The following is a 144,179-nucleotide window of genomic DNA, read 5'->3' as shown; positions in this document are numbered from 1 at the left end:
GTGAAAGTGAACAATCTGAAGAATTTTCTACAGATTGAACTATTTTAGTACTATGGCAAGGCATACTAAAGATGAGAGTGCTTTTCATTATGCCCAACAGTGTGTAGTTGGTTAGACAAAAATCTGGTAATATGAATGAAGTGTGTGCAATTTGGTGCAAAAGTTTGATTATGATAATGCTATATGTAGTTTTGGTTGCAGTGCCTCATTTTGCAGGATATATGAGGTATTTTGCAGTTTGGGTGTGTGGTTTTGTGAATTGTATTAAGTATTTTAATAAAACCAGCCTAGTTTGCAAACTAGGCTGGTTTTATGAATTGGAAAAAACTGTAAGATGCTTTTCACTTAGTTTTGCCACTCTTAAGCCCCATTTCCATTACAATATCTAGTAATTTTTTGCAACATTCTTGCCTCTCTTTTAAACTCTTTTTGCCAACTTTTGGCCCCTCCAACCCATTTTCACCACTCTTTACGTTTTGCCATTCTTTACCTCTTTCACTCTCTTTCTTGCCATTTCCACCTGTATTTGCCATCTGCTGGTAAAAACTCCTGCAAGTCATCCGAGGTCGTTTTTGAGTTTCATACACATTATGAAATTGTAGATTCCAAGCATTCAAACGGTCTATCATATACCTTAATCTGAGCATATTTTACAAAGATATGCTCATTTGAATGTTAACTTCTAGTTTCTGTTTGTTCTGAGAAAACCAGGCTCAGAGTTTCAGGACTTTTCATACCTTCAGGCAGGCCAGGTAATGGACGTGAACAATAGGGCCACATTTACATAAAGTCCACCCAAACCAAGCTTCTGAATCGAACTGGTGACGCTCATCAAAATATTCCCATAGGAAATCCGCCTTCATCAAACTTTCACTGTCAAGTGATCCTGAAGTTGTCCCAAGTCTCTTGATAGTTCTTGACACTTCTTCATCGTCTCTTCTACTTTTCTTCACTGTGGGGTGCATCTTGAGGCTTGTTGATAAAGGTGATTACTAGAAACAGCGTTTGAGCCATGTGGTGTTTGTATTGTTCATCTCAATGGGCGAAACTGGGAACAATGGCAAGCTGAGTGGCCAATTATCGCCCAGCAGTTTTGCTTTCCCCTCAGTCTCCCTGCAGCAACTCAGAAAACAGGGCATTTTAAAACACAAAATTAATGCTTTTAAATATCACATTTGTGTTACTTTTTTCATCAGTGAGTAGTTTAAATGTTGGGCTTACATGAAATGAGATAAAAAGAAAAAATGATAATTTTGAAGAAAACGATTTTGTATCCATTTTTCTCAACCACCGGAATGCTGACTTGCAGGAACTTTATCTGGCTTCAGTCACATATGGCTTTTAGTACAACCTAACCCAACTCTGTGTGGTATGATTCTGAAAGTAACATCACTCACTCAGTCAGTCAGTCAGGCACGGACAGAGCCATGTGTTGGGCTGAACTCAGTTGTCAGGCAAAAATACGTATGGTGATTTTTATTTTAATGTCTTATTTTGTGTGTTTGTATCTTTGAAGCTTTAGTTTCTTCAGCAAAAGTTGATCCTGTTTACTCCTTACTTCTAAAATGTTAATCCTATAGTATCTGATCTTAAATAAAGCTGAAAAACACCACTGTTAATTGTGTTTCCCTTCATAAGAAAGGATAAAAACCTATTCAAGATTTTTGAATCCAGGTTATTAGATGTTTAAAAGCAGTATTTGAAATTCTGCTGAGTGTCTGTGTTTTTGCTGTAGGTGTAGGATAGAGAAAGCCTTGTAGTATCTTCAGTATGCACTCTCATCTCCTCAGGATGGCCCTCAGGGGACGATCATTTCAAAAGGGCAGTGACCAAACAAGATACTATATGTATCTCTGCTGACGTTACCATAGCAACACAGGATGTAGGGTGTGTGCTGTGGCATCTCTGAGCGTCTTTAGTATTAAAAAAAAGTGAACAGACCCAGATATGTGTCTTTTCATCTTGAAGGAAGATGAGTTTCTATTTATAACATTTAATGTATGTATGTGAATGTGAATACAACTGAGGGAGAAGTCTGTTGGTGACAATAATGAAGGTTCTGTTACTCCCACAGTGACCTCAAAGGCCATTGTTGTGTCATTCAAAGGCACCCATTGTGCTCCCCATGTTGGTGCTTTGTTGTGGAACTCACTGCATGTGAAACAATGTGCAGGGAGAAAAGTGCTGAGGTGTAGCCCCAGTGGCCTAATGGATAAGGCACTGGCCTCCTAAGCCAGGGATTGTGGGTTCGAGTCCCACCTGGGGTGATTTGCAGCAGAGTGGCGCAGCGGAAGCGTGCTGGGCCCATAACCCAGAGGTCGATGGATCGAAACCATCCTCTGCTAGCACACTGGTTTTCTCCACACTGGGAAACTTCCAACTATTTGAGAAGGGCATGATATTCCAAATGATTCTCAGAGGTTGGTGGAATGAACATTCTATACATCACAGCTTAGCTTTAGCTACCTAGCTACGTTATCTGTAGCAACATCAGTTTTGGCAGACATAGCTACAGCTACTGTAGCTCTGTAATTAACATACCGTCCTAGTTTACATATCTGCTATGTGAGCTTAGCTTTAGCTAAGTTTGCTACACTTCTCCATTATCTACAGCCAAGTTAGTGTAGCAACATGAGCTTAAGCAAACATCGCTAACGCTAACTTAGCTACACAGTTACAGAGATAAGAAGCTCAAGGATCTTATTTGTGTGTTTGGACATTCCTGCTTTGTGTGCATAGCCTTTAGCTGTGTTAGCTACATAGCTCATTAAGTATCCAAGCTCTTTTCTGTGTGTCTTTTGGAGTAATGTAAGCTGAGCTTTGTTGTGGAACTCACTGTATGTGAACACATGCACAAAAGTGCTGAGGTGTAGCCCCAGTGGCCTAATGGATAAGGCACTGGCCTCCTAAGCCAGGGATTGTGGGCTCGAGTTCCACTTGGGGTGGTTTGTAGCAGAGTGGCGCAGCGGAAGCGTGCTGGGCCCATAACCCAGAGGTCGATGGATCGAAACCATCCTCTGCTAGCACACTAGTTTTCTCAACACAGCTGTGCACTGCTTTGTCTCAGCAGGATTCATTTCATATCCTGGGAAACCTCCGACCATTTCAGAAGATCAGGATATTCCAAATAATACTCAGAGGTTGGTGGAATGAACATTCTATACATCACAGCTTAGCTTTAGCTATGTAAGCTTTGTAGCAAAGTTAGCTTTAGCAACATCAGTTTTAGCAGACATAGCTACAACTACTGTAGCGCTGTTGTTAATGTACCTTCCTTGTTTACATAGCTGCTGTGTGAGCTTAGGGTTAGTCACGTTTGCTACACTGCTCCATTATCTCTAGCCAAGTTAGCTGTAGCAACACAAGCTTAGACAGACATAGCTAAAGCTTACATAGCTACACAGTTACAGAGATAAGAAGCTCACGGATCTGCTTTGTGTGTTTGGACATTCCTGCTTTGTGTGCATAGCCTTTAGCTATGTTAGCTACATAGCTCAGTAAGCATCCAAGCCCTTTTCTGTGTATCTCTTGGAGTAATATAAGCTGAGCTTTGTTGTGGAACTCACTGCATGTGGACACGTGCACAGAACAGGTAGCTCCAGTGGCCTAATGGATAAGGCACTGGCCTCCTAAGCCAGGGATTGTGGGTTTGAGTCCCATCTAGGGTGATCTGCAGCAGAAGCATGCTGGGCCCATAACCCAGAGGTCAATGGATTGAAACCATCCCCTGCTGGCACACTTGTTTTCTCCACACTGCTTTGTCTCAACAGGATTGATTTCATATCCTGGGAAACCTCCAACCATTTCAGAAGGTCAGGATATTCCAAATAATTCTCAGAGGTTGGTGGGATGAATGTTTTGTACATCACAGCTTCGCTTTAGCTTCGTTAGCAATGTAGCTACGTTATCTATAGCTAAGATAGCTGTAGCAACATCAGCTTTAGCAGCAGATGCTGCTCTGCTAGCCTTGGATTGCACTCCTTTGTCTCTGCTTTCTCAATGACCTGTCATTCTTAATGCAGCAGTGGTGTATTCTGGCGCTTTCTTGATGCCCTTTAATTTAAATACATTTTGTATGAGAATGCAAATCCTTTCATAGTTTTTCTCTTTATATGACAACCTGTTCAGGATTTCTGGTGAAATATAAAGCCTCGTGTTTATAAAACCAGTGATTATCATCCAACCACAGCTATCATTAGTGGTTAAAATACTGAACATTACATTGGCTTACAATAATTGCCTTATAAGTCAGTGTCTGAATGTACTTGTCATAAAAAGATGTATCCAATTTCAAGCCTGCTGACTGATCCTGTTGGATACAGACACACCTTGCAGCTCCAGTGGCTCTCAGATTTGAAAAAGCGACAGGTAGATGGAAACAGAATCAGACAGAGGATGTTGGATGAAGACGATACAGAGCGGAGAGGTGACATTTGTGTATATGTGTGAATTATCTCTGCTGTAATTGCTTTCTCACTTGTGCATGTAGAACATGTTTCTTCATGCTGCACTTGGTTTATAAAGTCATCCATCATTGTCATGCGTGTCATCACACACTTTGCAGCACATATTAAATTTCTAAATGAGACTGTGGGGAAGATAGATGCACATTATATTCTGATGTCTCCAGTTTCCTACTTCATGCATCAGGTTGGTCGCTCCATTCTGAGTGCATGTTCATGTCTATATATTTTAAGCTGTTGTGGTTTTGCTGTGTTCTGGTTTTGTGCAGTGAAAAGTAACTGCAAAGTTAACATCCTAATCATGTTTCTGTGCTGCTTTGATTTTGCCTTTCATCTCATTGCATCAGTCCTTAGGAAGTAAAGTAAGCAAGAAAGTACTGAGATGTAGAATTAATTATAAAGAAGAATCAAATATCAACACATTTAGTTTTAATGAAGTTTTATCGAAACCAAATCTAAATTTATCCAGCAGCAATGGAATTAATTTAGAGCCTTAATATTTATTTCACTCGTCTTACAGAGGCCCTGGAAGCTTGGCATGCTGCATGAAAATGCATGAACAGAGAGAAATAAAAGCAAATAATCACCATCAGTTGATTATTTGCTCAGTCAAACTAATGAACCACAACCAAACAAAGATGTACAAAAGAAATACAGACAGTACAAAGGGTCACATACAGTGCCTGTAAAAAGTATTCACCCCCGGCTACCATTACACTATGAAGACAAAAGAACACTCCAAGCAACTCAGAGCAAAGATTATTGAAAAGTATAAATCATGGGATGGAGACAGAAAAACAAATCCAAGACACTGAACATCCCCTAGAATTCAGTTAATCATGAAATGTACATGTGTTAATCTGCCTAGATCAGGCCATCCTCACAAACTGAGTGAGCATGCAATGACCATGACTACTATGAAGGAGTTACAGGCATCAGCAGCTGAGATGGGAGAGACTCTGAATATAACAAGTGTTGTCCAGGTTCTTCACCAGTCAAAAATTTATGGGAGAGTGGAAGAAAATTCTTTGAGACCAAAATGTAGCTTTTGGCCATCAGACAAGACACCAAACACTGCACATCACCACAAACACACTATCCCCACTGTGAAGCAGGGTGGCAGCAGCATCATGCTGTGGGGATGCTTCTTAGCAGTCGGCCCTGGAGGGCTTGTAATGGTAGAGGGTAAAATGAATGCAGCAAAATAAAGGAAAATCTTATTTAGACTGCAACGTAACTAAGGCTTGAGAGATTTATTTTCCAGCAAGATGATGACCTGAAGCATACAGTGAAAGCTCCACAGAAATGGATTAAAGACAATGAGGGGAATGTTTTGGAGTGGCCACGTCAAAGCCCAGACCTCAGTCTAATAGAGAATTTGCGGCTGGACTTGAAGAGGGCTGTTCACTCTTGATGCCTGTGCAGCCTGACAGAGCTCGAGTAGTTTTGCAAAAAAGAATGGAGTGAAATTGCAGTGTTCGAATGTGAAAGTCCATTTTGAATTACAACCATCCCATTGTCCTAATAACACATTCTACTTAGCCTGTTCCACATGTGTGTTTAACAGTTGCCAGGCCAGACTCTTGACTCGCCTTTGTAGGATCAGACTCAGTGGCTGTGTTCAAAATCACTCCCTAATCACTACATAGTGCCCTGTATAGTATAGTGGTTAACGGTCATTAACATAGCAATATTTCTCATCATGCATCGCGGTTGCTGCTCTCAAACATGACTGACAAACAAGAGGAGCACAGGAACACATATTTAAAAATTTTCTAGGTTTTTGTTTGTTTGTTTGTTTGGTTTTAACCAAAGTAAATATAATCTGTAAGAAAGTGTTAAGGATTCAAAACAAATTAACTTTTTTCCCCTATGGCAGGGGTGTCCAAACTTTTTCCATTGGGGGCCACATACAGAAATATATAAGGATGGTGGGGCCACTGTCGTATACCTCACCTTGATATTAAAGAATGTAAAACCAATCTAATGTATGTTTAAACATGTTCAGTGATTGGGTATGCTTAAATGGCTATGTGATGGCTGACAAGGCAAATAACCAATCATTTTTAAGGAGTCTGGGGAGGCCAATCAGATTTCAGAGGGCCCTGGTGGGCTCTGGCTACCACGGTCTCAGCCCTGGAACATCATTGTTGCTGCTATTTGCTGCTGTAAATCATTAGGGCATTAAAAATCATGGCATCTTTATTATTTTGGTTGCCAGTGTTTACTATTCATAGTGTTGTCTCAGTTTAATCCATAAAAACAGTATAAAACCAGTCAAAATGTTTGTTTACAGTGTTTGTATGGTAGCACTGCCTCATGCTGAACCTAAGAATAACATTACAGTTTAGCACAAGTTTCATGACTGTTGAGAGCCATATTTCATTAAATTTGAAGAATTTTTGGTAGCCAAATTTGGCCCCCGTGCCATAGTTTGGACACTCCTGCCCTATGGTGATTACAAGATATGAGACCATCATCATGCAACAAAAAGGGATAATATACACAAACGTTCCACTATTTTGCCACTAAACTCAAAAACTTTTTTTATCTATAAATATTTTTATTTCTTGTGTAAATATGTTACGTTCAGTGTCAGTCTTCAGTGAAACTCTACCGTTAAGTTTGATCCTCAGCCATTGTCATGGAAATCTACAAGCGTTGTTGCTAAAGGTTTTAATTGTGAGACAGTGATAACGTCCATGGCTGGAGTAGTGTCCACTATCTAGTCCACTATGCTGCTCACTATAGTGGATAGGGAGTAGGGAATGAGTGAGTGGTTTAGGACACAGCCAGTGACTTTGAGAAACAGCCTGAGTGTGGAAGGGACTCATCTCAGTGCAGTGTCAGGTGCATGCGACTGATTGGCCCTGATTGGACTCAGGTGTGTGAGACACTCATATGCACTCTTGCTTTGAGCACTGTCTGCTAACTCATTATCTCATCATCAGAGACAGTGAGAGCTTCTTTCATCTGTTTGTCCTCATGTTTGTGAGTCTAAGTTTGCTTAAGCACTTCTGAAACTTTCTGAGTGATCTCCGATTGTTGCCAGTTGCTCTGAGATTTTAGTTTGTTGGGGCTGGATGTCCTCACCCAGCCTAAGTTCTTCTTTTTTGGGTCAGTCTGGTGGCCTTTGTGTCTGAATAAGGGAATGTTTCTTAGTCTTAGTTTCTGTCAAAATGATAAATTCATTTCAATAAATTAATCATGGGGGAAATTACAATCAAAAGCTGGAGGCAGATTCACACAAACATGGTTTAAACCCCCTGTGCTCTTAATTCTGCTCATTTTTAATTTAAAATCCTTATTTCAAAGACCATTACCATCGAAGATGGATTCGAAGTTAACCCCTCCTTTTCACTTCTTTTGATACTATATCATGTAATCTTCCTGTAATGCGTCCTTTCTAATATCATCAATTTATGTGCTTAATCACGATTAATTGATTGCAACTCTTTAATTAATCACCACACTGCACAGCAGCAGTGGTTTAGTGTCTCAGTGCTTTTAGACACAGGAGCTTATGGGGTTTTCCTTGTTACCATTTCATTTGGGTTTGTTCCCTATTAAATTGTTTAGGATCTTAGTGGTTATCCATTCTGGATAACTTTAGGACACCCAGGTCCAGAGTTTCATCCCTCTTCCTGATAACCTGACATGCTAGATAGACTGTTCCACATATTACAATACAATAACTTTATTTATCCCGCAGGGAAATTCAATATTCAAGGGATATGTAGTCATGTGCATTAGTTTTAAGCATGTGAGGCTCTAAGGATTCATCATGGGTTCCAGGGTGTCACAACCTGGGGTTGAAGGGGGGGCAGCAAGAGTCAAGCGCGACATATGTCGAGTCCCCCATGTTGAGGGGCTTATGGCAACCCTACTACCCTCTACCCCCCACAACCCGACCCCATTCTTCACCCTAAAGGTGTAGACTTTATTTTTTTCAACTGATCATTTTCTTCGGCCTTTGATAATTTGCAAGGACATCTGGAGCACCACCAGGGTTGTGTCAGTCCTTCCTCTCACCTCATGGTGCTCTCAGGCAGCTTACTCAACAAATGTATGCCTTCAGCCTTCATTTGGGGACAAACATGCCCAAAAGTTCTGCACAGAACTCTGCATCACATCCACCTTGGTAATACCCCATATACAGTGTTTGGGAATGGCAGCACCTTAAAAACAACTTGGAGGGTGTTGTTGAGAATAATGAAGGCTCTGTTACTGCCACAGTGACCTTAACGGCCATTGTTGTGTCATTCATAGGCATTCAATGTGCTTCCCATGTTGGTGCTTTGTTGTGGGACTCACTGCATGTGAACACGTGTGCACAAAAGTGCTGAGGAGTAGCCCCAGTGGCCTAATGGATAAGGCACTGGCCTCCTAAGCCAGGGATTGTGGGTTCGAGTCCCATCTGGGGTGATTTGCAGCAGAGTGGCGCAGCGGAAGCGTGCTGGGCCCATAACCCAGAGGTCGATGGATCGAAACCATCCTCTGCTAGCATTCTTGTTTTCTCAACACGACTGTGCACTGCTTTGTCTGAACAGGTTTCATTTCATATCCTGGGAAACCTCCAACCATTTCAGAATGGCAGGATATTCCAAATAATTCTCAGAGGTTGGTGGGATGAACATTCTGTACATCACAGCTTAGCTTTAGCTTCATTAGCCTCGTAGCTTCATTATCTATAGCTAAGGTAGCTGTAGCAACATCAGCTTTAGCAGACATAGCTACTGTAGCTCTGTTGTTAATGTACCTTCCTAGTTTATATGACTGCTTTGTGAGCTTAGCTTTAGCTAAGTTTGCTACACTGCTCCATTATCTACAGCCAAGTAAGCTGTAGCAACATGAGCCTAAGCAGACATAGCTAAAGCCAATTTAGCCACACAGTTACAGAGATAAGAAGCTCACAGATCTGATTTGTGTGTTTGGACATTCCTGCTTTGTGTGCATAGCCTTTAGCTATGTTAGCTACATAGCTCATTAAGTATCGAAGCTCTTTTCTGTGTGTCTTTTGGAGTAATGTAAACTGAGCTTTGTTGTGGAACTCACTGCATGTGGACACATGCACAAAAGTGCTGAGGAGTAGCCCCAGTGGCCTAATGGATAAGGCACTGGCCTCCTAAGCCAGGGATTGTGGGTTCGAGTCCCATCTGGGCTGGTTTGTAGCAGAGTGGCGCAGCGGAAGCGTGCTGGGCCCATAACCCAGAGGTCGATGGATCGAAACCATCCTCTGCTAGCACACTTGTTTTCTCCACATAGCTATACACTGCTTTGTCTCAACAGGATTGATTTCATCGATATTTACAAAGTACTCATTTGGTATCAAGTACTTTTTTAAAGTATTGATATTAAATGAGTACTTTAAAAAGCGTCTAACCATGCACCCCATCTGTTTGTTTACAGTCACTCTGTCTGTTCTTTCAAAAGTCCGCTGCTGCACTGTTTTCTGTGTCACGTGACTTCGGCGACCAGTCAGATAGAGCAAACGCGCACATACACACTCAAGGCATCAGCAAGCACACACGATTATTCAGAGTCCTCAAGTCTGCATGAAACTGAAAAGAATGGCAGAAATAAACTACTGCAGCTTTGTGGAATAACTTTCCACAAAAATGCAAAGGTGAGTCAGCATTTCCAGTGTCTAACAAGTTTTTTGTCTCAAAGTTATAAAAAACTGACACATGGAGAGGATGTTAGAGTCATGTCTAATCTGCACCGCTCACTTTCCAACTAAAGACATTGATGGTGTTTTTCATTGAGCCAAAGCCACAGCTAGTGCTGTTTGTCATAAAAACCAGGAAAGAAAGAAGTTCTGTATCTGACTCTGATGCATGTGTGATTCATTTTCATTGACTTTGAGAGCATACTTCTAAATCTGTTCCTCTTCATTTCTGTTTAGCATAGCTAACATAGCTAAAGCCAATTTAGCTACACAGTTACAGAGATAAGAAGCTCACTGATCTGCTTTGTGTGTCTGGACATTCCTGTTTTGTGTGCATAGCCTTTAGCTATGTTAGCTACATAGCTCATTAAGCATCCAAGCTCTTTTCTGTGTGTCTTTTGGAGTAATGTAAGCTGAGCTTTGTTGTGGAACTCACTGCATGTGAACACGTGCACAAAAACCCTCAGGTGTAGCCCCAGTGGCCTAATGGATAAGGCACTGGCCTCCTAAGCCAGGGATTGTGGGTTCAAGTCCCATCTGGGGTGATCTGCAGCAGAGTGGCGCAGCGGAAGCATGCTGGGCCCATAACCCAGAGGTCGATGGATCGAAACCATCCTCTGCTAGCACACTGGTTTTCTCCTGCGGGCAGAGAAAGCCAGTGGTATGTCACAGTGCAACATCTATTTGATCAATCAGGATAAGTAAGATTTTTTGGCACCTACTGAGACAGACGTGTCACTGTCTTCTTGATACACAAGGACTGCATGATCCTCCACTTCACATGTGTGACCTGTGCGCACTGAGCTGTGTTCAGTGTAGTGCCGAAACCATCCTCTGCTAGTACAGTTGTTTTCTCCATTCAAGACACCAAAAGAACCAGTCAATGTGGCTCTTTGCTCTTTTTTTAATTTTTAAATAAAGAAATGTGGACCAGTTCTGATGCCACATGGCTACATGCAAGCTAAATGCTACACTGGAATCAGTCAGTACTTTACAGTTAAGCTGCACCTGAAGCTTCCAGCTCATTCTCCTTAAATTAAGCTGATTGGTTAGGTCAGACCTGGAACTGTTGTTTCAGATTGGAGCTTTGCAAGATGGATTTGCCTGATGAAAGTCATGAAGTCTAGCCTGTTTATCTGCTTTGCAACATGAACCTAGCTCTGCCTATGTACAAACAGTTACTGTATATGACAAGGGATGCCAAAAAAAAGAGTAAAAGTTTGGATTAAACTGAGAGGATCATTGGAGGTAACCTTGCAAAGCAGAAAGATTGCCAGACTGTCACCAGGCAATGATACCACCATATCATATGGGGTATTATCACCACCTTGATAATACCCCATATACAGATTTTGGGAATGGCAGCACCTTAAAAAAATCCTGGAGGGTGCTTGGTTCTGTCAGTCACATTCATTATGGAGCAACAAGATGGATGATGTACCTATAATGCAAGCTCCACCCACAGCGACTGTTCACTGTCAGTGGAGCCAGTTGGTGAAATAAAGCCTTGTCAAAGCCGGCCAGGAGAACAACAAGAGCCTGTCTTTCACCAAGAAAAGCTTTCAGTGTGGTTCTTTGCTGTTCTTTAATAAAAAAAATTTCGACCATTCCTGATAAAACTGCATGCAGCTGCATTCATGCTGATCTTTTCCCCCACTGCCATGTGTGTAGGCTCAATGAAACCAAACAGTCTCTTTCTCCTCGTTTCTTGGGCACAGCTTGAAGCTTGAAGCTTTGCGGGATGAATCTGCTTGTCCAATTCTGCTTAACTTCCTCTCAGATCTTTGTGAATCATTTCTGCTGCTTGAATAACATTGAGGTAAAACAAAAATAAAATCTTGAAAGAGAATAATGTCCTTGCTTTTGTCTGTTCATATCATTGCACACTATTTTTAAAACCATCGGAGTCCTCAGAACAACAGAAACATCATCATCAGCTGTTTCCTCTCGTTCATCATAACCTTTCTTTGGTTCTGTTTCCAGAAATAAAAAGAAGGAATGTAAAGAACTAGATGTTCAGGTGCACAGAGGAAAAACATCAAAGGCTGAATAAATTATTTTTTTCAACGAGAAAAACCTCCATTATTTTACCTAACCTGGATCTAAACCATTCCCTGCTCTGTTCCCTCTCGTCTTCATTGTTTGTAAGTGTATCGACTTTGATTCTCTTTGCTGCAGTGACTTTTGGCAGAAAATTAAACTTCATATATTCTCCCCCTTCCTTTTTGTCTGTCTCTCTTTTTCCGCCCTCTTGCTGGTATCGAAATGCGTGCAGCGTGAAATTAAAGCCAATGCATTTCTGACTCTGAAATAAATTTGCCCCACTGATGAGGTTGGAGTTGATCCAAAGCTCGGAGACGGAAACATTTTTACACTCATTTTCGTTGGTGGAGGAATTATCCACTTAGTCTTGTTCGGCACACGTTCTGTGAATTAGGGAAACAGCTCGCTGTTCCTCACAAGATCCTTGTTTTTCTTCGAATTATGAAGCATTTAAAGGGACAGGGAGATGTATTCCATTTGTTGTGGTAGTTTCAAAGCCTCTGGATTACACATCCTGGTAAACACCATGTAGAATTACTTGAAATCACAAGAATTATTGAAAAGAATTGAAGAAATGAGCTGCCTTGCATTACTAATAATCAGATCCACCATAAGAAATTCATGACCATCTAGAGTCAGATTCTCACCTCAATCAAAATTAGAAAATGCCAGATTATCTGATGATTTTAAAGATGATCTTGCAAGATTTTCCTGTGGTATGTTAGGACTCTTTGCTGAATTAGACAAACTTTGTAGACACCGCGTTCCAAATTATTATGCAAATGATGTTTTTCTCTGATTTTCCTAAATAGTCGATGCAAATGAGAGTCAGTATAATTTTTCAAGTCATCAGCCGTTAGAGCATAATTCAAATTCTATTGAACAAACCTCCCAATGATAACTTTTTTTTTTTTTCAAAAATAAACTCAAAAAGCACTGTTCCACATCAGTGTTAATTTTGGCAGCTATTTTTAATTTTAGTCTTAGTTTTAGTCTTTAAATGAAATGCATTTTAGTTTTAGTCACATTTTTGTCATCTCTATCCTTTTTAGTTTTAGTCTAGTTTTAGTCGACAAAAACTCAAAACATTTTAGTCTAGTTTTCATCCATAAAAAAGTCCTCACCTTTTACTACAAGCATTTATTTTCTTGCTGAAATCTGGAACCAGATCATGGTAGTGTGTTTTCTGCACTCTGTCAAACCTAAACCTAAATGTAGCTGCATTGTTTTTTGACAGATTTACCCGCAGTGGAGAAATATCACCAATTTTGAATGTCCGACGAAAACTATACATTTTAGTCTAGTTTTAGTCATCTTGACAAAACCCTAAACTTAGTTTTTGTCAGTTTTAGTCATCACAGATCTATTTTTGTTAGTTTTAGACTAGTTTTTGTCATTGAAAAAAAGGCTGTTGACGAACACTTTGTTCAGATTTTTAGTCGACAAAATTAACACTGTTCCACATTATTATGCACAACAGAGTTTCAGGACATTTTATAGGTTGTAAAGAACTGAAAATGGTCATTTTTTGAATTTGCAGCATTAGGAGGTCATATTTACTGTCAAAAGCCATTTCAATCAAAAACATCTTAACAGGCCAAGTTACATGTTAACGTAGGACCAATTCTTTGATTCTTTGAATCATCAACCAGAGTAAAACTGCAGTGCACAACTAACACTGTGGACAAGGATTTTGTAGGTATCAGTGAGTATTTCTAGCAGGGTGGTGGAGTGATGCTGCTGGGACGAGCTGGAAACAGACCAGAGTGCATGTGGTGGAGTTGCAAAGATTGACTAGAATGGGAGTTATTTACTACAGTGGGCACTTTGCATGTGGATTGCAGACAGAGTATGTGTAATCAGAGGGTTACAAACACTGTAGCGCTGTTACCACCGACTGTCCGCAGGTTTTTTTTTTCTTTCAGATGGAAAGGAGTGAGTTTCCACTAAATGACTGAATAATAGTTAATTTGAATACAACAAACATCACAGAGGCAGTTTATTATTCAGGTACTTTATTGGTACAGCGTGTTTGGTGTCCAGCTTAGTTTATAAGTGATAAAAAAACAGCTTGCATTTTGTCCGCAGCAGTATATATTTTTGGAAAGACTCTTTCTGCATGTCTGGAATCTGTACGAGGGTGTAAGTGGCTGAATTTTTACTCCTTCAACCTGTCAGAACATATCTTTTCTGGTGTTATTTAGGACACGGTGTATTGCATGCCATGTCTGACTGAAGTAATAAAATGATTAAGAGCAGGAGGATGTTTTCATGCTGAAGTTTGCTTTTAGTCTAACTGGGACAGCTGTACACCAAAATTCTTTGAACGTTCATCCTGCAATGACATCCTCTGCACTGTGAAGCACCGGATGCAATCTCAGCGCTGTGAGCAATGAGTTATATTTTTAAAAGTGTGAAAGAGGCGACTAAAGTTCAAGTAATACATTTAGGATATTGAGCTGCAGGATTTCTTCCTCAGAGCCGGCTGTAGTAATCGATCTGCTTTGAAAAGTCTAAGCGGAGGGCTCAGTGATGATACATCCGGGTTTTAAATGACCTAAAATGAGCTGAAGGTAATTAAAATGGCTCTGTATCTCAGAAAATATTGATTATAAAAACTTAGTATTTTCTTCCACTTTAGGACCACTCAGCCTTTTGAAAGTGAAGACAGAGTGTGAAAAATTGCATCCAGTACCTTTTCATTTATTGCTTTGATCTTTATAGCCCTCAGAGGGATCCTTATTGTTCAGTTGGCAATAACCATCTTTGAACTTTTTCCATGGTCCAATCACTCAGAAAAATAGCCCATAGATCATCATCGTCCACAGCCTGGAGTCAGGAGCGTGTGCAAAACTTGGGTTGATTCCTCCCTTTAATCTTTGATGATTATGACTCACGCAGCTTCGCTCCAGCTCTCTGATGGTGATTATTCACTCACCGGCCCATTTCTCTCCTGGCTGCGGTTTTTCCCCGTCCACTCGTATTAATCAACCGTTGCTCTAATTGACTGATCAAGTCACGTCTTGGAAAGCCAAAATGGCTGACAGAATCATTAAACGATGACACTTACTCTGGGTGCAAAATGGCTGAATGCAATCCAATTCCCTAAATTTTATAGGCACTATTCCTTTTTTCCCTTCAAGTCCTTTCCAATGACAAGCACATGAGTGAACAGCTTAGCGCCATCTTAAGCTGCTGCATTCTTTTTTTTCAGAGGACACATTCAAATTTCATAAGAATTGTCTTCCTTTCTTCAAGCAACCAAATGAGGTTGTTTATTTCCTAATGTCACTGTTTTTGTCCCACTAACCGCTAAGCACTGGTGACCATTTTGGCCCAAATCAAGACTGGCCTGATCCGCATAGATTAATGTTTTTGACCACCATAGCATAGATTTTTAACCTGACACGCCAGATGGATTTGTTTCACACATCCATCTGGTAAACCTCCCATAGACGGCATTGGGAAAGGGCAGAGGCTTTGAAAAAAAAACTCGAAGGGGGGTTGGACGTTCTGTCTGTCACATCTTTACGGGCCAATCAATGATTAGACTCTTGTTGAATTTGGTCAGGAGAATGGCAAAAACATTGATTCCGCAATGAAAACAACTTAATCCTGTTCTTTGTTCTTCTTTAAACAAAGAAATGTCGTCAAGTACTGATCAAACTGGCGCTAAAGCAGCATCCACGCTAATGTCTTCCGCCATAATTGTGACAATGGCCTCTTGACGCTGCTTGCTTACATCACGACTCCACCGAGCCCGGAAGTACTGTCTCATATTCCTGATTGGTCTTGGCACTTTCTTGCAGGGCCCAATCTGTTCAGATGGGAGCTTTGCATGATGGATTCGCCAGTGAGAAACACGGAAACAGGCAAATGCATCTGCTTTGTAAGGTTAATTGTTTTGAAGATAAGCCAATAAGTCATGTTTAACAGAAGAATCACAGCTTTGTTTTCCATGTTACTGTATAACAAGTCTATCCTTTGAGCCGTTCTAAGTTTGTTGGTTGAGTGGATGGCTGGTACTAGCTTGGCTAGTGTTCGTGCTGGACTCACTCTGGTCTGGTATGAGCCTGGGGCCCTGAAAGGGGCTGAAAGGGGTATGAGCCCCTGAAAGGGGCCACTTCACCTCCATTAAATAATTTCATTGCTCGCCAAGCCCCTTTGGTCTTCAGTGGCTGTCTAGTCTGGAACGATGTGTTTCATATTTATTAGCCTAGCTCTATGCCATCCTCTGGCTGGTAGAGACTTGTGTCTTATTATTGTGGTGAGTGCAAGTGGAGCACCCCCATGTGGCTGTAATGTGAACAGCAGATATGAATGTCACATTAAAATACTTAAAGTTGGTGGTTCCCAAAGAGGTCCATGCAGTGCCCAAACCCCAGGGCTAAGCAGTGTCATGACAAGAGGGCGTGGCAAGGCAAGGCTTAGCCACACCAGCTGATGACTACATTGGTGTCACTGCAGATTCACTGACAGTTCTAATCCAAGACATCATCTGCATTTTTGATTGGAGTGGAAAAGGAGTACCTACTCCCGGGCAGGAGAGCCCTGGCCACACTCTTACCTTATGCAACATCCTACCAGTATGAGAAGTTTCCTGTGGTTTCCACAATCAAGACTAAATATGCATCAAAGCCGGACATCAAAAATGAACTGAGAGATGCAGTCTCACAGGTGCACCAAAGACTCAAGAAGATCTGAAGCACAAAACAAGCCCAAAGAAGTATCTGAATTTATAACAAGACTTAGATTAAGGATCTTTAAAGGTCATTTATTATGAAAAATACACCTTTTGTGGGATTTTTGAGCAAAAATATGTGCCCCTGACCTGTCCACAATCACCCAAAAAATCAAGAACCCCCCCTCTCTTTCTCCACCTTTCAAAAAATGTGTGCCAAACCAAACTGTTCTCAGATTTTCCCCTCATGATGTCATGTGGGGAGTTAGCACCGCCCCCAGGTTCAGTTGGCCCTCCCGTCTTGGAGGAAAGTTCCATCCTCTACTACTGATCTTCCTCAGCTGGTGATCAGGAGAGCAACATCCATTTCCTTAGAGCAGTTGAGTCAGGGGCGGAGTCAGACAGCTCGTTAACTGTCACAACAGACAGGTTTTAAGTCATGCAAAAATCCAATGCTGGACTGTTCTTGCAGCAATATGTTTTCAAGCAAAATATGACCCCTGGCCTGTCTAGATCTCTCAAAACAGTCAGCCCCCCCCCCCCCCCCCTTTTTTTTCCACCTTTTAGAAAATGTGTGCTGAAGAAAGCCATTCTCAGATTTTCTCCTCATGATGTCATGTGGGGAGTAAGCCCGCCCCCAGGTTCGGTCGGCCGGCCCTCTCCTCTTGGAATGAAGTTCCTCCCTCCTCTCCTGATCCTCCTCTCAGCTAAGAAGGGCAATCAGTAGAGCCCCATCCATTTTCTGAAAGGGGTGGAGTCAGGGTGGAGTCGGAGAGCTCGTTAACATTCAAAGCCACAGACACAGAAACAACTGGTTCTGAGCAGGGCTGAAACATAGGAGTTTTTAGACACACAAAAATCCAACACTGGACCTCTGAGACCAATCTAAACTTTTCCTAAAGAGGCCTTCAGTCTCCACTTCCTTTGTTTCAAAAGCTAATAAAAATTTTTGATGCCAATCAGCAATATGTAATTTCTTTCTTTGTTATCTTATATCTCCCTCTGATGCAGTCCCTCTCAAATCATCCATGTTTGTAAATGATTGCAATTAACTTATTACAAAGCCCATGAGTAATTAGACGAAAACTTTCTAATCTACTGACATGACTACTAATAACTAAACTATTTTGAGTTTTCCTGATATTCTAAGTACTAGCCAGTGCCGTAAAATATGACAATACCTTTTTTTGGATGAGTTTTGCCTGAGTGTGGAAGCACTCTCTGTTCCTGTATTTATTTCTGTGTGAAGAAACCCAGTATAAAGATTTAGATTCCTGCAGACATCCAGCAATTTAAGATTCATTTCAGTGTCAGAGCTCCAACTATTTCATCTGACAGGATTATGTTAATATGTTTATTACTATTCACAAGATTTTGGTTCAACTCCTCTTTTCCTGCTCTCTTTATATAAAATATGAAGAAATTCATAACTGACCTTTGCTAAAATTACCGATATGTTTAAATGGGCCGCGCTCCCAGAGTGAGGATAAATTCTCCGTATGGTCCCAGGCTGAAAAATAAGGCCTGCATTAGAGAGAAAATGTGTTATCGTAGAGCTGCCAAGAGGCTGTGCAGGAACCTGCTGGGACCAATTCATTTATATTAGGATGCCCCATAGACAGCGATAGCCGAAGTTTGTCTATGAGGAAACACAGTGACATCCATCTGCACAGAGCTAATGAGGCAGGGCTGTAAGTGTTGGTCATCGAACACTCGAGCACTCTTAACTTTCTTCTGCACTCAGGAACATAAACACTTAAACACAGGAAGCTGAAAATGGTCGGAATTATTGAACTCAGAGAGTCAAAATACTGCAGCATCGTGTTTCACAAAACCCAGGTCAAAAAAGTAAGAAAAAAACCCGAATGCAATGATTTTCAAACCTCATAAACCCATATTTGAGTCACAAGATAACTTAAACAGAAATCAGCCAATTAAACAGAAGCATTTTAACATCAAAAAGCAGCAACACATTTCAAAAAAAGTTGGGACAGGGCCATGTTTACCATTGTGTAGCATACTCTCTTCTTCTAACAGCAGTCTGTAAATGTCTGGGAAGTGAGGAAACAAGTTGCTGGAGTTCTGGGAGAGGAGTGTTGTCCCATTCTTGTCTAATATAGGAGCTGCTCAACAGTCTTCTTTGCATTTTTTCATTTTCTGATGCTCCAAATCTTTCTGGACTGCAGACAGCGACTCTTCAACTGTGAAGCCATGCTGTTGTGATGGATGCGGTATGTACCATTAGCCCGTTGATGCTTGCTATCCATCAGCTCACGCATGTTGCTCTGCTTCACTCTTTGCACCACTCTCCTGTATGTACTTCCATGTGGAGTTTGTATGTGAGTTCGCTCCCACGGTTTAAAGATGCTTAGATGCTTTAGGTTAACTGGTGACACCCTCAGGTGAGTTTGTTTGTCTCCTCATGTCAGCTCTGTGATTCATTCACTGACAGCTGTGATTGGCTTCAGCCCCTTGTGACCACAAACTGGATAAGAGGCAGAGATGATGATGGATGGATGGACATGTGATCTGTGTTTGTGTGTGGCTTCAAAGCGCAGTTACCATGAAACAACTGTACATTTTAATGGGGTTTTTTTACAATTTCCTTTCATTTTAACATATATTTCACCTTATTCCTGTGGTATTGTATTTAAAATCCCTGTAAAGTGATAAAGAAATTGTACTTAAGGTTTGTTGTTTCAGTAGGCCACTATGGTATGAACCACAATTCCAAATTTCAGTAATGAATAATGTCTCTAAGTTCATAAAATTAAGTTTCAAAATCACAAAAATGAGGCAGTAAAATCTGCCCTACGATGGTTTGGGCATGTCTGTTGAATTACCTGAAGCCACGCCCACTCATGAGAAATATGATCCTCTCCAAGTTTAAAAAATGCTTCTGATCAGAGTGCAGCTGCCTGGCTTTGTTGCAGAGCAGAGACAGAAGTTAGGGGTTAAATTTACTGTTTTCTGGCACAAATTTCTCTGTTATGATAATTTTAATGAGCTGTAGGCCACCGTAGCTGATAGATTTGGGACATTTACCTCACAATGAACAAATACACAACACGTAGCTGGCTGTTAACTTTCAATGAGGGCAGTGACATCAGCTAACAGCTCACTGTATTGCTCTGGGATTTTAAAACCCCAAAATAATGGAAATTGAAGATGCAACCAAAAGGGGAGATTAATCACGATTATTTACAGAAATGTGGAGCTTAGTCACAGGTAAGGATTTTAATTGTTTGACTTTGAATATCCCACCACCTACAGTAAATAATATCAAAAGATTCAGAGAATCTGGAGAAGTTTCTGTGTTCAAGGGATGAGACCAAAGGTCAGCAATACACACTCATAATCTTCAGACCATTCGGCGGCACTGCCTTAAAAACAGGCATGATTCTGTACTGGAAATCACTGCATGGGCTCAGGAACACTTCCAGAAATCAGTGTCTGTCGACAAAGTTGACCGAGCCGTCCACAAATGTAAGTTAAAACTGTAGCGTGCAAAAAAAGAAGAAACAAAAGGCTGTCATCTCCTCTGGGCCATAGCTCATTTGAAATGGACTGAGGCAAAATGGAAAACTGTTCTGTGGTCAGATGAATCAAACATTTTTTCATTTTTTGATTAATGCCATGGTATGGGGTTGCATTAGTGCCTATGGCGTAGGCAGCTTACACATCTGGAAAGGCACTATCAGTGCTGAAAAATAGACAGAGGTTTAAGAACAACATACGCTCCTATCCAGACAATATCTCTGTCAGGGAAGGCCTTGCAAATGGCCAAGAAAATCATATAGCTGGTCTTTTGGCAATAGCTGTCTTACCTGTGTGTAAGTAGGCAATTCAACTACACATCTGCAGTGCTCCATGCACACCAAGGTTTTGCTCCATTTGGCATTCCCTTTGTCTTCTGGATTGTTTCTGAAACGATGCACGGCCCTGAGCAGCTGGAGAAGAGAGACCACATGATCATGGAGAACTGGAAGTTCACATGGGAATTGCAAAATTAAGCAGAATTATTAGAACAACATATCTACCTTATTTCCAGTCCCAGTGATCAGCTATTTTGGGTGTGAATTCTGATGCTCATCCTGATTATTAGAGCCAGAGATAAAAATGTATGAATGTCATCTTAAACACATCAAATGGGTTGAGGAAACTATTCCTCTGCCTATTTCTTTTTGTATTGGTTTAACATTTAAGATAGAATCAGGCTCTCTGTCCAATGAGTGACAGCCTCCCATTTACGCTCACACACAAAGGCACACAGCCCATTGTCCCTGAGTGGTAATGAAACCTACACAGATCAATAGTGAAAGGCAGAAAAGTCAAGCAGCCATTCAACCACTACACAAAACAAATAGCCCTGCTGACCAGTGCACCTCCGGCTATTGTGGGCTACATCACAGAGCAGCATTAGCTGGCTTTGCTAATGAGCTATTACAGCAGTGACCTTCAGGACAAACTCATTACCAGGTGACAATAGAAGGCAGACAGAAGCTAGATTCATTATCATAATTATCAGCGAGCCGTTATTGCGGCTTGCTGAGGCTGTTGGTTGAGGTGCACGCTCGTGTGTTTGTGTAATAAAAGCAGAAGACAGAGGGTGTTACAAGCAGTTATGGACCATCATAATACTGTGAGAAATTATTTCCTGGCCTGTATGATCGCTTGGAGCATTTCCACTAGAATCCTCATATTTCCTCTGCTGAAATGACGCCGCTTGCACTGTGAAATAACATTTGGGAGAGTTCATTTTGTCCCTTAGAATCGTGAATGAGTCTCTTTTTTTCCTTTTACAATCTTTGGTTGAAGCTTGAGCTCTAAATCTGATGAATAGACCCATTGAAATCCTGTCTCAGTTTGCTCACACAAGCTTGAGGATGGACGGCCACTTCAAGGTTTTGCAGCTGTTCCATCTGTTCAGCGGTATCTATCAAACAGCCATCTATCAATCTGCTCCCTCACTGCTCGCTCTCTTGTCGACTTGCAGCATGTAGTTTACAAACTTCTGCTTCTTAGGCTGCAAGACAACAGGAGGAGTCCACTAGCACAGCATGCATAGCCTATTTACCAAAATACAGGCTTGGTCAGCAGGCCGAAGCTTTGAGACATGACGCTGTATCCATTAAGACAGAATTTGTCCCTTTTATTTAGTCTTAATCCTGAGTGGCATGGTATGAAATCACAAATGTTCACTTTTTTGGGATGATGTAGTATGGGTCAAACGAACTCTGAATTCTCATCCACATGATCCAAGTTTGTAACTGGTCGACAAGTTTTTAGCTTACATTTGTAAAGCAAATGTCAAGTTTCAGAAGTTGTTACACAAACAGTGGCATGCTTTAGCTATGTTAGCTTTAGCTAAAGCTAACATAGCTATGATAGCTAATTAACTAATAAAACTACATAGGCCAATATAGCTAAGTTAGCATTAGCAGCATGAGCTTTAGTAAATGTGTCCAAAGCCAACGTAGCTGAATAGATATCAAACCTGCATAGCCTTGACAGCTGCTTTATGAGCTAAGCTTAAGCTACATTAGCTACGTAGCTTTGTTATCTACAGCTAAGTTAGCTTTGGCAATGTGAGTTTTTGCAAATATAACTAAAGCTAATGTAGCTATGTGGATAACAAACCTGCGTATCCTAGATAGCTGCTTCATTAACTTAGCTTATGTTATGTTAGCTTCCTATCTCTGTTATCTCTAGCTAAGTTAGCTTTAGCAACCTGAGATTTAGAAAGCTCACTTAGCTTACGTAGCTTACATAGGAGCTAAATAAGCTACATAAGATACACTAGCTGCATTACAATGTTTTCATGGAGGACACATTTTTTTCTGTTAGCAGACTGTTTATTGGCTTTATTAAATGTTTTGTAATCAGGTTTTATTGGTCAGGTGTCTTAGTTTTTAACTTTTGGTATACTAGCCATTACCTTAACCCTTAACCTAGCCTCCAACCGTAGATTAATCTGATTTTATTTTGAAAGTTTTAGTGTGTATTTCTCTTCTGAGATATATGGCATCTCAGATGGACGGTCTAGGGAATGGCTGCCAGAATGGCTGTATAACCTAGCATGCATTATGATAGATCTCTCCTCAGGGCCTGTGTCCATAGATGGTGTTTTTTGCACTAGCACCCTTTGGTGCATGTGATAGGTCTGTGCAAGAGAATATCTCTGTAAGCACAATATCTTTTGGAGAAAATATCACATAGCAAACATAAACAATAAAGGAATTCTGCTCTTCATCAGCGGCAGTAATAGACATGAAAATTCTTCCCTAAAAAAGCAGTCTAAGAAGCTTCTCTCCCACCATTGTTGTCGAGAGCTGTTATCCAAAGTGACACCTTGACTGCACTGATTGCTGTTATAGCAGCTTGATTGGGTTCAATGTTTAAAACCTTTCCCCTTGTTCCTATTTTGCACCACTGTCCACATTGACATGGACAAAGAACAAGGAAAGAGGGAGATGACAAGGTACCAGGAGCGTCTGACAGGAAGATTTCTTTGATTACCTTTTATTTTCTTTACTCTACAGAGCCTGTTAAGCCAAGGTCAGACTAGATGTTTCTGCATTCTTATATATTCCTGACAGTCGTAGGGTTTGGGATCCTTTGAATATCTGCCACAGCCTCTGAACAGAAAGTCTGGCAAGTTTAATTCTTGTCCTGCCTTCTTTGATTTGTTCCATGATGTCAGTGGTGTTAACCAATAAGATCACAGAGTGCCCTGCAAGTGCAGCAGTCACAAATGTAAACAAACTCAATGGCAAAGCAAAAGAGGACTGTTGTTGGTGTTAGATTGAACTATGAGTTAAAGGAAAGTTTCCCTGGTTTTATGACGTATCATTGAGAGACAATCTTGACACACCGAAAAAGAGGAATGGTGAAAAATTACAGCTGCCATTCTGCAACCCAGTAAGTAACCTCCATTAACATTAGCATCAAGCTAGCATATCATTCATTGTAACATTTGGATAGATGAAGTATAGTACAATGAATACAGGATGTTTACAGCCGTCTAGCCATCATGTCATGAATTTATGGATCCAGTTTGATAAAGTGACAGACAAGAAATCATATAGTCTGACCTTGCCTTTAGTTTGTTTACAAAGTGTTGATATAAGTGCATTAATATCCATTTCTACTACTGAAATCTGTCCAGGATACTTGTGCCCACATGGAGGCAAAAATAGCTGGCTCACCTACATCAAAGGCCAGTCTATTGGCACCACAGTTTCTCCACATTCAAAATTTAAAAAAAAAAGTGCCAGATGTCTGTTTTACGAGGGGGAAGCTGAAGTTTACAGGGCAGAGAATTACATTTTTGATGGATGCAGCATGGATGGTGACTGTGCAATGCTGCACAGTGCAATACGATGCCTCACACTTGCATGCTGATTGGTCATTGAAGGAGAAGTGGCATTGATGAGAATGGCGTTCTCCCCAAAAAGTTGACTTAAAAGTTGACACTTAAAAAAACTGATGCTGAGCACCTTTTTTGCATTCAGGACTGTCATAGTTTTGAATTGAACATGTAAGTACAACAGACTGCAAAAACATAAATTATATGGGCTTAAATTGTATATTGGAGGCCACACTTTTCAAGGAGGCATTGCAGGTCTGCAACAAGATGCAAATCCCTGCCTCCTCTATCAAACTTGCACTACCAAACCTCCTCCTAAAAGTGCAGGTACTTTCCATCTTGCTACCTAAGAGGGATTTGGTGTAAAGCTCCTAAATATGGCTGCAAATACTGAGATACTAGGTCAAGCTGGAGGATATTTGCTAAAGGCAAAATATCAAGCTCCCAGTCACCTCTCAAATGGTTTGCTTGGAACACAGGGATGCTTTTGCACAAAAAGGCCTTTCCATAGTGGTCAATTTAAAAAAAATAATAGTAAAAAACAGGCTTAGAGAGATGGCAGAGGTTTAAGAGGGAAAAAACATTGAAGAAACAGGAGGCTAAAGTGTTTAAGGGAAGGGAGCAGAGATAGAGAGATGGGGAGTGGAAAGACAAAAGAAGGAGGGATATGCAGAAGAGGAAAAAATGATCAAGATTAAGGAGGGGAGAGGTAATGAAGAGCAGCTGGATGGGAGGGATGGAAATCAGCGAAGTCAAAAAGGAGGCAGGAAGGAGGGGAGAGAAGGAGACAGACCTGAGAGACAAAGGGGGGAGGATGGAGTGATGAATGGTGGAGGTGGTTGGCACAGAGTATGCAGGAGAGAAAGGAGGAGGAAGAAAAAGTAAAGCAGAAGTTTGAATACCACAGTGGAGCCAGGAGGGAGAGATGGATGGAGAGCAGGATGGTTGAAAAGAGCGAGGGATGAAGAGAGGGAGGCCGTGACGGGGAGCCATTAATAATTTATGATAGCCTCAGCTTTTCAAAGCAGCCCAGCGGTCCCGCTCTCTGCTTTCCCCTGACGTTTAATTTGTCTGAAAATCAGCGAGCGTGGAGTCTGATTATCGTCTCCGTCTGCCAACGCCTCCGCCTCAATCTCCCTGACACTGAGGTGAGATCGCAAGCTGTTCGGCACACACATGTCAGCCCGGCATACCTTAGGTGAAAACAATCCTCGTCTTTAAGATGCATCTGTACAGACACGGAGGATCTGTGTAGAGCAACTCTGAACTTCCCAGACATCCCTGGAATTAAATGCCCAAATACAGAGCTTGAGTCGTCTATATCATCGTGTTTATGAGGCCTTTATATTGACAGGGAAAAGTGCAAGACAGGCAGTAAAGTAGCCTCATCCAAGCTCACTCTGGATAGTTTCACAAGCTCTTTTGACGGGCCTGTTCCTAAATAAAGAATATCTGTTTACTGTCTCTCTACAGCAAGTAGCTGTCCTTGGAATGTGCTATTTGTACTGTGGATAGTTTATGCACCACAAAGAACAGGAGTATAATTTGGTCCATGTTAATATTTTAACTCCCCCATATCCAAAACATGCTTCAGCAGTATAAAAAGCATGTTAAACCTGAAATCAAGTTTCCCTTAACAGGCAGTGAACTTCTGCTGAATGAACAGAACTAAATTAAATAGACCATAACCCCACGGCAGTCATGTTTGTGTGACGCTCAGGCCAAATAAGGCATGGGAGCCAGATTAGCACTTTGCCGTGTCAACCTTGGTCCTGTACTGCCCCTGCCTCTTAATGGCTTTCCTGCAGGAATACACCAGGACCATGCCCCAACTCTGCGGGTATCCTCCCACCAACCACCTCCACGACACACGCTGTCACCCCAGCATCTGGTTCAGCCCTGGGTCCCGGGCACCCAGTATGCTTTGAGCTGGAGCAGGCCTGGGAAAGTGCGCTAGGTTCCTGTATTGAGCAACCCTTCCCATCCTTGCTCTCCTGAGCACGTCAGCATTAGACACGTGGTCTTGCCAGCGACCAAAGATGTGTGAGAAGTTTCCCTAAAGTCGGGTGTACATAGTGCGATTTTCCTGTGGTTCAGCCACGAATTTAGAGTCACACGACTCACTCTGAAGTCGGGCCAACTTTCAGTTGGATCGGGCGTCAATCGTCATGCTGTGTACAGGTACGACGGCATACACAGCCCGATTACGACCCCTGCTCCCGACTGGTCAGAAGGATTTCTGGCATGTTTGATATTTTGGTCGCACAACTCCAGACACTTCACAGTGATAGCAGAAACGCGAGCAGAATAAACAACTTTGGGGGATTGTTTTCCTTTGTAAACTGTCAGACAACATCTTAAATTACCATGACAACAGCTGGAATCACTTTCTGATGCAGCCCGCTATGATAAAGGAAATAAATGAGCAGGAAGTATTCCTACCTGCGGACCTGCAGCTGACACAGAGGTGATGCTGTTTGTGTGTGTGAGACAGGGAGAGCGATTGAGAGAGAGAGAGATAGAGGGGCAGAGAGAGAATATGACTGGAAACACTTCACCTTCAGACCCTGAGACTTTTCAATAAAGAAAACTCCGTAGGTTTCTGTCACAGTCCGTCCCGACTTCATCGTACAGTGTGAACACACAACTCGTGCGTGATGGTCACGCGTTGTAAACAACTCAGTCGCACAGTATGAGATGACATTCTGCCATGACTGTCGTATGGTACACCTGGCTTAAGGAGTCTAGGTGGCACCTCTGGCCATCAGCCTATGTCCAGGCCTCATAAGAGTATAGTAAGACTGGAAGGCTACAGCAGCTGAAAGGGGGTTGGCGTCTCTTGCCTCTGGATTCTCGAGGCACAGGGTTTTGCACCCCCACAGACTTAATCTACATTGCACTTTTAAGTTAACACCTACAAATGAAAGATCCCCTCAGGGGTAGTACTCCTGACGCTGCAGCCATTACGCAAGCTGCATGTCATATGAAGGCGTCAGGGCAAAGCTTTTGGGACCCTCGCTGCCATATGAGGAGGAAATCTCTGCGCAACAAGTGTCGATAAGATAGGTTGAATGCAGGGCTGGACTAGATGCTTCCCTATCTAGCAGCTGACTCTATATCCCTGCTCTTCTGAGCACATCAGTGTTAGATACAAGGCCAATGACCAAAGATATGCTGAAGAGAACTTGTCAGAAAAAAGGCATCACAAGAGTATAGTAAGACTGCGACCAAGGACCGAAAGATTCTGACTTTGGTCGGCATGCTCAAACACTGGGAACTCCACACTGTCTTGCTCACTGAACCCATTGCTCCGTGAGCAAGACCAAGCCTGCAGTTGATCTCAGTCGTCCATTCACACACACAGATTCAATGGCAGCATCTAAAGCAACCCCAGAACATTTTCAGGTTTCAAACTGGGGTGCAGCATATTTAAGTTTAGGACAGGCTGTTCTGGGTTGTTAGTATGTATAGTATACATGTAGTCAACATGCTGAGATTCTGGCAGTTTTGAATCACTCCCAAGCTGAAAAGCAAAGACAAGGGAGTTTCCAAATTGAGAGAGAAACAGGACCACATTTATGGTCTCATTCATTCATTTCGTGGCTCCACTGCCTGCCATTGGCTCAGATCTAAAGCTGACATGCAGCTTTGCCCAAGTCGAACAGGGCAAAAACAGCATAGATTTAAACTTGGATTATTTTCTTACACCAAACCTGGCTTAAAGTCAATTTTCTTTCCTGCTTAACAAAAACCTACACATGAAAAAAAAACATAAGTTTTGCTCTCATTTTATCAATAAGAATGAACTGAAAGGTAACTGAAATGTGCTTTTTGAGATCAAAGCTGTAAACTTGTTTTAAAAAGTGCATGGTGCAGACTCAGCAGATTGGGAGATATTTGCATGAATGATCAGGATCTGAAAGTTTTTATCTGCTAAAGAAACAGACTGAAATGAATAGTGATGCCTCAATCTGAGGCACACAACATCAACAGAGTAATATTAAGTATTTCTGTATTTGTATTTAAATGATTTTCTGCTCCTCTACTGGAAGAGTATCAGACCAAAGTTTTGCAGCACTTGGTCCAAAAGTTTATCAAGTATAATCTTTACAAAAAAGTGACTGATGAATCATCAGGATGTTTTTCTTTCTACAGAAGATGGCACATTAGCAGTGTTAAAGACACATCTTTGTTTACAGGGGCCGCCAAAACTAAATAAAATATAGGTATCTGACTGCAGCTTTACTTAAGTTTGAACGGAAGGTTGTGCTTCACAAATCAAGATCCTCAGTAGAGAAAATACAAAGTAGTTCATCTCGATTGCCAGGTTAAGAAGGACAGAGCAGTGACTTTTCACTCATTATTGGCTCTGCAGCTTTTGTTTATTGAGGTGTGCGACAAATAAAGATTTGTTGTCTTCACTTGAGATTTGGCCTTTTGTACGTTTTTGACTTTAGGACTACTTTTGATTGAAGTTCAATGAAAAATCCCCATTTTTATTTTTCAATACCTCTGTTTTCTAGAAATATGATTTATTGATAGAATAGATTTATGGTCCAGGCATTCATTAACATTAACTATGAATATTTAACCCTGAGGGAACTCTCACTGAATGGTTTTACATTTACAGCATAACTGTGAGGGTCTTCTGTTGTTATTTCCTTCTGTTTTCCATGGGACTAAATCCAGAAATTGTCCTACGCAGCCATGTTTACATGTTTATGTTTACACCTGGTGCAATGTTCTTGTTTTAATAAAATGTCCAAATTAATAAATCAATAAGTTTTAAACATTTTAAGGCCGTATTGAGTCTCTGGGGTAACCATTGTTTCTCTGAGAGCAGACAGAAAGAGAGTACAAGTTAGGTCAAATGAAGCACAAGTATATAAATTGAGTGTGAGAGGAAAAGATAATTTTTAAATTAAACCTTTTCTGATTTTTATCACAGAAAACAAACTGATAAGATCCACTGAAGAAACAGGGAAAACAGGGAGATTTGTACATTTCCATGGTCTCACCTGCAGTCACAGTGATCACCAGAGCAAAAGAGTACAGCAATGCTGCCACCTAGTGGTGTGGTCATATACAGCATTGCAGCACAGCCTAGGCAGAGCAGTAAAGGGACATTGCAGCAATTTATCAACCCCCACTCATGGCAGACATCCTTCAATCATCAAATCTTGTAGAATTGAAGCACCAAAGATTAATTGACAATAAAACCATAATTCATAATATCACATATGTGTAAAATAAATATTCATTTTAGATTAATTTACTCGTTTCTCCTAACTGAATTGTTTTAGATCAAGTCCGAATTACTGAGATGGAATTTTCCTTGTAATAAAAAGATGACCAGCTGTCAGCTACACACCCAGTATCTAAACACACTCTAATACCCTACCTTGAAATATATAAACTTAGTATTTGACTGGAATATGACCAAATCTGAAAACAAAATCCAGTTATTATGAGTTTCACTCCTTCCATTTTATCACCTTGATAGATGGAGGACTGTATCTACTCACTTGAACTGCAATAAGATGAAATTATATCAATTAATATGTAGATTTTAGACCATTTTAACCAATTTTTTTTCACTTCCGACATTAATTTTAATGCATCTTTTTTTAGTATAGGCTAGTACGTATATTATGATGAATATCACTGTACCATATATCAGGAATCACCAACTACATTTGCACCAGAGCCAGATTTTTTCTTGGTAGACAGACTGTTAATTAGCAAATAAGATATAAAGAGATGATTTAATTTCCTTTGAAATGCACCTTTTAAGGCATTAGCATTAATTTCAGTCCCTATACTACAGACAGCCACAAGGGGGCGACTGAGATATTTTAGCCACATATTTCTAGGGCTGTCACAGTGTTCATCACTGGGTTTGAGTTGAATATGTCTAATCCTGATTGGTGAAAAACATGTACTAAACAGGTCTTTTGTTCTTGATATCCAGTAGGGAAATGTGTTGGCTGACGCTGTAGTAAGTAGTTCTAATCAAGAATGGAATGAGTGTGTGTGTGTTTGGCATCTTCTTTACTAATAATGGCTGATATGTGGGTTTTTGAGATTTCATCAAGCAAATCCAGAAAAAAGTTTTAAACTCTGTTAATGTTGGGCTGCCTTGAATAGCTTTAGAGATTTTTGAAAGTAAAGACACTAAATAACATAACACCTTTTTTTCACATTTTCTGATTTTTTTTCTGGGGGCCGGATGGGAATGTGTGGGGGGCCTGATGTGGCCCCTGTGTCTCCAGTACCATATATTGATAGAAAAGAGGCTTTTAATACACCAAAAATCATAAAATCTGGGTGTTTATGGCCAAAAAAATCTATTTTTTCTTTTCTGTTCTTCTATTTTATTTATAGTGCATTAAACTAGATTAATTTGGCTCTGTCTGGGGTTTTGAGAAATCTCACATGCCTTCCATTTTTGATAATGATCTGCACAAAATATGGTAATAATTTTCCATCCTCTGGTCTTAAAATATCTTAAACTTGATTCCTAAAAGTGTGCAGGAGCCTTGACCCCTAGCTGTCTCTGTTCAGCTGTCCAATCCAATAAAGGCAAAAAGCCCCAAAAGTAATATTAAAAACAATAAATATAAATCGATTTTTCTATATATTGGTAATTTTTAAAGGTTGGTATTGCTGATTTTTACTGTTGTAAGCACATCCTCCTCTTGAAATATCACTGGAACATGTTGAACAACCTCCCCGTTTCTAATCTTTCCAAAACATGGTGTAAGAATCCTACATTGCAGACATTTTCTTTAACATTTGACCATGAAATAAAGGAAACTTTGTCAAACATGTTACAACTCCTGCTGATAATAAAATCCCTTCTCTGAACCAGCAGTTAGATATACTAGCCTTCCACCTTTAAAGGTCACATATCTTACCCTTTTAAGACAAGTTTATATTGGTCTCAGAGGTCCCCAAAACATGCCTGTGAAGTTTGTTTTTGAAAAAACACTCCAGTTTTGGAGTTCTGCACGCATCAGAATGAGCTGTTTCCGTGTCTGTGGCTTTAAATGTTACTGAGCTCTCTGACTCCGCCCCTCACAGGAAATGGATGTGGCTCTCCTGATCCTCCTCTGAGCTGGAGAAGAGGGTGGAACTTTCTTCCAAGTGGGGAGGGTGAACTCACCCTGGGGTGGGGCAAACTCCTCACATGACATCATGAGGGGAAGACCTGAGAACGGCACATGAAGGTGGAGAAAGGGGGGAGATGGATTTTTCTCATTCTTGAGGGGATTGTGGACAGGACAGGGGCATATATTTTTGTTAGAAAAGCCTGAACAAATGTAATCTGCATAATATGTGACCTTTAAATTGATGCAAAACAACAGAGGAACATCAGCTGCACCCTTAGTTAAAGATAGCAGTGGGACGACGGTACACTGACATGTAGAATACCCTGTGTGCATGCAAAAACAACTGATCATCCATTTTAATAAAAGGAGGATGTTATTAGTTTTCAAAATAAAGCATTTATAAACATAAAAAATACTGCAGGACAAGTGAAAGCTTATATATTAGTTTTGTGACATAAATCATAGAAAGTACTTCCATTGCTCTTGACATCACAGCATTTTTAAAGAACTGCCATAGCTGAACACAAAAACATGAAAATGGTCCGCTCTTATTTTAGCAAAATAAATTAAACAGGTAACAAACAGGATGCAACCATTCACAGTAAAATAAGTAAAATCAGTGCAAATAATTTAAATATTGTTTTAATTTAAAACAAATACTTAGAAAATATCCCAGACTCTGACAGTTTTAATAAATAATGTTTAAGAGAGTGAGTTTGGTCCATGCCCAGGAATCATTCATACTATAATGAGGGTAAAAACTACAAACATGGCTGCTGTAAACAGTTTTGGTCATTGCTCTGAATCTGCTCCAGTGCTTCATCTCCATGTTCGATCCTGTTATCCTCCTCTTCTCTTTCCGTCTGTCCTTCAATGGCTGAGATAGACATTGCAGCCTGACAGCCCTCATCAGTCCTCCCCTCCCCCTCCTCCTCCTCCTGTGTCTCCACCGGCTCTTCTATGTTCTTTAAACTTTCCTCCTCCTCCTCTCCATCGTCTCCCTCAGTCTCTGTCCTTTCTGCTTTTCTCGTAAACGTACTTCTCCTTCCTACTTCCTCCCCATCTTTTTCCTCTGCCATTGATGCTCCTTCAGCCTCATCTTCCTCCACCTCCTCTGTCTCCCCCTCTGCTCCCGTCCCGTTGCCTGCCGTGGGACATTTGTGATCTCTGTAGTAGCTCTGTCTGGTGAAGCCCTTGTTGCAGGAGGAGCATCTGAAGCGGTAGTTATCAGTGTGGGACTGTTGATGCTCAAGCATGTGAGCTCTGCGGCTGAACGCCTTCTGACAGAACAGACACTTGTAGGGTTTGATACCTGGAGGAGAGAGGAATTCAACAGAGTCTGTTTTATGAATGTTTTTGTGATTAAGCTGACCCGGATATAGAATCTAGCTAAAGCATCCATAGATATTTTTCTTGTCTCTTTACTTAAATGATAATCCTTGTGTTTCTAAACATAAAATCAAGTTTTACCAATTGTTGGCTGTAAATTACTGAAGTTTGGGTTTAAGAGATCAAAATACACCCAATAAAAGTGCCTTCATATGCCACTGTAGGCTAAGATTCCTAAGACTTTCCCAAAGGAATGATCCCTACATAGATCTTTTCCAGATCTTTTAAAAGCTAGCTAGTATTTTTTATTTAAAACCACTAAACTCAATTAGGAACTCTAACCTGACAGTGATATGCCCCGACATTTGCCAGACCGAGCTGGTCTGTTTTTTTTCTTTCTTTTTTTTTTTTTTGCATAAGAGTTATAATTAAAAAGTCTTTTTCTTAGATGGTGTAGGTGCATGTTTTGTCTAATTTTTGGATAACAGAGCTAGTTAAGCATACAGGTTATATTTAATGCATAAAAAGAGCTTAGAACTTTAAAATCAGATCAGTTCATCTTCAAGTCAAAGTGTCGGTTCGTGCCAAATTTGACAGAAATCCCTCAGTGTGTTCTTGAAATATTGTGCTCATAACATCTAAGGTCAAAGTGACCTTACATCTACAAAATGTATGCGATCAATCCTCAAATCAGAGTGGAAATATCTGCAAATTTTAAAGAAAAGTGATCAGAGTATTCAACAGATGGTTGTACATACAGAGAGAAAACCCTATAACATAATGCCTCAGTTAAAGCAGTAATGTTACCTCATAACACACACAAGTTCCTCTTTTACTGTACATCTGTGGGTACCTTTTTCTGTTCAAATTAGGACTGAATGATATTGGAAAATAATCTAATTGCAATTTTTTTCCCCAAATATTGCAATTGCCATTTGTTATGCGATTATTCCTTAACTTTCTTTTATTCCTAAACAAGGGCTGAGCAATTCTTTAAAAGTGTCTAAATCTGATTATATTGACTCATATTGCAAATTGGATATGAATCATTGCACGGGTTTTGGTCATTCTTATATTTATTAAGAAAAAATTTTTAAAAAATTGAAGCGGGTAGGATTTTTTTTGAAGACTATTCTAAAAAAATGGGAGCTGAATGATTGCATGATATTTCATGCATAACATCTCTGTTGCAAATATAAAGTTTAAAGCTGCTATTTTGACACAAATTTCAGGTCAAAGAAATATCGCACCTTTCAGGATTTGAAAATAGCAACAGGCCATTTTGCGATTAAATCTACTTTTTGATTAATTGTCCAGCCCTATCTTGTATACTCCACAAATATTGAACAGAGTGCTGCAATAATGAGTCCTAAAATATATTTTGTAGCATTTTAGCATGTCTGGTTTCACTGTCTCAAAGTCCATCGGATGTTCAGTCTATTCAGCTTTCAGTTCGATGTCCCAGGAAAACACAAACACAAGCTCATGAAATTTTAACATTGTTTCAACCTAAAATATTTAGAAAAATTTGAATTTTGAAGCTTTTTAGCTCAATATAAAATGCAGCTTCTAATAAGTGGGACTACAGAATGTAGTGTTCAGGTGTTAATGTTATCTTGAGGAACGAGCCGTTCAGTCATGTGCAGAACTTTTAGGCATGTAGGGTGCAAAGGATTAATCAAGGGGCCCGATGTGTCAAAAGCCTGGAGAGGGGGGTAGAGTAGCCAGAGTCAGGTTTGGCATATGTCAGCACAATTGTGTTGCACTTGGCAACCAAGGTCAAGCTCAACAGCATTTCTTTTCCCCGAGCCTTTTCACCCCTGGTTTTCACCTGCGGTTTTCAGGCCCTTGGGACATCCAGAGCACAACCAGGGACTTAAGGTAACCCTACTACCTGCCCAGATGATAGCCTAGGCAGCACTTTACACTTTCCAGCCTTTACTTCACCCTCAAGGTGCAGACTGTATTTTTTTAATACATTGTTTTCCTATTTCTCTGGTAACATGCAGACATCCAGAGCACAACATGTGTTGTATCAATCCTCATGCCCGCCTGATGGTGCCCTAAAGCAGGCTTACTTGCCATTACATGCCTCCCTTTAGCCTTGATTTTGGCCCAAACATGCCTAAACGTTCTGCATAGTACTGTAGGTTGTATGCTAGGTTGGTTATATAAGCTTTTTTTTGCCATGGAGCAATTGACCTAAAACCCACTGAAAAGAACCCCACAGACTTTTTGGTCAAAAGTGTCCCAACGGTCACAAAAGACCCTATTCATCCAGGTTCACTTAACCAGCAACTTCTGTGTTGTTTTACAAATAATTAAAGTTGTAAAGTCTCATTAAAGTGATGCAAAAACAGCCAAAGCAATATTATGGAATCTTTGTTAAAAAGTAGACCTAGCTTACCAGAATGTGACAGGATGTGGGCTTTGAGTTTGTCTGGTCTGTTAAATTCTTTGGTACAGCCCACATGGGACCTAAGAAAAGAGGAAAAATTCAGCCTTTATTAGTCAGAACAATAAGGGCTAGAATAAGTGAGGAGGAAGCTTAAAAAAAGGCTGACTGATTGCTAGAAAAAAGGACATGGGACTACTGTTTACACATGGTGTCTCACCTAAAGGGACACTTGTATTTCTTGAAAGGTTCATGGATCAGCATGTGTCGCTTTACTTTGTCCTTCCTGTTGAACGTCGCCTCACAGAGGGAACATTTGTACGGCTTCTCACCTATATAAAGTACAAAAATTAATAAACAAATAAAAAGAAAAGGTTTTAAACCCACGTAACTTATACATGACAGTCTTATGTAATACTCACTTAAGATCATGTGAAGACAGATGCTTGTGACCATGTCTAATATATTTAGTCTGGAAAAATTCTTCAACTTGTGTCGCCCTACTTTGCATTTGAAAGCTATTATCTAACCTACAGATTCAACAACGGATAGTAAAAAGCATGCCATAGCCATGGTTGTTCTAAGTTGTGGGCTGTTTATTTCTGCTTTATTTTTAACCTAAAACTATAAAGATGTATTACTATATTCCTCTTTATTCACTGCTCTTCTAACTTTGCTTAATCACCTCTTTTCTGTCCAGGCAACATTTAAACATCTGAAAAAAATTACTTTTGTGTTTTGCAAATTATGCCAGAGTGGCACAGGAAGAACTGGAAATGTTTTGATCTTAGTGTGCATGACTGTATGTTAGTTAGAACCCAGGAAAAACAGACGATGCCTATGATGGTGCTAACGAGGATCCTCATCAAGAAAGGAAAGGGAGAGCTCTGTATAAGCCTTTCTCACCTGAGTGAATGCGTGTGTGTAGTTTGAGGTAGTGCTCGGTCTTAAATGCCTTCTTGCAGATCTGACACTTGAACCTCCCACCAACGCCATGCGTGGGGAGGTGACGTCTGAAGTATCTTTCACAAGGGAAAACCTGATGACCAGAAAGAGAGCACGTCAGACACTGCAGCGAAGTCTCAAACCATCAAGAACTCCAACCTGAATGAATGTAAAGTTCATTACGCTTGAGAGAATAGGACAATTTTGAGTTGTTGAAATCTCAGTGCAGGATTGGTTAGTTACCTTCTGACAGTGAGGGCAGGGGTAGTTGTGAGAGGCGGTCAGTAGATGTTGTTCCAGAGCTTCCTGGGTGGAATATCTGCTCTGACACTTCACACACCTAAGGTAAAACAACAGCAAAAAGTGTTTTTTGTAAAGAATAAAGGGGAAGAACCCTTAAAAACAGCACAAAGCTTGATGTATCAAACTGCCTCGGTAATAAAAATAAAGGCATACCCAGAAATTCAGAGTCTCTAAATCCACGTTAACCTTGTTCTTACATTGATAAAAATGCATGTATAATTTTCTGAACCAGTCACAAAGAGAAGAGATGTAGGACTTGTCCACCCTTGTCTGCTTAAATTCAATCATATCATGAAAACAAGTGTCTGAGCTGACCTGTAGACGGTGGTTTCCTTGCGCGTGTTCTGTTGTGGGCAGAAGCAGTGGGAGTACTGGTGCACTCCCAGTTCAAACAGAGAAGGGAACACCTTACTGCAGAGGTGGCAGCGGTAGGTCAGCTGCTCCTGGTGAGTCCTGATGTGCTCCAGAAACTGATCCAACTTATGAAAGGTCTGGGAGCAGGACTTCAGCACGCACTTGTACACCTACATGGAGGTCAAAGCAGATGTTACTACAGTCATTCATTATGAAGAGAGAGTTTCTAGTTAGAAAATTCCTCACCTGCTCTCCTTTGTGCTGCGTCAGGTGTGACTTGAGCTGGAAGTAGGTTTTGAACTTGCTGGCACAGAACTGGCACTGGTAGGAGCTGTCGATCACAACAATCTGTTTGGTCTGAGACTGGCACTGTTGGTTCTGGTTTGACTGAACCTGCTGCTGCACCTGCTGACCGTTCTGGACGTTTTCACCTGGGCTGACCTCCAGATCGGCTCGAGCCTCTGTGGCGCTCTCCTCCAATTCTCCTGGAGCTTCTGAACTCAAACAGCATGCTTAGTGTTAGACAGGGAGTCTTAGATTGAGCCTCGATGTGCAGCTATGATTTTTACCAGTGGTTCTCAACTGGTCGGACAACAGGACCCACCACCACCTCCTTAAGAGAAATCCCAACCCAATTTATTTAAAATTTTTAACCACACTAATTCATCTAATAAAGAATTTAGCCATTTGGACCCTAAATGGAACAAAAAATAATCAATCAAAGAGCCAGGCCAAAATAAACATGCTTTAAAGGGGACATATTATGCAAAACACAATTTTTTAGGCTTTTCTAACAAAATATGTGCCCCTGGCCTGTCCACAATCCCCTCAAGCACCAGAAAAAAATCCCCCTCCTCTTTCTCCACCTTTCTTAAAATGTGTGTTGAACAAGCCATTCTCAGATTTTCCCCTCATGACCTCATGTGGGGAGGTAGCCTTGCCTCCAGGTTCAGTTGGTCCTCCCAGATTGGAAGATAGTTCTGCACTCCTGATCTTCCTCTCAGCTGCCAGCTGAGAGGGGGATCAAGAGAGCCACATCCATTAAGCCACATCCATTTCTGGAGAGGGGTGGAGTCAGAGAGCTCAGTAACATTTAAAGCCACAGACACAGAAACAGCTTGTTCTGAGCAGGGTTGAACCAGAGGAGTTTTTAGACAAAAATCCAATACTGGAGTGTTTTTTTCAACAACAAACTTCACGGACATGTTTTGGAGACCTCTGAGACCGATATAAACTTTTCTTAAAAGTGTAAAGAAGGGAATATATGCATGCATTTCATTTTACTCCATTTACCCAAGACAGCATGGAAATTTGGTAATTTCATAAGGGACTTCATCAATATCTTGAAAAAAAACTGCTTGTTATCCAAAGAGAAGGAGATATAGAAGTTGAAATCTCATCATCATAGGAAAACCTATAGAATACATGTCTTTATGTCCCCTTAGGGCTTCCGTACAGTAGATCTTTTGCCACATTTTTTTCCCTAGCACACATTTTGCGACCTACTTAAAAGAGCTTTGCGACCCACTTTTGGGTCCTGAACCACCAGTTGAGAACCACTGATTTTTACAGTTATGATAAACATTTATACAAAACATATTGATCTATTCTATCCTGCTTAATTTGCTCTATTTCACTATTCAAGTTCGCATATAAACAAAACAGAAAACACAGACAACAACAAGAAACATAATATGTGCTGTACATGATAGATAAAAAAAATACTTAAGAAAGAAAATTGAGAGAAAAGCAAAAAGAGCCCATATGGGCTTATCTTATTAGTAATTCAAAAGTAAAAAGTATTACTCAAATCAAAAATGAGAAAAGAGGATATTAAGTATTTTTGTTGTCAGATAATAAAATAAATAAATCATTTATTGACTGAAATCTGGGAGCTAGCTACTGCAGAGAACTTGAGCTGCTCCAATTTTACACTAACTCTGAATTAGTGATCTATTTAACCCTTTCATCCCAAGAGGACCCGGTATCGGGGGGCACATGTGTAAATGTGCACGGGTATGGTCATGTGACACACAATTTAATCCCAGAAACCATGGCTACCTGGCAAGCACAACGTTTTCCATCTAAGCAAAGCACAGGTCAAACTATAAACATTTTTGCTATATTCCATCATTATTTACTCAGTCCCAGTAACTCCTACTGGGATTTTTGCACATCTGCTGAAATCTTTAAAGAGTTATCTTTACAGCGATGCAAAGCTTATTCATGTAGACCTTGTAGTTGCAGAGGAATATTCAGTTGTATTTGGGTATGTCATTTTCTAGCTTAAACACTGGAAAAGGCCTAGGGATGAAAGGGTTAAGCTGCAATATTTACAGTCTCTCCCTCTGCTCTGCCCTGAGTCAGTACTGCACTCTTGCATACAACCCCAATATCTGTCTGTAAGGCCAAGGAGGATTTTAGGATACTCCCTCATCTCCCCTTAGATTCTGCAGGTAAATAAATTTATCAGGCGTGATAAGGTTGAAGCCTAGATGGCAAACAAACACTTTCTGCTGCTGTAACAAAAATTAGCTGTCAGACTGAACTATTCATAAAACTACTTCAATCTCACATCTTTATAGAAATTGGAAAACCATAAAAACATCACGATAAAATCTTAGCATAAACCCAGAGTTATGATATCATGAGTTGTGTTTTATCCTCACCTGTTTGTGCTGCTTCTTCATCTGCTTGTGTCTGAATGTTTTGCTGCTGAGATCCCTCCACCTCCTCAGGTTCACCCGGCTGCTGCTGCTGATCCTGAACTCCCTCCTCCTCACTGGACGGCACTGGTACCACCTTTACTGTGATCGGTAATCTCGACACTGTGCTGGCCACACCCATCGGCCACACCTTAAAAAAAAAAGACAGATGTTAAGAATAAATGAGTTAATTAATGTGGAGAAAACAGCTGATATAGCAAGGAGCCCAAACCTTTTAAACAGAGGGCCACATACAGAAATATACAAGGGTAGTGGGGCCACGTTCATATTCCTTGCCATGGGGATTTTAAAGTTAGTAAGACTAATCCAATGTAAGTTAATATATGTTTAGTGACTGAGTAAGCCTAAATGGCTAGTTAACAGCTGACAGGGCAAATAGACAGTACTTTTCAGGATTTTGGGGAGCCAATCAGATTTCCCCGTTTGGTCCTGGCTACCACTGGCTCTGCCCATGAAATCTTACTGGTGCGGTGATAATCCATCAGGACGTTATTAATCAAGAAGTTTTATTGTCAAAGTGTTTGTTTACATGGCAGCACTGCCTTATGCTGAAACTACAAAGTACAATACAGTTAAGGACAAGCTTCATGTTTTAATGTGAGCCATATTTCTTTTTATTTCTAGATTTTGCCAATCAAAAATGGGCAGCAAGATGCATTTGGCCCCAGGACCATAGTTTGGACACGCCTGCTGTAAGGGGAATCACAGGGAGGATGCTGCACAGTGATCAAACAGAAGGGGTGTAGGTGAACAAAATCAATGCTTTTTGCTATTTTTTCCCCCTAAGCACACATTTGAGAACAACTGAAAGCAGCTCTGTGTCTCACTTTTGGTCCAAACCGGTCAGCTGAGGACCAGTAGATTACAGAACAGCCAAGGAACAGGTTGCACATGCCCATATCTCCTCTGTTATAATTTTCATTGTCAAAGAAATTAGATCACTTTAAAGTGTACTAACTTAGAGGATGCTTGTTCAGAGTAATACAAAATTATTAACACAAGTAACTCATTTTCAAACCTTGTGAGTCTGCATGTGTTTCTTCACGTTGGACTTCTGGGCAAAAGCTCGGCCACAGACGATGCACTGAAACGGTTTCTCTCCGGTGTGACTGTAGGAAGAAAACATTAGTAGTCTGAATTTTTATGTTCTCTTTTCGTCCATCTGCAGATAGGTACAGACTGTTCTGATGGTCATTAGCTCACCTCCTGATGTGCTGCTGAAGATCAAAGTTTTTTGAGAAGATTTTGTCACAGAAGTTACACTTCAGCTTTGGTCCTTTTCCTTTCAGCTGCTCTGCTGAGGAGAAAAAAATCAGGCATGCACTTGTGATTTCTTTCTAAAATTAACTGTATCTAGAACAGTGATGGGCAAATGGTGGCCCAGGGGCCACATACGGCCCTCCACCTCACTGAATATGGCCTGTAAATCAGTTTCAAATATCAAGAAAATCTGCCATGAAGCATTAAAAATAGAAAAAAATTCAAAAATGATCTTACTTGTTGATGTTAGGAACACAACATTTAAGGTGATACTCGCTGTACTCGTTGCTTTAAAAATCTTTCATATGCATTATTAAATGCATTTAAATAAAAAAAGTCTACATGCAGGTAAAATATAGTAAAATAACCAGTGAGCAGTTCAAAGTTGTAAAGTTCTGTTTTTAGCTAATTGCATTAAGCTCAACTATTTGCATTCAAGTTTAAATGGTATAATATATTGTGATGAAAGGTGTTTATTTTTCCATCCATCCAATTTCTATACCACCTATCTTGTTTGGGGTCGTGGGGGGACTGGAGCCTATCCCAGCTGTCATTGGGGGAGATTACAGGGCTGACACATAGAGACAGACGACCAGGTACGCTCACATTACCACCTACAGCCAATTTTTTTAGAGTCACCAATTAACCTAATGAGCATGTTTTTGGTGATGGGAGGAAGCTGGAGTACCCAGAGAGAACATGCAAACTCCACACAGAAAGGCCCTGACTGGGAGGCAAACTAGGGACTTTCTTGCTGTGAGGCAATAGCGCTAACCCCTGCACCGCCGTGCAGCCCCTGTGTGTTTTTCCTTACATTAAATCAGAAGGAATCCTGAAATTTGTAAAAATGTGGCCCTCTCAGTAACCAAAACGTTGCCCATCTCTAATCTAGAAGATTATATCAAAATACTGCAGTTATCTGATCTTCTCCTCACATACCGGTGGCTCCATCAGGGCTCTTCTTGCTGTTCCTCGGCCGTTTGGGGATGATGACCTTTTCAAAGTCGCCCAGCTCAGTCAGGTTGGTGTTGATGCTGCAGATCTTTGTTTTAGTGCCTTGTTTCCCAGGACTGTAGACGGGAGGGGTGGTGAATGACTGACTCTCCACACACTGACTGGGCACCTAGAAATAAAAACACAGGGACAACACAGGGATTTCTCCCCCTTCTTGAGCTATATTCCTGATTAAATTAATAAATACTGAAAAACAAGGATGGAATCCTACCAGTGTGCAAAGCAAAATAAGCGAATTATCCTGTAATAACAGTAAGGAATTATGGCATGCTCTTATTTATGGTTATGATGATTTTACCTCATTTAAATGGAACTTGTTATACTGGAGTAAACACACTTTCCCCAAAATATGAGACTTCATCTGACCCCAGAAGGGCTGTTTCACATATTTATGGCACAAAGTCACATGAAAAGTTGAAGGACTGTGGCCAGTTTAGCTCAGTTGGTGGAGCAGGAGCTAATAAACAGGCTACAGTCCTTCATGTACTGGTTGCAGGATCAAATCCTGATCCTGGTTCTGTTTGGCGCATGCCTTCACCTGCTCTTTTCCTATCTCTTTCCTACCACAATTAAGGCAAAAAGCCCCCCCCAAAAAGTCTAAAAAAAGCAGCAGAAAAATAAAAAAATTATATAATTTAAATCAAAATCCCCCAATGTGAAAATAAAAAGCACATTAAGAGCAAAAATCAATATACCCAAAAGTTTCTCAAGGTAGATAAATTCTTGATTATTCTAATAATGGGGAAAACTAGCTTGGTCATCTGATTTTATTCTTAGTATCAAAAATACAGCGTACTCACTTGTACAGGGTGGAAAGGCTGCAGACCAAGGGTGTGGATCTCTGCACCGCCACCTCCTGCCATGTGGGGCAGCGTGCTGTACACCTGAACCACAGAGTTACTGTGGCTGGCAGGGACCTGTGAGGAGAGCGGCTGCTGAGGGGGCTGTCCCCCCGGTAGGGGGTGGGCTTGTGTCTGAGAGGAGGGCAGAGGGTGGGAAGACTGCTGCTGTTGCTGCTGGTGATGATGATGATGGTGGTGGTGATGATGATGGTGCTGTAGATAGGATACACCAGCTGTGTGCATGCTCAGGTTACTCTGCAACACAAAAGAGGAGGCAAAAACACCATTATTTACTTTGTTTGTGTAATTTTAAATAGAAAGCATAATGAGCCACATGTGAAAGACATCTGCTGTGTAAAGGTGTTCTCTCTCACCTGTATGGGCGTCTGCATGGCAGCCATGGGCTGATCGATGGAGGTGAACGCTGAGATTGCAGACATAAGAACATCGTCACTGACCAGGACGTTTCCTTGGACCAGCGTGTGCGTGAGCGGAGAGGGAGGGACTGTGATGTATGTTGATACCTGATGGAGGCGAGGGAGGAAATTCAAAGACATGACAGCTGTTATAGCAGCTTTCCTCCAAGTTCATCAGCTTCCTTTTTCCCCTTCATATGATGTCTCATTTTACAGATGAACCAACGACATATATGGGAATCTGTTGGCTTATTATCATCCATATTTAAACAGACCTGTCCTCCTCACCTGTCTGTTTGCAGGAGTCTGCGGCCCCGAGCTGATGGATGGGACAGGGGTGTAGGCATTAGTGGAGGCCAAGGACACCGTGGACAGAGAGGGGGCGCTGGACTGGCACTGCTCCCTCTTGTGTGTCATGAACGCTGGCAGAGAGTTGAACTGTTTCTTACATTTTCCACACAGAAACACGTCCTCGTCATCTGTAGAGGGGAAACATGGGAGTTTGAGGAAAATCCCAGAAAAGAACTAGTCTGTGTGCCAAACACTGCAGTCCCATTATCCAGCAATTTATAATAATACTCAAGAAATTATAGGGAACCTAAAATTAAATTGTATGGGTCCCAAATTTATATAGATGTGTCCTAAAATGCTAAATATTCTTCTATAGAGGCATGGATAATGATCATTGGTGCTGTAAAGATAATAAAACAGTTTTTATTATTTAACTGCAGAAAGAAATAATGGGTCAAAGAAACAAACTAATGTAGGTTAGTCACACCCAATGCCAAACATCAATGAATGATCATGTGGCTGTCTACAACAGCCTCTGAAGCCTGATGTGAATACAGTTGAAACCAGAAGAACATGCACTGTATAAAAAGACACATTACCTTTTATTTCTCACTGTCTGACATTAAATCAGACTCCTACTCACTCACCCATGGACTGAATGGTGGACGTCCCCGACACATTCTGGTTGTTTGGATCAGGAACTCCGCCTTGACCGTCTAGCAGAGACTGGACCGCCAGGACTGTCTGGTTGTCCATGCCTAGAGGAGAAGAAAAGAAGCAAAGTGGAAGGTTGGAAAAAGCGCCAAAAAGTGTTAGAAGAGTGTCCTGGGAATCAAAAGAACTACAAATATTGTTAACAGAACAGAAAGCCTGAATAGTCTCTGTAAAGTGCACAGAAGTTCTAATTCTCACTTATGTGAAGAAGAAAAGGAAGCAAAAAATAACCACAAATCAAACATCTGCAGTCTATAACACAGTGGTTCCCATACTTTTTCTACTGGGCCCCCCTTTGCCAGATGAAAATATTTTCATGTACATGTAAATACATGTAAATGTACAACACACCATTATTTATAATTTTTGCAAAAAACCCCCCAAAAAAAACACTTTTTTTTTTTTAGAATTTACCATAACATAAAACCTAAAAATTTTGAGTTTTGAAAATATCTGAAGATGAATAATTCCCTCCTGAAAATAAAAACTTAATGAACATTTTAGAGATGTATACACCCAGTTCTGCAATAATTTCAGGGACAACTGTGGGCTATATGCAAGAATGACATATCAAACAAAGCACAATCGTATCAACTTTTGCAGCAGAAATAACAGAGCAATACTTTCATATCATGTGTAATAACTCTAAAAACTTGCACATAATGCACAGTACAACTTTTCAGCGCTGTGTTATACTTTGTTCATTATCATGTGCAATAGTTACTTAAATTTTATATGCAATTTTATATTTATTTTCATGCACAGCATTTCTTTTTACTATTTGGATGAACATCAGTTTAAATGTTTGAGTATTATATGCAAAATACATTTAAATACTGGGATGTATTATGTTCATTACCATGTGCAATGGTAATGTCTTTATAATCATGCATATTTTGGACATAATGTCCCTGGGGTCATTATCTGAAGATTGCATAAACAGAGCTGAATCTGTGCCAGACCATTCAACATTACTGTCAATAATACCTTTACTTATTACAAATCTATTTCTCCTCATTATACAATTTTCCTTTGACTTTAAAGCTTACCAACAACCAACTTTATGATAAACTACATGGTTAATGTTTTGTAGTATTTATGTCATATATTTGATGCCTTTTTGTGTTGGTCTTTTTGTAATAATGGAAAAATCATGCACATTTTCCTATTTTAACATATATCATGCATGTTCGAATGGCTGTAAAAAAATCTGACGGAAATACTTATAATTAAAGCCTCAGCAGACTAGGAAACACAAAATAGCAGGCTTTTGAAGTTTACTACGACAGACATCAGAGTACTGTAGCAATAACACTGTTGTTTTTTTTTTTTTTATCAGATGGCCTACTGTTAAAACGTTGTTATTCAGACTACATGTTTGGGTTCATATTATTATATTTCTACGCTGCAGTGTTGTGAGAATTACATGCAGTCGTAATCTGTCCATAAACCCAGTGTAATAATCAATCTGTTTGTTTGTTTACAGTCATAGCCCTCTCTTCCTTCTCTGTGTTATTTTCATTAAAATCTAGAAGCATTAGCATAGTTTTACAAGGAGTTCTCTGCAGTCTTAAATGGCCCTTTGGTACTGAAACTGTTCTTAAAACGTTTACGTATTAGTCATTGTAGTAATAACGCTGTAATTTAGATTTTTACCCTACCTTCCAGCACTTCAAATATTGCCTGCGCCATCTTGTAGCTCTTCTGCTGCGCGATAGGCGTTCGATTAGCAGTGGCTGGCCGTTGAGCTACAGCTTAAAAGAAAGACAACGCCAAACAATAAAACAGAAAGATCGGTGCCTTTTAAAAATGTTTTGTATAACATATTGTCACCGAATACAAAAGCATGGTGAAGGATTAGCTTTATTGTTTGTCCAAGAACATTTAAAAGGAAAATTTACATTTTTATTCAATTTAGAATAGTGTTTTTTTAGGCCATTGAAGCGTGTAACTTATATGAAAAAGTTTGCTTTTATATACACATATCATGTAATGTACGACGATAAGGATGATAAAATGAACGAAACATCAGACAAACAACATAATGCGCTCTTTTTATAGATATTAAGTTGTAATGACAAGATTTTACTTTTAATCAATATTTTATCGTATTATGCTTGATTAAATAGTTTCATTTATTAATATATTAGCAAATTATATTCATATTGAATTTTTTATAAAATTATAAAAGTAATTTTAGTAACCATAACTTTACCTTCTAATCTGTTAGGCGAAAATCCTGAGTTTCGACAGAAGTTTTGTTTGCTATCTTTTATTCATATCATGAAATGCATAGTAATATTGCTATAGGTGAATAGATCATTCCACAAAAAGCATAAACAACCAGAAGGCATGAAACCTTAAACTGACTGGAGGCTTAGATAATAAGGCTTTATACATATTATGATATTTTAATTTATAATATTATATCATTTTGTTTATTCAATATTATTATTATTAATTTTTTTATTTTCATAATAATTCTACAGTTTTTCGATTTTTAAGCATTATATTACCTACTTATCTGAAAATAGAGTGAAACCTGAAATTTTAATCTGTAAATTGAATAGTAAAATCTAAATTTTTTATACGTTTACATACACTCTACACTCTACTACACCTCTATCTGTATCAGTATGTAGCTTTTTTTGTAATGTGTATCCAAAATCTAGGTTTATTTAGTTAAGTATTTAATATTACTATTTAAACTATACAAGTAGCAGTATACTAGTAGTACACTACGCTATAATGGCAGTTTTATCTACAGTATTATTGAGTAATTAAATTTTTTAGTATTTGTTTTTTGGTTATTGAATGAAATCTATTACATATATATATTTACACTGCTTTGGCAGTGTAAACACATGTTCTCTATGCCAGTAAAGAACTGAATTAAACTGAAATAAATTAGATTAGATAACAACATAGGTTCAAGTTAAGGTATTAAATAACAGAAAACCGTGTTGTGCAATAAGTCGTTTCAAATTAAAAAAAAAAAATCTTGTAATTTATTTTTGCATGTCTTCACTGAAAAGGAACAAAGCGCTTTCCATAGTTCCTCGATGCCTCAGAGCGATTAATCTGTGCTCGATAGAGTGAAAGACAGTCTTATCCACCAATCAGACGCCACCTATCCCGCCCTACGGAAAGAACCGCTTTTTGACCAATCACAACCGCCGGATTCGTGCACGTGCCTGTTTCGCGGCAAAAAAGATTTCGCGCGAAAACCGTCCGTTCCTTGTTTAGATGTAGATCAGCTGGAACAATAACAACAATAACAGCCGATAACGGGGTGCGGAAGACGCTTTTCATTCACGGACCGCACCCGATGTCACCGACCGAAGGACCCGCGGCTGCTTTTTAACCGACGTGTTGGTATTTTTACGGTTTATTTCCTCACATTTCCAGTTTTGTCAGACTGCTTCCTGCGTGCCCCAACAAAACGAGGGGGTAGAAGAAATGAGGCTAGTAACTTAGCTAGCATGCTAACTTGCCCTATATTTTCTAATTGATTGAAACATCATTATGCTTTATTAATCTTAGTATCGCTTTTATATCAACCAGATTAGAGATGCTTTCTCGCTGCGGTGATGCCTCCTTCTTTTGTAGGTATTTTGGTGCGATAGCTCACTGTTGGGAAGCTGCTATAAAGTTTTAATAGCCATCTAACTAACCTCTCTGTTAAGTGTGCGTGGATATAACATAAATGTTTACCCATACGTGAGCATTTTAATGTCTAAAGCGGGTTTTAGTTCATTCTTAGTTGTTAAAATTTAAGGCTAGCTCGTTAGCAGGGTTGGTAGCTGTGTTAGGACAGTGTGGCCAGGCCTCGCTGCTGTACTGTACTGACAGGAGAGATGAAAACAAAAGATTAGCTTGTTAGCTCGCTGATCTTCAACACTTTTTACCAACCAAGGACAATTTGCAACCCTTGTCTTTGGGTTTATGTTAGCAGCTGAGCCTCAGGTCGCTGAGTTGGCATGCATTTAGCAATATAGTTTTATTTGCCAAATTTCCTGTTTGGCAGCGCATCCTTGGCTGCTGTTTCATTATCAGCCTGCAGATTAAATTACGGATATTTTAAGATGAATGGTCAGTGAGATTGTTAATGAATAAGGTAATATATAGGAGAACCTTCCAATGAAATGCTTGAGCTGCCTTTAAACACAGAGGCATTCACCATTGTTTCTTCAATCAAAGCAAGCAAAAATAGGTGTTGAAAGTTCAGATCAGACTTTGAGGGGTACTCAGTGACACACTGCCATGTCAGAGACTCTGATAACAGGGCAGACATCAGAGGATCTGTTGGCTGACTTTGAGACTCTGCTGAACTCTGGGAGTATTGACCTGGGCGAAAACAACCAGATAGTGATCATCACCAGCCCCAGCAATGAAGGACTCCACCCGACAGCTGCCCCCACCAGCACGGGGGAAATCCTGCTGTTTGCCACGCCACAGGGCCCAGCTGATGTGGGGGTCAATGACAAGAGAAGACCGGCTCTCGGGAGACCTCCTGTGAGTAGGAATGATTGTCATGAGTGCCATAAACCATATCTATATAGCAATAATAAATTTATTTGTGTAACACTTTTATGAACAGTGGTTTACACAGTACTGTGACGTATGCAATAGTACAAATAGAAAAGCATAAAACCTAGACACATAATCACCTAACCATTGACATCAAAAATACATTTTTAAGTGAAATAACTCATGCAAACATACCAAACCAACATGAATAACCCAGACATTGTTAATACACAAGAAATACATCATATAAACCAAGCAACACAGAACCTGGCAAAAATGGGAAGTCTAATCCACAAATGCCACATAGACAGCCAGCTGCACAGTGCCAACATGAAATGCAGAATACATTTAAATCAAGCTTTATATTTGTGAAAAATAATCACAATGTTTATTTGAAGAGCTCCTTTCATGAATGAATGAATAATTAGCATTTTGCATGGATTATCCAGTGGTCAATAAGCTTTTTACTATTAGTGGTTCTTACTAAAAATAGTAAGAGCAAAAAAAATTGATTTACGTCCTGGCCCTACTACAGAGGGTCCTGTTGTAGGAAGAAGGGATGCATTGATGCATTAATTGATCATCAGTATTGGTCTATATTTTCCCTGTTGACGGACATTCACCATCTGTAAGTCATGCAATATGAACAGATCTCAGTAGCCACTGTGAATCTGTTGTGTCCAATCAATTTACCACTGGTATCTAGTTCACCTAACTGCAGAATCAAAGAAAAGCCTTTTCACTGAGCACAGAAGAATCACCTGATACAAACTATGGTCTGTTTTCACGGTCACACATGAGTGTAAATATGGCATAGTAGAAGTCTAACACCAAAAAGTTTGGTTCTTGGTGGGTTTTTTTAACATAAGTTTCAGCCTGAATTTTCATAATTGGTGCATCTATATTGGGTCTGCAAAAAAGAAAGATTTTGTTTGGATTTGCTTCTCTTTAAGCCCGAACTGTCATAGTTAAGGTAAAATTGGCTGAATCAATAGAGGTGTTTCTTGCCTCATTTTTAATGTGTAAAAATCGACATAGGTACTTTCAAAGTGCTTGATAGACAAAGTGAGTTTAGTCAGAGATCACCATACATACACAAAGCAATTTGAAGTGCCATATAGAATCAGAAACATTTCTAACACAAGAAGCCTTTAAATACAACAGAAAGATATTAAAATAATATATACATGAAAAAGAAATGACATTCTGCAGAAATAAGAAAGGAAAACCCCACCTGATCACTTGCAAAGTTGCTTTAACTATCAGATAAACTGAAAAAAAATACTCAATGAGTAAAGGAATTATTGGAAAGAAGCTGAGAGGAGACTGGACTTTGGGAGCATAGTAGTAGATAGTAATGTTTTAAAACTTGAGCCAACAGATGTGGAAAGTCTCAGGTTTTGAGGAGCACAGAGGCAAAAAGCTGCCTCACCCTGCTTGGTTCTGGAAACGGTTATTAAACCCAACCCAGAAGGTCCTGAGGGGCTGGTAGCCTCATAACAGAATAAAAGATGCACATGTACATAGTCTACTACATTGTCACTGTGTGATTTAGTCTGCAGTAAAGCTTTAAGACTTACACAAAGTTAAGTTAATAACAGGAGTCACAGAATTTTAAATACTCTCACAGTGATAATGAAAGGGTTTTGATTCCTCGCACTAGTGGGAACTTTCTCATTTTTAGTCTTGAAAAAATGAAGGCAAATTTCTGCACACTGTCTAGATTGTACAGATGCAGTAGCTAGTACAGTACAGTAGTTTCAGTTCAGTTTCCAATGACAGTTTAGGCCAGTATTACTCAACCCTGCTCAACCAAAGAGCCAAATTGTTGAAAAATACATTAACAAGAGCCACAATTTAAGTGGTGAAAAATGGCAAAAATGGGTTGAAGTGGCAATTGAAATAATTAAAGCTGGCAAAAATGGTCAAAAAGCATTGAAAATTTGTCAAAAATGGGTGACAATTGACAACAAAAGAGTTACAGGTGGCAAAAATGATCAAAAAGTAGCAAAAACGTGGCAACAAAAGAGTAAAAAGTGACTAAAATGGGCAAAAATCAGCAAAAAGTGGCATAATGGGGAAAAAAGTTAACCTTGCAAAGCAGACAGATTCGCCCATTTCCTTGTCTTTCACTGGCGAATCCATCTTGTTAAGCTCCCAACTGAACTGTTTGGGCCTGGTTAGAAAGTGACAGGACCAATCAGCAACTAGGGGCAGTACTTTCAAAGCTTTCCTTGATGGATGTGCGAAACTAATCCATCTGGCGTGTCAGGTTAGAAAAAAGTGGCATTCAATGGCAAAAGGCAGCTTAAATAAGCAAAAAGTGGCAAAAATTGCAAAAAGCAGGATGAAGTGTCCAAAATGGGCAAAAATGGGATAAGAGTGGCAAAAATGTCCAAAAAGTATTAAAAAGAAGTGGCAAAAAGGGCTAAAATTTGTAAAATGGATTAAATGCGTCAATAAAAGCAATGGAATTATACAGACAAAAAATAAAGGTCAACAGTTAAAGCCTAGTGTATGAGCGTGGGAAACAAACTGATTTAAGTGATTTGCAATGAGTAATTTCTGAGGTTAAAGTTTGCCTCTTTTAAGATATCTGGGGGAATAATATTTCAAATCAAAACATAATAGAGCCATAAATAATCAAAGAAGAGCCACATGTGTTTGAAGAGCCACATTATCACTGGTTTAGGCTGTAATGCCGGTGCCAAATGCACCTTTATTGTGAAATAGATGTCGCTTTTTTGTGTCTGTATGTTTTGATAGTATGGGTTATTTCAGTAACAGAGATTTTGTCTTTTTAAAACATTTGGTGCTGAAAAGCATGGGAGTATTGGATGCTTCAAAATGCTAACCTCTGAGGAAGGGTGGTGTGGGGAGAAGTGAAAAAGAGATAAGGGAAGTGGTCATGTGTCTGTCCTTGATCATATTATGTTGAAATCTCTTCATGATTAGGTTTGTTCCAGTGTTACAAAGTCCACCTACCTGTTGATTCAATACGTTTCACTTTCGTTTCCATGTCTTGGCACAAGAAAGATACGTGATTGGAATTTAATCTGGTTAATTATGGTGTCGTTTACTGTGAGGTTGTCACAAAACTAGAGTTTTAAACTTAATATCTGATGCAAGTGCAGATCCAACGATGCAGATTCCAAAAACAACAAAAAAGAAGTCCAGGGCGCCAAGTTCTGGATGATTTCTTGTCTTTATTAACTAAAAATGTCTTTCATTTCAGTGCTATAGCACTCAGTCTGTGCATAGAATTGAATAGCCTTTGTCTATTTTGCTCTAACACCATTCCTGTGACCTCAGGTAAAGAGGAAGTTGGACCTGGACAGCGACCATCAGTATGTCAGCACGACTCGACCGTCTGTAGGACAAGCCCCGCCCTCCACACCTGCTCCTCCCAGAGGTAAACTCACACAATCTCACAGCTTATTCTGCTAGTTTTCATTGTTTCCTAGAATTTACAGCAGGAGGAGCACCACGTCAGCTGCACTTGTGCCCTACATCCATCCATCCATCCATACATGCATGCATACACATGGTGACCTTTGCTCCGGCCTCCATTGTCCTAAATACAGCTGTCCTTTTGTCAGCACAGACAACAGCCTGCCAGCATGGCTGTGTCCTCACTGGGCTGACTGGTAATTAAAACCATCGGTCTGTCCAGTTGACAAAAGATACCATAAATCATACAGGGAGACTAAGTTGGTCGTTTTGAATTAATACTGTATGTTAGATGTTGACACTTTTAACCCAGAATAACCCTCAATGTACCATTTTAACCATCTTTAAAAAAAAAAAAAAAAGAAAGAAAGAAGATGGTAAAACAAAAGCAGATCTGCTTGTTTTAGTTTGGTCTTTATATTTCAAGAGGCTAAAACATGTGCCAAGTCTTTTTAAAGTGGGATTCGTGTGTATGATAGTCTGAAATGAGTGCGAGCAGTCCATGTATTAAAAGAAGTTCACCTCAAAAACACTAGTTTATTAGGATTTTGTCCTTGAAAACATTGACAGTTGTTAATCCTAGCAAAAAAAAAACATCCTTTTTAAAAAATGCTTATTTAGCATTTTTGGGCCTGCTGCTTTCATCTTTGCGTGGCTTATTTCACTTCTGAGTTTGAAATCCCTATTAAGGCATCCTCATTTAGCAAAGCCCAGTATGTTTACCTTAAGGGTGCTCCCACACTAGAACCAGATGCCCCATACCATGCTGAAGCATGTTTGACCCCTGCTAGCTGCACTCATACTTCCCTACCAGGCCTGAGCACTGATCTGTCATATTGTAATGTGAGTGAAATAGACTGTTTACAAGACATGCAGCCTTACAGAGCTGGCACAATGAGAAAATGCACAGACATGAAAACAATAATCTACTCACTTTGTAGCACATTTGTGTTGTTTTTTAAATCAGGTAAAATGCCACTGTTGTTTTAAATAACTATCGAGTCAAGAGGTCACATCAGTTAGTCCAATGGTCTTGTGAGCATGCATGAGTAATCATACAGTGCTGGAGCTCACGTCCTCCATCCATGCAAGGGCCAAGGAAGTGCTTAAGCACAGAACGAAGCACTCACTGGTCAAATAAACTGGACTTTGGGGCTCAAAGGTGCTTGGCTGTGGTACAGACTATCTATTGTGACTGCACCTTTATTGACTGATTTATGGGTCAATTTTGTTCCTGGAATGAGGACAGAAAAAAGCTACAGGGTGTCTACAAGGTATTTAAATGTATTAAAAGTTGATGGATCAATTTAGCAAAAATTAAGGCTTTCAAAAAGTTTTAAGTGGTCTTACATGCAAGACTATAAGGTCTTAAATTATTGGGGGGTTTTTTGTTTTTTTTTTACTTTAGAGTAATCTAAAGAGGTTGTGGGCCTTTAAATACTTTCAAATCAGAATTAAAAGGTAGTAATAGTATCCTGAAAATTTGTTTTATTTTTGTTGTGAAAACCTGAATGTGTGCTGTTCTGCTTGTAGTTTTAACTTAAGTCTAAAATTCGTAGATAGCTTCTTCCAGATTGTGGTAAAACTACTTTTTAGGCGGTGTGAATAAAAATTAAAACCTTCCATTGTCAGATACCCTATGGCAGTAGTATTAGGCATGCATCAGTACCTTTTATTTTACCCTGTTTTACTGTGAAATTGGGTAAATTTAAATGTTTGATCAATATTTCAACTAATTTATTTCCTCTTCTTGCAATGAATGGTGTTTTTTTTCCCATGATAATGAAATAATTTCATAAGTTCTCTGGAAAATTGGCAACAATTTACACATAATGATGGAGAAAAAGGGTATAAAATTTGTCACTTTTGTCCTTTTTCTTTTTATATCAGGCGTTTTGGTCCAATCATGTTCCAAACTACAACACATTCAATTCACTTAAAGATGCATTGTTGAAAATTGTTTGGGAACTTGGTGGTGGGTCCTGAGGCCTGACCAGTTGGGAACCACCAACTTATGGTATTTTTCTCATAGTGTAAATTCTGTATTTACCTGGTGCTACAAATATATTCTCAGCCCTTCACACCCTGTGATTCTGCAACAGCACTGCAACAAAGTTCTACTTTTACAGCATGATTCTGGTAAATATTAAACAATAAAAATACCTGTTTCTGCAGAAAACCAACATTGGGTAATTGTTGGCAAACATTTGCACATTCTCTAATGCTTTGGCAATGCATTTATGCAAACTGTGCCAGTCCCATACAGCTTTTGGTTAAAAATATGACTGAATATTTGACATTTATGGTACTTTTTAGATGGTTTATCATTAGAATATTGCAGATCCCATCACATATAAGTGACTGCTGTTTTGTTATGAAAGTGTTAAAAACATTGACACCTTTACACTTTGCTTTGGTGCTCACATCCACAGCCGTGTCCATGTGTGGTTTCACTTTGCTTTATGGCGTTTCAGAAGTGCAGCAGACAGCTGCAGCACCGTTCCACCCCACTTACACTGATACTACACATTCACACTGTGCTGCTGGTGTTACCCCTCTGTTTCTACTGGAGTGGTAACAGAGGGGCAGAACAACTTTACTGCACTATTCTGCTCTCTAACAGGGGTTTAAGTATTCTACCTTGAATTGGTGATTTGTGAAGGGTCACATCACAAGGATTATAGATCAGGACTGGACCAGAAGAGAAGCGTGTGTCTCTGTGGAGAAAATCTATATCTGATTAAATTTAGCGCCAATGCTTTTGAATATGAATATTTATTTTGATATGATAGTTCTAAATAGTATGAATGACTCTCCAGCTCACTCACAAATCAGTGCATTTTTATTGATTTAAAGTCACAGAACTGGTACTGGTGTAACCTGACTGCCTTCAAAACAGGAAATTTGCACAAGACATTACATTTGCAAAAATAGGTGTGAGAAAATGTTGCCTTCAAGACCTTTTCCTGGATGTAGATGCTGCAAATTTAAATATTTCACTGACTGTCTTATGTTTTTGATCGATATGTATCATTACTCAGACTATTAAGAAGACACAAAAATCAGTTTTTTTCCTTGAATTTGAAACCATCATGACATAAAGCTACAACCATAAAAATTTGTGATACACCTACATGAAACATGCTGTTCTTCGTTGTCTTTATCACTCATTTTTAGGTTGAAGGATTTTTCTTGGATCTGAAGAATAGTTTGAAGGCCGTTCCCTGTTTTTTTCTTTTCTTCACTATGCCCAAACTTGGAGTGATTTTAGTTTTAAGAACAATATTTTGATGGACTTTAGGCTCTTTTACATCAGAGTATTTACTCTCTTTAGTACCCCTGAGTGATTTAACGGATATTTTTAGGTTACATGAGCCAATGCGGCACCAGAAAACACAGTTTTTAAAACCCAAGTTCTTGTTGCAAATTTAACTACAAAAACAGGCAGTAACATGTTCTTTGACATTCTTTGCCTATAGAAACAGATGGTCTTGTGTCACTTAAGATTTTCTGCAAACCAAATAAAAGCTCATGAGGGCATGTAGTCTCAGGGGGGAGCAAAAGCCCACTAAGGCATAGAATGGTTTGTGTGTTTTGAAAAGGAGTATTATTAAAAATGTATTTTTCCTTCCCTTTCCATTTGTTCCTCCAGTTCCTCGAATCACAGCTGAGAAATCCCGTTATGACACCTCCTTGAACCTGACCACCAAACGTTTCCTGGACCTGCTGTCCCAGTCCGCTGACGGCGTGGTTGATCTGAACTGGGCATCGCAGGTCCTGGACGTCCAGAAGAGACGCATCTACGACATAACCAACGTCTTGGAGGGAATCCAGCTCATCTCTAAGAAGTCGAAGAACAACATCCAATGGCTGTGAGTAAAGAAGACTATGGATGTCTGCTCAGACTATGAATGAAGGATGAATATAGAGTCATGATCATGGGCTATGTAAAAAACACAAGAACACTTACTAAAACAAATCTAATAAACAGTCATTTTTCTATATGTCTCCTCCTGCAGGGGTAATCGGGTCGATGCGGCATTGGTTGCCCGTCATAAAGAGTTGCAGAGGGAGGTGTGTGACCTCACAGAGGCCGAGGAGCAGCTGGACCAGCTCATCACTAAATGTAACGTGCAGCTGAGGCTGCTCACAGACGACCCACAGAACAAGAAATATCCTTTTAAACAGCTCTTTAAGAAACCACATTACAGCAGTAACTACAATTATCATTTCCACACAGACAAATGAGACTTAAGAGGTTAGCTCTCATAATGATGGGACATGATGGATGAACAGAAAGGGAGTCTATAAGCAAAATCAAGGGCTGGTTGCAGGGCTGCATTCTTGTGGTGATGTAAAGTAGATGTAAATTCATTGCAAATGCCTTTTTCTTTTCCACCTAGTATTTATTTGCATAGCATTAGTTAGTCATATATGTGAGGGTTGAATGTACAGCAAACTGATAAAGCAACGCAGTGAAGTAAGAGTTCGGCAGGACAGATTTCATTACCAAGAAACCCTCAAGCAAGGAATGTATGGAGCTTGAACATGTTACAGGTAGATATTTTTAAATGAGATGGAACAAAACAGTGAAGTTAATCAGCTCTGGCTCAGCATTGGAAATAATTTTTGTTATTCTACTGCAGTTTATGTTTTTCCAAATTTTCACTTTAAACTTCAGCTTTATGGTTTTACTTATGTCTGTCTTATGGCCCGTAGAAACAGCAGCTTTAAACTTCTAGTTTTACACCAAAAGCAACTGCTAACCCTCTGCGTTGTTGTATATGACAAGAAAAGACACGTGCTATTTAAAGTTAAATAACTTTTCAAACATAAATCGTAGGCAGTTGTTTTTTCCTCTGAAAGCCCTCCATTGTGCCTTTTTAATGACACTGTCCACTCCATCATAGCCCTTACAGAATGTTTTTTAGTGAGCTAGGAACTTGGATGACTTTTCAGGTCTTTAAAGATTAAATCCACACCAGAAAGTCTGATACTAAATGGCTTTTTTATCCATTTATAATCCATTTTTTGATAGTTCTGGCTGTTAGCCCGCCACCATTTTGTCTGTTTGTATCCCAGAATGCATTGTGACTGGGCTGTGACAAACAATGAGAAGCTGTTCTGATGCTTGCACATGTGCACAGAGAGAGAGAGCTTGAATGACTCATAAAAGAGAGAAAAAAGCTACTTTCACACTGCCTCTCTTCTCCGTTTCTGTTACACCTTTGTTCCACAACGCCGTTCTGTATGAAAGCGACCGTTCCGCAATGGGGGGTCAATCTCGCCCCACCTCTGATCCGGATTGAGAGGTAGTATCAGAGCCACAACAGACTTTTCCGCAACGAGTCTGAAAGGACGTCATGGCATTCCACAACGGCGAGCGTGCGCTGCTGTCTCCATTAACGGGAGATTTAAAAACCAGCGCGGCATTACACCGGAGAAAACAACAGGGGAATAAAACAAATAATAATGTGGATTAACTGGAGAGACTGCGAGGTTAGAGAAATGATCGCACTCTGAACAGGAGAGGAGGGACCAGACACATCTCTGCTCACAGCATTGTCTTAAAAGTTGCATGATGTGTTCAAGTGAGCTCAGTACTCTGAAGTTTCTGGCGTCCGACGGAAATAGTGCACTGTGACACTGCTTAAGGCCGGACCTCCAACTCAGAAACATGGAGGGAAAAAAGTCTGTTGGATCTAATCGATCAAAATGAATGTTCATGTTATTTTTCCTGTATTTTATTTAGAAAATATGATGTTTTGAACTGAGAAATCCAGAGTTTTGAGTTTCACTGAAAGCAGCAGCTCAGGCAGCAGCTGCCATCTGATTACGGGACGCCAGGGTGTGTGTGTAACCTCAAGCGTGCACAGCTCTGTTACACTTTTGTGTAAATTGCTCATTGCGGAACAGAGGCGGGCATTCCTTTTAGCCTTCATTGCGGAATCTCTGTGTAAAAACGGCTGTAGACTCAGAAAGGCTGTGATTTGTCTCTCTTTGTCCCTGCAGACAGGAAGTGCTTTTCCTGTGGTATATGGTGTGCTTTCAAGATGGTTCGGGGAGAAATAATTCAGTATTTCAGGATCAGAATTCCTGTTATGTGGGAGGAACACTGAGAAAAGCCAAGCATGCCCTCAGTAGATTGTAACATGGAGTAGAAAAATAGCCAATCAGGAAGCAAGCTTACTAGAGGAGGAAGCACAATGGACACAGCCATGATAGTAATCATGACGCAAAGCTGAATGGGCATCAGAAATGGAGGATCGACTTGTTGATTTGCAGCAACAACACACCTGTTGATACAAAATGTCCTGTTGAAAAAACAGAATCCAACTGAATAAAAGAGGAGTTGGACTTTTGCAATCACAGTGGATGTTGTAGGTAGCTAAAAGTTAACTTCATTTAGCTTGTTTACCCCAATGTCCTATTCGGCCATACAAGATACATACAAGATTTTCAGTTTTGAGAGCTGAGATTCTATTAAGAGAAGAATCTGTTAGTGTGCCTTGCACTGCATTTGTGATCTCCTCCCACACAATAGAAGAACAAAACCTCTAAATCTGTCAGTATTTGTCGTCATGTAGGGTTGCATACCCTGCACCTTTTTCAATCTCCCTTGTTCCTCATTTCTCGCTCATGTCAATGTAAGCACTGGGAACACAGGACTAAGGAGCAAAAAAGACATACGGTGATGTGCTGCTCTGTGTTGCATCTCTTGTCGGCTGCTAGGACGCTGTAGTAGGAAATGAGGGAATGAAGCTATTTTTTGTTGCTGATGCTAAAATGAGTTGTAGTCTGCTAGCACATGCTGTAAGGCTGACATCAGTGCCATATTAACCATCCCTTTTAGATATATTTACAGTTACATTAAGCTTTATTGGAAATGAGGGAATGAAGCTATTTTTTGTTGCTGATGCTAAAATAAGTTGTAGTCTGCTAGCACATGCTGTAAGGCTGACATCAGTGCCATATTAACCATCCCTTTTAGATATATTTACAGTTACATTAAGCTTTATTGGAAAACTGTCAGAGTGGTGAGCAGAGGGGTTTAAAATAGTTAAATTATCCTGTGTTCTAGGACTCACATTCTTCAACCTGCCTATGCAAAGTTATTGCCTCTCACACAGGTGTAAAGATTGCGTGCTTATTTGGTAGTCAGCTGTAGTCTTTGTGGATCCATTTGCTTTTTCTTTGTGCAGACAGACGACGCCTTTGCAACTCACTGTGCCTGACGCTTTCGTGTGACACTACATGCAGCTGTATTGTATTCCTTAATCTTTCTGGTCTTCACGTTTGGCTATGTCCGCTGTCAGGACTTAAGGAAATCATTTGATTCCCCAGACCAGCTGGTCATGGTGATTCGAGCTCCACCAGAGACCCAGATGCAAGTCTCGGAACCCTGCAAGGTAAACATCTTTAATTTTTTAGCTTTAAAATAGGTGGTTGTGAAAGTTTCAGATGACTGCATGTGTTGTCATTCTCAGGGTTACCAGGTGTCGCTGAAGAGCTCACGAGGTCCCATCGACGTCTTCCTCTGTCCCGAAGACAGCTCTGGCGTCTGCAGTCCTGTCACAGGAAGTAGTCCCTCCAAACCCAATGCTGACCCTCCCTTGGTCCCGCCTCCTGCACAACCCTCAGAACAACCACAAGCCAAAACATCCGTGGCCGCCGTGGAAGTTGGTTTATCATCGCCAGCGTCCACGTCGTCCACGGTGACCGCAGCCTCCCAGCAGGACCCGTCCTCACTGGTGTTAGGTGGAGATGCAGGTGGGTGCTCTCATGGCCGTAGTTGCATGGACTGATTGCTGCTCACCAAGACAAGCTTTACAAAGTGTATCATATGGTCCTTTATGAATAGCATGAACTGTCACAAGCACAGCTATCACTGATTATTTTCTACATTTATCTCCATCACAGAATCCCTTCTTGGAGGCGACCCATTCTCCGGCCTCGGAGACATGCCTGATTTTGACTTTTCCCCTCTCTCCTCCTCGGACTTCCTGAACGGAGAGGGTTTCCCTCTCCAATTGGACGGTTTCATCAATTTATCTCCCCCTCCCAGTCATGATTACCACTTTGGACTAGAGGACAATGAAGGCATAAGTGAACTGTTTGACTGTGACTTCGGGGATCTTTCACAAGTCCTGGGAGACAGTTAGGTAAGAAAAAGAAAGAGGAGCCTGTGGGCCGTGGGTTTTGAGGACTTTCTTCTCTCTACTGGGGCAGAAGTTTCCAGATAAATCTTCTTCAAAATCTTTATGCTCAAATTTTGGGTTATGGGAGAATATTTGTGTATGTGAGCCTTGAAATAGCCACCCAAACTCTGAAATCTCAAACAGATTGTACAGCACATTCTTAGCACTTCTTTGGGCCATTCACACATTTAGACCAAGAATTTAGCTCTAGTGTAGCTATTTAAATTATTTATACAAATCTTATTTTGATATTTTGTACCAAGTGAGGGTTTTGTTATTATTGATGATGTTTTATCCACGTGGATAGCGCAGGTGTATGTATATGTATGTCTGTGAGTGTGCATGTGTTAAATGGACTCATAGGGCTGGTTTTCCTTAACACTGAATCTTAATACTCATTCTGCTGGTTTCTGTGGCAGCTGTGTTGTGCTCTTCTGCTAAGTTATTTTTTTTCTCTAGAGAGGGAAAGAGCTCATAACACAGGAGCTGCTTCTGTAAAACTAGCATTATGAGGACTAGAGTCAATGCTGGGCTCTCCTAAAGCATCCTGATGCAGTTTTAAATCATTTTTAACGACTGTAGAGCTCATTAGCACAAAGATAGTGGTGCATCTTCTTCTTTAGCAGTCAGATTTAGATTTGTTTAACATGCAAGGATCTTTAAGTGGACTGGGTTCTCAAACCTAACTGTGTCTGACAGCAAAATTCAAGGTTTTGGAGCTTTTCAAGATGGATATACCTGATGACAGAGAAGGAGTCTGGGAAATCCATTATAATCATTCCTTACATTTAAAGCAGGTGTGTTAAGTCAATCTGAATTTAAGATTGTGACTCTAAAAGGTCAAAATATGGGATAAAATTCTAAATCATGAGTTAAAAAAGTCAAAGTATGGGATTAAAAGTCAAAATTAGGAGTTTAAAAGGACAAAATATGAGATTAAATTTGAAATCATGATCTTGAAATTTCAAAATATGACTTGAAATTCAAAATTGAAATCTAAAAGTTCACAAGGTGAGGTAAAAAGCCAAAATCCTAAGTTTAAGTCATAGTTTTAAGATGCAAATTGAAAATATTAAATGAAAACACAAATTCATGTCCCTCCCTCATTCCTTACTTTCTCAATATTTTTACTCTCTACTTTTTCCAATTTTGATGACTTAACAAAGGATTATTTAGTAAGGTTACATTTTTATTTCTATACTGGAGGAAAACTGCAGATCTCAGACCTACGGGCCAGTTCTAATAAAAATATGAAATACGGCCAGGTAAAACTGCACCACGGGCCAGATTTGGCCCCCAGGCATTGAGTTTGACACCCTTGCTTTAAAATCTGTTTAAAGACCTGAAATGTGTTAGCTTGGTCCTTCTTAAACTTTGAATTGTATTTTTAGGGACCAAATTTTCAGATCTGACCTGCATTTAAATGTCTGTTTTGATATAGGTAGGTATTGGCTAAAACTGTTTTGTAAATATTGGCATATCAGATACCCCCAAAAATCTAATATCGACATCCCTAGTATTTATGGTGTGTGAGATGTTCATGTTCTTACTAAGCAGTAAGAAATCTATCTGGGGATGAAGGTAAATAAGTTTCAAATATGAGCATAAGATTTGTTATCAGCTACTGCCTGCACTATATTTGTGTCTTTCAAAATAAAATGAAGAAATGTAATTTACCATCTATAAAAATTTATTTCGACAAAATCTCCTGCAGGAAAAATGCAGCCCCGACCTCTTTCAGTTAGCCAAAGTAAATCAAAGCCATTTTCAGGTTTTAGAGTTTGCAGTTTTTCAGTCACACGTTCGCCATATCCCGAAGCATGCCACGCTTTTTGGCTGATTTTTTTTTTACCATCTTTTAACATGAAATCCATTCTGATAATTCAAGTTCATAATTGAAACTTGCTTTTCACAACCAGTGTATTTTTTTTTTAACAGGGTTGCATTTGTTGTTCAAGTTTATGGAAAAATTTCACTGTGAAATCTGTTTAAGACCCACTTTTGTAGCTTTTCAACATTTTTAATGCATCCAAAAAGTTGTTTGCTTGCTTTATACTGCTGACCAATACACCAGTGTAAAATTCTGAGACGTGGTTTCATGTCTGCAAGTACAGCCAACATCACTGGAAATTCACTCCTATTCATCATGTGATACAAGGGGCTACTCTGCAGCTCACTCAGATGCTTTAGGAGAGCTTAGCCTGCAGCTTTCTTCAAGTAAACATTAACAATATGGGTTAAAATGCCACCAGTTGAATATTAACTTAAAATGTCTGTCACTGGATGTTTCTAAAGCCATTTTTGGGATCACAAATGCAAAAGTGTCCAGAGCAAGATAAATAATGCCATTCTGAAAGTTCAGTAAATGTTTATTGGTGTGTTGGAAACCAGTCGATCGTCGTCTAGTAAAAACTAATACTGAATGTGATGTTCCTTATTAGTTAGCTAGGCTTAGACTCAGGCAGAGTAAAGTTTTAAATGTGTTTTTGGTTATGTTATGTGTGAGAGTGTAAGTGTTTGAGATGCATGTCAAGGGTTATATGTAGGTTGATTATACATGTAAACAGGTGCATGTTTTATTAGTTTTTCAGCTTCTTCAGCCAAGGGTTCAAGAAAGAAAAGTTCACCAAATGCCTGTAAATCAACGCCCTCAGGCTGTTTTTGCCACAGTTCAGATGCTCCTAACCAGCCTGAAACAGCTAAACTTAACCAGATCTTAACATTCAAAGCTCAGATGCATCAGTGTAGAGAAGTTTGTGCTTCAGGCTCTTGATAGTATTTCAAAACAAGGACCTTTCTTGTTATATGCACTTCAGAAAGTTAATGTTCATGCCTTAAATCAGTGCTTTTTTTGCGAAGGAGTGTACTGGAGCATCTTGTCTTGGCCAAAAAAATTAGCAATTCTGTTTTTTTTTCTGCAGCAATCACATATATCAGGCTCTTTCTTTACATGCTTCTATGGATTTTCATTTAAAATAAGCAGCAATAAGAAGACATTGTTCACATCATGTAGTCAGTGTATGAAAGGAAAATCTGTCCTGCAGTGTGCTGTGTATATATTGTATTTAGAAATGTAAGCATCAAACCCTTTTTCTTGTTTTAAGTTATGTAAGCTAACATTTTTGTGCATTCCTGAAGTTTTAATGTGTGTACGGGTGCATGTGTGTGGAAAATACGATGTTTTTGTTGATTTTTATATTTATTTTTAAGGGGTTTTAATGGAAAAATGGTACAGTTTTGTTTTTTCATTAATGTGTTGGAAGAAGAGACTTACCGTTCATACTCATAGCTGGTAAATGCAGGGATGCAGGAAGTCAGTTTTAGTTGAGGATGCTGGGAGAAATATTTCTAAATGTCAGTCTCTGGGCTGTGAAACACATCCATCTGGCATGCCAGGTTACCCCATTTCCTTTTCAATCCATTACAAGTTAATTTTCCATGGTTAAATTCATGTCATAATCTTAAATCTACCTATAAAAGAAGTTTGATTCCGTCTGATTTTAGAGAATCCTACAGCAGCACCCTCAGCATCCATACTTCCCACATCCCCGGATAATCAGTTATTCAGTGGTGAAAATCTGTAATTAGCTTCTCTTAAATAGCACCTTTTCCCATTTTTTTCCTTCTCCCTCTTTAGAGACTATATTTCCCTGTCTCAACTTCTGTGCATGTGCAGACTTTGCATTGGCCAATGTTGCAAAAAGTAATTAGGGGAATAAAAGTCCACAAATACAGTTTATTCGTCTTGATGTTGCAGGCAGCATTGCTCATCAAAGGTTGCACGTGTTGTTATTTAACCCCCAGGTGCCTCAAACTGTCATGACAGTGTAAAACATTAATTCATATTTTATTTTCTGAAATGCTTTTTCACTTCTGTGGAAACTTTAAAATCCAGCCTGAAGTCTCATCAGTGTCTGACGTGTTTTCAACTGACAGCTGAACGTGTTTGTCTTATTGGATTGCACGTATAACCTTTATAATGTATTTAATTTCTCTCTCTATCTCGGCCTTTCATTGTTTGCAGCGTGCAAAGTTCATATGAAGTCTGTGTGATGTTTTGGTTCTCTGCTGGACAAATGCAGTGCCTTTAAAGGTTTAACATGGATTATTTGTGATAATTCAAATCAGGATTTTGTTGCGTGTCAGATCATGTTGAAAGAATGACTTCTGTTTTCAGGTTTTATGTGGTATTTGACAGACATTTGCACCAGGGTTGAAATCAATTCACCTTTAGTCAAAGCTCAAAGATGATGCACGAGAAAAGACGTATTTTCTCTGAAAGTACAGTTCAGAGCTTTATGAGCTGCTCCACATTTCTAAAAGTTGTTTAAAACTACACTAAGGTGTGTTATAATCTGTTAAAGTCTGTTTAAAGAAAAAAGTTTACAGGCGTAATCTTGTCGTTTAACTGATCGAAGGTGAAATGACTCCGACCCTGATTGAGTTGCTTTCTAAATCAAACGTATCCAGCAGCGTAACAATCACTCACTATTGTTCTGTTATTGTTTTACAGTTGGATTTCTTATTATCACATACTGATAAAACAAAAAAACAGGTTTGTACTTGTGAATTATTAATGGGCTCCAGTATGCCCTTTTGTATCAAATGCTCTTTGACAAAAATAAAAATAACTATTTTGATTGGATCCTTTTAAGCATAGTTTCTCTTTATGAAATACAACAGTGAAAAACAAAAATACAGTTATTTATTAGACCAGGAAAGGAGAAGTAGGGGTATGGGTTGGTTGAGGTTTTAGTTATGATGACAAGTCAGCATTTAATTATAACCCAGCAAGACCAGCATTTTTTTTTTCCTAAGCCTTAAGAGCTGTAGGATCAACTTACAAGATAATATAACCAGAGCTATTGCCTAATAGTTGTGTGCCTTCATAAGATTTACACTTACAGTGAAAAAAACTGTAGTGGGCTAAAAAGAAGGGCTGGGATGGTTTTTACAGCAGTGCAGTTGGTTGAAATCTTATCTTCAATGATATGAGTGCATCTTGTATAATAAACTTTGGATTACAGAGCTAGACGAGTGTATGGAGGTCAAGTTGATGTATAAATAATGACCTTTGAACTCTAAATCTTATCAGGTGACCCTCAATCCCCAGTGAAGGTTTATGCCAAATATCCCTAAATGCATTCTATAATTATTCTGCTTGAGATTTAAGAGCGTGGTGGCCTTCAAATTTCTATCTTCAAAATGTAATCAAGATTATCTTTGAGTCAGAGTAAACATTTGTGCAAAGTTTGAGGAAAATAGGGGCCTGTTAAGGTTAGTGGGTAGAGCAGGTGCCCAAATACAGATGCTAGCATCCTCTATGCAATTATAGGAGAATAAATCCTGATCCTGGCACCGTTTGGTTGTCTTCCCTCCTCTGCTGTCAGCAGGTCTTGTTTTGCTTAACATGATAACTGCCACCTAGTGGTCAACCTTAAAACAACTTGATAATCACCCAACCCTGTCTCCTGATTTCCAGTCAAATAAAGGCAAACACCTCCCCCATCTTTTTTTTTCCTTTCTTTTTTTTTTTTAAAGAAGACCTCTCAAGGCATTCTTGTGATATTGCGTTTACAAGCAAGCGATCAACATGAGGCTTATAGATCTTGACCTTTGACCTCTGACCCCCAAAACTTGCAAAATTCATTAGTAAGTTCTAATAGATATTTAGAGTGTGTCACAGCGGTATTAAAAGACATACAGACTATGTTATACATCAATGAAAGAAATGAAAGCTTTGTATCTCTTTTTGAAGGTAGTAATAGAGGGATATACTTTGAGCGAACATGATAAAGAACTCTGACCTTCTTTGCTTATTCTTTCTCTACCAGTTACATTTCATGTGCTCCAAGATTGTTGATCCTTTACTTCAGTTTCAAGGAAAAAGACTGCTTAGGAACATCATTGCAAATATTGAACAGAAATAAAGCGCCTTTGGGTGAAGTTCTCTTTTTTTTTTGCCACTAGATGGAGCTCTTCAGCTAACACTGCACAGAGAGGACAGGAAACAACAACAGTTCATTTCATAAAGAAAGTTTGTAGCCATTAAAGTATTAAAATGTAAGGCACCAGAGTCTCAAAAGATGTTGTAAGGATTTCTGTTGGGTTATATAGGCTTAATTTAGTAAGATTTACAGATTTAGTGTACAATAACCTATGAAACAATATTTTATTAACTGTTTTTGTGGCACTGGGTGCTGAAAAAGACTAGGAAAAAAATCAGCCCCCACCCACAAAAACTGCTTTACTCAGTTACTTGCCTGTTTTATTTGCCAAATTTTTAATATACGTATGTATTGATGAATTTAACTGTATGTTTTCCTGCTTAACAGAGAGGTCAGCAGATGGCGCTCTATGCTTAGGTTAGCAGTAGCGCCCACCGGTAGAGGAAGTTATCCGCAAGTGGTGAGCGAGTTCAGATAGAGTGCGCTTCAGGTCTGAGCTGTATTTTCTTCTGTTATGAGAGGTAAGCGGACCATAAACATGATACTGGTATCATAATGACAGTAGTGGTGAAGTTGAGTTACGTTTAGGCCTATATTTACTACGTGCACAGACCTAAAGTTGACTGCTTTATTAGCCTTGCTAAGCTGTTAGCAAAACGAATGACGCAGATACTAGCGTTCAGTTCACCACAGTCCCTCAACTCTTTTATGGCAGGAGCTGAGAAGTCAGTTAAATTAATGAACTTAGTTTAATGTATTAAGACATTGCAGGGCCTTATTTTTCTCAAGAAATTGTACTGGACATGCCTGAGTGAAGAAAATGCTTAGCAGCAATTAATAACTATTATTAAACATGAGCTAGATGCTAACACAATGCTAATGTGCTTAAGTTTTTTTTTTTTTTAACAAACTTTATTTACACCAACGAGGGTTGACAGACTTAACAGCATATACTAGTGTAACTCCAAAAATTAGAATATCATGAAAAAGTTCAATATTTTTTGTCACTTGTTTCTGAAAGTGACACCCATAAATTATATAGACTTGTTACACGTGAACTATTTCAAGCCTTTATTTCTTAAAATGTTGACGATTATGGCTTACAGATAAAAAAAAAAACAAAAAACAAAATTCAGTGTCTCAAAAAATCAAAATATTACATTAGATCAATTTAAAAAAGGCATTTTAAACAGAAATGTCAGACTTCTGAAAATTATGTTCATTTCCATGCATCAGTACTTGGTTGGGCCTCCTTTTGCATGAATTACTGCATCAATGCAGCGTGGCATGGAGGCGATCAGCCTGTGGCACTGCTCAGGTGTAATGGAAGCCCAGGTTACTTTGATAGTGGCCTTCAGGTCATCTGCATTGTTGGGTCTGGTGTCTCTCATCTTCCTCTTGACAGTCCCCCATAGATTCTCTGTGGGGTTCACGTCAGGCCAGTTTGCTGGCCAATGAAGCACAGTAACACCATGGTCAGTAAGCCAGCTTTTGGTACCTTTGGCAGTGTTGGGAAGGTGCCAAGTCCTGCTGGAAAATTAAATCAGCATCTCCATAAAGCTTGTCAGCAAATGGAAGCATGAAGTGCTCTAAAATGTCCTGGTAGATGGCTGCATTGGCTGTGGACTTCAGAAAACACAGTGGACCAACACCAGCAGATGCTGACTGACTGTGGAAACTTCACACTGGACTTCAAGTAACGTGGATTCTGTGCCTCTCCACTCTTCTAGGTCCCAGAGTCTAGAGGAGGAGTCAAATTTCAAACCAATACAAATCAATTTGATGAAAAATATGTACTTTTTTATTTATAACCCCCCCCTTTTAGATTTGGCAACATGACAAAAGCACATCAAAATGTGCACAACAAAAGAGCAGTACTTGGACATAATCTGAGGTAGTAGAAATGTTTTTTGTTTTTTTTTTACTTGAATAAAATTAAAATAAATAGGATGAAAAATGAAATAAAATTCTGTAAATAATAATGTTGGTCACATCTTACCCAGACATCCATAAAAACTAAATTTGCACAGTTGTAACTATAACGTTTGGTTCTGTCATATCTGAACTTGGACCATTACACAGTGCCTTCGGAACACCGCAAATATAAACGGAGATTGGGAATCAAAAACACTGCGGAGGAAGAGGCGTGGTAGAAGCATAGGGTAGAAGCCATGGGATAAAATGCACAGCCAAAGGTGGTGGAGGCTGCCTGTTGACATCAGAATATGCAAATTAGATGAGTGAATTTCCTCCCATCATAAACTTTGGGTCGTACTGAAGATTTTTCTTATTTACAGTATGCCTTTATCTCTAACCACTTTGAAGCTACAGCCTTTTGAAATCTTGATATCAAAATTGAATATTTTCTTGAAAAAACTCTGGCGCTCAAAGAGTTAATTGGGATCACCTGGCAAACTAATTATCAAAGGTGTCTGAGATTGATTTCAGTGATCCAAAGAACCGTGAGACACAATACCATCCATGAATTGAATTGAAAAACAAAAAATTGAATGTTTATGACACTAAAATCCAATTTTCATAACAATTTGAGTGAGCTTGGCATAATTTTTGGGCATGTAATGTTTTACTCATTATACCTTTTTTATTCTTCAAAAACACAAGTGATAAAACTCTAACCAACACTAAGCTGTCTATTCCCCAAGACACCAAATAAACATTTAAGGGGTATAATTCTGTCTTATCATTGAAGTTGGACTACTCCAAATGTCTCAAACTTGAGGAGTCTCTTCACCTTCCTTTAAGTTCAACACAAAGACATTCAGACTATATTGCACTGATCATCAACTGGAGGCCCGGGGACCATATTAAGCCCCCAAAGCTTCCTGTCCGGCCCCTAGAATAGCATCAAATTCAGAAAAGGAGTAAAAGAAGATGTTGTTGGCTTTAAATGTCTGCAGTTGTTAAACCTGCCCCAAAAATGATTAATATTGAAATAGTTTTAGTATGACTTAACATTTGAACATTTTTTATAGAAATTTACTTGCCAGCCATTATTAGTAAATATTTTTTGTGAGAAAAGGGTTAAAGTTGGCAGAAATGTTGCAAAAAAATGACAGAATAAGTGGTGTAAGAGGGGTTAGAGAGTGGTTAAAAAAAATGTTGAGAAGCAGCAAAATGGGTTTTAGTGTGGCACAGAGGCAGAAAAAGATGGCAGGAAAAGTGGTGAAAAGAGGTTAAAATGTGGCAAAAATTGGTAAAAGGAAAAAAGGGGAAAGAGGTATCAAAGATGGGTTGAAATTTGCAAAAAAGTAATGAAAATTGGTTAAAAAGTGGCAAAAACACTAGAAATGGATAAAAGAGTGGAACAGAGGGGATAAACATGAGGAAAAGTGGTTTAAAAGGGGTTAAAGAGTGCCAAAAATTGGGTTGAAGAATCAAAAAAGGGAAAAAAGTGTTGAACATACAGCAAAAATAGCTTAGGCACATAGGCACAGTAGTGGAAAGGTGCTAATTAGCAAGAAAGTTGCCAAAAAAGGGATTAATACAGTACAATACAATACAGTAACTTTATTTATCCCCACAGGGAAATTCGGTTATCTGGAGTCTCTCTCATCTGTTTACGGTAGAATTAGAAAGAGTATAAAGAGTAGCAAATGGGTGAAAAATGGCAAAAAATTGTTTTAGAAGTGGCAAAAATTTTTAATTTATTTTTTTTATTTGAAAGTCCAGCCCCTAGATTTTCTGCCAAGACCTAAATCTGGCCCTTGTAGAAATGTAGTTGTTGATCCCTGCTATATTGTCATTATATTTAGCTAAACATTTCATCATGAGGACCTGAGCTTGTGACTTATTTGTAACTGAGGTTGTCATTAATTCAGTGACCCATTTTGATATCTGATGTGAGCTGACAGTGAAGAATGTAAAACCAGCCTGTTACAGAGAAAGGAGTGTCTCTGAGAAGACTTTACTGGCATTGGTGCTGGCACGGCATATCCTGGTGTTTGAATGGTAAGTGCATGTTTACTTGGTTAAACCGGATACAAAGTGCCATGTGCAATAACTGACGCATAATGATCAGTTTTTCAGTTGTGTTTAGCCCAGTTAAGAACAAAGATTCACAACATGATGACCCGGTTCTCCAGTGTCGCTGGTGAGAGTCGCAGAAGTCTGAACTGAGCTGTTGCAGCTTTAATAAAACTGCAGCATGGCAGGGAAATTTCACAGCTCATATTAACACAAAAATGCTTTGCTAGATCAGTCTTGGTATAACAAAGATATCCACTAAGAATAATTAATTTTCTGTGGACGAATCTAGCTCCTACAGCCTTGAATTTCTCATGGATTATGTCAAAAAGTGCAGGGCTTCCTGCTTATGAGTGCAGCCAAATTAAGTAGCTTTTGTATAGTGGCAGTGGTTAAGTCATGCCCTTCCCAAATGCTTCGTGTGAGAGGTTTACCAGATGAATGTGAAATATATCCATTCAGTGGATATATGAAACAGCCTGTCTGACATATCTGGTTAGTTTTGAGCCAAATATCTCAACAACTTTTGCATGGATTGCCACAACCTTTACATCAAACACATATCTGTGATGTAGTAATGTTGGGATCTGCTGCTATTTGAAGATGCACAGGCATCACCTGTGTGTCAGACATAGAGATTTAAGTAATGATCTTCAATAATCTAAAGGGAGAGTGGGGGGGTCCCCAGTGTTTTGCAATGTTATCTTAAGGGCACAAGCAGAGAAACAGCCTGGTTAATTAAGACAGACCTTAGTTTGGCCAGTGTTAATTAAAGAGATTTAATTATGCATTTGGGGGGTTTGAGACTGTCACGTTACACTGAAGCGAGTTTGTGGCCATAAAAGTTGTAAAATGTTGTGAATCAAGTCCCCAGAAAGTGTAAGTGTTACATAGCCTTAATTCATAGTCTTTAAGAAAATTTATTGCATTTAAAAAGGGGTGCACTTTTTTTTTGTTTTTTTGTTTTGTTTTGTTTTTTTGTTTGTTTTTTTACATTTCTGTTGTTCTCACTGTGTCAAACAAAATAAAAACATGGCATTTGTGTTTAGAAAAGTAGAGATAATGTCCACTATCCTCTAATTGGAGATGTTTGTAAACTGGAAATTTTCAATTGCACTGAACCAAAGGTAGCAGCATTCTTTCCTTGTGAAATTTTTGAAATTACAGACATAAAAATGTCCTTTTTCACAAATGTGTAATATAAATCTTGCTGTTCCAGCTGCATGTCAGAGTTCCACCTTTTTGTTCCTGCTATTCTGCAGTATTAGATATTTAAATTACTAACTATTGGGCATTTATAAATCGATTCAGAATCTTCCACCTCCTCATCACGATGCATCTAAGAATCTATTTTTTCTCCCAACTCTAATATTTACTGTACAATACCCTATAAAACTAACCGGACACACCAGATGGATTTGTTTCACACATCCATCTGGTAAACCTGCCATAGACTGTTTGGTAAAGGGCAGAGCCTTTGAAAAAAACACTTGGAGGGTGATTGGATGAACGTTCTGTGTGTCACATCTTTACGGACTAATCAGAGCAACAAAACACGTGACAACATAGGTGGACGCCGCTACCAAGGAGTAAACTGGAGAACTGCACAACCCAAGCCATGGTGACTTTTGTCGTTTTTGAAAAGAAAACAACTCAGTGCTGTTCGTTGTTCTTTTTTAAACAAAGAAATGTCAAGTTCTGATAAAACTGATGCTTTCGCGGCATCAACGCTAATGTTTCCCACCATAATTGCACCGGCATCTTCTTACTGCTTACATACGTCATGACTGTCGTGCCTGAGAGTACTCCCCCTCGATGCTGATTGGTCCTGTCACTTTCTAACCGGGCCCAAACGGTTCAGACGGGGGCTTTGCAAGATGGATTCACCAGTGAGAAACACGGAAATGGGCGAATCCATCTGCTTCGCGAGGTTATTATGAAACAATATTTATAAACGATTTTACTCATTTTTTTTTAGCCTCAAATATAACAATTGATAAAACTCTAACCACAACGTTGTCTATTCCCCAAGACAGCAGAGAAACATTTAACCTCTTGGGATACAAGTCTGTCTCATCACTGAGACAAGATCATTTCTTTGCTGAAAGTTGGACTAATAAAAACATCTCAAACTGGAGGAATCTTTTCACCTCCTTTTAAGTCTCAACACGGTGACTTTCAGAGTATCACTGTTGCTTTTATATTTAGCTGAATATTTCATCATCTCAAGATCCTAGTGTGTAATATGTGTGTGTATTGCTTCAGTCACTTAGCGTTTTGTATCTGGCGTGAGTCAGAGGAGAAAGCACTGCCAGAATTTGTGGCAAAGAAAGGAGTGTCTCTTGGGAAAGTTTTCAACAAATCGTAATGTTTGGCTGAGTAAGTGATGCTGGCACACACTGAGGTCTAGGAATGATGAGGGCGTGTTCATTCAAGTAAATCAAATGCAAGGTGCCAAGATTGATGGTGGATGATTACTGGTTAAATGATCTGTTTTTCTGTTGTGTTTGCTTCAGGCTTGCACTGTTGTTGACCATGACATTAAAAAAAAAAAAAACATCATATGTATTGAAATGAAATGTCAAGCTTTCATGGGGACTGGATTGTTGGGTCCTAAAGATTTTAAAGACCCCTTTGACTCTCCTTTATCAGAGCCATAACCTTGATTTCTGCAGTTTTGAGCTAACCTTGCAAAGCAGATAGATTGGCCAGATTTCATGTCTGTCATCAAGAAAATCCATCCTGCAAAGCTTCAATCTTAAACAATTGTGCCAGGTCTGAAAATGTCCTGGACCAATCAGAACAAGGTCGTAGCTACGGGAGGGATGTAATTGTACTGGAAGCTGATAACAATGGCTGCTGCTGGTGTAGCTTTTAGTTCAGTTGTAGCTACAATATAGTGGCAGTTTTGTTAGAACTGGATCCCCTTTTTTCCTAAATTAGATTTTTTAAAAAGAGCTTAGCAACACACTGAAAGGTTTTCATTGTGTAGAAGATTTTTTGCACCTCTGCCAACCACCTTTGGTATGAGTTTTATCCAGCAACAAGCTCCATTGTCACAAACTAGCACCTGCCTGGTGAGTTTAGGTTACTTATGCTACTACCTCATCTTGTGTTGTCGCTCTGATTGGTCGGTAATGAATGTGACGGAACATCCAATCACCTCTGACACACTGGTTCCTAACTTGGGGTCCAGGACCCTCTGAGAGTGGAAACAAAGGTCTCAGGGGGCTTGAGGCTGAGGTTGTCAAAATCAGTTTTGCACATATTAACTAAAATCATGACATTTAAATTATTTTTTAGTTTGTGCAAATTTTGGTGAGGGCATTATGTGTCAACACATCTTTGTTTTTTATCCATAAAACAATTAAAAATGGAGCAGAATTTTAAGCATGAAGACTGTTTCTTACTCATTCATTTGTCCCATTCATTCATTTCTCTTCCTTTCTCTTCCTGCCCTGGTGATCAGCTGATTATGGACGTTCACTCTCTTCAGTACTAATCTGAATAAAGTACCGAACCTCATTCATTCAACCATCATGCATCTGTCCTATTTTAAATCTGTTTTCGTCTCTTTCACAGTCTCAGCCTGTCGTTTCAGTGTGGATTCTGCAGCCCTCCTCCACCCCAGCCACCTCTATTCAGTTCAGAGCAGGTTTTCTGCTCAGTTCATCCCCCATACCTCAGTCTCCTCCTCCAGGCTACCTCACTGGTGTCCCCAGCTTCTCAGAAGTCTACTCCTCATCTGATCCTGCATCCCTCATGAACACCAGTGTCTATACTCCATGATAAAATAAGATAATGATGTCTCAGTTTTGGAATGGTGGGTGGTGAGAGCTAGAGTTGTTTCAATTCCCTTACCAGTATTTGAAATATTTCCGATACTGCTTAAAATGTAGGTATTGGTATCAGCTAGTACATATGATGCACAGCTTCAATACCGTTATGTTGAACTTTATATTTAGCTTAGTTTTAGTCATGCTAAATGTTAGCATTGCATGCACCATTTCACAGCAGCAAAGAAGAACCAGAGGTCCCACTGCAGCAGTAAAGTTTGGAGGCTGCAAGACAATTATTCTCTGTCTTTGCTCTTTAAAACCCTCCCAGACCGACATTGTTGTACATGACAAGAAGTGACACAGTTTATTTAAAGCTAGATAACTTTTTAAAGATAAATCATGGCTTCCTACTTTTTTTTCTTCTAAAACTAGTCCCTGTGCTGTCCGTTAACGCTATCCAAGCCTTTGAATCCCTTACGGCAGTTTTTCTAGCGACCCTGAAACTTGGGTGATGTTTTGGGTCATTAAATTTAAATCCACACCAGTAATTCCACAGTGCAGTCAGTCTAAAGGGGGATCAAATCAGTACTCACTATTGGCTGATACTTAATACTCAGTCTGAACAAAACGCAGACCATGGAGGGTTCCCACTTGACAGTGCCAGCTTTTTGCTACCTGTCAGTCCGCACGGTTGACTTGTGGAGGCAAATAAACTAAAAACAAAAAAGTAAAGAAATTTTTGTTTGGTCAGCAGCATTAATGGTAAAATGACTTAGTTTCAACATCTGATATGTTGTTTACACTCTGTTGTGAATAAAAAAAATCAGCTTAATGTGACACTGTGTGAGACTGTTCACATCCTGCATGGATTAAATTCCTCACTCACCTTTCCCTTGAGGGTTTCTCATTCCTTTGGTTACAAAAAAATGCCGTTAATACACAGCTGCATTCAGGCTCGGCGTGCTATGAAGGACCAGTATGACGTAGGAAAAAGGGAGAGTGTGATATTTAAACGCAGAAAGGTGGAGCCTGCCTCTCATTCATTCAGCTGCTTGTGACTGCTCTTGTCAGATCATGGACTACATTCAACAGACAACAAAGGGCGACCATGGTGAGTTCACAATGCAAAAAATACTCCAGAGCTTTTTTTTCCTCCCTAAGGACTGTTGTAACCAATTTTCAATTTTCTTACTTTTTTTTTTTTCATTTAAGAAAAATAAAATTTCCTGCCAAGTCATAAATTAGATATCAATGATTTCCATATACAAATGCAGCACCTCTGAAGAAGATTTGGAGTAAAATTGATTAATTCTTCTCTTTAATAATGGTAGAAATAAACTAGTATTTTAAAGCATAACACCAGATTTAAATTGTTTTACTTTACATGTGTTTCATTTTTTAAGATTCCTGTAAATTATAATGACAGGCTGCATGAGTGGAAATAACATGGCATGTGACAGAATATGAGGAGAGTAATTAAACTTGAAAACTTTGCAAAAAAGAAAACAAAGTAGTGGTTACTGCTTATGGTATTTGGTTTAGTATTTGCCAAGCAACCAAATTATCTTTTTTTTTTTTTTTTTTAAATTTATAAATGCACAATTGACCAGAAATCATCTGATTATTCTGACACATGCTAGGTTAAAATTTATAGCCAGTTTCTTTGACATAACCCGCAAAACTTCATGGTAGATTCTGACGACACATTATAAACACATTTTTCTGTAATTCATACATTAAATACACATGATTTGTTTTTCCAGGCTCTCATGGGGGCCACTGCCAACTGAAGCTGGTGGACTATGAGGCTGATGAAAACCACATTTCCCATGAGACTCAGGGGCTCAGCCAAAAGCACCTGGTGGTGCGGCGAGGGAAACCGTTCAAAATTACGCTGAAGTTCGGTGGTCAGTCGTGGGATCCGAATTGGCATCGTCTGATCCTGGACGTAAAGATAGGTAAGAGAAACAGGGTCATGACTGCTCACACTAAGAGCGAGACTGTGTGAAAATTACAAGGAAACATACCATTACAGTTAATGTTAAACAGGGTCGTGATGAGACCCTTATCTCACAAGACGAGATGAGATTTTACACTTTTTTTTAAATTTTAGAAAAAATATATGAGTGGAATATATGTCCTTTATAAGACTGAAAGTCATAATTGTAGAGCATTCAGGTCTATTCAGAAATGTTTAACTCCTGTTCTGAATAAGCTATCAATGCTTCCACACAGTTCATCTTGTCTAACTCTGAGCCAAACTGTACATTTTAATGCTCTTCAAATCAGACCTTTCATTTTAATATTCTACCACATCTTTGTTTTACTACGCTATGCACTCATTGCTACAATAATAATAATAGTGATAAAAGCATGCATGTTATTTTGAAAGTATTTTAAAAACTATCTGCAACAGATTGAAATATAAAAAGATGCAGCAGTAAAATCAAACAATTTCTCATCCTCTTTAAGGACATCCATATTTAAAACACTCAAAAGAAATATTTGTCAATAACATGTTTGCTGCAATTTAAAGAAATAGATTATGTTATCATTTTGTGGTGTTTTTTTCTCATGAGCTGTGACGGTGTTGGACATGAGTCATGACCCACATAAGAGCGTGTGTGTGTGTGTGTGTGTTGGTGAGTGAGTGTGATTCTCTGCTCTGCCTGCTGTCGGACAGCAAACAGGGATTGTTTAACTTGGCAGAGTTTGTTTTGCTAAGTTTACCATTGCAGTATACAACAGCCCGTTGGGCTACTCATGTTAAGCATCTGATTGATGATATGCACAGCCAACAGCTGGTGGATGTGTGACTGACAGACGGTGAGATGAGAAGGAGACATGACGAAGCAGCGACTGAATCAAAGTTACAAAATCCCAGATACTGGCACTAAGAGCGAGTCTGCACGTATACACGAACTTACGGAGACTGCACTGGTTTCCAACAGCAGCATTAAATCATTTCACATTGTTACGATGAACTTAATATGCATTGGCAAATCATGTGCAGCCCGAGTAGCGCACGCGGAGGAGGGGTGGGGGTTGGAGTGGTGCTCTGAATGGGTCATGGATCAGCTCCGTTACTTTATTAGCTGGCAAACCCACAATTTTTCAACTTTTCAGGGCATTTTTGTGATCTTTTATAACTTCCAGTTGGGTATTGTTTTTTTTTTGTCAGGAGAGCTCCTGCTCCTGTTGTCTGGACAATATTGATCTTGCAAGATGATTTTCACCTTGACGAGACATCTCATGATGTTTTTATCTCACAAGATCTCGTCATACCCCTAATGACTACGATAGCCTTGGCTATAACAAAAGACTGACCTCATGGTGAATCAGACAAGAGTCGATGCCTAGGAAGGCAGTCCAACTAAGCAATGAGAAAACAATGTCCAAAAAACTTGACAATGATGGGATATTAACACATACACAACCTGGGGATGAGTGAGGAGCTGACTCTTTACTTCGGAGTTGTGTTTTTAAGGCCTGTTAGTCACAGCTACTGATTTCTTTTGTTATACAGGTGATTTGTTCGAGAGGATGAGGGTCCAGCTTCCTGAGGAGTGGCCTAATCCCCATAGATGGTCCGCCATAATCGACCGGCACGGCATGCATCCACATTCAGTGACCATCAACATCTGCTCTCCTGTTATGTCCGCAGTAGGTCTTTATGACCTCTATCTCCACATAGAAACCAGACATGGTAGAAAGAGCTTCGTAGTGGGGGCGTTTATCCTGCTCTGCAACCCTTGGCACTCAGGTACGAAGAAATACTGAAGTAGGCCTAATTCTCTGGGTACGGAAATCCCATTAATACACAAACTCTGAAGAAATTTCAAATAAAAACCTGAAAGGTCATTGAACAATTGAGATACAATTGAGATAAATTCTAGATTCATGTCATACAAAGTTAAATATTTCAAGAATTATTTTTTGTTTTATTCTTGAAGATTACGCCTCATGAAAATCAAAAATCAACTATCTCAAAATATTAGAATATTTTCTAAAAGTCTAATTTGCAAAGATGTACCGAGCCTTCATTCTCTCACTCTGCTTCAGTCTACATAACCACAATCATGGAGAATACTGCTGACTTGACTTTAGTACAGAAGACAATCATTGGCATCTTCCACAAGGAGGATAAGCTACAGGAGGTCACTGCTCAAAGGTGCAGGGATGAGCTCAGGCTTTAGAGGACTGTCAAAGCAGATTCAAGAACTTAGGGGAGCTTCACAAAAAGTGGACTGAGGCTGGAGTCAGTGGATCAAGAGCCACAACACAGAGGGGTCCAGGAAAAGGACGGCAATGGGGCTTTTCCACTACGGCTTTTGGCCACGCTGAGCTGTGCTGATTTGCATTTCCATCACCAGTTTGGCCGTGCCAAGCCGCGCTCAAATGGCTCTGTTCATGAGCAGGGCCAAAGCAGGCCAGCCCCACCTTCAAGCGCGGCAGAATGTTCATCCAATCACCCTCCAAGTTTTTTTTTTTTTTTCAAAGGCTCTGCCCTTTCCCAAACGCTGTCTGTGAGTGGTTTTCCAGGTGGATGTGTGAAACAAATCCATCTGGTGTGCCAGGTTAAAATTTTCTACATTCTAAAATAATTTGTATTACCTTGTAATATGGTCAGAAATACAATTAAACTGAAAAGCAGGAGCCCAAAATTGTTCTTTAGAGGCCTCTGTTGAAACAAGTTTATTGTGGTCTTTTCAGCGCTGAACTTGCTGTTGTAAATGCCAAAACTAACTTGTTTTTCGACACGGTCCACTGAAGAATGCTGTCAGCTGAGGCACGTTTATGTCCTCAGAAGAGGGAACACATATTCAAACACATTTGTTGTGGCAGCAGATTGTCTGCAGTTTAGTGAATCATTCTACGCCCTTGATACTCAACATGTGGGTGTTGAGCCACATGTGGCTCTTTTGTGGCAACTTGTGGCTCTTTTAAGTCTTACTTGAAAAGATATTTCCCCTAGAAAACCTCATAATATTGAGAAATATTGGCCTGATCGGTTGCTAGTCGCATCCATCAGTCCGCTTTTGTCCGTAAACACATTTGGATGTGTGCAAAAAGTAGAACATGTAAGATAAATATCACTGATTCTCAAGAAAAGGGCAAACTGGACTTTGTTTTTACAAATTGCCAAATTGAATGTGATTAAATCTAAATTTTGAATAATTGCTCGGACTTTGTTGCCATACTAAAGAATGACTTAGTGACATAATTTTTTATTTGAAAGGCTACTTTCCTATATGAATGGAATATCTGTTTGTCTGGAGGGAATTAAAGTCATTTTTGTACATATTAACACCATGGGATTGAAAAGCTGAACAATTTAATACCATGATAGGAATGTATGAACTAAATGGTTATGTGAGCTAGGATTGGCTATATACTGAATTAAGCATAACTGATTAACCAGTGATAACCAGTTTACATAACATCATTGTCTTCTCAAATTTGACCCTATAAAAATTCAGATTTCTACAGTTATCTCTCTTTTTAATTGCTGCTAAAGCAAGAGTTACAGATGATAGTAAAGGCAACATTATTACAGCATTTGCGCTTCCCAATCTGAGCCTGTTATGGAACAAAATGGCTGTCATTTAAACAAACTGAATTGCCTTTTAGATGATCCTGTGTACATGCCAAATGATGCTGAAATAGAAGAATACATGAAGAGTGACTATGGGTGGTTGTTCATGGGAACAGCTCTACACAACAGCAGCAGACCTTGGTCCTTTGGTCAGGTGTGTTATATTCATCAAACATCATGATTTTATCATTTAAAATAACAATATTTTGTATGAACTCTGAAGACTCCAAAGCTTCACTGTGGGTCTTTTTTGCAGTATGAGCCTGGAGTCCTGGAAGCGTGTCTACAGCTGCTGCAGATCAGTCCACAGCACCTGAGGGACAAAAACGAAGACTACTCTCTCCGAGCAGACCCGGTCTACCTCAGCAGGGTGCTCTGTGCAATGGTGAGAGACAAATGCTTTATGTATCTGAAACAAATATGGTCAAACATGCATCATATCATTGAAGATATGATCCTGAAAAGGTCACTAGTGTGTCTGCTTTTGCCCAGGTGAATAGTGCTGATGACGACCGGGGGATTCTGTTGGGGAAGTGGCAGGGCAGCTATGCGGATGGTGTCAAGCCTACAGATTGGAGCGGCAGTGCTGACATCCTCAATCAGTGGATCTCTTCAGAATACAAACCTGTACGTTACGGACAGTGCTGGGTCTTTGCTTCAGTCCTCTGCACAGGTACTTTGTGTAACTCTGGAGAGTATATGCCTAAAGCATGCCTGCGAGAAGATTTACTGAGACATCAACATGTTAACAAATTTAACCTGCTCCTTAGAACACAATGCATTTACAGTTTTTTCAGACATTTTTGGTTGTAGTTTTTTATGATACTGATGGAAGTAGAAAAGCCATTGTGCATATTTTATTCAAGTAAAAGTATTCAAAACTGTGGTGCTTGATAAAGTTCAATATGAGATCATCCCCCTATTGTTTAAATGGTGTGACGTCAGAGACATGAGCAACCCAGTGTAGTGATTTTTTAACTGCTTACTTGCATATGGATGTGTGACAAATACAACTTGAGAAGACATTTTAAGACTCATGCTAACTTTGACAACGCTCGGCCCCCATTCCAAACTAAGTGAGTAGCCCTGCTGTTGAGCATTTATAAGGTCAGACACTGATGTTTGACAAGAAGACATGGCTCCCAGTTCCCTTTTCCAGTTCATCTCAAAGGTGTTGATGGGGTTGATGTGCAGTCAAGTTCTTCCACACCAAACTCATCAAACCATCTCTTTATCGTCCTTGCTTTGTGCACTGGTGCACAGTCATGTCGGAATAGAAAAGGTTCCTTGGAAGCATAGCATAGTCCAAAATGTCTTTGTATACTGAAGCATAAAGACTTGCCTTCACTGGCGATAAGGGGTCTAGCCAAAACCCTTAAAAACAGCCCCATACTCTCATCCCTCCTCCACCAAACTTCAAAGCTGGCACAGAGCAGCCAGACAGGTAACTTCCTCCCAGCATCCGTTCAACCTAGACTCACCCATCAGACAGCCAGGCAAAGAAGCGTGACTCATCATTCCACAGAACACTTCTGCACTGCTCAGCCCAGTGTCTGTGCGTTGTATTGCTGATTTACTTATATATTTTAACACTGCTTAAAGGGGACATATTATGCAAAACACAATTTTTCAGGCTTTTCTAACAAAAATATGTGCCCCTGGCCTGTCTGCCCCCCCCGACCTCTCAGAAAATCTCCACCCTCCTCTCCTGATCCTCCTCGTAGCTGGCAGCTGAGACACATCCACTAAACCACATCCATTTCCTGAGAGGATCGTAGTCAGGGGCGGAGTCAGACAGTACAGTAACATTTAGGGTGCGTTCACACCAGAGCTGTTTGGTCCGCTTTAAACAAACTCTGGTCCGTTTTCCTGGATAGTCCAGTTTATTTGGAGTGGTGTGAAAGCTCCCTTGAACTCTGGTTCAGACCAAACAAGCAGAGTCTGGTCCGCTTGAAAACAGGGGGTCTCGGTCCACTTCCAAACAAACCTGGTGTGGTTCGTTTGAGGTGTGAAAGCAAAGCAGACCAATTTGTGAACCAAAGGCAGTAAGTGGGATAAAGCTTAATGATATACGTATTTATATATTATTGACTGTATGTATCCATGTACATCGTGTGATGTATCTGTGATGTGACTGTAACATTAAAATACATGCCGGTACCTCGCTTGACGTCTGTGTAGCCATAGCAATACGTCGTAGTCAGTGCTGATTTATTCGTCTCATATAAAGAACATATAAAGAACGGCTGCCTGGCTGCTCGTTATGCTCCAGTGCTTTTGCATTGGAGCATAAAAGCTAGTTCTGAGCAGGGTTGAAACAGAAACCTGCAAATTATTGTCTATTTGCCTTGTCAGCCATTGAATCAAGCATTTAACGTTAGTTAAAGCAGGCCAGTAAAGCAGTACTGCCCTGATCAGCTGACCCAATGCAACCCCTCCTCAACTGACAGTCATCTGATTTACTGCCTTTCTATCTGCAAGCTGCTAATGCAACCCTCCTCCACCCCAACTCCTCCTTTATTCTGCTTCTGACTTAACCAACATCATGTACCTCGCCTTGTGAATATTGAAGTGGCCCGAACATCCTTATATATTTCTGTATGTGGCCATCAGTGGAATGAGTTTGGACACCCCTGCCATACTGGATGTGTGTGGTTTGTCGTGTTGCGCTACCATTACCTTTCCTGTATTTATGCTGATGCTTTACGTTCCTTACAGATGAATAGTTATTTGAACTTTTGAAGTTTGAACTGTGCATTGGAATATCATCATTGTCTTCCAGAACTTAACCACTTAGGCCAAACATTTAAATCTTGATACAAACATACTTTTTTTTTCAGTGATGAGAGCACTTGGCATTCCCTCCAGGGTGGTCACAGTATTTAATGCAGCCCACGATGGAGATTGCAGCTTGTCAGTAGAAGAATATTACTCAACCACAGGGGAAAAGCTCAACCTCTCAAGGGACAGTGTTTGGTAGGTTTCTATATTGTCTGCCTACTGTATATATTTAATGGATCAGTGTTATGCAAGATACACTTCTTTTGGGAGTGTGTTATTATTTGTTAACACTCATTAGTTAATAGTTTTTGATAAATGTGTATAGTCTCACATGTATGTTTGTCTTTTTCAGGAACTTCCATGTATGGGTGGAGTCCTGGATGAGACGACTAGACCTCAGTCCTGAGTTTAATGGCTGGCAGGTTGTGGACCCGACTCCACAGGAGAAGAGTGCAGGTTGGTCCCTGCAACAAGCTGGCTTCAAAGATCAGCTACTTAAAAACCAGAGCCAACTAACCTTACATACCGACTGGTAGGGGTGTGATGGCACACTTATCTCACATAGAGATTAGGGTCCACGAAAAAATACAAGATTTTACACTATTTTTAAAATTTCTAACAAAATACATCAATTTTTGGATCATGTGCAGCGCCATGCAACAGATCTACACTTGCAGTTCACATGGGCATGTACAGGTGGGGCCACCATGGAGCCAATGGACAAACCCACATGGGACCTATATTGGAGCCTGTGTACAACCCATATGGGGCCCAAGCATGTAGGGACAAAGCATTTAAACGATTGACCAGGCAACTTTGTTTTCTGTTTTCTCTGGTTCTCTGTTTATATACAGTTTTCTGTATATAAACAGAGAACCTGAGTGGCGTGAATCACTCCAGTGTGTCTTTTTAATGCTGTCCTTACATGCTTAACCCCTTAAAGCCTGTTGTATCATATTTGATACATACTTTTATGATACCTCTATCTAATCAAAATTATCATAAATGACTAAAAAAAAACCTCTGAACACAATCCAATAAATGCTAAAAATGCCCTCAAGTGGATTATCAGTTACCAAAAACACTTAATGTATCAAATGAGATTAAAAAATATACAGTGCTTAACAAATTTATTAGACCACTACCCAAAGTAAAGTTTATGCCACAGCTGCCCTAAATTAACAGCTTGGTAATTACCAAAATCATTTTATGTTTCTACAATGGTTAATACACCAATATGTAGAAGCCCTTTAACCGAAATGATATTTTCAATGCTAAAATATAATTATTATTGTTATCCATGAATTCTCAAATTTACTGATTTACAAACAAAACTGAAAAAAACAGTAAAGCACATTATTATTTCTTGATTAATATGTCAAATTGTAGTTATTTACTTGCATTCCTGAACAGAAAAATGAGTTTTAGTGGTTGAATTTTATGCTTGATTCATTTCTGACTTCTCAGAGAGGCCCAGTGAGCCGGCTCAAATTTGGGTATAAACAGGTGAATTCAGTTTGAAATTCCTCATTCCTGTTCAAAATGGTAAAACATGGAGAGCTCACTGAAAATGAAAGAGTCTGCATTAAAGCACTTCATGATGCTGGATGGTCTCTGAGACAAATATGACAGGTGGTCTAATAAATTTTTTAAGCACTGTATATATATGTTAAATTTTTGGGAATTTTGATTTTTTTGGATTTCATTAGAAAGTGAAATAAACATTTCAGTTCCCCCAAAATTAGAATTTTCTGGCCATAATTTGTGTTTTCCGGGTTTAAAGGGTTAATACAATTGGGGCTTTCCACAAAACTTTTGGCTGCACCCATCGAAACAACTTGGTGTGGATGGGTGCAACTTTTCATTAGCAGTTTGGCTGTGCAAAACTATGCCGCACCCAGAATTTTCTCCTCTGGAGCAGGGCCCAACCACACCCACCCAACCTCCGAGCACACCACGGTGACATCAAAGCGGTTCCCAGGGAGCCAGTTGCCTGGGGGATTTTCCTCTTTCTGCTTCCAATTCTTAAACATTGGGGATCTAATCTCAGTTTTTACTCTGCATCTAAAATTTGAAACGTATAAGACACACAACGAAAACTTGAGACTTATCTGCTCATACCATGGTCCGATAGCTGCACACAGCCTGAGTTCTCATTCCAGATTACTCCTGCCATGCTGAGGTCAAGCCAAGTAGATCCAAGCCATTCAATGTAATGGAAAAAGTATTTATTTATTACAATGCACATTAATGAACATGGACATGTTTAAGTGCCAGATTGTAGCCATAGGCTAATTTCCATCTGTAGTCCCTGGCAGGTTGATGGTATATATAACAAAGAGTACATTAAAAATCTACATGAAATTAGACAACACCAAGAGACCAGACAACATAAACAGTACAACAAAATACGAAGACCCAAATATAACATGGCCTTTGCTTAAGACAGACCAGGAATAAAGTGACCATTAAAGTGCATAAGGCAGACGGTAAAGTGCTGTAGTGCTGAAGTGCAAGTGTGCTAATATACATTACATGATCATGAGTGTGCTTAAAAAAGAGATTACACATTGCCCGTGGCCTGGTAAGTGAAAGTGCTAATATTATTGCACAAAGCCCTATTGCACGTAGTTTGCATTTACAGATGTGTTTATACATGTATTATTGCACTGGAAAAGCATACATAAGTGTATCTATGTATGTAATATAGCGCAAAATATGCATACATAGCTAAATGTACGTATGTATGCATATAGATATTGAAATGGTTAAACATGGTTGCAATTCTGGTTTGTCCTGAGCCACGCTTTCAGATTACCGTTGCAAAGCTGGAGCATTCCCTGACTCTGAGTGGTAAAATATTCCACAGTGTGCTTCCTTGGAAAGATATGACATTTTGCCCAAAGGTGGAACGTCTAAGAGGTATCTCACAGTCCCTTCTAACAGTGGCTCTGGTCAGTCTGACTGAAGATTCACTACTTGTTTTCTGTTTGATGTAATCATTTAGCCCAAATAGGACTTTATATATCAGACAGGCAATTTTAATTTTTTGAAAATTTTCAAAGCTCAGAAGCTTGTACTTTTGGATCCACTGCTCTTCCAGAGCAGAGAAACTAAAACGGGTAAGCTTAGCAACCTGTTGGTCAATGGTGTCAAATGCCCTTTAAGATTTAAAAACACGCCACTAACAGTCTTTATTAGTCACAGACTACGATTTTGCAAAGACTGGGGGTCACTAGCTACAAGACTAGAATAAAACTCTTGTTGAGAAAGAAAGCAAAGCAAGTTTGCAAAATAAAAGTTACACATGCCTCACTACAGAAACAAACTGATCTGGGCTTTTACTTTGAAAAATCCAACAGAGGTTTACCCAACCTATCATGTCAGCCTGGAATAAACCAACAGACATGATACACACATGCAGGTGCAGCAGGATCAGACTGTGGCTCTGAGCAGAAAAGTGTTTCCATCTTGTGAGTTGTGAGCGGACATTCAGCGGCTTCAAACTGAACTACGCTCGTGTTCATGTTTTGAAAAGTTAACTGTTCTTACGCACAGCACTGGCTCTTATTGGTTGTGGATGATGGTCGCATCATTGAAAACACAATTTGCATATGACCAGACTAAAGACTCATGACATCAAGACTGCAGAAAGACTGTCTTAGAACTACTCTGATGGAGTATGATCACCCTACACCTAACGACTGAGATTATGGGAGTGCGCTGCAACTTTAGCAAGACTGATGTTTTTTCTCAGACTTTGGATTTTGTCTGCGACTTTGAAATCGCTTGAAAAGTCGTTAGGTGTAAGGCCAGCATTAGTTGAAAAGATGGTATGATGGTGGGCTTGTCTTTTTCCTTCCTTCCTTTTATCTGTATTACATCTGCATGATGCCCCCTAATAATCTTTGAGACACTGAAAGTCAAAAATACTAAATGCAATGCAATGCAAAACTTTTAACATTAAACATATCATTCTCTACAGGGATTTACCGCTGTGGCCCTTGCCCAGTTGCTGCCGTCAAGCAGCGTGTCCTCAGAACCCCATTCGACACACCATTCCTCCATGCCGCAGTTAACGCTGACATAATACGTCTAATCGTGCGTGATGGACAGGTGGTGGGGAGGAAGGTGGACAGTGAGACAGTGGGACAGCTGATCTACACCAAGAGTGTCGGCTCAGACAGACCAGAGGATCTCACACCTGCTTACAAGGATATCAAGGGTAAGACAAAGAGCAGATTGACTATGAAAAGACTTACTGTTGTACTGTTATTGATAAGATGAACTGATTAAAAAAATATACATTTTTTTATTTATATCTTGTGAAAAGTTTAGTAGCTCTGTTTCCATTTTGTTGTCAAATAAAATAACTGACTTTTATTTAGTTTTACTTTGAGATCCAAATAACTTGTTTTATCTTCTATACAAAACTTTTCCAATTTGAACAACAAATGCTAAAACAGACGTCTCATTGCCAACCAATGCAGTAATGATTTAAAGCCATGAAAATGTGCAACTTTTCTCAGTCAAACCAGCTGTAATGGTTCAGTACATAAATCTGCAGTTGTGTTATAAAACTAATATGTCTATAGAACATTGTGCTGACCAGTCATAACACTTTAAAATGAAAAGAGTCAGAATGATACATGTGACTTATGTGTTAATGTTACCTTTTCTACTTATTTTCTGTTGTTTTCCAGATGAGAACAACTTTTTCGGTTGTTCAATAAGTACATCCCACGGAGGTAAGTATTTGTGCAGCAAAGCAGCTTTGTGTTTCTTTATTCATGCAGAAATACATACAGGTGCATCTCAAAAAAATAGACATTTCAAGCCTTCTTTTTTTTTTGTTTTAATGATGATCAAACCTTACTGCGCAAAAAAAAAATCACAAAATATTAGAATATCACAAAACTTTGGGTTACTTGACGTAATCCCTGGTTCTTTGATAACAGAGTGAGGTGTTTCACTATGGGGATCGCTTAGGCGTGACCTATTTGGAAGCTCCAATGACACAACGTCTGTCTGTGACAGACAGGTCGGAATGTGCTTGGGGCACGCCCCCTCATACTATCACAGTCGACCCGCCTCTGTCAAATCATTCTAGGCAGGTTTCTTACCGTGCCTATGCAAGAAGGGATGTGAAGGTGAAACACCTCACTCTGTTATCAAAGAACCAGGGATTACGTCAAGTAACCCAAAGTTCTTTTTCTAACTTCGTTCGGTGTTTCACTATGGGAGATATAGACAACTCCCGGATTGCATGAGCATCCCAAAGCCATAAATATTACAGACTTAGCACCAGTTCTCAAAGTGACCCAGGTGCGACTGTCTCCAGCACTGATTGTGCCACAGATGGCCCTGAAACATCCAGTCTGTAAATTCTGACAAAGGTATGAGGCGACACCCAGCTCGCAGTACACAGATGTCCTGCACTGAGACACCTCTAAACAGAGCCCAAGAGGTGGCCATGCTCCTAGTGGAATGGGCCCTCAGGCCTTGAGGGGGCTGCAGGCCCCTAACATGGTAGACCAGAGAGATGGCTTCCACAATCCAGTGAGATAGCCTCTGACGAGATAGCGGCTTGCCTTTATGAGGAGTAGCCCAAGACACAAACAGCTGATCATTTCTCCTGAATGCTGCTGTTTTATTCACATACATATGCAAAGCCCATACTGGGCACAGAGTGTTAAGTCTCTGCTCCTCTCCTGATGAGAAAGGAGGAGGATGAAAGGCAATCAACTCCACTGTAGGGCACCTGTAGGCCGCCTCGACCACCTTAGGCACAAAGGCTGGATTGGGCCGCATGCAAACCTTAGAGAGCCCAGGAGCAAACAAGAAGGTCGAATCGACAAAGCCTGTAAATCACTTACACGCTTTACTGTCGTTAAGGCCAGTAATAATGCAGTCTTCAGGGATACAAACTTCATCTCGACTGCATTCAAAGGTTCAAATGGGTGTTGAGTTAGGGCCTCTAACACAACTGACAGATCCCACAATGGAACCAGGGGTCTTGAAACCGGTAGTTTTCGCCGAGCCCCTTTCATAAAACGGCTTTCTAGAGGATGCTGCCCCACGGGCTTGTCCCCAAAACCAATATGACATGCAGAAATAGCTGCTAAATAAACCTTTATGGTTGAAAAAGCCTTTCCTTTGTCTATTAAGTCCTGCAGAATACACAGCAGGTCAGCCACCGAACACTGAAAAGGGATTGTGTGCCTTGAGGTGCACCACTCTTCAAAAACCTGCCATTTCCCACTGTAGAGAGCACGAGTGGAGGAGGCTCTTGCACTCTGAATGGTGTCAATAACCCGCTCAGGCAGGCCAGCGGCATCTAAATTCCACCTCTCACGGGCCAAGCCCAGAGTGCTATGCGGTCTGGGTGAGGGTGGTAGATCTCCCCTCGTGCCTGAGATAGGAGATCCCGTCGTATTGGGAGAGGCCATGGCTCGTCTGTTAGAAGCTGAATTATTTCTGCTACCCAGGGCTTGGATGGCCACCGTGGTGCAACCAGGATGAGTGAGAGGTTCTGTTCCCTCACCCTGGCTAAGGTGGGAGAGATCAGGCTGAGAGGGGGAAATGCATAAAGCAGCATCCTTGGCCAAGGGTGGGCCAGTGCGTCTACACAGCGCTCACATCTGACAGGGAGAAATACAGCGGACAATGCGCGTTTTCCTGCGAGGCGAAGAGATCTACAGCTGCCCGGCCGTATCTCTGCCAGATATGCTCCACCACTTGTGGGTGGAGAGCCCATTCTCCATACAGAGGGTTCGCCCGTGACAGAAGATCTGCACCCCTGTTCAAAATGCCTGGCACGTGTGTCGCTCTGAGAGACAGGAGCCTGGTACTGCTCCACATGATTATTTCCCAAGCTAATTTGTGCAACTGCAGTGAGCGGGTGCCACCCTGACGGTTGATGTATGCTACCACAGTGGAATTGTCTGTTTTTACCAACACATGTTTCCCCTGAAGAAACTGTAGGAAATGTTTCAGTGAAAGGAACACAGCCCAAAGCTCTAAAACGTTTATATGGGATCAAGCCAACCTCGGGGCCCAAATACCGTTCACTGATCTGCCCATTAACGTTGCTCCCCAACCTGACAGGGAAGCGTCCGTTGTCATGGTAACCCTGGATGACACCGCCCCCAGCGGGACACCCGCTGACAGAGTTGTCACGTTCCTCCATGGACGGAGAGCCGTTAAACATACTGACGTTATCCTCACCCTGCGGCTGAGGTGACGTCGCGGGGACAGGCGCAGCGCTGCTACCCAGCGCTGAAATTCCCTCATCATTAAAAGACCCAAATGCACAACAGAGATTACTGAGGCCATTAAGCCTAGCAAACGCAGGCACAGTCTGAATGTCACTATTTTCCCCAAACGGAAAAGGTCGAGGCACTGTGTGAGAGACCTTAACCTCCCCTCTGAAAGAGTGACACAATAAGAGAGGGAATTTAGATTGAGACCCAGATATTCTGAACATTGCCCTGGCTCCAATCGGCTCTTTGCCCAGTTTATTTTGAACCCAAGATCCCCAAGGTGACTCGTCACCGTAGCGGCATCTTTGACTGCCTGCTCGTGCAAATGGGAGCATATAAGGTAGTCGTCTATGTACGAAAATATTCTGATGCCTTTGTTCCTCAACGGTGACAGTGCTGCCTCCACACATTTGCTGAAAACCCTCGGTGCTAACGACAGCCCGAATGGGATAGCTTTGCATTCGTAAGCTCTGCCCTGGAAGGCAAACCTCAGAAACTTTCTGTGTGTGGGATGAATTGCAATGTGAAAATATGCATCTGACAGATCGATCGTTACAAACCAATCGGCGGGGCGAATCAAGCGACAGAGCACTTTGTGTGTTAACATCCTGAAAGTGTATTTTCGTAGGTGTCTGTTTAACACACGGAGATCTAAAATGGGACAGAGAGATGTGCTCCCCTTTTTTGGAACGAGAAAGTATCGGGAGTAAAACCCGACATGGACTTCCTCGTTCGGAACGGCTCTGATTACCTTTTTGTTTAGCAGGGATGTTACCTTGTCCTCCAGGATGCGTGCTGCATCTCCCTCTGCTATCGAAACTAACACACCGTTGAATCTGGGTGGTTTCATAGCAAACTATAGTCTGTACCCCTGAGAAACAGTGGACAGAATCCAAGGAGGGACTGTGCATGCACACCATCTGTCTGCCCGTGCTGACAGCGGGCCCAGGTCGTCGTACCTTGATGACGTCACTCCCTGCGCCTGACGAGGGCTGTCTGCAAACAGAGGGGCACACATGCTCTCTGTTGGCATCAAGGGAGAATGGCATATTTTCTGTTTTATTTTTCGTTTGCAACTCGCCCTTGGCCCTTGGCCTGGCTGCGAGGCTGAAAGCTTTATTTTTGTGCAAACTGTGAGTGCCTGGTGACACTGTGCTGTTTGCTGCTCTTTCACCTCTGGAACATGAGGGAGGAGGCCATTGGGAAAGGAGCCCAGGGTAACTGGGAACAGCTTGGGTCTCCAAACACAGAGCTTTTAGGCTTTGCTCCTCTCCCCTTGCCTTTTTTAGGGGAGGAGGAGTAGGAAAAGAAAGAAGGGTTAGGAGGACTTCTTTTTCTTCATGTCCCCGGGGTTAGAGGAACGTTTTCTTCCTGCCACAGCTGCAAATGAGTGTTTTCCCCATGGCTTGGAGTTAGGTTGCTGGTTAGGCTGCTGCCCTGATACCTGTCTCTGTGGCCTTACACCTCCCTGACTCCCTCGTGCAGCGGCAGCAGCAGCTGCAAATCCACCTCTCTGTGCCTGAGCAGGACGAGGAACAACTTTCCTGGGGAGGCAGAGGTCAAAGGCCTCACCCTCCTGTTTTCTGAGGGTACTGGTCTCCCTCATCTTCTCCAGAGCTGGGCCAAAGAGACCTTTAGTGGGATCATAAGCTGCATCCATAATGTCAGCCTTCTGTGCATCGCTCAGGCCTGAGAGGTTCAGCCACAAGGCTCTCTCACCAGCGACAGCAAGCCCCATAACTCTGCCACTGCCCTGTACTGCACCTCTGGAGGAGCGTAAGATAAGATCATTGACAACGCAGATCTCATCCCAGAGGACCGGGTTAGGTGTCCCGGAGTCCAACTGACGGTCCATCTCTTCCAGGATTTCAGCCTGATAAGCAGATAGCAGAGTTACAGCATTGAGAGAGCAAACTGACTGAGCTGCATATTTATACATTCTCTGGTAAATGGAGGCAGTGACACGCTCCATTTTGTTAGGCAGAGAAATGTTGCTGGAGGCTGAAAGAGAATGGTGGTTAGGGTGGAGGTGGTAAGCCACTGAAGGCTCCACAGCTGGGGGTTCGGCCAGCCCCAGTTCCCCCATTCCCTGGATCTCCAGCTGAGAGTAACCTTTGGTTGGGAGTTTACTCTTAAATGGGCTAGACCAGTATCTTTTCATCTCCTTCATGCATGCTGGTACTGCAGGTAGGAGCTGTTTTGCTGGCGGTTGAGCTGGTGGGAGCCTCTTACCGTTATACAAGTCTCTCTCTGTCCCTTCGGCATCCATGGCTGTGGGCCAAGGGATCCCTAGCTTAGAAGCAGCCCGCTTACAAACCTCATACAAGCTGCTGTCTACAGCAGAAACAGTGTCAGAGGCACTGGGGGGTCTGGACTGCTGGACAGGGAAGGTGGAGTCATCCTCCACATCCTCCATCTCGTCCATGTCGAGTAGGTCAGAGTTAGCATTGCCCTCTGCCTCTTCCATGCCTGGTTCCACTCCGAGTAGATCCTCGAAAAGTGGAGGTAAATCTGGGCATTCTTCCTCCATCATGTCCGCCCAGTTCTTTGTAGCTCGCAGCTGATGGGTGCTAGTTGTAGCCTGCGGAGGGGCTGTGGTCAGGGAAGGATCCTGACTGTTAGCCACCGCTACTCTCAGTCTCCTTTCCAGAATTTTTTCCGGCATCGAAGTGCAATGAGAACAGGACTGTGGGTCAGCCAGGGATGTTTGAGCGTGTTTAGCGCCCGTGCAGACTATGCACAACGGATGAGGGTCCCTGCCGGAGATAGATGACCCGCATGACGCGGGGCACAGGCGGGATGAAGCCTCTTTGGTTTTCAGTTCCAGTCCTTTGGTAGAGGTGGAGACCGAAGACATGACTGCCAGGGAGAACTGAAAAAGGCCAAGCCGAATTAGGCGGACCGTTATGTTATAGCCCGTCGGCGAAGGTCGCTAGCATCCGGAGTTTAGCCCGAGCTAACGTTAGCTGAGGAGCAGGAGATATGCTCGCTGTAACGCGTTAGCAGACTCGCAGTGCTCAGCTAACCGTAACGCTAACCTGAAAGTAAAGTAGGCTCGCCTTGACACGTTAGCCTCTAACACCGGCACAGCGGTAAGCAAATACCGTGTGACCGAAGAACAGTTCGCCTGACGCGGACACTGCTCTGAGTTAGCAAGTTAGCAGTAAGTTAAGTCTATGACAGACTTACTCAGCAAATCCGAGCTGAAGCCGGGAACAGCGTACAGCGACGTATTCCTTAACGGGACGTCTATGAACAGTTTAGCAGTGCCTAGCTAGCTAGCTTAGATGAGCTGAGGGAGCTACCGTAAATTTCTCATGGGAAGAAAGCGAGAATGATTTGACAGAGGCGGGTCGACTGTGATAGTATGAGGGGGCATGCCCCAAGCACAGTCCGACCTGTCTGTCACAGACAGACGTTGTGTCATTGGAGCTTCCAAATAGGTCACGCCAAAGCGATTCCCATAGTGAAACACCGAACAAAGTTAGAAAAAGAACTCCAGTCATGCTTGAACAGGAAATTGATTATTCCTTTTAGCTTCTCAGTTGATGAAAGCATGAAGTGCACTAAAATTATTTTAGATCTATAAATTTTCTCATTGTATTACAACAAGTTACAAAGATTTCATAAGAGCTGAAGAATTTAACTTCACACAGCTCCAATACGACCTTGTTCTAATGGATCCCAGTCCATTCCACGTTTCTGACCAGTTTCCAGCAATGTCAGGCTTTTACAACTGTGAGGTTTTTGGTTTATGAAATAAAGCTTCCTCCCTTGTTTGAGCTACAAACAGCAGTTCACAGGATAACATACACCTTTCATCCTCTGTGCGTAAAGGAGAGTGCAAAATATGCAGACAAGTGTGTGCCGGGGTTAATCTCATGGCTGATTTAACCTCTCTTATAAAATTATTGTCCCATACTATCATCAATTGAAGTGAATTTACCTTTAATTCTATTTCATTTTATAAAGAAGTGAAACTGTGATCTTGATCACTGACATTTGAACGGGACATCGTTTATTAATCTTGTGGTGTATTCACCTCCAGCTCTCATCAGATGGTTCAAATTGTTCTGGTAACGGTTGAGAAAAAGATCTTTTAACACAGCCTGTCCTGTGACATGAGAGCTTTTTTAGTGCAGCACTGAGAGGCATCCAAAATTACGCAGAGAGATGGCAGCGTTTATGGCACATAAAGGAATGCCAGGGGGATTCAGATAGTATACACACGTGTAGAGTAATGACTGTAGGGGCTCATATGAGTTAAAAAGTCAGGGTTTTATTTAGCAGAAGTGCTTGGAACTCTGATCAGGCTCCAGATTATATGGTGTGAGCGATAACTCTGCTATAAATCTCTCCCCCCTCTCTCTCTGCACACTGGGCTCTGTATAGTTAAAGTACCCTACTGATCCCAGGTCAGGTGAAATTACCCCAGTGTCAGATTAGATACTGTATAAATCTGTAGCTATTTTACAGCTTAAAAACCAATACTTGTGTATACTGAGTCATCAACACGTATAAGTTCATCAACGGTGGAGGCTTCGTGTGATGAACTCTGAACATATCCTCAAGTGAAGTCAACCATCAAATGCTGTGATGAAACTGCCTCTCATCAGGACCAACCCAGAAAAGGAAGACCAAGAGTTACCTCTGCTGCAGAGGTTGGGTTACCAACCTCAGAAACAGTAAATCCACAGCCTCTAAGATTAGCCCACATAAACTGCATTCCAAATTGTAATGCTAATTGGATTTTAGTGTCATTAACATTTGATTTTTTGTTTTTCAATTAAACTCCTGTAATCATTAGTTTGCCAGATGAGCCCAATTAAAGGAAAACTACTTAAGAAGGACGTTCCACATTATTAAGCAGGCCACAGCTTTCAAGCAATATGGGAAAGACAAAAGGATCACTCTGCTGCCGACAAGCATTGAATAGTACATTGCCTTGGACAAGGTATGAAAACATTAGATATTTCACAAAAACTTGTGTGATCATTGTACTGTGAAGAAATTTGTGGCTGATTCAGAGCACAGATGGGTTCGTGCAGATAAAGGCATAATGAGGAAGGCTTCTGCCAGACAAATTCATGGGATTAAGAGAGCAGCTGCAAAAATGCCGTTACAAACCTGCAAACAGGTATTTGAAGCTGCTGGTGCCTCTGGAGTTCCACAAACCTTGAGGTGTAGGATCCTCCAGAGGCTTGCTGTAATGCACAAACCTACTATTCAGCCACTCCTAACCAATGCTCACAAGCAGAAATGGTTGGTCTGGTGGGCCCAGAAATACATGAAGACTAAATTTCAAACAATCTTGTTTACTGGTGAGCGCCATGCAGCCCTGGATGGTCCAGATGGAGGAGTAGTGGATGGTTGGTGGATGGCCAACATGTCCCAGCAAGGCTGAAACATCAGCAAGGAGGGGGTGGAGTCATGTTTTGGGCTGGAATCATGGGGAGAGAGCCTGTTAGGCCCCTTGAGGGTCCCTGAAGGTGTAAAAATGACCTCGGCAAAGTATATAGAGTTTCTGACAGACCACTCTCTTTCATGGTAGAAAAAGAAGAACCATGCTTTCCGTAGCAAAATGATCTTCATGCATGACAATTCACCATCTCATGCTGTAAAGAATACCTCTGTGTCATTGGCTGCTATGGGCATAAAAGGAGACAAACTCATGGTGTGGCCCCCATCCTCCCCTGACCTCAACCCTACTGAGAACCTTTGGAGCATCCTCAAGCAAAAGATCTATGATGATGGGAGGTAGTTCACATCAAACAGCAGCTCTGGGAGGCTATTCTGATATCTTGCAACTAAATTCAAGCAGAAACTCTCCAAGAACTTAAAAGTTCAATGGATGCAAGACTTGTGAAGGTGAAATCAAAGAAGAGGTCCTATGTTAACATCTAACTTTGCCTGTTAAGATGTTTTTGATTGAAATAGCTTTTAATTTCAGTAAATGTGATCTCCTTATTCTGCAAATTCAACAAATGATCATTTTCAGTTCTCTCTAACCTATAAAATGTTCTGAAACTCTGCTTTGCATAATAATTTGGAACAGTGTATTTTGAGGATTTTTTTTTCCACATTTATTTTGGGCATTTTTGTGCCTTTGTTAGATAGGGGAGCACAGTGGATAGAATCAGAAACAGGGTCAAGAGTAGGGGAGAGAGACATGCGGTAAAGGGCCTCAGGCCGGATTCGAACCTGGGCCGCCTGCATACATGGGGAGTGCCTTTAACCACTAGGCCACCTGCTCCCTGTATTTTAAGTTTTTATATTTGAAAAAGAAAAAAAAAAGAAGTTATCATCGGGAGAGTTGTTCAATAAAATCTGAATTGTGCTCTAACGGTTGATGACTTGAAAATTATACTGACTGTCATTTGCATAATGTGACTATAGGAAAATCTGAGAAAAATATCATTTGCATAATAAATTGGAAAGTGGTGTAAATGCTTCACAGCGTTCAACTATCAAACACAGCAGACACATGGTGACATTAACTGTTCAGAGGAGACAGCATGATTCAGGCATTCATGGTGAAATTGCTGCAAAAAAGCCAGTAGATATTTGCACATTGGTCTGATGAGACCAAATTTGAGATTTTTGGTTACACCTGCCGTGTCTTTATGAGATGCAGAAAGATGAGCCAGCGGTTTCTACATATGTTGTTGTTCCAACCATCAGACCAATGGTCTGACTCATCATAAATGTTATTGTTTTGGTTGAGAGCACCCTGGTTATGGATTGTACATACTGTGCATTGAGGAATACCCAAGAGTCACAGGCAGTAACCCTAACTCTGTGGATAACTTCAGTCATGGTGCAACTGTGTCTCACATCAAAAATAACAACAGTCCACCAGGAACATGAGCAACAGAACCCCAGCACGGGTCCCTGTACAACAGACAACATCCAAACATAAGTAAACACTCTGCCCAAAGGCATGGAAACTCACTCCACAATTCCCCCAGATTTGAAATCACAGAGGATGGAGCTTAGATCAGTTGACTCTTTACAGACCATTGTGCTAACGAGTTATAAAACTTTAAAATGAAAAGAGTCAGAATGATAGATGTGTGATATATGTGTTAATGTTACCTTTTTTACTCATTTTCTTTTTTCTTTTTATTCTTTCCCAGGGGGCGGCGGCCCTGGAGATATGATGATGCGGTCATGCCAGAGTGGTAGGTATTGTGCAGCAAAGCATCTTTGTGTTTCTTTATTCATACAGAAATATATACAGGTGCATCTAAAAATTTAGATTATGAAAAAGTCCATTTTTCCCTGTGATTTAATTCTAGAAGTGAAACTTACATATTCCAGATTCAGTATTACAGAGACATTTCAAGCCTTTTTTTGTTTTAATGATGATTAAAGTTTACAGAACAAAATAATAAAAAAAAAATGATCCCTATCTCAAAATATTTGAATATCACAAAACATCAGTCCTGCTTGAAAAGCAAATCAATATCTCCTTAAAGCTTCTCAGCAGATGAAAGTACGAAGTGCACTAAAATCTTCCTGGTGGACGGCTGACAGCATTGACTGGTTGAAAAAGTACAGAGGACCAACAGCAGCAGATGACAAGGTGAAGGAATTTGTGGCTGATTCAGAGCACAGACGGGTTTGTCCAGATAAAGGCATAATGAGGAAGGCTTCTGCCAGACAAATTCATTAGATTTAGAGAGCAGCTGTTAAAATGCCATTGCAAAGCGGCAAACAGGTATTTGAGGCTGCTGGTACCTCTGGAGTCCCACCAACCTCAAGGAGTAGGACACTCCAGAGGCCTGCTGTAATGCACAAACCTACTATTCAGCAACCCATAACCAATGCTCACAAGCAGCTAGGTTGCAGTGGGCCCAGAAATACATGAAGACTAAATTTCAAACAATCTTGTTTACTAATGAGTGCCTTGCAGCCCTGAATGGTCCAGATGGATGGAGTAGTGGATGGTTGGTGGATGGCCACCATGTCCCAGCAAGGCTGAAACATCAGCAAGGAGGGGGTGGAGTCATGTTTTGGGCTGGAATCATGGGAAGAGAGCTGATATGCCCCTTGAGGGTCCCTGAAGATTTGAAAATGACCTTGGCAAATATAAAGCATTTCTAAATGACCACTTTCCTCCATGGTAGAAAAAGAAGAACCATGCCTTCTGTAGCAAAATGATCTTCATGCATGACAATTCACCATCTAATGCTGCAAAGAATCCCTCTGTGTCATTGGCTGCTATGGGCATAAAAGGAGACAAACTCATGGTGTGGCCCCCATCCTCCCCTGACTTCAACGCTATTGAGAACCTTTGGAGCATCCTCAAGCAAAAGATCTATGAGGGTGGGAGGCAGTTCACATCAAACAGCAGCTCTGGGAGGATATTCTGACATCTTGTAAAGGCATTCAAGCAGAAACTCTCCTAAAAGTCAAAAGTTCAATGGATGCAAGAATTGTGAAGGTGAAATCAAAGAAGAGGTGGGAGGTTTGTTCAATAAAATTTAAATTATGCTCTGACGGTTGATGACTTGAAAATATACTGACCGTCATTTGCATCATATATAAGAAGATCAGAAAAATATCATTTGCATAATAAATTGGAAAGTGGTGTAAATGCTTCACAGCGTTCAACTATCAAACACAGCAGACACATGGTGACATTAACTGTTCAGAGGAGACAGCATGATTCAGGCATTCATGGTGAAATTGCTGCAAAAAAGCCAGTAGATATTTGCACATTGGTCTGATGAGACCAAATTTGAGATTTTTGGTTACACCTGCCGTGTCTTTATGAGATGCAGAAAGATGAGCCAGCGGTTTCTACATATGTTGTTGTTCCAACCATCAGACCAATGGTCTGACTCATCATAAATGTTATTGTTTTGGTTGAGAGCACCCTGGTTGCGGGATTGTACATACTGTGCATTGAGGAATACCCAAGAGTCACAGGCAGTAACCCTAACTCTGTGGATAACTTCAGTCATGGTGCAACTGTGTCTCACATCAAAAATAACAACAGTCCACCAGGAACATGAGCAACAGAACCCCAGCACGGGTCCCTGTACAACAGACAACATCCAAACATAAGTAAACACTCTGCCCAAAGGCATGGAAACTCACTCCACAATTCCCCCAGATTTGAAATCACAGAGGATGGAGCTTAGATCAGTTGACTCTTTACAGACCATTGTGCTAACGAGTTATAAAACTTTAAAATGAAAAGAGTCAGAATGATAGATGTGTGATATATGTGTTAATGTTACCTTTTTTACTCATTTTCTTTTTTCTTTTTATTCTTTCCCAGGGGGCGGCGGCCCTGGAGATATGATGATGTGGTCATGCCAGAGTGGTAGGTATTGTGCAGCAAAGCATCTTTGTGTTTCTTTATTCATACAGAAATATATACAGGTGCATCTAAAAATTTAGATTATGAAAAAGTCCATTTTTCCCTGTGATTTAATTCTAGAAGTGAAACTTACATATTCCAGATTCAGTATTACAGAGACATTTCAAGCCTTTTTTTGTTTTAATGATGATTAAAGTTTACAGAACAAAATAATAAAAAAAAAATGATCCCTATCTCAAAATATTTGAATATCACAAAACATCAGTCCTGCTTGAAAAGCAAATCAATATCTCCTTAAAGCTTCTCAGCAGATGAAAGCACGAAGTGCACTGAAATCTTCCTGGTGGACGGCTGACAGCATTGACTGGTTGAAAAAGTACAGAGGACCAACAGCAGCAGATGACAAGGTGAAGGAATTTGTGGCTGATTCAGAGCACAGACGGGTTTGTGCAGATAAAGGCATAATGAGGAAGGCTTCTGCCAGACAAATTCATTAGATTTAGAGAGCAGCTGTTAAAATGCCATTGCAAAGCAGCAAACAGGTATTTGAGGCTGCTGGTACCTCTGGAGTCCCACCAACCTCAAGGAGTAGGACACTCCAGAGGCCTGCTGTAATGCACAAACCTACTATTCAGCAACCCATAACCAATGCTCACAAGCAGCTAGGTTGCAGTGGGCCCAGAAATACATGAAGACTAAATTTCAAACAATCTTGTTTACTAATGAGTGCCTTGCAGCCCTGAATGGTCCAGATGGATGGAGTAGTGGATGGTTGGTGGATGGCCACCATGTCCCAGCAAGGCTGAAACATCAGCAAGGAGGGGGTGGAGTCATGTTTTGGGCTGGAATCATGGGAAGAGAGCTGATATGCCCCTTGAGGGTCCCTGAAGATTTGAAAATGACCTTGGCAAATATAAAGCATTTCTAAATGACCACTTTCCTCCATGGTAGAAAAAGAAGAACCATGCCTTCTGTAGCAAAATGATCTTCATGCATGACAATTCACCATCTAATGCTGCAAAGAATACCTCTGTGTCATTGGCTGCTATGGGCATAAAAGGAGACAAACTCATGGTGTGGCCCCCATCCTCCCCTGACTTCAACGCTATTGAGAACCTTTGGAGCATCCTCAAGCAAAAGATCTATGAGGGTGGGAGGCAGTTCACATCAAACAGCAGCTCTGGGAGGATATTCTGACATCTTGTAAAGGCATTCAAGCAGAAACTCTCCTAAAAGTCAAAAGTTCAAAGGATGCAAGAATTGTGAAGGTGAAATCAAAGAAGAGGTGGGAGGTTTGTTCAATAAAATTTAAATTATGCTCTGACGGTTGATGACTTGAAAATATACTGACCGTCATTTGCATCATATATAAGAAGATCAGAAAAATATCATTTGCATAATAAATTGGAAAGTGGTGTAAATGCTTCACAGCGTTCAACTATCAAACACAGCAGACACATGGTGACATTAACTGTTCAGAGGAGACAGCATGATTCAGGCATTCATGGTGAAATTGCTGCAAAAAAGCCAGTAGATATTTGCACATTGGTCTGATGAGACCAAATTTGAGATTTTTGGTTACACCTGCCGTGTCTTTATGAGATGCAGAAAGATGAGCCAGCGGTTTCTACATATGTTGTTGTTCCAACCATCAGACCAATGGTCTGACTCATCATAAATGTTATTGTTTTGGTTGAGAGCACCCTGGTTGCGGGATTGTACATACTGTGCATTGAGGAATACCCAAGAGTCACAGGCAGTAACCCTAACTCTGTGGATAACTTCAGTCATGGTGCAACTGTGTCTCACATCAAAAATAACAACAGTCCACCAGGAACATGAGCAACAGAACCCCAGCACGGGTCCCTGTACAACAGACAACATCCAAACATAAGTAAACACTCTGCCCAAAGGCATGGAAACTCACTCCACAATTCCCTCAGATTTGAAATCACAGAGGATGGAGCTTAGATCAGTTGACTCTTTACAGACCATTGTGCTAACGAGTTATAAAACTTTAAAATGAAAAGAGTCAGAATGATAGATGTGTGATATATGTGTTAATGTTACCTTTTTTACTCATTTTCTTTTTTCTTTTTATTCTTTCCCAGGGGGCGGCGGCCCTGGAGATATGATGATGCGGTCATGCCAGAGTGGTAGGTATTGTGCAGCAAAGCATCTTTGTGTTTCTTTATTCATACAGAAATATATACAGGTGCATCTAAAAATTTAGATTATGAAAAAGTCCATTTTTCCCTGTGATTTAATTCTAGAAGTGAAACTTACATATTCCAGATTCAGTATTACAGAGACATTTCAAGCCTTTTTTTGTTTTAATGATGATTAAAGTTTACAGAACAAAATAATAAAAAAAAAATGATCCCTATCTCAAAATATTTGAATATCACAAAACATCAGTCCTGCTTGAAAAGCAAATCAATATCTCCTTAAAGCTTCTCAGCAGATGAAAGCACGAAGTGCACTGAAATCTTCCTGGTGGACGGCTGACAGCATTGACTGGTTGAAAAAGTACAGAGGACCAACAGCAGCAGATGACAAGGTGAAGGAATTTGTGGCTGATTCAGAGCACAGACGGGTTTGTGCAGATAAAGGCATAATGAGGAAGGCTTCTGCCAGACAAATTCATTAGATTTAGAGAGCAGCTGTTAAAATGCCATTGCAAAGCAGCAAACAGGTATTTGAGGCTGCTGGTACCTCTGGAGTCCCACCAACCTCAAGGAGTAGGACACTCCAGAGGCCTGCTGTAATGCACAAACCTACTATTCAGCAACCCATAACCAATGCTCACAAGCAGCTAGGTTGCAGTGGGCCCAGAAATACATGAAGACTAAATTTCAAACAATCTTGTTTACTAATGAGTGCCTTGCAGCCCTGAATGGTCCAGATGGATGGAGTAGTGGATGGTTGGTGGATGGCCACCATGTCCCAGCAAGGCTGAAACATCAACAAGGAAGGGGTGGAGTCATGTTTTGGGCTGGAATCATGTGGAGAGAGCTGATATGCCCCTTGAGGGTCCCTGAAGGTGTGAAAATGACCTCGGCAAAGTATCTAGAGTTTCTGACTGACCACTTTCTCCCATGGTAGAAAAAGAAGAACCGTGCCTTCTGTAGCAAAATGATCTTCATGCATGACAATTCACCATCTCATGCTGCAAAGAATCCCTCTGTGTCATTGGCTATGGGCATAAAAGGAGACAAACTCATGGTGTGGCCCTCATCCTCCCCTGACCTCGACCCTATTGAGAACTTTTGGAGCATCCTTGAGCAGAAGATCTATGAGGGTGGGAGGCAGTTCACATCAAACAGCAGCTCTGGGATTCTGACATGTCATAAAGAAATTCAAGCAGAAACTCTCTTAAGAACTCACAAGCTCAGTGGATGCAAGAATTGTGAAGATGATATCAAAGACGGGTTCTTGTTAACATGGAACTTGGCCTGTTAAGATGTTTTTGATTGAAAAATCTTTTGATTTCAGTAAATATGACCTAATGCTGCAAATTCAACAAATGATCATTTTCAGCTCTTTACAACCATTAAAAAGTTTTAAAATTTCGAGAGACAATTTGAGATTTTTGGTTCCCACTGCCGTGTCTTTATGAGCTGCAGAAAGGTGAACCATTGGTTTCTACATGTGTTGTTCCAACAATCAGACCGCTGGTCTGACTCATCATAAATGTTATTGTTTTGGTTGAGAGCACCCTGGTTGCATAATTTTACATACTGTGCATTGAGGAATACCCAAGAGTCACAGGCAGTAACTCTTATTCTGTGGATAACTTCAGTCATGATGCATATGTGTCACATCAAAAATAACATCAGTCCACCAGAAACATGAGCAAAAGGACCCCAGCAGGGGTCCATGTACAACAGACAACATCCAAACATAAGTAAACACTCTGCCTAAAACCTGTGGAAATTACCCCCCAAAAAACCCTATCAGTTACACTAATTTGAATAAATATAATTTGTTACTTTCCACCCCTGCATGTCTGGTTAACTCTGGATGTCAGTTTAACAAACAAAAAATGTTTGACTGTAGTCAGACAGAAGTTGGTAGTAAATGAGAATTAGGTGGCATCAAAAATCAGTGTTGATTTGGCAATATCCAAGTATGAGGGCAGCTGCTCAGTTTTGTTTAAAATGTTAAGTTGATGGTAAATATCAGCATGAAGATGTTATGTTTTGGTCAGATATGAAATTCAGGTTGACATTAATGTTTAACACTGGGATGGTGTCAACATCCAACATTAATAGAGGTTAAGATTTTAGTACAATTTTATTTAGGCATAGTTTTGCATTATAGAGGGGGGCTTATCCTTAAGACAGGTGTGCTTTGGCTGTTTGACTGGTGGCTTAAGGTATGTCTAGAGTTTCACCTCTTTGCCCTTTTTCAGACTGAAAAGAATCAGCATTTCCTACATGGTGACTGTCATCATTGGGCCCCATAATGCCTAGAAACCAATGGCTAATTGAGGCTATGTCCATGTCTTATAGGGTCCAAGGTTTTATAGGACTAAAACTGCTGTGTCAGTGTTGTATGGATGCATCAATAGCACTGTTTTATCTTAAACCTCATCCTCCTCTTCATCTCTAGGAGGACCTTCAGCTCCAGAAGACTCTTCAAGTCTGGAGGTGTCCCTCAACATAGAAGGGGTGCCGTCGGTGGGTGACGGTATCACCTTGACTGTGACGATCACAAGCCATTTTTATGCCCCGCGAGTCCTGATAGAACACGTTAACGCTCAGCTTAAAGAGTTTAACAGCGGCCCGCAACAGAGCTTCTGGAAAACGAGCAAAAAAGTGCACATGGAGACCGGAGGAGGTGAGGAGACATCCACTACACAACCTGAAAATAAACAGCAAGAATTATTTAAATCTTTTTTGTAAATTTGCTCTCTCACATTCATTTTTTCTACATCCTACACATTCTCTGCAGATTTGAAGCTTAGCCACGTCATCCCTCCCTCCACGTATGAGGCGTGCCTGGCAGGTGATGACATTGTGAATGTCGCAGTGGTGATAACAGATGAAGAGAGTGATGAAAAAGCCCTGGCTGCACAGGAGTTTAGCTTGAGCTCACCACAGATAACAATAGAGGTAAAACACCTTTTCCTTTCTTTTTTTTCTCCTATCTCCTCTGCCATTGATGCCAGTTGCACATGACTTCATGAATCCTCATGAAAGTGAATGCAGAATAAAGAGGGGGCAGAGAAAGCTTTACACCACTGGTTTTCAGCTGGTCTAGTGTCAGCACTCATCACCTCCTTCTTAATGACTAACCACAACACAAATTTCATATTTTCTTCTGTTTTTGTCAAATTTTTTAAATAAAAAATTGAGCAGTTTAGACTTGAAAGATGTAATGGAATAAAGATACAAAGACATATCGTTAAAAAAGTGCATGTTAGACTTTTAACCACATTGTTTTTTTAGGCACACAGCAGTGTCCCAGTCCTGACCCATTATTCGTATTACCATAAAGTCTGTATGCTCCTTGGTTTCATCTGCTAAGGGAAGGCTGTTAAAGATCTTTTTGCTGCAGAGTTGATTCTTTATATTTGAGCATAAAATTCAAAATCTGGCTGATGTGCTGATTCCAAAATTTATGCAGCCAAGGTCAAGCTTGATGGCACCTCTTTTTCACCCCTAAGTAATGCGCCCAGGATGCTTCGGCTGTGTGTCTATAGCTGGGACCTCGTTTCCAGAGTGCTTCTTGCCAGTGCTTATTGTTGCCCAGTTACAAAAAATGACTCCTGCTTTCCTCGATAAAATCTGTACCATTGTTTTAAAATAGCTGTATGTGCTTCATATATTTCAAGGAAATGTCACACAGAAGACACGCAGATGGTGTAAAGGAATCCTGTCCTGACTCAGACAGCAGCTGCAGACATAAATACTATCCTCAGAAAAAGATGACGAAAGCGGAGTCAGATCGGTTTCTCTTCCACTATTGTCAGAAGTCCCACCCCTTCTTGATTTTGATTGGCAAGTGAGAGAGAAGTGACATTGACGAGCGCAGCACTGTTCCAAAGTTGAACAGTTTTCAACTGAGAGCGCTGTAGGCCGGCCTTACACCAGAGGATTTTGCTAAAACTTTTCAAAGACTCTAAAAAGACTGACATCTGAGACCCTCTCACATCTAAAGATGATTTTAAAGCAAGTCATTGAGTTTCTAGTCTCAGACTAAGATTTTGCACTGACTGGGGGACACTAACTACAAGACTAGAATACGATTCCTTTTGAGATTATTTCACATCATGCATCTTGTGGAAATTCACAACAAAAATTTTGGGGCAGAGAACAAGATGTTGAATAAGATGGAGATTGCATGTAAGTTAATATCTCTTATAATCTAATATTTTTAAAACCATTTGCAATGAGTAGAATCGAAAGGAAAGTTTAACAACGAAGCAACTTTGGTTGTTACTGCAACAACTAAGGAACTATCCGGGAAACACTTGAGAATAAAAGTACCGTATGAACACGCAAGTCGTCTTGCCACAAAAAAGAACTGACCAAGCTTTTACTTTGTAAAGCCAAATGGAGGTTTACCGTATCTGCCATGTCAGCCTGGAATGAATTGACAGGCAAGGCACACAGAGATACAGGTGCAGAGATCTGACTGCAGCTATGAGCAAAAAAGTTTTTTAGTCTTTTGAGTTATCAGCAGAAATTCAGCAGCTCTAGAATGATCTACGCTCACGTTCATGTTTTGAAAAAAAAAGTGATTTAATGTGATTACACATTACACCAGCTCCTACTGGATGGTGGACGACAGTCAGGTCACTGAGAAACACAATTGTCATACGGCCAGGCTTAAGACTTACGACAATATCAGGCACATTTGATATCATCGTAATGCCAAGACTGAAGAAGGACCACCTTAAAGCTGCTCAGATCGAGTCTTATGACCACTTTACACCTAACAACTGAGACAACAGGAGCGAGCTTCAGCTTTAGCAAGACTCCCATGATTTTACTCTGGCTTGGAATTTTGTCTGCGACTTGGAAATCAGAGGAAAAGTCATTTGGTGTAAGGCCGCCTTTAAGCATAGCAATAAAAACAGCGGACGCTGAGGGTGCTTTTTCTGCCCAGGGCACTGGGTGCTCAGAACACAGGACTACATTGGTTTAATTATAATAAGCAATACCAGCGCTAAAAATGCCTGCTGTGGACACAGGCAAACATTGCTCCCTACCGTACTTTCTGGACTATAAGTCACACTTTTTTCATAGTTTGGCTGGTCCTGCGACTTAGAGTCAGGTGCGACTTACATGTCAAAATATATATAATTTAACATGTTTTAAAATGTTAATTCATACTACTGACATGAACCAAGGAGTAAACAATACCATCTATAGCCGCTAGAGGGTGCTCTAGGCTTGTGACAACTACAGTATACGCTGCTCCTGTACCACTAAAAAAAATTAACTGAAACATTAACTTAAAGAAAACAGAAAGAAATTTTGGAGTGAGTGAGAAGCTTGTGAGGGACTGGCGAAAAGCAAGAGGTTACTTTTACGGCAATGAAGAAAACAAAGAAAGCTAATCGTGGGCTGAAAGAAAGATGGCCAGAGCTGGAGGAACGAGTCCACAGATGGGTGCTTGAACAGTGTGCTGCCGGGACAGGCTTGTCAACGGTGCAGTTACGTCTCCACGCCCTGGTAGTTGCCAAGGAGATGAATATAAATTACTTTGCAGGTGGGCCTTCTTGGTGTTACCCCGCTTCATGCAACGCAACCGCCGCTCTATCAGAGCACAGACAACAGTGTGTCAGAAACAAACTAAAAAAATGTGACTTATAGTCCAGTGCGACTTAAATATGTTTTTTTCCTCTTCATGACGCATTTTTTGACTGATGCGACTTATACTCCGGAGCGACTTATAGTCTGGAAAATACGGTAATATCTCATTTCACTTTATTTAAATCATAGACAGCTCAGGGGACAAGTCAGAAGTCATCTGAACCTTGTGTTATCAAACACTTTTTACTGTCCTGTTATTTCCTTTAAGATCCATAAGAAATTCCTTGAACTTGGTCAACTTCCTGTTATGAATGCCAGGTCTGAATCCAAACAGGAAGTCAATTACCCTTATTTTAAGACTATAGGAAAATTGAAAACATCAGAAAATCAGTTCTACATGCAAAATTACTGGAATAAAAAATGTGATAAATCCATCTTTATCCATGAGTAAAAGCACTGTATGCTAATGTGCATATCCATTGAACTGGTGTTTAATGAAAGATTAGGGAAGTATTTTATTGCACATATTTTAAGTCTATTTTTTTCCACAGATTGAAGGAGGGGACACCATCAAGCAAAAAGAGAAGCAAACAGCCAAGGTTTCCTTCGTCAACACGTTTTCCAAACCTCTGAATGGAGCAGTGCTGACGGTGGAGGGATCTGGTTTGTTGCAGGGCAAACAAGAGGCCAGGTGAGTCTTTTGGCATCTAGATCTCAGGAGGTAAAATAAATCCTCATAATCACACTGTACTTCTGCTGCCGTGACTCCTCAGATACAACAGGTGTATAAGGGTGAAGGTATAAAGAAGATAATGGTCCAGACACTCCTGTAGTGTCACCTGTATGCTCTTGCATGTGTGAGCTGGAAAGAAAATACAGTTGTGGTTCAGTGGGAAGTGTTACAGGAATGTGGTTTGAGAACACTGCTGGGTTTGTTTTGGCAGTAACAGGAATAATGTGTTTTTTTGGTCACACCCTAATACAGTCAGGGATAAAGCAAACACCATGTCACATATTTCTTTATTCAACAGATAACCTTGAGTAATCCCTTTGATAAATGCTTAACCATTCATGATACTAATGTCTTGATAGGTTTTTAAAGATGACCTTAAATGGGCGACCACTAAAACATATAGGTTTGCAGTACATCACAGTGCTGGCGACTTTTCAAATGAGGGTAGCCATTACCAAAAAAAACCCTTCTTTATCAACAATTTTATTCTAAGGGGGACAAAGGGTTAAGAATTTGTCTTTATCTTGGATTAAAATGGAGTTAAACAAATTATTTAGACCAGTGGTTCCCAACTCATTTTTCTGAGTTTCCTGAGTCCTCATTTTCATTTTAACTTTTTAAAATGAAATTCTGAGTTTGTTTTCTTTTAAATAAACAAAATAACACATTTTACCTTAAACTTAATGGAACTTCTTTATTTTTAATCTTCTTAGGTGGCCCTAGTACACTGTCATTATGTGTCTTATCATGATTTTAGAAATTTCATGTACATCATATTTTTGACACATCAGAGCAGACCAAGGTTAAAACAGTTTTGGAATTTTTCAATAGTTTTTTATTTTTATTTTGTTTTCACTTTGTGTTCAGTGTCACTTTAGTTTTAATCAGTTTGTTGCTGGTTGGTTAGTTTAGTTTTTATTCTGCAAAAATTCTTTGTTTTAGTTGAGGGTTTTTTTTTTTTTTTTCTTTAGTTTTAGTTTTTTTCGGATACACAAGTGAACATCATAGATTTTTAAAAACATATTTAAACAGGCTACTCCTCACTTGTCATTTATTTATTGATGTTTGAATAGAAGTCTTACCCAATGAATTTAGGCAGTTTTAAAATCCTCAGACTTGCGTGTAGGTGCCAGTCAGTTTGGTTGTGTTAAAGACTAAAACTAGGGAGATTTTGCCTCCATTTTTATTGTATTTTATTCAGTTTTGTAAGTGCACTGTACAGTTTGTTAGTTTTCATTTTGTTTTTGTTTTTTTTTGGTGTTGTTGTTTTTAGTGCTTAGATTTTATTTAGTTTCAGTTAACTAAAATGATTTTTTATTTCTAGTTATTTATTTTGTGTTAGTCAACTATGATAACCTTGGAGCACACAGGGTCCGGTGCCCCGGATCTTTGGTGCCCGGACACAGTGTTGCCAACTTGACGAGTATTCAGGCCCTCCAGCAACTCTTTTACTGTCTATTTTTGGTCCATTTACTGTCTATTTTTGGCCCATTTACTGTCTATTTTTGGCCCATTTAGATTGTTAATGTAGTTTGTATTAAAAAAAAAACAAAAAAAAAAAACATAAGTTTAAAAACCAAAACAAACTTGACAAAAACAAGAATCGACAGAAGGCTCATTTGTAGTTCTTCACATATTTAGGATGTTTTATTTACTCTCTGTCTCTACCACAACGTTATTCCTCTCTCCTTCAGCATCCATTACAATTACATGCTCATGGCCAATTATGCAAATTTGGTGATGATATCATGCAGCGACTTCTGGCGGCTTTTAGGACAGCCAATAGCTGCTCTCCTTACTGAGGAGTTGGCAACACTGCCTGGACACCAGGTTGAGAACCACTGACTTAAACCATAAGGATTTCATTTTCACAAGATAACAAATCAAGCAACGATTGGGATCATCTCGTGGGAATTTTTCCTGCAGCCAAAAGAGTCAGGCGCAACTTTGTTATCACAGCACTCTTGTCATAACTTTTTTCTTACTAGTTTTTTAAAGATATTAATTATCATCCCATCATTGTAAACGTTATTTATGTTTGCAAGAGATTTGTGTAGCCTTTAAAAGCAGCAGAAACATCCTGAATTTTGCATTAAATGTATTGTACTAAAGCAGACAGTGATAGACTGACAGGCCCGATGATTAAGCCCTTCCTAGATGTCATTTAATAACATCAGCGCTTATTCTATCAGCCCTATTTACACCGACATACAAGCTCAATCAGTAGCACCAGCCCACTAACTAACATTTGCCTCCTGAGCCTGGCTCTGATCAGCTTTGGAGCAGAAAAAAAATATTTGTAGCAGGCCCTATCATGACTTGAAATGTTCAGTGGGCCAACACTAAATGAAATCTGTATTTTTGTTCCTTCAAAGTAATGGTCGGCAGTCAGGTTTAAAATATAAAGTAGTGTGTGTCTAGCTTCAGCATATCAAATGACTCCTGTGCAAAACGCTGAGTCTCCAAACAGTTTAAGGGCCAGAGTCTAAAAACAAGTGTCTCTTTTTCTCTCCTAGACTTGCTCTTCTGAAGCCTGGTGAGAAGATAGAGAAGCAGGTGTCCATCGAGGCATCCTCTCCTGGAACCAAAGTCTTGATGGCCACTTTCTCACACAGCGACTGCCCCAGTGTCGTTTCCAGATGTTACCACAAAGTGTCCGTCAAGAATTAGTAACACTGAAAAACATTTGTGAACATATCTCAGGAAAAGATTTTCTGTTTTGTTCTGGCTGAAGTGGGTTTTCTGGTGCAACTTCACCAGCTTCCATGGTGCATGGAGGATGAATAAATCTTAAGGGAAAGGGAAATCTCCAGTGATGCTTGCAGTTTAGAAAACAACTTTATTCAACTGATGTGTTTCAACACTTTGGTCTGATAAAGTTGTTCTCTAAACTATAAGTGTCGCTGGAGATTCGTCTTTTTTTCAGTTCTTATATTCTTGATGTTTTCTTGTTTCATGTTTGATCTTCTCATAAGAAGCACTTCTCTCAACCTTGTTTGTGTTAAATGTGCTGCTGTCATAAAGTTGACTGACTATTATTCAAGCACATTCAGAAAGTATTACAGTAAGAAAAGATGGGGATTCTGTAAAAACAAAAAATAAACATTAATCACAAATAAAGCATGAATTTAAAAATCAAACAATTTCCTAAAGTTTACCGTGCTTGTTTTTAATTTTTTCTTTCTGAAAAATATGAGTTTGATGCCAAAACATGCACTTTGGGACCACTTTCAGAGCAAATGTGGAAATGCACTTTTAAACCATTAGATGATGATAGATAGATAGATAGATAGATAGATATCACTGCACCTTTTTCCTGTGTGAAACACATTGAAGGTCAATCATGTTATGTTTAATATACAGTTATAGTGATAATTATAGTGATACAGTGATAATTGTGGCCACTCTTAGAGACAAATGAAGTACAAGGCTTCACATAACTTAAGCATTGCACTTTACCAATACATAAATATGTAATGCACAGAGTGAAATGTTTAAGTTACAGTTGCAATCAAAATTATTCAACCCCCTACTGCAAATCAGGTTTATTGTGAAAATTAAGACTGCTTTTTGCAATGAACAAATCAAACAAAAGCAATTGAAATAGCTCAACACAACTAATGCCTCATATGGTTTCCCTAAATTCAGCTGAAAATGCAACTAGTATGGACTTCTTCATTCTCAAAATTATTGAACCTCTACATGGCATCATCTTTGGTACTTAGTAGAGCACCATTTTGCATATATGACATGCTGCAACAAGATGCATTGTCAGACACCATCTTCTGGCAGCGTTACTGAGTAATGCATACTCCTTGTGTGCAACGCCTTCAGTTCAGTTCAGTAATATTCTTGGGTCTGCATGCTGCAGTCGCGTTCTTCAAATTCTACCAGAGATTTTCTATGGGATTCAAGTCAGGTGACTGTGATGGCCATTGTAGTATCTTCCCGGACTTCTGCAACCAAGCCTTGGTGAAATCTTAGGCATGCTTGGGATCATTGTCCTGTTAAAAGGTCCAGGCTTCAGTTTCCTCACAGACAGCATGACGTTTCCTCCTAGGATTTCCTGATACTTTAGTGAATCCTTCTTGCCTTCCACATGCTGCGGGTTTCCTGTGCCAGTGGATGCAAAGCAGCCCCAGAGTGTCATCGAGCCACTGCCGTGCTTAACTGTGGGCACAGTATTCTTTTCAGCGTATGCTTCACTCCTCCAGACATCCAGCTTATCCATCGTGTCAAAAAGTTCCAGTTTTGTTTCATCACTCCACAGATCAGAATCCCGAAACCTCTGTGGCTTATTTCTATGATTTTAAGCATGTTGGAGCCCACTTTCCTTGGTCTTTTGGGTCAGTAGTGGTGTACATCTAAGAGTTCTGGCATGGAAACCGTCTACATCCAGTACGTGCCTTACTGTACTCACTGAAACCTTAGTCCCTGTCACCACCAAGTTTTGCCGGAAGTCTTCTGCAGTTACTCGAGGGTTTTTTACAACCTGCCTTACCAGGTATCTGGTTGCAGCCATTGATAGCTTCCTTTTTCTGCCCCATCCAGGTAGTGGAACCACTGTTCCCGTGACTGTGAACTCATGAGCTATGCTTCCAACCGTGTTTCTAGGAACATTCAGAGCCTTTTCTATCTTTTTGTTTTCTGCTCCTTGTTTGTGAAGGGCAGTGATCTCTGATCTTTTTGGACCAGTCTATTGACTTTGCAGTGACCTAAGGTCCATCTAGACCAGTCGAGTGTAATGTCCAAACCAACCAAAATATTGACAGATATGATCTTCTGCCTTATTTTCCCTGTAGAAGTTAACAGCCGAAACTAATGTCAATTAACTGCTGTTCATCCTCAAACATGTAGTAAGTGAATGAAAAATATGATAAAGCATTTGATAAAAGGATAACAGCAATATCAAGTGGTAAAATTGTCAGCAACATCATAAGTTTAAAAGTTTGCTTCATACACTATATTGCCAAAAGTATTCACTCACCCATCCAAATAATTAAAATCATGTGTTCCAATCACTTCCATGGTCACAGGTGTATAAAATCAAGCACCTAGGCATGCAGACTGTTTGTACAAACATTTGTAAAAGAATGGTTCGCTCTCAGGAGCTCAGTGAATTCCAGCGTGTTACTGTGATAGGATGCCACCTGTGCAACAAGTCCAGTGGTGAAATTTCCTCGCTCCTAAATTTTCCACAGTCAACTGTCAGTGGTATTATAACAAAGTGAAAGCGATTGGGAACGACAACAACTCAGCCACAAAGTGGTGGACCACGTAAAATGATGGAGCAGGTCAGCGGATGCTGAGGCGCATAGTGCCTGACTTGACTTTTTGCAGAGTCAATCACTACAGACCTCCAAACCTTATGTGGCCTTCAGATTAGCTCAAGAACAGTGCATAGAGAGCTTCATGGAATGGGTTCTCATGGCCGAGCAGCTGCATCCAAGCCATACATCACCAAGTGCAATGCAATGCGTCGAATGCAATGGTGTAAAGCACACCACCACTGGACTCTAGAGCAGTGGAGACGCGTTCTCTGGAGTGACAAATCGTGCTTCTCCATCTGGCAGTCTGATGGACGAGTTTGGGTTTGGCGGTTGCCAGGAGAACTATACTTGTCTGCATTGTGCCATGTAAAGTTTGGCGGAGGGGGGATTATGGTGTGGGGTTGTTTTTCAGAATGGGATGTCACTTAAGTTCGTATGCGAGTCAAGGCAGGTGAGCCAATACTTTTGGCAATGTAGTGTTCCCAAGAGGAGGTTGCAACATTTAAACTGTCATTAAAGTCATTGTTGGCACTATATCAGCTGGTGTGACAGCTAAATGCTAATAGAACATAAACTTAATTGCGAATTAAACTGTACTTTTAATTTTCTCTTTTTTAGTGTATTTATCACCAGCTGCTGCCAGAGTTGGAGTAAACACAGATGAAATTCTGCTGGAGTAAAACGGACGGTGGACGGTCACGGCTGCAGCTCGTTAGGTGTCCCAGCTGCAGATAATCCTTGACTATCAAGATCTCCACACCTGGTGATGAACTTTCAGACACCTGTGTACTCAAGCTTCTTATCAGGTAACCTGGTTACTCTTTAACCTTTGAATCCTGTCATTTTTCTGAGAGTTTTCTTGCCTTGTCTAACTCCATTTTGTCCCCTTTTTTTTGCAGTGTCTCCATCTCTCTGTGAGTGATTCTACCAACCACCAGCAGGTAGTAGAATTATCTATTAAGAAAAAAATACAGCTATGTATGAAGAGGAACATCAGTCTATTTAGAGTAAAATACAACACTACATAAGTGTTACCCAGTTCTATTTGGAGAAGAAATTTTTCCATAATGAGTGGAGAAAATTTCTATAAGAGATAAAACCAGCTCTGAAAGGATTAAATACAACACTGTATTATGTAAAAAAAAACAGCTCTATAATGAATAAACTATGGTCTGTATTACTCTGTATTGAATACAACTGCTGTAGTTATTTTTATTTTGTTCATCCTGGAGTACATCATCATCATCATTTAGAGTAAAATTAAAATACTCTGAAACATTACTCTGCAAGCAGAGTGAATTTTACTTCATATAGACTGGGACCAAATGTTAGATTTTTCAGAGTAAAATTTTATTTGAGTAAAATTTAATCAGGTAAATTTACTGTGAACAGAGAACAGAACTGTGTGCATGACAGACATTCTGCAACATTATATTGATTTATGTTTACCTCAGTCAGAAAAGGGTGAAATGCCCTCTCCAGGTTGGGAATGAGATCCTGCCCCAAGTGGAGGAGTTCAAGTATCTCAGGGTCTTGTTCACACGTGAGGGAAGAATGGAGCGGAAGATCGACAGGTGGATTAGGGCGGCGTCGGCAGTGATACGGTCTCTGCATCAGTCTGTCGTGGTGACGAAAGAGCTGAGTCATAAGGCGAAGCTCTCGATTTACCGGTCGATCTACATTTAAACCCTCATCCATGGTCACGAGCTGTGAGTAGTGATCGAAACAACAAGATCGCGGATACAGGTGCCCAAAATGAGTTTCCTCCACAGGATGTCTGGGCTCTCCCTTAAAGGTAGGATGAGAAGCTCAGCCATCTGGGAGGGACTCGGAGTAAAGCCGCTTCTCCTCCGCGTTGAGAGAAACCAGATGAGGTGGCTCGGGCATCTGGTCCGGATGCTTGCTTGACACCTCCCTGGTGAGGTGTTCCGGGCAGGTCCCACTGGAAGGAGGCCCCAGGGAAGACCCAGGACACGCTAGAGAGACTATGTTTCTCAGCTGGCCTGGGAACGCCTTGGGATCTCCCAGGAAGAGCTGGATGAAGTGGCCGGGGAGAGGGAAGTCTGGGCTTCCCTGCTTAGGCTGCTGTCCCCGCGATCCGAGCTCAGATAAGCGGAAGAAGATGGAAGGATAGGTTTACCCTTGGAGTTAGAGTGTGTAGACCTAATGCCCTCCCATCTCCCTTCCTTTCCTCTGTCCTCCTTCCTCTTCTGTGTGCCAGTCGGGCTGGATGGTGCTGGGCTGTGAGCACAGGCCCCACTTGTGGATGTTAGGCCCTCATGGAGATGTTACCACCCTCATGGAGTCTGACAGTTTGAGCAGAAACATGCACATTAGTGGCCTACTGGACGTCATTTTGTAGGGCTCTGGCATTTCTCCTCCTATTTCCCCTTGCACAAAAGAGCAAATAGCGGTCCTGCTGCTGGGTTGTTGCACTCCTACAGCCCCCTCCACATCTCCTGGTGTACTGGCCAGTCTCCTGTTATCTCCTCCAGTGTGCTGGGAAACACAGCAAACCTTCTTGCCATGGCATGCATGAATGTGCTATCCTTTATGAGCTGCACTACTTGAGCAACTTCTGTGGGTTGCAGATACCGTCTCATGCTACCACTAGTGGTGAGGGCACTGGGAAAATGCAAAAGTAATCAAAAATCTGCCAGAAAGGATGAGGATAGGGAGATGGTCTGGGGACACCACCTTCAGAACTATTTCTTTACAGGTGTTGTCTTGCTTATTGCCTCTCCTTTCCACCTGTTGTCTGTCCCATTAGTACAACAGCAGGTGAAACTGATTCAATCACTGCTGCTTCCTAACTGGACAGGCTGATATCCCAGGAGTGTGATTGATTTGGATTGGCATTGTGATGGTTATGTGTACCCTTTATTTTTTTCAGCAGTGTTTATTTCGACATGTGTGTTTCTAATTACTTAAAAATGTTAATTAGTACCTTTTTATTTAAACATGCAGGCATAATTTCTTTTCTCTCTGGGAAAAAGCTTTAAGAAAAGGAATAGAATAATTAAAACTTTTGAAATAAGCTAAAAAAAAAAGGCAAATGAATCACTACAAGAAATCTGATATTAACTCAGTACATGCTATACTATGAGTTTAAGGGTGGGGGGTTTGTTTGTGTATTAAGTTTTTGCAAATGCAGCTGTTCATTCAATTCCAACAAATAATTTTTAGACACTGTCAAGCATTTGTTGATGGCACAGCCAACTGTATTGACAGACGATGATCCCTGGAAGTGTTCCTGAGCCTGTTCAGTGTTTTTCCCAGTCATAACCATGCCTGTTTTTAATGCAGTGCCGCTTTAGGGCCTGAAGATCACAAGCATTCAGTATTGACCTTCAGTCTTGTCTCTTGCCCACAGAGATTTCCTCCGATTCTCTGAATCTTTTGATGATGTTGAATACTGTAGATCAGTGGTTTCAAACCTTTTTTCACACCTAAGATCAAGCCACAATCTCAAGGCACACCATATCCTTACAAAAGTAGATGGTTAAAACACGTCACATTAATGCAATTTTAGTAATAATGTTTGATTGTACCGGTTAAATTCCTCACTCAGCTCTCCCCTGAGGGTTTCTCATTCCTTTTTAAAACAATGCTGCTAATACATGACCTCATTCAGGTTTGTCATACAATAAAGAACCAGTATGACGCAGAATAAAAGAGTACATGAGATATTTCTTAGTGGAAAGGTGGTGCCTGCTTTTCATTCCTTCATTTGCTTGTGACTACTCGTGTCAGATCATGGAATTCATGCAACAGACAAAAAACATCTGTGGTGAGTTCACAATGAAAAATATACTCCATATGGAGCTTTTTCTTTCTTAAGGATTGTCGTAACCTCTTTGTCAGTTAGGTCAAAATGGAGTTAAAGCTAGTCTAAAGTTATTTGTTTAATTTTCTTACCAGTAAATTATTTTTTTCACTGTAGATGAATAAAGTTCTCAGACTTTTCGTAAATTAGATATCTAATGATTTCCAGATAAAAACTCAGCACTTATGAAGTAGATTTTGAAGTTAAATTTATGGCCTAACATAAGTTCTTTTCTCTAATGATGACAAAAATGTATGTTTTGAAAGCATAAAGTTGTGTTTAAACTGTTTTATTTTTCATTAGTTAAGTCTTTAAGATGCCCATAAAACTATAATGACATGACACTGTATGTGTGTAATATGAGCAAAGTAATTAAAGGTATATGATTGGTCGTAGGGTCTTTCAACCAGGTGAAAAAAGAAAACAAAGTAATGGTTAGGGCTTATGGTATTTGGTTTTGTATTTAAACAACCAAATTATCTGTTTTTACATTTTTAAATGCGTTATTGACCAGAAATCTTCTGATTATTCTGACACATGCTGGATTAGAATTTATAGCCAGTTTCTTTGACATAATCTGCAAAACTTCATGGTAATTTCTGACGACTCCATTTCTTTTAAAGATAGTTGCAATTTCCCCTGCAATTATAAACACATTATTCTGTAATTAATACTTTCGTAACTCACCATTTGTTTTTCCAGGCACTGATAAGGGCCACTGCCAACTGAAGCTGGTCAACTATGAGGCTGATGAAAACCACATTTCCCATGAGACTCAGGGGCTCAGCAGAAAACACCTGGTGGTACGGCGAGGGAAACCGTTCAAAATTACGCTCAAGTTTGGTGGTCAGTCGTGGCATCCTGAATTTCATCATCTGATCCTGGAGGTTCGGATAGGTAAGAGAAACAGGGTCATGACCACTCACAGTAAGAGCAAGACTGTATGGTAACTACAAAGAAACATACCATTACAGTTAGTGATGCAAGACAGAACATGACAAGTGAAGGACAACACACTTTTTAAATGTATTTATTGAAGGGATAGCCCCTTGAGATGAATCATCTCGTTTTCAAAGGGGGTCCCGCCACTTGCAATGCATACAGACGGCGGAGACAATGGAAACTTGACAAGACAGAGACGAACAGGGACTCATAACATTGAGGTATTTTAAGTTTGAAGATGTTGAAGGGCTATGTGTTTGTGTATGTGGGTGTTTGTGTGTGCATATATATATATATATATATATATATATATATATATATATATATATATATATACAAACATTTGAAGTGGATCAGAACTTTTCGTCAAAGTTTTCCTAAAAACAAAATGTGTTTTTCAATATTCATGCATAACATACGAGTCTGTCATTAGTCAGTGTTTTTCATTGATGAAATTTCATCCTTCATGGCTTTTGATGATCTCCAGACATAATTATTTGCCAATAGGTAGCTGACTTGTCACAGAGTCAAACAGTGGTGACCTTAATTGAGAACTGGTCACTATTTAATGCTCCGAAAGCTTCACTTGAGGTCGGAAAGCACTGAGAATACCGTGTAAAGTGAGACTGCAGGATGCTGACCTTAACAGGGCCATCAGTTCAGTAACTCCCAGACCCAGAGGGAGGGAGTCTGCTCACATGGGACATTTTGTCTCTTCATTAATCCACCATTTAAGGGTACGGGGGGGTACCAGGAGAAATTAGGAGAGACAAGGAAGGACTGAGGACAGAATTGTCTGTTTTTACCAACACATATTTCCCCTGAAGAAACTGTAGGAAATGTTTCAGGGCAAGGAGCACAGCCCAAAGCTCTAAAATGTTTATGTGGGCTTGAGCCAGTCTAGGGCACCAAGTGCTGGTCACTGCTCTGCCCATTAGCATTGCTCCCCAACCTGACAGGGAAGCGTCCGTTGTCATGGTAACCCTGGATGACACCACCCCTAGCAGGACACCCGCCCTCAGAGTTATCACGGTCCTCCAGGGACAAAGAGCCACTAAACATGCCAAGCAGATGCAGGCACAGTCTGAACGGCATAGTTTTCTCCAAACGGAAAAGGGCGAGTCACTGTGTGAGACGTTAACCTCCCTTCTGTAAGAGTGACCGATAAGAGAAGGAATTCAGATTCAGACCCAGATATTCTGCACATTGCACTGGCTCCACTAGGCCCATTGCCCAGTTTATTTTGAAACCAAGATCCCCGAGGTGACTCATCAATGTAGCGGCATATCAGGTAGTCGTCTATGTACGAAATATGCTGATGCCGCTGTTAAAAATCACTCTCTGTCAAAACTGGATTTTTGTCCCACAAATGTCATGTTGATATGAAATATTAAAGTTGTTAATTGTTGTTGTCTTTTTACAAATGACAGTGGGTTCAAGTCATCTTAAGCTTGAGTTACATCAAAAAACATAGGGCGATTTTTTTTGTTCACCATGAAACAGGAAGTTTCTTTTTAACAATCGTAAAGCTATGAATCTTGGCAGATCATTTTTGAATCAGAATAGGAGAATTGATAGCAATTTTTAAAAATTCTGCAAAACCCAAGGAGTTCTAATTGGATTAAGCCCTCAGAGGGGGGTCATGTGATCCAACTTTAAGTAATTTTACAGTTTATAGAGAGCTGAGAAAAACAGAACTTTTTTTGGACTTGAACTAAACTCAGAAAAAAATTGTGCTGGCTTTCCCGTAATGCAAGTCACTGTATCTTAAACATACAGGGTAGAACGAGCTGGGTGAGCAGTGTTTCTGTACGTTATTTATAATATCCTCAGAGCACTGTTTTGAAACAATTCACTCTGCTAAAATTCATTCCTCTATGAGTGTTTTAAGACTCTGAAAAAACTACTTTCTGTTCCATGGCAAATGAAAAATCTGTTAAGGCCTGGACCCAGAAAGCAGGAGACTACTAAATGCCATCTAGTGCCTCACTGGAGACACAAAAACACACAATACTAAGGAACCCCTGCAGGTGGTGGCTGCTGGAGGCTGGCTGACTGCCGTACTGAAGAGCAGAGCACAAAAATAAAATATGATCAGAATGGATGGCGTGGTAACAAACACATGAGAAACCTTTCACCTGAAAATCTTTCCTGGCACTACTGAATGAGTTATCTGGCAGAGTAGAGGCTGAACAGGTGAGTAATTGGTGAGTGACATCACCCTGCAAGGCTCAGCCAGAAAATAGGTCAGCCATGCCCCCAAGCCACAGCCGGCGCCACTGGGAAGAAACAGGAGATTAACCAAAGCACGACAGAAAACTTTCCAGACCTAAACAAAATAAATTCACAGTTAAATTAGACCATAAATAAATCACCATGGCTACAATTTTTCACATGACTTCAGCTTAAGCTGACTTGAACCCACCGGTAGTTGTACAACAAACAAAAGGATGACAAAAATGTTCTTGTTACATTTTTAGGAAGTTATTACAATTTTTAAAAGCTGTTGATTTTAAACTTCTTACAAACATAATAAATTCCTGCAAATGTTATAGTTATTACATGTGTAGGAAATTTGTCATCATGTTTACAGTTGGCAACTGCCTTTACATGTATGGGAAATGTATTGCTTTTTTGGGTTTATTACTCTTAAAAACTGCAAATTTGTATAATGTTTATGGTTTATTACATTTGCTGGCAGTTATTTAGGTGTAACAGGCCTCAATACATCTTTGTAGTTCTCTCATGTGATTCAGTGTGCTAGAAACACAAAACTTGTCAGTTTAACCGGAAATTTATTTCATATATAAACCTAATCTGCCAGATGATGGCACTGTAATTAAGAAAAGGAAAAACACTTTTGAAAGGCCATGCCCCTCATACTGCAAGCCAGAATAACTTGAAATGGCATGGCAGCATAACAAAAGGGCAAACGCATGGTGAATCAGACAAAGGTCAAAGCCTGGGAATTTAGGTCAGCTAAGCAACTTGACAATGATGTGAAACTAACACATACACAACCTGGGAATGAGAGAGGAGCTGACTCTTTACTTTGGAATTGTGTTTTTAAGGCCGATTAGTCACAGCTTGCTCTTTTCTTTTGTTACACAGGTGATTTGTCTGAGAGGATGAGGGTCCAGTTTCCTGAGGAGTGGTCTGAGCCTTGTAGATGGTCTGCCAAAATTGACCAACATGGCATACATCCACATTCAGTGACCATCAACATCTGCTCTCCTGTTATGTCCGCAGTAGCTCTTTACAACCTCTATCTCCACATAGAAACCAGACAGAGTAGAAAGAGCTACGTAGTGGGGTCCTTTATCCTGCTCTGCAACCCTTGGCACACAGGTACGAAGAAATACTCATTTAATCATTCAATATCATTGAAATTCTGTTCAATTATTTAAACAATTTTTAACTATTTCCCATCGATCATTTTCCTTTGATGGCCTTGTGCTCAGGAGAAGACAAAATGCTGAAGTAGGGATATTATCAGTCAGATATCAGTATCAGCAGATATCAAAATATCTGCCGATATTTACATCTGATATTTACCTGTGTATTTCAGCATGTATCAACTGTAAAGTTTGTCCACATATTTACTAATAAATTAGTGGAGTTTTAGAATGAACCAACAGTTGAGGTCTTTTTCTTTATTTAGCCTCATTCTTCAAACTTTAAAGTGTTTTTGAGGACTAAAGTTTGTTTCCTTGGTCATCCTCAAACCTTTAAGTGTCCAAAAGGACTGAAATTTCTTGTCCGAAAAGCATATTTAAATACTGGTATTGATACCGGCTAAAATGAGTCTGTAAATATCAGCATATCGGCATATCAGCTATCGGCAAAAATCCAATATCATGCATCCCTACTATTTGTGACAATTAGCAACAGATTTTTCAAATGAAACCATGAAAGGTCATTGAACGACTGTGCTCTGGACATTGAGATATACAGGTGGAGTAAAACCTAGAAAAACATGAAAAAGTTATTTTTCTTGCTGTGATTTATTTCAAAATGTTGAACTTCCATAAATTCTAGATCTCGCACAAAGTAAGAACAAAGTTCTCTAAGCACCTATGCCTCAGATGTGTGCACCTGCAGCTTCCTCTGCAGAGCAGGGATCTGCATTGGTGTCTTGGTCACTTTATAATGTAGTTGTTCTCTCCCGCTTATTTAGTCATGCAGTTATTATAGCTTAGTGACGTCATAATGCTGCTATTTTATTTTGGTCATTTTATAACGTAGCTGCTAAAGCTTGGTAGCTCATAATGCTGCTGATGAATTTTGGTTACTCTTATTTAACTGTCACATTTTAGGCACTAGTTAATGTTGCTAATGTGTATTGGTCATGACTTATCTCTTGCCTTTCTGTATGTCTATATTGCTGCTACTGTATCTTAATTATTTTATGATAATTCTCTGCATTTTATTTATCTCATAAAATAGGGTTTATTTATGGGTTTATTTGATCTAGTGTGTTAAGCCTTAGCCTTTAATATAAATATGTGAAAATTTTAGACTACTTCCATACCCTTATACAATGTGTACGCAATAGGACTTATTTATCGTCCTCTATAATGATCAACAGTGTATTTTATGTACTATGTCTTGTCAGCTGGGGTCTCGTCAGGTGTCTGCCCTTGTTTTTGGCACTTTAATGTGTGTTTTGTGTCAGTTTTATGTGGGACAACAGATGGAAATTTGCGACTTGCTAAATCTGGTGCAACCATGTTTTCATTCACTTTGTATGAATGATTACTGTCGTTGCACACTGTCCCTTGATAAATAAAATAAACTAAACTTAAATAAAATTAAAGTATTTAAAGAATTCAAATGTTTGACTGAAATCACAGGAAAATTAACTCTCAAAAACCACTCAAAAACTTCTCAGGAAGTTTTTGAGTGGTTTTCTAATTTTGTGCTTTGTTTTACCTCAATATATGGCCTAAAAGGAAACGTTAAACTCATAAGGTGTCAACTTTTGATCCATTAAACTCCTGAAAATTATCAGCGCAACCTAACTGTCCTATATTGTTTTATGTGATATAAACAGTGTGGTTTGCAAGGAAGTGGCTGAACCATGCTTTAGTTTAATCATAAATTTGCTACACTCTAAAATAATTTGTATTACCTTGTAATTTGGTCAGAAATACTATGAAACTGAAAAGTAGGTGCCCAAAATTCTCCATTAGGGGCCTTTTTTAAGTGTTGAACTTGGCAGTGTAAAAGCCAAAAACAACATATTTTGACATGGTTCACTGAGGAACACGCTCAGTCGAAGCCAGTTTTTTTTCCTCGTCAGAAGAAACGCATGTCCAAACATATCTGTGGTGATGTCTACAATGCCAAGAAATTTTGGAGTGCTGACTTCCGAGTCTGCGGTTTTTCTGCAGAATTGGACTTTTTAAGGACTGCCCCGGGCAAATGTTTGAGTCCAGGGTTGATTTGCCCGGGGCGGTACTGGATGTCAAGAGAATGAATGAGCTCAATATCATTATAAATGATTTTGTCAATGCACAAATCCAACTAAATTAACAAAGCTGATAAACAGATTAACATAAAATATGACACACACAGCCCTGAGCTGCCGACACACACACAGCAGCACATCGTATCCTATCTGTGCCTTCCTGCCCTGCTCTCCTTACAACTTATGCAGGGATGGAAGAAGCAAAGATGTCCAAAACCACAAGCTAGCTTGCAAATACAACAAAGAAACTGCCTGGTAAGTGGGCAAAACATGGAAAAAATTACACAAAGTAATAGAAAAATGAATCGGTATTTTAAGGTACTATGGTGGAAATTAATGAATTGTATGCAAATTGGGGGAAAAACAGTTCATTTTGCCATTCAGCTGGGAGGAAGAGAAAAATGTGGCTCTTTTAAACAATAATCCCCCAGAAAACCTCAAAAAAGGGAAATAATGACCTCAGAAATGAGCCGTTGCAAGTCACATCAATCAGGTTGTTTCCCACACTTGTACAGAAGGCTTGTGTCTGAATGCAAGAAAGAAGATGTAAGATAAAAATCAAGGATTAGTGAGAAAAGGGACAAAACATGTTCTGAAGTTGACTTCACACTTTTGTTTGACTGCAGTAGCTTAAAGTGGATATTTGTGTAGGCTGACGTCTCAACTAACATTGAGTACCATATCTTGATTTTTGTATACTCCATCAGACACACTAAAATGTGTTTAATTTTTATTTTATCAATTTAAAATGAATGTCAAGTTTTCATTTATCTAATACTGGGTAATTAATAATGGAATGCATTATTTCCACTTATTTTTAGTTTATTTTTTCACTTATCTGAACTATCTTATCTATGATATTCATGATTTTCTAACTTTATCTTTAAGATGAACCACGAAGAAAAACGATGAAATGAATGCATGCTCTGATTAAAATATACTTTTTTAGTAGTTCACACCTCTAGGTTTGCATTGTGGCTCTTGCAGGTTTTTTCAGCAGTTTGGCTCTTTGGTTGAGCAGGGTTGAAAATTCAAAGGATTTTTAGAAAATCCTCGTTTAATCATAAAACTTAGAAAAGTAAAGAGTAAAAATAATTAGATAAAAAGTAAGGATTGTGGGAAAATAAATTAATATGGGTTTTCATTCATATTTTCAATTTTGCATGTCACAATTACAATTTAAATTTATGATATTGACTTTTTATTTCAAGTTCTGGTATTTTGGATTCACAATTTTACATTTTAAGACATATTTTGACCTTTTAAATTTTATTATTTCAGATTTTATCTTACAGTTTGACCGTTTCAACTCGTAAATTTAACTTTTAATCCTATATATGACCTTTTAGACTCACAGTTTAAAATTGTATCTCATATTTGGCCCTTTTGAAGTCATGATTTTGAATTTAAAATATATTTTGACCTTAAAACTCATGATTTCTACTTTCTATCTCCTATATTTACCTTTTAAAAACATTAATTTGACCTCCAACTTTGTGTTTTAACCTTTTGAACTAATTAATTTGACATTTTAGCTCAGACTTTGAGCCTTCATACTTAGCATTTTGACTTTTTTAAAATCATTTATCATCAATGCTAAGTTTGGGATTTTCCCCTCATTATTCATTACTGGTGAAAATGAGGTTGAAGGTTTATGTTTAAATGTGGACCCTCAGGTTAGACCTAGATTTAGGATCCGGCCCCTGCTGTGACTAAGTTTGACCCCCCGTCATACAAGCTGAACAATTATGAAAAATGTGGAATCCCAACTATTTAGACTCAAATTGCAAATTTAATATGATTTGTTATATTGAAACAAATGATCCATGCTTTGCCACTCATTTTTAATAATAACCATTTACAAAAACAAGAAGTAGGAAATATTTTTGTTTAATTGCTGCTAAAGCAAGAGTTAACTAGAAAAGCACTCGGAGAGCGCAGACCTCCACTATTAGCCCTATCTCCCAATAGTACAGAATCCTTTAAAAAATTCCTGGATCCAGACGGATCACTCCCAAAATCTAATCAGTTCTTCCTTATGCCATTTCTGACATTTTCTGAAAATTTCATCCAAATCCTTCCAGAACTTCTTGAGTTATGTTGATAACAAATAAACTAACTAACTAACAAACAAACCCTGCCGATCACATAACCTCCTTGGCGGAGGTAAAATGGTATTAAAGGTGACATTATAACAGCATTTGAGCTTCCCAACCTGAGCCTGATATTAGAACAAAATGTCTGCCATTTAAACAAACTGAAATGTTTTTTTTTAGATGACCCTGTGTACATGCCAAATGATGCCAAAATAGAAGAATACATGAAGAGTGACTATGGGTGGTTGTTCATGGGAACAGCTCTAAACATCAACAGCAGACCTTGGTCATTTGGTCAGGTGTGTTATATTCATCAAACATCATGATTTTATCATTTAAAATCACAACATTTTGCAAGCAATATAAAAGACCTTCACTGTGGGTCTTTTTTGCAGTATGAGCCTGGAGTCCTGGAAGCATGTCTACAGCTGCTGCAGGTCAGTCCACAGCACCTGAGGGACAAAAACAAGGACTACTCTCTCCGAGCAGACCCGGTCTACCTCAGCAGGGTGATCTGTGCAATGGTGAGAGACAAATGCTTTATGTATCTAAAACAAATATGCTCAATCATGCATTATATCATGTAAGATACAGTATGATCCTGAAAAGGTCACTAGTGTCTGCTATTGCGCAGGTGAACTGTAATGACGACCTGGGGATTCTGGAGGGAAAGTGGCAGGGCAGCTATAAGGATGGTGTCAAGCCTACAGATTGGAGCGGCAGCGCAAACATCCTCCACCAGTGGATGTCTTCAAACTATAGTCCTGTACGTTACGGACAGTGCTGGGTCTTTGCTTCAGTCCTCTGCACAGGTACTTTGTTTAACTCTAGAGCGTATATGACTAAATTATGCATGGGAGAACTAACCTGACACGCCAGATGGATTTGTTTCACACATCCATCTGGAAAACCTCCCATGGATGGTGTTTGGGAAAGGGCAAAGGCTTTGAAAAAAATAAATAAATAAAACTCAGTGGGTGATTGGATGAATTCTTCTGTCTGTCACATCTTTACGGGCCAATCAGAGCAACAAAACATGTGACGATTAGACTCTTGCTGAATCCAGTCAGGAGAAGGGCAAAAACATTGTTTCCTTAAAGAAAACAACTCAGTTCTGTTCTTTGTTCTTCTTTTAATAAAGAAATGTCATCAAGTTCTGATAAAACTCACACAATAGCAGCATCCACGCTAATCACTTCCGCCGTAATTGCAACGGCCTCTTGTCGCTGCTTGCTTACGTCACGACTCTGCACCCGAAAGTACTGCCTCTTACTTTTCAAACGACGCTGACTGGTCTGGTCACTCCCTTGCAGGGCCCAATCTGTTCAGATAGGAGCTTTGCAAGATGGGTTCGCCAGTGAGAAACAGAAACTGGTGAATCCATCTGCTTTGCAAGGTTTGGGGAAACTTTTAGAGATTTTTTAGATATCAGTATATTAGCAAATTTAACCTACTACTTAGAGCACAATGTATTTACAGTCTATTCAAACATTTTTGTGGTTGTAGTTTCTTACAATACTGATGGAATTAGATAAGCCATTGTGCATTTTATACAAGTTAAAGCATTTAAAACTGTGTTACTTGATAAAGTGCAATATGAGATCATCCCCCTATTGTTTAAATGGTGTGAAGTCAGAGACATGAGCAACCCAGTGTAGTGTAAAACTTCTGATCTTTATATTTTTTATGCTAGATGTTTAAAGCGAGAGCACTTGAGTGAGAAAGCTTACCTAAAAATGCATTCATTATACAGAGAAGAAAAGCCTATACAATAATTAGATAGAAAGTATTAGAGGTTAGGAGGGTCTTAGACTTAATTTAAGGTGTTAGCATTAGGAATGAAAGAGTAACGTTAATTATTGTTTCATTTAATCAGCTGCTGGTGTGGAAGCTTGCATGGACTTGCTACAGGTTCAAAAACTAAATATTTTGTGGGAATTATTTTTGCACAAAAATATCACGTCAGTGCACAAGGACCTTTCGGCTGAATATTTAAATCTTAATACAAACACACATAATTTAAAAACCATGTTCTGTCTGGTCTTCATAACTGTGTTTTCAGTGATGAGAGCCCTGGGCATTCCCTCCAGGGTGGTGACGGTATTTAATGCGGCCCATGATGGAGATCGCAGCTTGTCTATTAAAGAATATTACTCAACTACAGGGGAAAAGCTCAACGTCTCAAAGGACAGTGTTTGGTAGGTTTCCATATCGTCAAAACATAAAGACAGCAGTTCAGCTGTCAGGTTAATGGTTGTATTGCAATGAATATATTTAAATGAACATGTTTTATTTTCCATCCCTCTTGAATGTCATTGATTTCAGAAAACACTCATTAGTTAATAGTTTTTGATAAATGTGTGCAGTCTCATGTGTATGTTTGTCTTCTTTCAGGAACTTCCATGTATGGGTGGAGTCCTGGATGAGACGACCAGACCTCAGTTCCGAGTTCGATGGCTGGCAGGTCGTGGACCCGACTCCACAGGAGAAGAGTGCAGGTTGGTCACTGCAACAAGCTGGCTTTACAGGGGACACATTATGCAAAATACACTTTTTCAGAATTTTCTAACAAAAATATACACCCCTGGCCTGTCCATAAGTCCCTCAAGTATCAGAAAAATCCCCCCACCTACCCTTTTTCCCACCCCCAGGTTCAACTGGCCCAACCCAATTGGAAGAAAGTTCCGCCCTCCTCTGCTGATCCTCCTCTCAGCTGCCAGCTGAGAGGAGGATGAAAGAGGGGCGGAGTCAGATAGCTCATAAACATTTAAAGCCACAGACACAGAAACGGCATGTTCTGAGCAGGTCTGAAACAGAGGGGTTATTTTTTTTAGGCATGCAAAAATCCAATACTGGAGTGTTTTGTCAGCAACAGACTTCACAGGCATGTTTTGGGGACCTCTGAAACCAATATAAACTTGACTTAGAAGTCGCCACCTGGATTTAACGAAGCAAATAGGTAGGAGCCTCCTATTGGATAATTACTGCATGGGCGATTATCTTTCAGCTGGCAACAAGTTATTTAACCTGTTTTTTAAAATGTTGAGGGGGTTTCTTCCATTTTTACACTGACCCTCTTGTCTAACTCTGGCTCAAACTCTGCATTTTAACAGCTCTTCAAAACAAATGTTCATGCATTATAAAAGTCTGCCACATCTTTAATTTTCTACAATATGCACTCATTGATACGGTTACAAGAATAGTAGCACGGGAGCTGGCTGCCTTTTTTTTATCGCTGGAGCTCCACCCATGCAGGAAGCACAGACATGCAGGGAAGATTCAGGGTGTTTCAAGCTTTATTGACGTATAGCTAAGCCCCACCAACTAACTACAAAAAATATTGTAATGCAGCCTGAGTTAACGTTAATGGTTTTTGGTTGGATGGGCATTCACTACAGTTTAAAGGAACCCTACATTATGAGACAAGGTCATCTTATTGGATAGATATTTATATCTCATTAGTATTTTGGACAAAAAACTCACCAGATATCTGCATTTTGAGAAAATTTGAAGTAGACTCACCAGGAGGCTGGGTAGTGTGAGCAACAGCAGTCCTCTGCCTATATTATTTCTATACATTAGTCATCCATTATTTATATTTAGATTTAATATTTAATTTATATATCTATATCTGTATATATGCATCTGCATGATGTCCCCTTTGTAATCTTTGAGACACTGAAAATGCTAAATAATAAATAATTCACCCAATGCAAGACTTTTAATATAAAATTAAACATGTTGTTCTCTGCAGGGATTTTCTGCTGTGGCCCTTGCCCAGTTGCTGCCGTCCAGCAGCGTTTCCTCAAAATCCCATTTGACACCCCGTTCCTTCACGCCTCAGTTAACGCTGACATAGTACGTCTAATCGTGCGTGATGGACGGGTGGTGGGGAGGAAGGTGGACAGTGAGACAGTGGGACAGCTGATCTACACCAAGAGTGTTGGCTCAGACAGACCAGAGGATCTCACACCTGCTTACAAGGCCAAGAAGAGTAAGAAACTGTGCAGATTGACTTAAAAGGTGTACCATTGTGCCTTTATTGCTGAGATAAATTGAATAAAAAATAGATATTTCATTTTTTATCTTGTGAAAGGTTTAGTAGCTCTGTTTCCGTTGTTATAGCAAAATAAAATAACTGACCTTTATTTAGTTTACTTTGAGATCCAAATAAGTTGACTTACCTTCTATACAAAACTTTTCCAATTTGAACAACAAATGCTGAAACAGACGTCTCGTTGTCAACCGATGCATTAATGATTTAAAGCCATGAATATGTGCAATTTTTCTCAGTCAAACTAGCTGTAATGGATCAGTACATAAATCTACAGTCGTGTTTTATCAGTCATATGTCTATAGAACATTGTGCTGACCAGTCAAAACACTTTAAAATGAAAAGAGTCAGAATGATACAAGTGTGATATACATGTTAATGTAACCTTTTCTACTTATTTTCTGTTGTTTTCCAGATGAGAACTACTTTTCGATGGTGCAGTCGTACAGTAGGGGTAAGTATTTGTGCAGCAAAGCATCTTTGTGTTTCTGTATTCATACAGAAATATATTCAGGTGCATCTCCAAAAATTAGAAAAAGTTCATTTTTTTCTGTGATTTAATTGAAAAAGTGAAACATATTTTCTAGATTCATCTTTACCGAAACATTTTAAGCCCTTTTTTGTTTTAATGATGATTACAGCTGACAGCGCAAAAAAATAAAAAGAAATCCACTCTCTTGAAATATTAGAATATCACAAAACATCAGTTCTGCTTGAAAAGGAAATCAAAACCTCCGTAAAGCTTCTCAGCGGATGAAAGCATGAAGTGCACCAAAATTTCCACTGCTGACAGCATTGACTCTGGTTGATAAAGCACATTGGACCAACAGCAGCAGATGACATGGCTCCCCACAACATTACTGACTGTGGAAGCTGAAACACTGGACTTCTAGCACTGAAGAAATTCTACGTCTCTCTGGCCTTCCTTCAGACTCTTGGGCCTCGATTTGCAATGCAATTCAAAATTTACTTTCATCTGAAAACAGGACTCTGGACTAGGGCTGAACGATTTGCAAAAATCATCTAATTGCAATTATTTTTTTAACCAAATATTGGGATTGTGATTTAATATGCGATTATTCTTGGGTTAATCTTGTGTATTTTTCGACAAATTCAAGCAATAATTAAGACCATGTGTATTGAAAACAATGACAATATTTCTGAAGCAATTAACCCATAGTAACATGAATCTGAATCAGTTTTGTTAAAGCAACAAGCTTTAAGCTATAAAGGAGGCGGCTGGGGTGGGGGGGGTGGGGCCGGCTACCAGCTGATCGGAGCTGGGGTATGACTTTCGTGAAGTAACGCTAGGCTTCATCAGTTTTAGATAGAATGAGCTAATTATTTTTGGCTCGTACTGCAAATGTGATGTCATTTGCTTTCTTTAAGAGCATTATTATTTTTATGTCACTCATTTTGATTAAGAAAAACATACATAAAACACAAAAAGAAGGATTTTTGGATTGTAAAAAAAAATGGACACTTGAATGTTTGCATAATTTGCATAAAATCTCTGCAACAGCAAAAAAATTGTTTTATTTAACTGGTATTTTGACACATTTAAAGTCAAAGAAATATTGCACCTTCTGCAATTTGGAAATTGCAGCAGGCCATATTGTGATTAAATCTAATTTGTGAATAATTTCCCAGCCCTACTCTGGACACCTGATCCGTAGTCCAGTTCTTTATCTCCGTAGTGCAGGTGGGAAGCTTATGACACCTGTGGTACTAAGAACATGACATTTGTGATCCATTTCCTGGACCTGTCTTTGTGGCTCTTTATCCACTGACTAGCCTCAGTCCACTTCTCGTGAAGCTCCTCAAGTTCTTGAATATGCTTTTTTTGACAATCCTCTGAAGACTGAGCTCGTCTCTGTTGCTTGTACCTATTTTCTTACCACACTTCTTCCAGTCAACTTTTCATGAATATGCTCTGATATAGCCTCTGAGAACAGCCTGCCCTTTCAGCACTGACCTACCCTCTTTGTGGAGGGTGTCAACAATTGTCTTCAGGGCAACACTCAAGTCAGTAGTCTTCCCCATGATTGTGGTTGTGTGGACTAAACCAGAATAAGAGAATGAAGACTCAGGAAACCAATTGCAAATTGATCTTTTCAACAATATTCTAATGTTTTGAGACAGTGGATTTTAGATTTTAATGAACCGTAATCATCAAGGTAAAGACAAAAAGTCTTTTAATCTTTCACTTTGTGTGCGATGAATCTAGAATATATGGAAGTTTAACTTTCTGAAGTAAACCACAGGAAAAATGAACTTTCACATAACATTTTTAATTTTTTTGCTCGATGTACAGTGCTTAACAAATTTATTAGACCACCTGTCATATTTGTGCCAAAGACCATCCAGTATCATGAAGTGCTTTAACGCGGACTCTTTCATTTTCAGTGAGCTCTCTACATTTTACCATTTTGAACAGGAATGAGGAATTTCAAACTGAATGCACCCAAATTTGAGCCGGCTCACTGGGCTTCTCTGAGAAGTCAGAAATGAATCAAGCATAACATTCAACCACTAAAACTCATTTTTCTGTTCAGGAATGCAAGTAAATAACTATAATTTGACATATTAATCAAGAAATATTAATGTGCTTTACTATTTTTTCAGTTTTTTTTTGTAAATCAGTAAATTTGAAAATTCATGGATAACAATAATAATTATATTTTAGCATTAAAAATATCATTTTGTTTAAAGAGCTTCTACATATTGGTGTATTAACCATTGCAGAAACATAAAAAATGATTTTGGTAATTACCAATGCTGTTAATTTAGGTTAGCTGTGGCATAAGCCTTACTTTGGTTAGGGTTAGAGTGGTCTAATAAATTTGTTAAGCACTGTACTAGTATATATATAAGTACTAAGTTTCCAATATGTATTTTGGATTTGTCTGTTGCATTTCTATACTTAGTACTAGTTACTTTGAAATACTTTTGATGATGCCCTGCATTTACCACTGGCTCTGTTTTACTGTTTTCTGTCCTTTACTTTTATAGCAATGATGAGCTGTTCAGGTATGTGTTACTGTAATCCCATTACATTTGTCATTGTACATTTGAAACATAGTGTAAGGCTGGCCTTGCACCAGAGGACTTTCTTTAAACTTTTAAAATACTTTAAAAAGATTGAGTTTTTAGTTCAAAGACTGTGGATCATTAACTACATGACTAGAATACGATTCCTTTTGAGATTGTTTCCTATCATGCGTCTGGTTGAAATTCACAAATTTTGGGCAGAGAACAAGATGTAGAAGGAGATCGCATTTGATTTAATAACCCTTATATTCCGATGTTTTTAAATCATTTACATCAAGTAGAAACAAAAGGAAAGTTAACACCAAAGCAACTTTGCATGTTACTGCAACAACCGAGGAACCATCCCGGAAACTCTTCAGAATAAAAGTAAGGTATGACAACCAAGCAGCAACCTCCAGTCCTGAAAAATGAAGGCAATGCAGAAGTGCGTGTGTCCATTTGAGGCTGGTTGCAGGAACACCGGAAGTCGCATACACATAACATGTTAAAAAGCCATTTTTTACACTAGACATAAACTGGTTTACAGCCTGGTTCAGAAAACCAAAAGAGTCTCATAAGCTAATGTCTTCATGGTTTCTCACTGTATGGGGGCTGAATTTTTTGCACCACAATCGTTTTGATTATATTTAGGAAAAACCTCAGTGTGCACCAATTGGCCTGTCTCACTTGATTGACAGATAGCTCTACAGGCAGAAGCTATGTTTCTGTCAACCAGAATTCTAGCTAGCTAGCTGACAGGAAGTCGAGCTTAGTGGGTGGGCCGTGAGGTTGATCCAAAGTTCAGTTAAGACGGCGATATCAATATGGAAGCTGCTGCAGATTGGTGCTCAAGAGCTGTTTGAATCTGCCTATTGTAATCAAACGGCTGATGTCACACAGGCTATGTCCCATTCTTTTTACAGTCCATGATGATAACGTCAGTAGTCTCACCACAAAAACAAATTGATTGAGCTCCTACTTTTAAAAAATCTCAATTAAAGTTACTGTACCTGTCTATTGTGCTCAAGTAAATATACAGTTACTCTGGTTAAAACTTACTTAAATAAATGTAAAATTACTGATTTCATAATGTACTAAAAAAAGTACAAGTACCCCCCAAAAACTCCATCAGTTACACTAATTTGAATAAATATAATTAGTTACTTTCCACCCTGTCAGGTTAACTCTGGATGTCAGTTTAACAAACAGAAAATGTTTGACTCTCGTCAGACAGAAGTTGGTAGTAAATGAGACTTAGGTGGTGTGAAAAATCAGTGTTGATTTGGTAAATCCAAGTATGAGGGCAGCTGCTCATTTTTGTTTAAAAGTTAGTGGTAAATATCAGCATGAAGATGTTGTGTTTTGGTCAGATATGAAATTCAGGTTGACATTAAAGTTTAACACTGGGATGGTGTCAACATCCAACATTAATAGAGGTTAAGATTTTAGTACAATTTTATTTAGGCATAGTTATTCATAATAGAGGGGGGCTGATCATTAAGATAGACGCGCTTTAGCTGTTTGACTGGTGGCTTAAGGTACGGCTAGAGTTTCACCTCTTTGCCCTTTTTCAGACTGAAAAGAATCAGCATTTTCTACATGGTGACTGTCATCATTGGGCCCCATAATGCCTAGAAACCAATGGCTAATTGAGGCTATGTCCATGTCTTATAGGGTCCAAGGTTTTATAGGACTAAAACTGCTGTGTCAGTGTTGTATGGATGCGTCAATAGCACTGTTTTATCTTAAACCTCATCCTCCTCTTCATCTCTAGGAGGACCTTCAGCTCCAGAAGACTCTTCAAGTCTGGAGGTGTCCCTCAACATAGAGGGGGTGCCGTCGGTGGGTGACAGTATCACCTTGACTGTGACGATCAAAAGCCATTTACACGGCCCGCGAGTCCTGATGGAACACGTTAACGCTCAGCTTAAAGAGTTTAACAGCGGCCCACAACAGAGCTTCTGGAAAACGAGCAAAAAAGTGCACATGAAGGCCGGAGAAGGTGAGGAGACATCCACTACACAACCTGAAAAATAAACAGCAAGAATTATTCAAATCTGTTTTTGGAAATTTGCTCTCTCACATTTATTTTTTCTACATCCTACACATTCTCTGCAGATTTGAAGCTTAGCCACGTCATCCCTCCCTCCACGTATGAGGCGTGCCTGGCAGGTGATGACATTGTGAATGTCGCTGTGGTGATAACAGATGAAGAGAGTGATGAAAGAGCCCTGGCTGCACAGGAGTTTAGCTTGAGCTCACCGCAGATAACAATAGAGGTAAAACACCTTTTCCTTTCTTTTTTTCTCCTACCTCCTCTGCCATTGATGCCAGTTGCACATGATTTCATGAATCCTCATGAAAGTGAATGCAGAATAAAAATGGGAGCAGAGAAAGCTTTACACCACTGGTTTTCAGCTGGTCTAGTGTCAGCACTCATCACCTCCTTCTTAATGACTAACCATGACCCAAATTTCATATTTTCTTCTGTTTCTGTCAAATCTTTCTAATAAAACATTGAGCAGTTTAGACTTGAAGGATGTAATGGAATAAAGAGACAAAGACATATCCTTAAAAAGTGCATGTTAGACTTTTAACCACATTGTTTTTTTAGGCACACAGCGGTGTCCCAGTCCTGACCCATTATTCATATAAAAAACAGCGGATGCTTTTTCCACCCAGGGTTCTGGGTGCTCAGAATGCAGGACTACATTGGTTTAATTATAATAAGCAATGCCAGCGCTAAAAATGCCAGCTGTGGACACAGGCCATCACTGCTCCTTAATATCTAATTTCACTTTATTTAACTCACAGACAGCTCAGGGGACAAGTCAGAAGTCATCTGAACCTTGTGTTATCAAACACTTTTTACTGTCCTGTTATTTCCTTTAAGATCCATGACAAATTCCTTGAATTTGGTCAACTTTCTGTTATGAATGTCAGGTCTGAATCCAAACAGGAAGTCAATTACCCTTATTTTAAGACTATAGGAAAATCGAAAACATCAGAAAATCAGTTCTTTGTGCAAAATTACTGGAATCAAAAATGTGATAAAAAGGGGTGCCCGGGTCCGAATACAGCCTGAGGCCCTTTTCCGCATGTCTCTCCCCCACTCTCGTCTCTGTTTCTGAGACTATCCACTGTCCTCCTCTATCTAGTTAAGGCACGAAAAGGCCCAAAAACAAATCTTTAAAATAATAAATAAATAAATAAATAGAAATTAAAAAATGTGATTAAAAGGGTGGGATTAATCATGATTAACTAAGCTCACCCCCATAACACAAACTCCTCCCAATACTCTGTAACACTGTGGCATAACTAGACATTTCCAGGTCAGGGAGAGAACAGGCCTGCTGCTCAGTGCACCAACCTCCACAGCTTACTTCTTATTTAAAGATGAGGACTCTATTCAATAAACACAGCACTTTACACAGTGGCAGTGGCTGAACAGTACATGGATGTTTTGTTTTTTTACTGATGAATAATAATGGGGGAGAAAAGGTGTTAAAAGTGAAAATGCCAGAGTTCTTGCAGCACGACCCATCTTCAGCTTACTTCACCCCGCTATCAGTTCTCTTAATTCTTCTTTATCCACGAGTAAAAGCACTGTATGCTAATGTGCATATCCATTGAACTGGTGTTTAATGAAAGATTAGGGAAGTATTTAATTGCACATATTTAAAGTCTGTTTTATTCCACAGATTGAAGGAGGGGACACCATCAAACCAAAAGAGAAGCAAACAGCCAAGGTTTCCTTCACCAACACGTTTTCCAAGCCTCTGAATGGAGCAGTGCTGACCGTGGAGGGATCTGGTTTGTTGCAGGGCAAACAAGAGGCCAGGTGAGTCTTTTGGCATCTAGATCTCAGGAGGTTAAAATAAATCCTCATAATCATGCTGTACTGCCATGACTCCTCAGATACAACAGGTGTATAAAGGTGAAGGTATAAAGAAGACAATGGCCCAGACACTTGTAGTGTCACCTGTATGCTCTTTTATGTCTGAGCTGGAATAAAAATACAGCTGTGGTTCAGTGAAAAGTGTTGCAGGAATGTGGTTTGAGAACACTGCTGGGTTTGTTTTGGCAGTAACAGGAAGAATATGTTTTTTTGTCACATCCTAATACAGTCAGGGATTAAGCAAACACAATCTCTGAGTAATCCGTTCAATTGCTTAACCATTCCTCATACTAATGTCTTAATAGGTTTTTAAAGATGACCTTAAATGGGCGGACACTAAAACATGTAGGTTTGCAGTACGTCACAGCGCTGGCGACTTTTCAAATGAAGGTAGCCATTACCAAAAAAAAAAAACCTTCTTTATCAACAATTTTATTCTAAGGGGGACAAAGGGTTAAGAATTTGTCTTTATCTTGGATTAAAATGGACTTTTGGAATGTTAGTTTTTGTTATTTAGTTCGTTTTAGTTAACTATGATAACCTTGGAGCAGACAGTGCCTCCCCTGAGATTTTTGAAATGTCCAGAATTTTGCATTAAATGTACTTTACTAAAGCGGACAGTGATAAACTGACAGGCCCAATGATTAAGCCCTTCCTAGATGTCATTTAATAGCATCAGTGCTTATTCTGTCAGCGCTATTTACACCGACATACAAGATCAATCAGTAGCACTAGCCCCCTAGCTAACATTTGCCTCCTGAGCCTGGCTCTGATCAGCTTTGGAGCAGAAATAAAACATTTGTAGCAGGCCCTATCATGACTTAGCTACATTCAGTGGGCCATCACTAAATGAAATTTGTATTTTTGTTCCTTCAAAGTGATGGTAGGCATCAACTGTCTCCAAACAGTTTAAGGGCCAGAGTCTAAAAACAAGTCTCTCTTTTTCTCTCCTAGACTTGCTCTTCTGAAGCCTGGTGAGAAGATAGAGAAGCAGGTGTCCATTGAGGCGTCCTCTCCTGGAACCAAAGTCTTGATGGCCACTTTCTCACACAGCGACTGCCCCAGTGTTGTTTCCAGATGTTTCCACAAAGTGTCCGTCAAGAATTAGTAACACTGAAAAACATTTGTGAACATATCTCAGGAAAAGATTTTCTGTTTTGTTCTGGCTGAAGTGGGTTTTCTGGTGCAACTTCACCAGCTTCCATGGTGCATGGAGGATGAATAAATCTTGAGGGAAAGGGAAATCTCTAGCGATGCTTGCAGTTTAGAAAACAACTTCATTCGACCAATATGTTTCAACACTTTGGTCTGATAAAGTTGTTCTCTAAACTACAAGGGTTGCTGGAGATTCGTCTTTTTTCAGTTTTTATGTTCTTGATGTTTTCTTGTTTCATGTGTGATCTTTTCATAAGAAGCACTTCTCTCAACCTTGTTTGTTTTAAATAGACTACTGTCATAAAGTTGATTGTTTGACTATTATTAAAGTATCAAGCACATATTCAGAAAGTATTACAGTAAAGAAAAGATGGGAATTTTGTCAAAAGCATTCATTACAAATAAAGCATGAATTTAAATATGATGGCACAATTTTCTTTAAGTTTACCGAATTGTTTCAATGCCAAAATGTGCACTTTGGAACCACTTCTAGAGCAAATGTGGAAATGTATTGTAAAATCTTTCTATCCCTCATTATGAGAAACATTTGAATGAAAACTAAACGTTATTCTGTTTGGCAAATACGTCTTATGAGGAGCTGTTTTTATTGAACAGAGTTGCTGTTCAAAATCAATAAACAGCAGAGCTGGGCAGCTGTATCTGTCATATTTTGTTGATTTAGTGCCCCCTGGTGGTGAAATTTTGCACATTGTGAGTTTAAGTAATATCACTGCACCTTTAGCCTGTGTGAAACACAAATGAAGGTCAATCATGTTATGTTTTACATACAATTAAAGCCATTATTTAGGGAACCACTGTGATAACTGTGGTCACTACATCTTCAGTATGGATGTTTACCTTTCATATAAGAGGTTGCAATCAGATCACCTCCCACCTCCTCTTCTCCCTTAGAGATAAATGATGTACAAGGCTTCACATAACTTTAACACTGCACTTGGTGCATTATATAAATATATGTGCTGCACAGTGCAATGTTTAAGTTTCAGTTGCAATCAAAATGATCCAAATCAGGTTTACTTGCATCTCACCATTGGCTTCCAGTGAAATTCAGAATCAACAACAAAATCCTGTTACTCACATATAAAGCACTGCATGGCCTTGCCCCTAGTTACATTTCTGACCTCTTTGTCCCATATATCCCCTCTCGCCCGCTCAGATCATCTAATCTTGGCCTTCTGTACATCCATCTAACTTCAGAACTAAAGGTGATCAGACTTTTTCTGTTCCAGCTCCTACCCTGTGGAATAAACTCCCACGGTCCCTCAGATCAGCAGAGTCGCTGGAATGTTTCAAAAAACATGGGCTTTCTTGAAATCTTGTAACTTGAATTTCTTCCAAATTGTAATGTATTATTATTATTATTATGTCTTGCTTGATCACGTGAAATCTGAAGTGATTTAATTTTCTTCTTTTGTGGATTATCTGTTTTATTTATTTCTATTTCTTTCTGTGAATCACTTTGTGACTGAGTGTTTTAAAAGTGCTATATAAATAAAGTTTTACTTAGTTACTGCAAAAATGTACTTTCGGCTTTTTTCAGTGAACAAATCAAACAAAAGCAACTGAAATAGCCAAACACAACTAATGCATCAAGTGGTTTCCCCCAAATTCAACTGAAAATGCAACTTAAAACGACTTTCCAGTCACAAGTTGCCAGTGAAAATAATGTCAATTCACTGCTGCTAATCCTCAAGCATGTGAGTGTATGCAAAAATATACTTAAATGGATAACAGCGACATCTAGTGGTGAAACTGTAAAACAATATGACGAAATTTAAGTGCTTCATACCTATTAGAAAGAGGATGCAAGATTTAATTTCTTATTAAAGACAAATGGAGAAATGATGATCTTCATGAACCTAAAAATGATGGCCAAATAACTGTACTCTAATAATTACATTTATCTAAAGATAATAGATCAACTGATACTTACCTCTTAAGTAAAGAGAGCATACCTAATTTCCTCCCACCTCCTCTCCTTTCCTCCTTTTTACTTTTACTTCACCTTCTCTCCTTTCCTCCTTTTTACTGTAATAATCACAGATATTAACTAAAATATCTGTGAATATTTTTAAACATCTAAATACTTAATAAAAAGTACCTGAACATTTTTAGATGTTCCCCAAATGTTTCAGTGATAAACTGAAATATCCCTGAAAAGTTCCTTGTATATACCTGAAAACTTTAAATTATATTACCCAACATTTTAAAGCAATTTCTATGGGATCAGATAAGGGTCATAAATACATTGATTTTGTATCTGTAGAGGAAAATGTTTGCACAGAGTTAAAGTTTGCACATGTGAAAAAAATATTTGTAACTGAAGAAAAAATAGGGCATCTGTAAAACAAATTGCAGTTGTAGAAAAAAGTTTGCATGCATAGAAAAAAAATTGTGGCTGTAAATCGTTTTTGTGCTCCCAGTTCAGATTTGCACATGATCTAAAGAGGTTTGTGGCTGAAAAAATGTTTTGTGTTTCTGTTCTTTCCATTTTTGCCCTAATATTTTTTTTGCACGTGAAAATCAGAACCGAGATCACAAAATAATTTTACAACTACAATTATTTTTTTCTATGCATGCATGAATTATTTGTTTCACAGATGCACATTTTTCTGCAGATTATTATTTTTTTTTTTTTAAAAGTGTGTAAACCTTAACTTTGTGTTCAAAATATTCATGACCCTTATGTGATCCCATACAATGTTGGCATCTAAAAGATCTTCCTCAGACCAAAGGATTTTGCTCTTAACAAGTGAAGTGAGCTGAACAATTTGCAGACTTTTTCCTTTTTTCTGCAGTTAGAAGCCCCTTTTTCTTGTAAAGGTTTTGTCTTAGATGTGCACGTGTTACCCCCAGATTATTATACTCTCAAATGCGTATCTTTAAACCCTTTAATTTATTTGAAAGCCCGTCATTTTTAGAAAGCAGGGTTATGTTGGCTGAATCTTCTGCCTACATTCATGTTTGCACTTCAGTTCATAAACATAAATGTTGATTTAATAAGATTATCATGACAGCAACATATTCTTCCTTTCATTGAATTGTTAGTCATGACACTGGTTACTTTAAGAATATCTAAAAATCTGGAACAATTCAGCTCTTTGGCACTCATAAAAATATTAATGCGGCCATCTTTGACACCATAGTTTCCCATTCCTGACTTATTTGGTTGAAAGAAAGGTTCTCCTTTAAAATGCACATAATAGATGATCTGGTAAAGAAGCTTGATAACGTTTTACTTTTAGAAAAAAAAAAAAAAATCCTCTTTTAACATGCCAGCCAGGGAACAATATGTACAGGCCATCTTTTCAAATGTGTTGATGTGATTTATTCTTAATGACCACTTCATTGGGTACACCTGTTCAACCGCTCAACGCAATTATTGAATCAGCCAATCACAAGGCAGCTACCAGTGCAGGGATGTAGACATGGTCAAGAGGATGTGACAAAGTTCAAACTGAGCATCAAAACAGGTAAGAAAGTGAATTTTCTTCACTTTTAATGTGCCAAAGTTGAGTTTATGTAAAACTTGTCCAGCTTAAAATCTGCATTAAATTTAATCAGTTATTATTAGAAATCTGTTGAAGATGTCAACAACTTGAATCATTCCTAAATACCTGAAGAGTTTGTCTACATAAAAGTCATAGCAGTTGAATGACAAAGAAGCCGAACAGAATAAAATTCGAACGGTGTTGATATGACAAAGTATGAAGGAGTAGATAGCCGACACAGGAGAAGAAAAAGAAGAATAAAGAAAAAAATGGTGTGTTTGAGAATAGCTGTCCAATAGCCTTGGACACAAGAACAAGACCAGAACATATGCTGGTGACATGTGTTCGTTACTGGTAGACTATTTCATATTACATCAAGTGCTAAGGTTGGTGTAAAACTGTTCAATTCATTCTCGTGGATAATTACAGGAAAACAGGCTTAAAACCAGACAGACAGAGGCTAAAAGAAACACACAGACAGGGGAAGAAATAAGAACTGTAATATTAACATTGTGTACGTCTTTAACATGATTACAAAACAAGAGAAAACGATTGACATTTCATCTGACAGCTCTTTTTCCTTTAAATAATGTGACAGAAATACAAATGTGTTCTGAACCCAAACAGTCATAAAGAGACTGAGACACGAATTAAGAAATACCTGGCCATGTTTAATGAGGGAGTATTTTCAATGAGGTTTTTTTGTTGTTGTTGTTGTTTATTATGTCTGATTTTGCCATTAACATGCAGTGAGAAATAATTCAATGAACAATACTTTTTTACAGGGATTGGAAATAACTAATAATCGATCATTAGCAAGAGAATAATAGATGAATTATTACATTCAGCCTGGTCTAGGCTTACAAAAAACAGGCTACATAGGCCTAAAGAAACATACAGACTAAGGAGAAAGTAAAACATGAGAACAATTCAATATAATCATAGTTTATGTCTTAAATTTTAATATTTCTATAAAATCAGATGCAAGAGAAAAGTTGTATTTCTAAGAGACAATGTTTTGACATATACTTTGTCTGATCCTTTTATTTGTTTTTCTACCTCTATGAAGATACTTCATTATTTCAGTAATGTTACATTAAGGTCACTATCTCCATCTGTTGTCCTTGTTGGTCTTGAGTTTATCATTGTATTCTCTCAGCAGATTTTTGGAGCATTTAGTATCTTTTAGTTTAGTCTGGAGATTTTTCTGGACATTATCTGATGTTGTTTGGGGTTGTTGACATAAACTAACATTTGCAAAAAGAAAGCATTTTTGTCCACTTGTGTCGATAAGGGTATTTAAATCTTGAGAAATAGTCCTGTTTGGTACATTTAGAATAGATTAAAAAAGTGTGATTAACTTGCGATTAATCTCAAATTAACTATGAAATTTGTGAGATTAATTGTGATTAAAAATCTTAATCTATTGACAGCCCTAGTTTAAATCTTGATATGTTATGTTCTATTGTGAATAAAGAAATCTTAGTCACCTCCACCAAGGAGGTTATGTGATCGGATGGATTTGGTTGTTCGTTAGTTTGTTCGTTTGTTAGCAACATAACTCAAAAAGTCATGGACGGATTTTCATGAAATTTTCAGGAAATGACAGAAATGCCATAAGGAAGAACTGGTTAGATTTTGGGACTGATCCGGATCACCGTCTGGATCCAGGAATGTTTTTTAAAGGATTCTTTACTATTGGGAGATAGGGCTAATGGCGGAGGTCTGCACTGTTACCACTTTACACCAGGAGATGGCGGACATGAGTAACTTCAATCCCAGCATCATGTGTCTGGTGCGTTTCTATTCAAAGTTTTGGAGTTTATAGACTTTGAAAGATGCACGCCCGGTTGAGGAGACCAGTCGGAGTGTAGCAGAGAGAATGTGTAGCGAGAATAACCACAATGCTGGGAGGAATAGAGGAATATTCACACTCTGCTATGTCTTCCGATGAGACCATGGGTGCTTCCACCATGACAGTCCACATGTAGCGAAGCCAATGCTTTGCCTCACCGTGTCTCCACCCCACCAGGGAGGGAGTAATCGGCGAATTCGATTTTGGGACTGATCTGGATAACCGTCTGGATCCAGGAATGTTTTTAAAGGATTCTTCACTATTGGGAGATAGGGCTAATGGTGGAGGTCTGTGCTCTCTGAGTGCTTTTCTAGTTTCTTTCTGCAGACTCGGCTAAATGTGATGCAGGGTGAGACTGTGTTCACATCCCACATGAATTGTATTCCTCACTCACCTCTCCCTTGCGTTTCTCATTCCTTTAGTTAAAAAAATGCTGTTAATAAATGACTGTATTCAGGCTCGGTATGCTGTGAAGGACCAGTATGACCAGGAGGGAGAAAGAAAGAGGGAGAGTGAGATATTTATCAGCAGAGAGGTGGAGCCTGCCTGTCATTCCTTCAGTCGCCTGTAACTCCCCTGTCAGATCATGGACTTTGTGCAGCAGTCAACATACATCTGTGGTGAGTTCACAATGAAAATATACTTCATATGGAGCTTTTTTTCTTCCTGAAGGACTGTAACCTCTTTGGGAGTTCGGTCAAAATAGATTTGAAGTCTGGTTTGATTAAATCTGTGTACATTTCTCAACATAACAAACTTTTCTTTTTCATTTTAGACTCATGAAGTGTTCAGCTCCATCATAGATTAATATCTACATCAATCTATTTTCTAATAATGACAGAAAACTTTGTTTGGAGAGCATAAAACTTTGTTTTAATGTTTTACCTAACATGTGTTTAAGTCCCTAAGGTGCCTATAAAACCATGATGACAGGCCAGACAGTTCTGAATGTAAATTATATGGCATGTTACTGAATACGAGAAGAGTAACAAAGTATCTGACAGGCAGTACAGTCTTTCAACATGAAAACCATGTGAAGGAGAAAACTCAGCAGACTTATGGAGCATTCTTTTGTGGTTTTTGTATGTTAAGTACATTTAACAACTAAATTATGTATTTTATATGCATTTAAATGTTTAATTGACCAGAAATCCTCTGATTATTCAGACACATGCTGGGTCAGAAATTTAAAGCAAGTTTCTTTGACATAACCTGCAAAACTTTACTCTTTCCATCTTTCCTTTTATTTTTTGTAAATTCACTTTAAAGTCAAAATGAATGAAATAAAATAGCAATAAATACAAGTCCAGACCATACACCGGCAGAAAACATTTGGTGCATGATAAAATGTAAAATCTGGCCCAGGAAAGTTGAGCAGCTAGAATCCTCTATCAAACCAGAATGGGACAACATTCTTCCCCCAAAACTCCACCAACTGATCTCCTCATTCCTGCATGTTTCCAGACTGTTATTGACATTTTGGAATTGGGCTTGTGTATCATTTGTTTCCCTAGGTGCTGAGGAGGGCCACTGCCAACTGAAGCTGGTCAACTATGAGGCTGATGAAAACCACATTTCCCATGAGACTCAGGGGCTCAGCAGGAAGCACCTGGTGGTACGACGAGGGAAACCCTTCAAAATAACGCTGATGTTCTGTGGTCGGCCGTGGAATCCTCTCATGGAGATCCTGTTCCTGGAGGTTTGGTTAGGTAACATAAACTTTAGAGCCACAGTGTGCAGTAACAGGGTGAAAAATTATTATTGATAGAGTGTAATCTGGCAGTCTTA

General features: G+C 39.8%; 5 protein-coding genes and 8 non-coding genes across 23 annotated transcripts in view; 12 read left to right on the top strand and 1 right to left on the bottom strand.

Annotated features, from left to right (window-relative positions):
* Positions 1-2,194: 2,194 nt before the first annotated feature.
* On the top strand, positions 2,195-2,267 carry trnar-ccu. Its single transcript has one exon. It is a non-coding gene; the product is annotated as a tRNA-Arg (tRNA).
* A 6-nt stretch (positions 2,268-2,273) lies between these two features.
* On the top strand, positions 2,274-2,345 carry trnam-cau. Its single transcript has one exon. It is a non-coding gene; the product is annotated as a tRNA-Met (tRNA).
* A 606-nt stretch (positions 2,346-2,951) lies between these two features.
* trnam-cau lies at positions 2,952-3,023 on the top strand. Its single transcript has one exon. It is a non-coding gene; the product is annotated as a tRNA-Met (tRNA).
* Positions 3,024-8,815: 5,792 nt separating this feature from the next.
* trnar-ccu lies at positions 8,816-8,888 on the top strand. Its single transcript has one exon. It is a non-coding gene; the product is annotated as a tRNA-Arg (tRNA).
* A 6-nt stretch (positions 8,889-8,894) lies between these two features.
* On the top strand, positions 8,895-8,966 carry trnam-cau. The gene has a single exon. It is a non-coding gene; the product is annotated as a tRNA-Met (tRNA).
* A 587-nt stretch (positions 8,967-9,553) lies between these two features.
* Positions 9,554-9,627, top strand: trnar-ccu. Its single transcript has one exon. It is a non-coding gene; the product is annotated as a tRNA-Arg (tRNA).
* A 6-nt stretch (positions 9,628-9,633) lies between these two features.
* trnam-cau lies at positions 9,634-9,705 on the top strand. The gene has a single exon. It is a non-coding gene; the product is annotated as a tRNA-Met (tRNA).
* Positions 9,706-10,603: 898 nt separating this feature from the next.
* On the top strand, positions 10,604-10,676 carry trnar-ccu. The gene has a single exon. It is a non-coding gene; the product is annotated as a tRNA-Arg (tRNA).
* A 20,864-nt stretch (positions 10,677-31,540) lies between these two features.
* On the bottom strand, positions 31,541-45,654 carry znf341 (zinc finger protein 341). Of its 2 annotated transcripts, none has more exons than XM_041798478.1 (16): positions 45,587-45,654; positions 43,859-43,969; positions 43,209-43,399; positions 42,879-43,028; positions 42,463-42,759; positions 41,588-41,771; positions 40,592-40,685; positions 40,407-40,497; positions 39,332-39,518; positions 36,909-37,156; positions 36,624-36,832; positions 36,249-36,345; positions 35,967-36,099; positions 35,281-35,392; positions 35,073-35,143; positions 31,541-32,648 (listed from the first exon to the last, which is right to left on the bottom strand). In XM_041798478.1, the coding sequence occupies exons 1-16, from the start codon at positions 45,615-45,617 to the stop codon at positions 32,098-32,100; spliced, it is 2,757 nt and encodes a 918-aa protein (XP_041654412.1). In that variant the 5' UTR covers positions 45,618-45,654; the 3' UTR covers positions 31,541-32,097. The 2 variants fall into 2 exon arrangements, with proteins under 2 accessions (XP_041654412.1, XP_041654411.1); XM_041798477.1 differs by having other exon boundaries at positions 31,542-32,648; positions 40,592-40,682; positions 45,587-45,633.
* A 1,528-nt stretch (positions 45,655-47,182) lies between these two features.
* e2f1 (E2F transcription factor 1) lies at positions 47,183-64,748 on the top strand. Its single transcript, XM_041800440.1, has 7 exons — positions 47,183-48,440; positions 51,768-51,867; positions 55,558-55,777; positions 55,925-56,077; positions 59,200-59,314; positions 59,393-59,675; positions 59,826-64,748. The coding sequence occupies exons 1-7, from the start codon at positions 48,189-48,191 to the stop codon at positions 60,065-60,067; spliced, it is 1,365 nt and encodes a 454-aa protein (XP_041656374.1). The 5' UTR covers positions 47,183-48,188; the 3' UTR covers positions 60,068-64,748.
* Positions 64,749-66,505: 1,757 nt separating this feature from the next.
* LOC121517005 (protein-glutamine gamma-glutamyltransferase 2-like) lies at positions 66,506-110,400 on the top strand. Of its 5 annotated transcripts, none has more exons than XM_041798485.1 (20): positions 66,506-66,572; positions 69,891-70,020; positions 73,618-73,858; positions 74,886-74,925; positions 75,578-75,772; positions 77,341-77,577; positions 79,446-79,564; positions 79,667-79,795; positions 79,903-80,083; positions 82,251-82,386; positions 82,544-82,647; positions 86,177-86,416; positions 86,895-86,939; positions 96,590-96,634; positions 98,743-98,787; positions 100,896-100,940; positions 103,399-103,626; positions 103,741-103,901; positions 107,102-107,241; positions 109,800-110,400. In XM_041798485.1, the coding sequence occupies exons 3-20, from the start codon at positions 73,856-73,858 to the stop codon at positions 109,951-109,953; spliced, it is 2,247 nt and encodes a 748-aa protein (XP_041654419.1). In that variant the 5' UTR covers positions 66,506-66,572; positions 69,891-70,020; positions 73,618-73,855; the 3' UTR covers positions 109,954-110,400. The 5 variants fall into 5 exon arrangements, with proteins under 5 accessions (XP_041654419.1, XP_041654422.1, XP_041654421.1 ...); XM_041798488.1 differs by having other exon boundaries at positions 74,768-74,925; XM_041798487.1 differs by having other exon boundaries at positions 74,758-74,925.
* A 3,908-nt stretch (positions 110,401-114,308) lies between these two features.
* LOC121517097 (protein-glutamine gamma-glutamyltransferase 2-like) lies at positions 114,309-137,100 on the top strand. The gene is made up of 15 exons (XM_041798621.1): positions 114,309-114,348; positions 117,082-117,276; positions 120,433-120,669; positions 125,068-125,186; positions 125,283-125,411; positions 125,522-125,699; positions 126,950-127,085; positions 127,282-127,385; positions 128,642-128,881; positions 129,357-129,395; positions 131,954-131,971; positions 133,746-133,973; positions 134,090-134,250; positions 135,673-135,812; positions 136,824-137,100. Exons 1-15 carry the CDS (start codon positions 114,309-114,311, stop codon positions 136,975-136,977), a joined length of 2,118 nt encoding a protein of 705 aa, XP_041654555.1. The 3' UTR covers positions 136,978-137,100.
* Positions 137,101-140,457: 3,357 nt separating this feature from the next.
* The window catches only part of LOC121517009 (protein-glutamine gamma-glutamyltransferase 2-like), a 13,164-nt gene continuing 9,442 nt past the window's right edge, over positions 140,458-144,179 (top strand). For all 6 annotated transcript variants that reach the window (XM_041798496.1, XM_041798499.1, XM_041798497.1 and 3 more), the window contains exons 1-3: positions 140,458-140,518; positions 142,849-143,011; positions 143,906-144,100. In XM_041798496.1, coding sequence (XP_041654430.1) covers positions 142,978-143,011; positions 143,906-144,100 — 229 coding nt within the window. In that variant the 5' untranslated portion in view covers positions 140,458-140,518; positions 142,849-142,977. The remainder of the gene's footprint in view (positions 140,519-142,848; positions 143,012-143,905; positions 144,101-144,179) is intronic.

The sequence above is a fragment of the Cheilinus undulatus genome, linkage group 11, assembly GCF_018320785.1.
Source record: "Cheilinus undulatus linkage group 11, ASM1832078v1, whole genome shotgun sequence".
NCBI classification, from domain to species: Eukaryota; Metazoa; Chordata; class Actinopteri; order Labriformes; family Labridae; genus Cheilinus; species Cheilinus undulatus.
This window is presented reverse-complemented; position numbering and strand designations above follow the sequence as displayed.

Excerpts from the sequence above, each read along its gene's own strand:
- znf341 (XM_041798478.1), bottom strand. The coding sequence starts at position 45,617 with ATGGCGCAGGCAATATTTGAAGTGCTGGAAG. Across the intron at positions 42,760-42,878 it reads CCATGCAGACGCCCATACAG|AGTAACCTGAGCATGCACAC; the intron begins GTGAGAGAGAAC and ends TTTGTGTTGCAG. Across the intron at positions 35,144-35,280 it reads AAATACAAGTGTCCCTTTAG|GTCCCATGTGGGCTGTACCA; the intron begins GTGAGACACCAT and ends CTCTTTTCTTAG.
- e2f1 (XM_041800440.1), top strand. The coding sequence starts at position 48,189 with ATGTCAGAGACTCTGATAACAGGGCAGACATCAGAGGATCTGTTGGCT. Across the intron at positions 48,441-51,767 it reads CGGCTCTCGGGAGACCTCCT|GTAAAGAGGAAGTTGGACCT; the intron begins GTGAGTAGGAAT and ends CTGTGACCTCAG. Across the intron at positions 59,315-59,392 it reads AAGTCTCGGAACCCTGCAAG|GGTTACCAGGTGTCGCTGAA; the intron begins GTAAACATCTTT and ends TGTCATTCTCAG.
- LOC121517005 (XM_041798485.1), top strand. Across the intron at positions 80,084-82,250 it reads TGCTTCAGTCCTCTGCACAG|TGATGAGAGCACTTGGCATT; the intron begins GTACTTTGTGTA and ends TTTTTTTTTCAG. Across the intron at positions 86,417-86,894 it reads TGCTTACAAGGATATCAAGG|ATGAGAACAACTTTTTCGGT; the intron begins GTAAGACAAAGA and ends GTTGTTTTCCAG.
- LOC121517097 (XM_041798621.1), top strand. The coding sequence starts at position 114,309 with ATGAGTTTCCTCCACAGGATGTCTGGGCTCTCCCTTAAAG. Across the intron at positions 117,277-120,432 it reads GATCCTGGAGGTTCGGATAG|GTGATTTGTCTGAGAGGATG; the intron begins GTAAGAGAAACA and ends TTTGTTACACAG. Across the intron at positions 125,187-125,282 it reads GACCTTGGTCATTTGGTCAG|TATGAGCCTGGAGTCCTGGA; the intron begins GTGTGTTATATT and ends TCTTTTTTGCAG.